This window comes from Triplophysa dalaica, chromosome 16 (genome assembly GCF_015846415.1).
Source record: "Triplophysa dalaica isolate WHDGS20190420 chromosome 16, ASM1584641v1, whole genome shotgun sequence".
NCBI lineage: Eukaryota > Metazoa > Chordata > Actinopteri > Cypriniformes > Nemacheilidae > Triplophysa > Triplophysa dalaica.
In genome coordinates, this window is record NC_079557.1 from 21,738,342 (window position 1) to 21,882,520 (window position 144,179).

Sequence of the window (144,179 nt, forward strand, 5' to 3'; positions counted from 1 at the left end):
AATAGAGGAAACTCTGGTGCGCAGCAGTTCTCCGCTTAACTTCCACTTTTATATCAGACCATTTATTTTTAAGTTAATTTACTGTGCGTGGATGGCATCAGCCAAACTTTCCAACTAATTTTCTTTTATTATTAATTCTGGAGGACAAAGTTCAATTTTTTTTCTTCTTGTTTCTACCTCCCATAGTAGCAACTCTAACATTTTGTAAAGTTTCATTTCTAGCTGCTTGCTTCTGCCAAAGTGGACTCATTACCGTATTCAAATGTATTTAATTAAGGGAATGGGACAGGGTGGGGTGTTGTGCTCATGCACGTGCGCTCAATTTGACATTAATTGTGCTGTACAAGGTGAATATGTTTGGGATCCTGCGTACGCAGAGATTCATACATCTGAGTTTTTTGTGCGTACGTACATTTACAGCTTTGTCCTTACGCAGTGTTTTAGTATGGAATCTACGTCAAAGTCTTTGTACATGAGGCCCCAGGGAATAGACAATAACCATGACACTTATCCAAATTCATCATAACTCTAAACTCTTTCTTTTTGATAGTGTAAAGCATTTTTTTCCAAGACATACACACAAGAGTTCTTTCCCATGACTCCCATGATTCTTTTTCCACCTCTTGCTTGTAATTCTGACCTTGATATGAAAAAGACATACATGACCAGATGGCTCCTAAACAAATGGAAGCACTGCACAGTTTTCCATAAACTGTGAAAAAATGTCAGTTGTATCTGGTCCAGAATATGAAGCCATCTCCCAGACTCCGTCCAAAAGCCCACACGCTCTTAATAAGCCGTGTAAGGGTATAAATACAAACACTCTTGAATTTAGAGTTGATTCATCCATGGCAGACAGCATTAAGATATTTCTGCGTGTTTTCTTTGGCCTGCACTTCATGTTGTGAGATAGATGCAAAAAGGACAAATAAAAAGCTTCACTGTTTTTGTAATGCCAAACATTAGCCAGATGTCTTTTGTCACAGCACTGCGAAAATTCATCTGGAAAAAATTGCTTATGGTCATTTATTCTGTTTACAGTATGTTGTCACATTCTTCAGGTGTGTATTGTGGTGTATTTCCTTTTGTTATCACACCGAGATCTCCATGTGAAAACACTTTTGTGACACGCCAACATGTGAGATTGGATTTTAATTTGTTAAGCGCTCGGCCGCCTCACATCCTCTGTCATTGTGTGGAGACGTTAGAAAAATATCATTTGTTGTTTATATAGAGATTGCTCTCTTGCTATGACAACAGGTGGATTAGCACTGGATCTTGTGACATCATCATATTCAGATGAAGTCACGGCCTTCAGATAAAGGCAGAGAAGAACAGTGTCGGATCCACCCGTAAACAGGTTGGAATGAATTTGTTATCTTGTTAAAGCACTTTGTTTAGGGGCTATCAATGTCATGTTCAGCAAGTTCCCTCTGACAAAGAATAGATCTGTTTACTTAGGTTGTCACAAAAGACATTATATTTTCCATGCGATAAAATAGCCAAGAAAAACTCTAAAGTACATCAAAGGTTGGTTCTTGCTCCTGTGCACACGCCCGCAGTCAAACCACGCTGCCCGCTGGCTGCCCCACACTTACCCGTCACGTGCTACATTTTCGTGCTAGGATTTTTTCCTTCTTTAACATCTTCAGGCAGGCAGAGTTCAGGAAAACATGAAGAACTCTGAGGCTGGCATCTCATGATCTGAAATGTTTCTTTGGATGACTTTTCCACCACCTTTGCGTCTGGCATCAGCTCACAGGCCAATTCAAGCGGGTGCTGCCACCTCAAAGGAGTCCCCTGTCACTTTGGAACGAGGCTGTCGATTCTCAAGCCAACACGCATGCATAGAACTGTTGTTTTTAAAACTTTTCTGTTTCATTTCTCACCACCTTACTCAAAATCTGCCATGTTCAATTTATGGTCACTCATATTGTAATGGCTCTAAGCTGTCCGGCTCTTAACTGCTCTTGGTCTGAAACCCATCTTTCGGATCCAAAATTCCTGCCACCTTACAACTGTTAGATCTCAGATGTAGCAAAATAAATAAGATCTTGACACATTTTACATATGACCAAAGACTGCTCAACAACATTTTTTGAAAAATAAAATACTGTTCATAGAAGTTTGCGACTGAAAGGTAATGGTTCACACAAAGACGAATGGTCTGTGAGAGGGGTTATCTCACACATTTTCCGTATTCAAGCCAGTGCCTGTTTTCACAGTGCCTGCCTAATAATGAGGTTTCTCTAGGATCATTTAGGTCAACATATATCATAAACCTGATGAAATACAAGGCATTAGAACTCCTATAAAATACTGGAAAAGCAAAACCAAGACAACCCAACCCAAACCCTAGAACCTGACTATTGTACATAAAAGAACAATAACAAAAGAACAAGAACAGAACTGATCTATAAACCACTGCATGGTCAGCCTCCAAAAAGAAGTGTTGTGTCATGTCCAAGGCTCAGTGTATACTCGTGCGTAGGCCTTTACCGTAGCCTCTATGCCGTAGGCTACATGTCAGTTTTAATTTACGCTTCTGCGTCGTTGTCAGCGTCGACAGGCAATGACCACTAGGCATCAGTGTCCACACACATGTTACTTGTGTAACCAAGACAAGAGCCGAAGAAGAAGTAGATGGTTTGAGAAGCATTAGCAGTGATAGCTGCAAGTAAACAGTCACTTTTGTTGTAGATTTGAGATGTTTTATACAGAAGAACAAATAATTTACTTCGATAATTCATTCTGAAATGCGTTTGAGTAAACATGAGTCTATCACAGAGGGTTTTGACCTAAGGGAGGGGTTCAAACAGACCAATCACAGCCCTTGGGGTTTGCGTTGATACGTTTTGAGTTGCGTTGTTGCATTTTTGGAGAGTTGCGCGTCAAACTACGGCGTAGGGTACGCAGCTCTGCGGAGGCTACAGCATAGGTCCTACGCACGAGTATAAAATGAGCTTTAGTGTCAAAGAACATGGCCATGATTTTTCTCATCACAAAGGACTCAAGCAAACCACCAAAGAGGATCTCATCAGTCAGCACACTTCTAGCATTTCTGTTTTCCCTATGCATGACGCTACTCTAGCGCTGAGCTTTCTGTGGTATTGACAGCCATTTTAATTACTTCACCCATGTTTGAGGAAAACAAGAAGGTGATCTAAACGGACAATAGATTGCCCACTACAGTCCTCTGTTGCTGTCCACTGAGAGGTTGGTGCATGTGAATCTTAGGGACGTCCTGGTAACTTCACCATGCCAATTGTTCGTAGAGGCTAATAGAAAGCAGACAGAATTAATGTGAGATTCCTGTGTGTGATTAATGGTATTAATTCAATTTTCCAATTCTTACTCTGAAATGTTTCATTAGTGTTGCCACGGTCAATTGCAATGATTGTTCACTGCTGGTATCAAAAGAAAAGAAGAGAATCAACCTCACATTGAAACATTGTGAACACATCGTTTATCTGGAGGACTGAAAAACAAGTCTGGTGTCTCTCATCAGCCTCACTCATACACAATCAAGGAGGACGTATGGAAAATTTCAGTTATTCAAATAATGAATATATGAATGAAACAACCCCAGCTGGATGTGCATCTTCCACTGTTTCATCGTGTTCAAATTGTGCCTGAAGACATCGGCCAGAAACGGTTACAGCAGCAAACCAACATATGAAAACTGATGAACTTTGTTGGAAATGGAAGACTATGTGCAATGAAAAGCAGCACATGCAACATGTATGCTGGTTAACATTCGCAAACGCATTCCGGGCCCTGTCGGTCGGTTCCAAGTCGCTTTCCAAGGGTTTCCCGCTCAGTCTGTTCACGATTGTGTTTCGGAGGTCTCACAGGAGATGGATGTGAAAATGTGAAAATCCTGGCTAAAGCGGGAATAATGGTATGATTATAATCGATGTTGAGCAGCTAATGGAGTCAAGGGTTTCAAAGATGATAAGTGAAAGTGACCTATTTGTCAGGTATGGTGACCCATACCCGAAATGTGACCTCTGCTTTTAACCCATCCAGTGAGTAGTGAACACACACACAGCAAGTGGTGAACACATATACACCTGGAGCAGTGGGCAGCTATCACTGCAGCGCCCAGGGAGCAAGTAGGGGTAAGGTGCCTTGCTCAAGGGCACCTCAATCGTTACCCGCCGGCCCTGAGGATGGAACCGGCAACTGTATGGTCACGAGTCCGACTCTCTAACCATTTGGCCATGATGCCATGGTAGCTGTTATTGACGTTATTTACTTTGTACTGTAACATGTTCTCAGTGGTGAATGAGACATGATATTATTGGTATTGACCCAAGAGCTTCTGGTTTGTGTGTTTTGGAGGAGGCGTGGCTTTGGACAGCAATTTGCATGGAGGGTGGGATCATGATTTCAGTGCTAGCAGACTCAAATGTTGATATTACCCACAAAACACATTGAGAGGCCACAGTGTGATTGTTAAAGGCCAACTATCTATGTTTCCATCAGGGGCGGATTTAGTGATCTGGGGTCCCTAGGCAAATCCATGTGTTGGGGCCCCAAATGCGCCATTTTATTTTACTGCAAACCTTATTTTTTCTTAGTCCTCAAAGAATACAACTTTTTACCCCCAGTCAAAGTGACGGGAAAACTTAGCTTAATAAACACAGATACTCACAAACTAGACAAAAAATGAAATATTGAATTCCAAAATGAAAACATGGGGAAAAAATGACATCTGGGATTACTATATACAAAGTGTGCCATCTATCAGTGTGTTTTTTGTGGTTTACGACCTTTCATGTATTTAAATGTGTCCACATTTCTGTACAAGTGGGTACAGTACGAATCGTTAGCACTGTACTGACGCTATTATATTATGTCTTTATGTCCCCATCGGTCTACGCAGTGGAGTCAAAGTCTTTTCAAGTTAAAACTGTACGTCCCAGCATGTGCATACGCTTTTGCTACCCACTAAAATAACAAAAACACTACACAAGATAGAATGAGAACAAAAGCAGATGAACGGGTCATCATTAACTTCGGTATGAAAATAAACAGTGAGCAAGAAGTAAACATTGCCACAATCAAAATGGAGAATATCAAAATAGGAGTCCACAGTAAAGAAACGGGCCCGTTCTTCGTACGTCACTAATTCGGTTAGCTGGATTTGATTGTTGATGATTTCGCATGATTGTTCGGTTCTTTGACGCTTATCCTAAACTTGCTGTCATAAAAACAGGTCCGTTATCTTAAACCTGTAAATCACGTATTGCAGGAGAGTATTTTCTTGTATTTTACATGGTACAAAGAGAATTAAAAGCTTATTTACCGGTAATGAACGTGCTGCTGAATCTGGTCCGTGGCTGTGGGTTTAAGGAAGAGCTGACACTAGGGATGCCCTGAACAATGGGTTGGTTCACTTTCAACCAAAGGGCCATCTCTTGGGCCCCGTGGGCCGTGTAGCATGTTGTTTTTTTTGCTCTGCCATATCTTGGTTGCTGTTATAGACAGACAATACATTATTTCACAGTCTGTTTTAAAAGAACAATGTAAGTGTTAAAGATTACCGTTTTGTATTTCACTTTTACTTGTTCCCAAGTTCTAGTGGATCTCGTGGTTGCTCTAAAATCAAAGAAGATAAAGTCATATTTTACATATACATTATACAGTATATATATTTATATATAAATAAAAACATCTTAACATGATCACTACTTAAGAATTGAATTTGTCTGCGGTTTTTGATGTATCTCAGATGCTGATCTCAGATAACTCAATCCAGCCATACTAATCATCAACAACAGGTGCCAGATCATGATTAGCGTGATGAAGTCATCATGGATTAGTCATTTGATCTAGCAGTAAGCGACATATGAAGAACAGTTCCCAGATAGTGCAGATGTCACTCTTTGTTGTTTGCAGTCTCTGGTGCTATTACAGACAAGTGTGATTTTCTATGATACCTATTTTATTGATATCTGTTATCAGCATTTGACATTAAAGAGTATGTACTATGGGGTATTTCAATGTTTTTCTGGTGCACTTTCAGGTTTTCATGTTTAGTATTTGAGGAAGCGCATCATTTTGAACATATTTTACTTTTTTTCTTCACCACTGTCTCTATTTTAATGAAAACTAGATATTTAGTTCATGTTTCTATGAAGGTCCACCTTCCGCTACACTCTGATTGGTCAAGCTGAATCAGTCTTTTGTGATTGGTCACTCACTTAGAGTGTGTTGAGAACGTCCAAGCCTTACCATAACCATGAAGTTTAGCTCTTAGCAAGAAGCAGTAGGAATGGCGTCAGTTTCACCTCATTAGTTTTAACACATCAATCGATAAAAAGCCTTTTTTCAAATGTTCACGTAAATCCTTGTAAGATGTCACAATCCCAATATATGATATATACTGTACTTAAGTAGTTTTTTCTGGTATCAGTACTTTATTTCACTATTTATTTTTTTGATGACTTTTTACTTCCACTTCTTACATTTTCAGACCAGGCTTATTACTTTAGTTTTGATCTGTATCTGGTGCCATGATCAATATTATTTCTTGTCATTGTGTGACTTTTAACATAATGATGGGGCTGACTAAAACCTTGTATTTCTGTGCTGCAGCGCTCCTCAATTTCAAAGTAAATGAAATGGCCAATTGTAGTAGAGTAGGCGGGGCGAGACCGTGGTTCGAGTCCGGTGAGTAATTGTGAATTAGCGCCAGCTGTGCGCACACCGGGCTCGAATCACGTAGAAGATAGGGAGCATATAAAAGGAACGAGCGACCGGACCATCGAAGAGAGAGGACCGGGCCCGAAGTGTTTGTATATTTATTTATGTTTTACTGTGTTGTTGTTCGCCGGCGGTCGTCCGTGAGGGGCCGCCGGCTGTTATATTACTTTATTAAATGTTTTAAAATGTCTTCCGGTTCCCGCCTCCTTCCTTCCCTACTTGAATCCTATTACACCGATCTAATGTAAAAAAGCGGGAGTAACCGTTTACAGGGCAAAGTCAATCAAATCAAAGAAGACGTTGTATCTGTTCTCAGATGCTTCAGACTATGGCTGCGTCTTTAATGTCATAATGTGACAGTATGTACTGCATTTGTATAAGAAACTACCTATCTGCCGTTAAAACAGTACGTTCTATATAGTGTGAGTTGTATGAATACATTTCAGACACACTGCGTCTGCCATGTTTTATGGTCATGTGACCCGTGTGCTCTTTGACCTCTGACGTATTAAAAACATCCTACACGTGAGCGTTGATCAAAACATAATTTAGTCACGAGAAATTTATTTATTGGGACTTACAAGAAAAAAGAACGTCCGCCTTAACTTTTTATCTATTTCATTTACTTTTGAAATGTGACCAATGCTCAGCTCCCGTGGCATCATGGGATAGAAAAGTGTCAATCCGATCCACACTCACGAATCTCTGCGGAGGTAGTAGACCATCCGGGTATTTCTCGTCTACTGTTTTTTGCATACTGAAGTGACATACTATTCATGACTCATTCTCATACTCATTTTAGCCTACTATATAGTATTGAAGTAGGCTATTGCATACAGCTTAAGTTTACTCTAGTGCGTTTTCATTTGAAAACGTAGTTTTCGTTTCATAATGCTCTTTGTCCAGTCCACACTTATGTTTTCAATTGTTTTCCAAATGCTGCCCACCCACACTGAAACATCTGAAAATGCTTACATCCAGATACTGCGCATGTGTAAAATGTCAGCCTGTGTCATTTCTGTCAGGCGTTTTTAGGTTCTTTCTGCATTATTATGTCACAGCAATGTGGAGAGTTTTTTATGTACCAACATAGAGGCAGTGATGTTGCTGTGGGTGACACAACACTATATTGCAGCAAAAGAGAAACAACTCGCGCTTCGCTGCCAAACAACAACTGCAAGTAATGAAATATTTTGTCTCAAAAAATGCATTCTTAAGTATGCACAAATTGACTATGCTATCAAAACAGGAAAGCAGCCAAAACCACTGCGTCACATGACGAAAAAAACATCATCGTTTATAATCCCCTCCGTTTTCCTAATCCACACTACAACGTGAAAACAGCGTTTTTAAAATTTATTTACTTTCGAGTGCGTTTTTAAAAAGCTCAATTTTTGTTGACAAAAACACCGTCTCAGTGAGGACGAAAGGCCAAAATGGAGAGAAAGATTTCAATTTTCAAACACATAGTCTCAGTTTTAAAAGTGGCTAAATTGTTTTTATTATTTTACAACTGTTTTAATATAGAGACTCAAGCAACTGTTGTTCTTTTCTGTACGAGTATAAAATGTAAAAAAAATTGTTTGCGTTTCATAAAAGTTTCATGTACACACAACACTGTTGTCAAAACAATCTGCATTTACATGGATCTGCAAAAACAAATGAAAATGCACATAGTTCACATGATGTGCCAAACACATATTTTGCATTCATGCATCCGCAGAAACGCAACATCGGGAGGAACAGGCTCGTCTGGTCATCTTAGTGTAAACGGCCACTAAAGGCAACTCAACATGACCTTACCCCCTCTGTTACGTGTTCCCTGTGGCATGGTTTATGTCAATTTTGAGGTTTGTGATGTCAAGAACAAAGTACTCTTGTTAAAGAGAATATCACTCTTTGCTCTGAATGCCTTTTCAAATGCCTGTTTAAAACAGCTTTGTCTGTTTTTTTTGTCTTGCAAAGCTGAAGGTCTCGGAACTTTGGCTGTGGGATTCATTGACCAAGGCCCACACAAGAGGCCATATGACTGACAGGAATAGCAACCTATCACGTTTAGTTTTGTGTTTTGCGTAGAAATGTCCCCAAACTAACAGACCGGTGTACATTCACGGACATGTCAAAAGTTAACAGCAGCAATGTTTATGAGTTAATGCCGTGAACCTCGCATACGTATAAGAATTTAGCGTTTAGACAGTCGTGATGAATTCTTCTTGCAACCCATGTAACACAACAGCTTACTACTTCCATCAGACACTTTGTGTTGCTTCCAGGTGGACCTTTAAAGAACTTGACACGCATGTCTCCCAGAAATCCTGCAGAATTCAACCAATCAGATGACGACTTTGAACTCGCTGAAGTGTTTCCAAGAAAATGTGCCTTACGCGTCAGATGTTCAGCCAGAGGTCCGTGGTCATGACATATGAGGCTAAGACAGGGTTATGTTTGACTCATGAGTCAGAATATTAAATACAGTTGAATTGCACAGGAGATGCGCACATATAGTAATAATGTGGGGTAACTGACCCATGCAGTGCAAAATAAAAAGAACCCCCCAAAAAACACTGAGAATGTTTAGCAGACCCTGTCCTGTCTATTTGTACTTTTTTGAGTTTGATTTTCTCTGAATTTATTTGTCCATCTAAAATGTATTTCAAGTATGCCTGTAATTACTGAATTATATGAGGTTTTTACCAAAATAAATGTAACTAAACAGTGACTTAAATGAATATATGAAATAAAAATGAATATTGAATTAGCAATATATTTGTCTGGCAGAATGACGAGTAACCGGTGCTTAAAGTGGGCCGGTTTCCAAACTGTTTTATGTTGTAGAAATTTCAATACAACTGGTAACAAATTGCATATGTCAACATGCACAAGAGAGCACCGGAACCTTCTTCCCCACTTCAAGCACTGCCGGTAACTTCCAGTGAAGTCAAATCTCAGAATTGGCTGGTGAGTAAAAAAGTTCATGTTTAACCCTGTATGTCATGTGTGCTTTGATTGAGACATCCACACACCAGCATTGCATTTCAATAAATGGTTTTCCTAAACAGAGCTCTTCTTCACATTTCAGTTACCTTCAGTTTTAAATAGCACGCCTGATGCAGAATCCAATGAGGTGATGAGGTTTAAAATCTAAATTTAGAAGACATCTGGTTAGTGCAATTTAAACCGTATTATGCCCCCAGAACTGAGTTTCTTATTTCTGCTAAACATTCTGAGCCTTCGGTCAAATCCAGCCAAATTAAAACAAACAAAAAACCTCGATAGATAACTGTGATGTGATGGATGTATTTAGGCTCTTGATCACAGGCCAGTGGACAGCATCCACCTGAGACATTGCTGAGGAAACTCTACAGAAGACACGTTACTTTGTGTTATCATGCTGCCTGTGTTTATTTATTGTCGTGTCTTTTATTTTGAAAGCTGTTGTCATTTCCTGTCGTAGTCCATGCCCAAGCATTTTGTAGTTTTTTCAAGCTACCCTGCCCTAATCGTGTCCAGGTGTGTATATATAGCCCTTATAGTCTTGGTCTTGCTTTGTTTGTGTCAAGATGCTGTGTGTAAGTGGTCCAGGTTTAAGTCGCACAAGCTTTTTTGTTTATGCTTATTTGTTTTTTTATTAAAATGCACATGGGTTCAATTCAACTTGCTTTCAGTGGATGTTCATGACACTTTGTCCTAGAAGATAATATTGATGTCTCTTTTTGCAATGCAAGCAGATACATGGCAGAGGGTGTGTTTTGTTGCATCATGTGGGTCCAATCAACTAACATGTTTAACCATGTGCCGGCTTTATCAGTTGTGTAATAACATTTGTGTTCATTCTTGCTCCGCAGGGTACCCCACCCTAACCAGAACCAGATGAAGTCTATCATGTCATACTTGGAGGGGAACGAATTGAACATGACAAAAATGGGTGGGTATTTATATTTCTGATACAAAGAAGCGGGAACACATTTCTAAAGGGACGTTTTCTTGGAGAAAAAAATGTGCAGCTGTTGTGCAGATTGAAAAAACAGCATGTGCTGATGATGGGTTGATGCGTAGCGTGGAGAATAAGCTCCTGCTGAGACAGTCGGTGCCTTTAAAGGTAAATAGAGAGGATCGATGAACATATATATAAACTGCATTAAAACACCTGAGCGCTGCTGTCCTTTGATTTAAAAGATCTTGCATTTCATCACGTGTCAAACAATATGAGACGTATCGTTCTGCGAAACCCAGACTCTATATCCTGTGTGGTGTGTGTTACAGATGTGATTAAATTCTGGTCTATGTCGGGCCACCTTCGCAATCCCATAGCAACGTCTTGACAACCAGCCCACAGCGCCGTGCTGGTGACTTTTGCTCACACCAGGGCATCTCATATTCTCTTCAGGAAACATCTTTTTAAACCTGATTCCCCCTGATGTGTAGAGATAGTGACGAACTGAAAGTTGAGTACTGTCTTATGTCAAACTGGACTATTCCCAACTTAGCAGTGGGTATAATGGTGGCATCTTTAGCAGCACAGCCTCATGTGCCAGCTCTCATTGGCCTCATGAATTTAGTCTAACCACAATTCCCACATTTTAAGAGCCTGGCACACGGCCACATTCATTACATTTGTGTGCACTTCAAAGTTCATTTGGATTCCTGAGGCCGCAGTACTCGCATTGCCTCAGTCATGCATTAGAGTCATGTGCAATACTAAAACAGACCATAAACTTAAAGGCGATCATTATGTTTCATATATGTTCAGTGTGTTTTCTGTTCAGGCTTAATAATGTCTTTGATGGACATCAAGGCTGTAGTTTTGCAGGCAGCTGTATTTAATGGACCACTGTGTGCTGTTGCCTTTGTGTTTATACTGTTAGCACTTCTCACGGTTGGTTGACTCATTACATGTTTGTGCTTGAGAGAATAGTTTTGCAAAAGAAACTGATATCTAAATATCTCATCTGTGCTCGACGGAAGTAAGGAGAATAGACCCCCGTTTGTTCTCTTATTTTAAGACACTCTCTAATGGTTGAAGGAGGCTGGTAACCTTTGTTTTACAAAACTCTTGTGAGATGTATAGTTTGCTTCTTTGGAGTTAAAGAAATATTGCTACGCTAACCAAACCCCACCTCTGACCTGCAGCCACAAGTTTATTTTGGTCGCTAGCTCATGTATTGACCAGTGCTGCCCATGCATTAACAAATGTTGCACCACTCGGCAGCCATGTTTACAACACTTCCGGTAAGCGATTTTGGGCATACAATGGCAACACCAAAGTCCTATCTTCTTTAATGGGGAAAGACAGTGCTAGATCTTGTTATTGTCTTTGGTTATACGCACTTTTCTTTTTATCATATTCTAACAGATAGACAGACAGACAGACAGACAGACAGAGTGATAGATCTGTCAGTATCAGACACATCAGAACAATACACTACAATACTAAATGTTACTCTATGTGGATCCGGCCTGTCACTTTGTGAACCCACCCAGAGTGAATTATTCTATGTTCATGGACAGATATCCATATAATTATACACACACACACTAACACACACAGATGACTCTTTCTATGGGCCATTATATGTAGACCTCCAACATATTAGAAAGGTTTAATATTAAGTTAAAAGATATGAAAACTCACACTAACAACACATTTTATACACAGTTTTAATGTCTGGGCTGTGCATATACTGTGTTAATGTAGAATATAGGTCACAGTCAGTGTTTAACAGTTATACACATACTTGAGAATCACTCATCTAACCACTCCATTTCCTTGTAGTCACATATTGTGGCAATGTTTGAGAAAAATATGTGTGACAATAGTTTAAAACACGGTACATAGCAATTACACACCCCCAACTGCTTCTTATTATTAGAAACATTTACATAAAAAATAGATTTTAAGAAGCTTGAGCGTGAGAGTATTTATCTCATGCTTTAACTGCGCGTCTTCCATGACCCTGGAAATGTTGAATCAAAGATTCCAGTTAATGATGAATCGAACAATGATAAGCCACCTGTTTTCCATCCTCGCCAGAGATTATATGAGTATGTTTCTTTCCACAGAAGTCTGTTTTAAATATTAAAGTTATTTCCATGGTTTATAGTGCCATTTAGGGAATCAGCGTAAGGTTAGCCACCAGCTAATGCTCTTTCAAATTCAATGAAAGACTTGACATGATATCAGTGTAGTGTAGTGAGTTGCTCGGCATACATTAAAAAGCGCTGTCTGTTGTCTAGTCCAACTATACTGTATATCCTTTAAGGTCAAGAAATACACTGCACTCACAATTATTGAATAAACAATCAATTATTTATTTTAACTAGAGACAACAACAGATCTTATTTTGGTTTCCTCAATCACTCCACCCTGTTGAAGATTTGTTATATGTATAAAACAAACAGGCCTTGTCATCTTTAAACATAAAATCCAGACAAAAGCTAACTGTTTTCTTGATTTATTTAACGTACTTCCTTTGCTGAAAAATGTTTGTGTCTACTGCCGGTTGGCATTGACTTTACATGCTGATGTTTATCTTGTGACATATGGCTTGGGCAGATACGAATGCATGTTGATTATTGAAACCTAGTCTTGAATCAAATGAAGACAGGGGAATGATAGAGATTCTTCAGTTTGCCAAATACATGCATGTCACCAGGGAAGAATGATATATGCAAATACATATTGGTCTCATTAGAGAGGACCTCGGTTACCTGACCTGTACTTGTGGAGCTTTTCATTTCATCATCATATTTAGAAAAAGAAAAGTGCTTGTAGTTTAAGGACCACATCTTATTTCGCCCTCCGTCTCACCCGTTAACACTTTGCATTAAGCAGATTGTGATCCTAAGGCACGTCTGTTAAACCGCTTCTCAATATGCAACGGAGAACGGTAACAAAAGAAGGGAATTGTCTCAGCACTTTGAATCCTTTTTGATGTCCTCCCAACTCAATTTGTGTTCCGTCCTTGCTTGGATTTGTTGGTTTCTATGGCCACAATTCATTAGAAACACTTTTCTTGTCAAATCATTTACGGGTCTATCAATGGGGACCAGGCCCTGCCTGGGAATAAATCAGCTGTCGGAGGCGAGTGGATGGAAACAGAGTGTCGCCTCATTTAAAGGCACTTCTGCGAGGCCCCCAGCACGGGTGCCGCTAACATCAAGCGGCGTGGGTTGGATGCACACCTCTGGATATCGACTTATAGGATGGGGCGAACAGGTCCACCCCTGTATCACTCCTCCAGCAGGCTGTCAACTTTGGCACATCATTGCGTGGGACCACTGTAGTTGTTCTCCAAATTGCAGTCAGGCTTCAGAAATAAAGAGCCCACGAGACCCATTTGCTAAAACAGGCGAACCCAGCTTCAACAGTGCGTCACACACTCCACATTGACACTTTCATGGCTGCCTTTTTTCTAACCAGCGCTTTGACCTTTGGAGAATTTTCCCAATTGTTCCCATCCCCACATTTCTCTTTTCTCTGTATACCTTCCCTCCTCTATTATCAATTTCCCTTTCTTGTTTTGTTGTAATGTTTCCCGCTCTTGATCTCTATGGTGACTGGTAACTTCTCAAGAATAATGGAAGCCTGGGGATTAAGAAGCGTGAACAGTGATATAGTTTTCATAAATAGATAGGAAACTCCTGGATTAATGGGGTAGGTTCTCACGATGGCCCTCGCAGATGGGACTTGAAGTCAGATGATGGGAGAATTTTGGTCATTGAGTGACAAATGAGAAAACGTTTGGACCAAAGGACTAAATTGCAAGACCAGGTTGTCTCGTCTGGAGATGGTGGGTGTCTAATAGCACCCGTTTCCTTCGTCGTATTCCTTTCACTCTCTCATTCTCGATTAAATCATTTCCATAGATGTTTCTTGTACACAATGAACACATTGTTATGCATCCATATACTGATCTGTTAACTGGAAGGTTCTTCAAACCCCACAAACTATCTCTTTCATTCATTACTCCTGGTGGACAGGAACTGTAAAAAGTGTCATTTGTATGTAACATTGTGTTCAACGACTATAGCTTGAAATTAAATTTGATAGAGGTAGCCAAATGACTCAATATAAAAAGTTAAGGCCAAGTTCAGAACTTAATTTCTGACAAAGCAATTCTGTTTTATCACTACTGTTCTTGTTACCTCCCTCTTCATTGTTTAGATTGATTATGGCGCAACAGAAATGTTATCAGCCATAGAATCAGCAGAGAACTCATCAAACAAGCAATCTATACTTTGCCTTACAGCAAATCAGAGTGAAAATTTTATTTCACCTAAATAATATCAAAAGCCTTTTAGCTATCCCACGTAACATTTGCCATGTCTTCACGCAGCTATTTCTGTTACAGGAGATCAAGCCCTATCTATTTGAAGGGCAGAAAGTGATTCTTTCTCAATTAATATCTAAGCTTACGTGGTATATAATGTGCTCCTCCAAAGCTTTCTGATTGAAATTGTCCTCTGATGCAGATGAATCTTAAAACTCTTGGCTAGTGAGCTGCTGGTTAAACTGACAGACTCTGTACTTTGCAAGTATTTGTAATTGAAAAGAACACAGAATACACAGATACTGTCAAGAGTCAATTAACCTTTGAACTCATATTCCAGCCAGACAGCTGACTGAACCCAGCATATGCTACCAGTACCAGCAGAGACCTCTGGGAAATTTCCAAGTGGTGTCTCAGCAGTGGGAAATCGATCATTAGCGTCAGCAGTGGGCTCTTCTGCCACAGGAGGAGGGAGGGGTGGGCTTGTCTCGGCACAGCCAGCTGAACACACAGTCTGGAACACAACTGGACTCACATGTGCTCGCTCACCATTTCGGGAAAGATCAACCACAGCTCCGAACCCTGTAGATTCACTTGGTAACATAAACTGCAGGTGTGTGGGATGAGATGGCCAGGGTCCAGTTGAACAGTGATGCTGGGCTGATATATTCACCTTCGAATGATTCCTGCAGATTTGCCTGCAGATTAAAACAGATTACACTTTTCGAGTCCATGATGTACAGGCTACTGATACTCCAGGCTTCTTTATTTGACATGGGCAACTTCAAAACATACTCTACATGTGAATGCAGATGCTTACTGGATCCAAAAATCTACTGGAACCATACACCTTATTCAGCTAGAGCGCTGCATAACATTGCGTTGATTTGTACCGGGATGCCGGCTCTTCGGCCATCAAAAAATTAAAAATACATCCTTTCACTAGTGTCCACAGCACAGAAAACTAAGGGAAACATCGGTTATTTAAATAAGAAGGAGCACCAAATTTTAAGATACATTTTGTGTATAAAATCGGTTTTGGCCGTTAGCCTGTCGCTAAGAGCTGACTTCTGATTGTCACGGCTTACTGGTGAGAAGAACCCAAATGCACGCAGCAGTGAATGGGTAACAAGAAGACTTTAATAAGCAAAATGAAAACCCACAATGGGGTGTAAAAACAGACAGGACTAAATAAAAAAAACTTGAAAACAACACATCCTACAATCGGGGAAAACAAGAAAACAGAAAACTAAACTTACAATAAAGTGAACACGACTAGACTTAAACAATAACACGACTAGGCAATCCAACATGGGGGAAAAATCCAAACACTGTAAGGCAAGGTAACAAGAGTTTACAATATCACGTAATAGCAAATGAACAAGCACAGTTCAATAGACACGAGGGGATTTTAAAGGGAGACTAACAAAGGATAATTAACAAGGGGCAAGTGTGGGTAATGAAACACTCAGGGAAAGTTAACCAGGAACGAGATGGCGGGAACAAAGACGAGGACCGGAGAGAGAGTAGCGAAGGCCGATAGGGTCAACATCTCTCTCTCAAATAAAACATAAGACTTCGTCATGAATCTGCTCCAAGACAAAGAATAGACATGACATAAAGGCAGACTCGTGACATCTGATGGTGTAAATATGTTCACATTTCTTTTAAACACTAATCTAGATTTTATATAGATAATTCTTACTCCCGAAACTATAGTTGCAAAGATTTCCTACTTCCATGTTTTCCTCAGTTCTTTGTGCTGTGGAAATTAGGCAAATCATGACGGGCATCCCGATACAAATCAATGCAGGTTAATGCAGCACTCTGCCTCGTGTTGAGATCAACATGGCGGCAGGCTAAATAAGGTGTATTGAATGTATGTCAGTAGAGATTGGCTCCTTACACTGTAGTTATAGGATCTACCAGCAACCAGCCAAACCTTGACTTTACCGTCACAGTATTTGTAAATGCGGGATTTGTGAACGAAACATTTTTGAGATTAGACGGAACATTTGTTTCGGACATGCTGCATTGACAACATTAGGGCATATAGAGCATATGTATCAATCAAAATGTTTTTATGGCGCCACTTAAGAGGGCAGCTGAAGTTTAGACATGCAGTGGCCAATAAATTATTTCTACATGAAATCACATCTCATGCCTAAGCGTTGACTGAAACTAATTCTCCGGTATTTGAACCCAGAGCCCTTTACTTGCTTTGCCCAAGGCCCTGTCAACACACTCTCACAATGACTAGAAGGAATATTTTCCCAACCTCAACAACATCAGCTGTCAAAGAAGAACAAAAGAGATAAAACAGTGAGAGAATAGCTCCAAGTGGCTAACTGACAGATGATATTAGGCCTGCCTTGGAAAGCTAAGGATACAGTATAAACATTGAGTAAGCAAAGAAGCCAGAACATAACAAGCTGTATCCTAGTGGAAGCAGACACACACTTACCCAGCATGCCTTTCAATTTTTTCTCTCTCGGAACATACCCTGTGATAAAAATAACTCTCTGCTGATGCTTTTTTTATTTGAGCAATTCAAATTATGTCTAGTTGTTTACAGTTGATGCCAAACTTGAAATTCCCAGCGTTCATTAAAGCTGAAGTGTAGTGATAGCATACACATAGTAGTGTTCTTGCTCAAACTGAAGAGCATTTCAGCACTGTATACAAAAATATATACTTTTAACGGGCTGTCAAAATGAATGCAATTAGTTAAATGTTTACAGCTTTATTGTCTTTAACGCCACAAACATATTTCTGTCTATGATGGAGTATGGCAGAGCTGAGGGGTGATTAGAGACAAGAGCGGAGCTGGAAGATTGCAGGACGGGGCTGGAGCGGATGATTGGTTGAGCTGCAGGACCAGAGGGCCAATGTGCCGCTGGTGAAAAGGAGCTCCAAGGTGGAGCCATGGTGACAACTGACCAAGGCAAATCCAGAGGATCGAACCCATGAGTTCTGTTTGAGTTGAAACCAAACACATATTTAGGTTTGGTTTGCTCGTGTTTTTAAGGCAACAGGTGAACTTTCATTTCTAAGTTTAACCAACTTGAGATATTTTACAGCGCATGGATCATAGAAGGAATCGAAGGGCCGAGGTCCAGCTAAAAGTTCCATGAATCTGGAGGCAATGGTGTTACAGGTGGGCCCAAAGACGGTGGTCGGAATGGAGCCAGAGAACTTCTTGTTTGATGTTCTGTAACAGTTGGGTCCAGACAAAATGGATAGAGAGGCCGGATCCAGTCACAATGGTGCTATGTTATACACTGTATGTGGTTCACAGCGTTGCATATGGAACGTACAGATTATTTTCAGAAGACAAACTGAATAAATGTTTCTTTGAAAAAGTATTCTTGTGAAACTCCACTAATAAGACTGCCACAAAAACAGCCAAAACAACAACGCACATACAAAAACAACATACTCTCTTCAGTGTCTAATGAATGATCAAAGAGTTTTGGAAATGGGTTGAATTTCAAAACTCCAAGCAAGATGAAAAAAGAGCTCTTTCATGTCAGACACACGTCACATAAATAAAGGCAAGTTTCTATGTCAACCAAACAACAGAAGTCCATATCTTTTCCAGTCATCAGTCTGAATATTGGATTATAAAACGGACCAAAGAATAATATAGCTTTGCACAATTCTCTCCCACATTTATCACAACATAAAAATATCCTTGGATCTCAGCAACTACAAGACACAATTTCATCAACACACTCCAGCATTCCTTTCACATCAAGTCCACAGTACATGCAGGGCCATCAAATGCCTTTCAAATCGATTCCTGATGCCATTACTGGATCATATTTTGGAAAACTTCTAGCATTAACAGGTGTTTCCAGCACATGAACCGAATGCCAAGAAAACCCAACTGATCACTGTTCAGAATCCCATTTGATGGTGTTGTTAAAAGAGCAACATGTGCAGAAGATGGTAATGTGGTGAGGGTTTGAAAAGGTTGACCGTAAAGCTCTCCGTCGAGATTATTTGCATGTGTGTTGATAAGAGGAAAGGCCATATTATTATGACTTGACTGTGCGACCGGGGAAATCCTGATGATGTCATTTGTTTTTTTAGACATCATGTAATGTTATGGTTTTAATATTTATTTCAGTTATTACTCACAGAGAACGTTGCATCTTTCTTGCATCAGTTGATGTATGTGAAACTTCCCCGTTGCAATGTTATCCAGGGATTTCACTGTTTTCTGGGAAAATCAAGACTGCTCAATAAACTGGTATACACGTCAACAATGGGTGAGTTCAGTATAAACAAACGAATGTGGTCATCACATCATGTTGGGATTTGGGTGGAGACTAAAGGTCAGCTCAGGTGGATTAAAGGTCAGCTCAGAAAGGAATTAAAGAAACAACATTAACGTGAGCAAAGTCTTCCATAAAGGTCACAAAAGAGCAGGCATGGACTGGAAGACGTTATTTCACTTAATCTCCACCAAAACACTGGTGATAAAAAGTGTTAGTCAAAACATCAGGATATGATCACACGACACTTCACTAAATTGTAAAAAGATTAAAGCAGTCCAAAGACTTGTAGGGCGTTCCACTTGAGCAAAATCCTCACATTTGATGCTTTGATATATGACATAATATTAACAGAGGAAAAATTGTGAACGATCATGTTTTCAAGTTCAACAGTTTGGGAAGTTGAATGTAACCCATGTGAAATTACTGTGGTCTATTTCTCACGAGAACTCCATTCACTTTCTATTAGATCTCATTGCTGTCTGAAAGAAACAATAGATGTTTGAAGAGATATCAAGTACAGAGCATCATTTCAGTTTATGACAAACACAGTGGGCCTCATTTATCAATCTAACATAGAAAGGAGAGCAGATCCGTACGCAGAAATCGTCCCTTCATGAATGTAGCGGCTGAAATCCATTGTAATTTACATATCACCCCACATACATTCAGGGTGTAGACGCCTCGCCCCTAGAATTGCGAAATGGAGAAACTTAATCTTGCCAAAATGTTTTAGGATTTAGAAATTAAAGTTTAACTTTGAAAAGCAAAATCAAAGGAAGCTAAAAAACTGTTTGGAAAGAGATCGCTGCTGTCAACAACATTGGTGTAGTGAACTGCAGCTCAGGTTTGTATTCTTTATTGGATATTTATGTTTTATAAATATGACCGCAAATATTTTGTAAATGTTACACTATTATAAATTTACACTGAAAGTATTGTTGTTGCTTTTCATTACTTTGGCTGTATAATGCATTTAAATTTAAACAAAATTAATTTTTAAACTCAATTTTTAAGTTAAATTAATGTGCTCACATAAAGACAATATAGAAATTACTGATCATGTTTAAGGAGCAGTTATAGAATAATGCTTATATGTAAATGTTTTATACAGTTTTCTTAATTTAGGTGAAGAATATTGCATATAAATATATTGATAAGGCCTATTGTAGTTTTTAAAATGTTTGACTTTTAATTCTGCATTTTAATTGTATTAAATTATCTTAGAAGTAGCCTAAAATGTCCTTAAAGTAATGTACACCAAAGCACCCGTTAACCATGTCATTTCAAACATTTAAATGAACATATAACAAATAATTAAATAATTAACAAACGTAATTAATGTAATGAAAATAAGGAAATTGCATCGTAATCTATTTTTACATTTGTTATATTAAACTCTAAAAACCTAATCTTTCTATTTGTCATTATTTCGTTTCAGTTATAAAAAGGGTAAAGCGTACACAGACCTTCACCCTATCTCAAAACTTGCGTACACGATCTGAGACCTGTTGTAAAATTTGCTGGTGTCAACCGCTCAAGTCCATATTGAAAAATGCCAAGTTTTGCATGGCAACGTCGTTACGGCCAATTTTCGGTCATCCGCTCGTTTCATTAATGAGGCCCACAATCATCAGCAGAGTGCATACATGAAATGAGACATCTACTGTGTGTCCGGTGACAAAAGACAACATTCATGTGCATTAAATTATGTTTTATTAACTAAGTTCGTAAGAATGAACGAGCTCGGAGCCCTCTCCTCAAAAGCACGCCAAATACGCATACCCACAAACCTACTCTATTATCTGCATAGGCAAACTCGTGAACTTGTGCTTGATTCTTCAATGATCATTTCTGATATGATAGGAAACGTTCAGGGAGGATTCACACAACGCTCAGAACTACTCGCTCTCTAACATCTGCTCTGCTCTGTCTTTCATGTTTTATCTGCCATTTAATCCAAGAGACATGCAGCTCGTGCCTCACTCAACATCACTTTGAATTTATGTGTCCGTGTCTGCCAATATAGAGCTTCATCACTCTTAAACACAACTACAGACTCATTGTCATGTTTATAGATGTGTGGATCCACTCCAAACAATAAACACTCACATTCTCACTACATCATACTGTCGTTCACAGTGTATGTGAAAAGTGTTTCATCGTACATCGAGGTACATCATAATGGTGTGAGTTGGATAATGAATCAAACCCTTTGAAATCAAAGCGTGATCGCCCCCATGCCAAATGTAAACTTATGCAAACATATTACATGATAAACTTTTCAACAGTGAAACTCTAAATGGACCTTGTAAAACAATTTCAACAAGAGTTCATGAAGGGGATTGCCTGAGCAGTTCAATACAACAATACACAAACTCAAATATAAGCATCCAGAGGAACAACTGTTCTTGATGTCAAAATGAAATTGCATCTCATTGATTCATTGTATATTGACCATGTAAGTATGAAATATAAGTCTGGTAAAAATACATTCATATCAGGTTCATCTGAATACAAGTGACATTTCAATAAAAGCTAAATTATTATCACCATAAAATAATAGAAGAATGAGCTGAAACCAGACTTTTCTCTCAATGTGTGCCAAAAGAGCAGGACCAATTAACTACTGCTACCAATTCTGCCCACTAAGACGGACACCAGGTCTGAAAGTTGTGTAATATGCACCATACTATAAATCTTGTAAAGAATAAGTTAAAGGAGGGTTTTATACAGTGTGAGGCTAATGTGGAACTTGATGTAAATAGGCAGTGATTCTGGTCATATCTCATGAGAAATCATGTGACCATTAAGCCACCCAAGCAGAGTCAATAGATCAGGTTATCCAACACTGCTCCTGTTACCTAAAAAAAACATTCCATCCTTAACTCGGTGAAGCAGGAATAAAACCGCATGTACATTACTTACAATTACTGACATCATAGGCTTTGCAATCTTTCACAGCCAAAAGTTAGATGTGATCGAGGTAAACCCCAAGTTACATCACATAAAATCAATCCAAGGTCTCGGAGGAGAGGAAGTAAATGAATAACTAAACTGGGAGTGAAAACAAAGCTTCCTTTGAGATTCAAACCAGAGAGAGAGAGAGAGAGAGCAAGAGCAGACGTGGACTTAAGGCACGGAAAGGTTACAAATGACGGCCATTAAACTCTCGGGGCTGTTGTTGTGGTCCAGATTGTTTCAATAAAGAACTTCAACAATTCTCAACCTTAAAAGATGACACCAGGCTGTAAAACAAGAAGAACCTCCAACAGTGGAGAAGATTTCCTCCAAGATAACTGAGCTCCATCTCAAAATCAGCACATACAGTATTTATTACATCATGTGCTAGAGACTGTTTCAAGCATCTGCTGTTGGACGAGTCCAGAAGAAATCTCTCACTGGAAGATGATAAAGGAGTTGGATGGAGAAGTGTTCAGATAATGAACTGCTGGATGAGGTGTTAGTGATCAGTAATGGGCAACGCTGTGCCATGTGGCTGACAAACAGGTGGTTCTCGACTTCTTCCTCCTCTGAAAGTCAACATACAAACACGAGTTTGACTGAAGTTGTGATGTCGGGAAATAATCACACGCACCCAGGACGTCTGGAAAGGAGAATCTTTTGAAAGAGTGGCTCACTCATCGCCCTGTGAGCTGATGCTGTCGGACCTGTGCACCGCTGCAGACGACTCCAGACCACTGACAGATGTGTGTAGAGCAGGTATGCACAAACACAACACACATGTGTGGGCCTGGGAACATTTCAAGAAATGTTTTGGCTCAGGTTGTTCCAGACTTCTGACAGACCACAAACTCCTGGTGTCACTCATCCATAAACAAGACCTGGACACTGTCCCGATCACACGCAGGACGCCGTTGATCGGCTGATTTAGTGGAATAGCACACTGTGTCTGTCTCCTCTGGAATAAACTCTTTCCTCTCTTGTAAATGAACTCATTGGCTGTGCACGGCATGAGCTGAAGTGAGCGCGTCAAGAAAACAAGAGACTTCTCTCGAATAACGGCTGTTACGCACTCCAGCAACTGGGATGGAAAACACCACCATGGGCTTCCAATAAAACAACGGAAAAGCAGGAGACTTCTAGAGGTTGTGTGATGTTAACCCGAGGTGGAAAGTTCAGACACCTGCTATGGGCACTTGAGGACATTTTTCTCTGCAAAGTTGCGGCAGATGATCCACAGATGATAGTACTACAGCACCCCTGAGAGAAGTGAGCTCAGTTCATCACATAAAGAAACACACTTTCTGGAAAAATTGTTCACAGAAACTCTGCTTAGCCGGTTATCTGAGATTCCTACTAAGGGCATTTACTTCCATTACCTATGCTTTTATCCAAAATGTGTAAACATGTGTTTAAGTGAAAAATCACCTTGAGCAATTTTCATCTCATGTGTTCAGGAGAATTTGTAATTGTGGAAAATTGCCGGCACTGCGAAAGAAGTCTAGATAAATTAAACTGCATTGACATCGCGGTCCATCCACAGATAATCGATTATTGACATTTCCATTCCATATACAGTATATAACATGAGCGATTATAGGTTACAGAATAAGAAAATGGAAACGTCAATAAGTGAATAGAATTGGCCTACCAACACAATCATGTAAAATCAATCCAAACTGCTCATTTTCTAGCGATGCAACAGCTTACACTATCAAAAAACGGCTTCACAGGTTTAAACTGGTTTATCATAGCCTAGTTTAGCGATCTCACTCATTTCAATGGTAGCTTAGAAACTTCCGGGACCACAAGTGACAGTGACCATGGACAACCGAAAGTGGGCATGTCCAGTGACACAACTAAATGAAGAAAAGTTAAGCTTCATGCGAATGATGAGTGACTGTAGCAGTAGGAGTGAAGTCAGCACTGCAAAAAATGACTTTCTTAGTATGTTTGTCTTGTTTTCCAGTACAAATGTCTAAAAAGTCTTGAATCAAAGATGCATTTTCTAAGGAAGTCTTGTTTTTAGACAAAAAATATGAAATCTCAGTGAATTTTTACTTAAAGCAACCAAAAAAGTCTGCCAATTAAATTCATGATTATTTTTCATACCTTATTAGGGTAGCAATACATCTTGATTCAAGAATTTTTTGGCATTTGTATTGGAAAACAAGAAAAACATACTGAGTAAGAAAGTCTTTATTCAGTGAGAGGAGCTCCTCTCAGTTACTGCGATAGACACTCTGAATGTAAAACAATGTTTAGTAGCAAAGTTTGGGACGAGCACATTCAGATAACCAAAAATTCAATTAGCATGTGAGGATCTTATGATGGTCACACATTATATGAATTTGCAGGTCACCAAACCTGACCTTTGGAAAGCAGCGGAATGCAATTTTTTTTCACAAGAGTTTGCGTTTCTGGTCTACCATGCGTATGAACGGAAGTCAATGGAATGGAAAGTCTAGTTTGACCACAATTGTTGATAACCGTTACTATGACCAAGAAAACGAGGAACACCTCCCAAGCACTTGGCAGAAAGAGGTTTTTATCATTTTATTCCGACACCGTCTCTCTGTCAGAGCCACTTACACCACAGTAGAGCATCGATGAGTGTCTGCGGCACACTAAATCTAGCACTCGTTTCAGACTACACCAGGACATCATTAATATCTTTGGTGTGAAACTCACACGCTGACAAGTGCACGCTTCTACTAAAAATACACGTGGGCCATAAAAAACATTCCTCTTTTTCATGCGTCAGGTCAGCGTTCTTGGACGGGTGAGCATTAGAGACGGCTGTCAGCGGTCTCACAGCGGTGGCTGGCAGATCCAGTTGTGTACTTTGTAACGCAGGACGATTAATTTATAACTTCTCTCTGAAACAGCTGTGAAGCCACAGCTATGAGCTACAGGAGTGCGTGTGAAGAATCCTGCTCTGTGCCTTCTCATTTGTGTTGGCATCACCAAACCTGAAAGCAGAATCTTGGTTTGCAGACACAATATGTTTTGCAGAATGGATGAAGAAACAAACAGAGAACAGGTGGAAAAATGGCAGCCCAGGAGGGGCGGGGGCGTTCCGCTCCATTAAACTCCACTCATTTCAGAGACGGCCAGAATCTCAAAACTGCGTCCAGGGCCACATGAAAGGCTGCTGTCGGCATATAAACACTGATGAGAGCTCCGTACACACATGGAAAGAGATATTTATAGACAGATGACTGGAATATCCTGCATTCACGTAAACCCAGACAAAAGGCAAATGGAATATTAATTATAGAACACATCATTGCCTGGCAAATGATGGAAAATTAATCTCTCATCATGGCAGTTTAATCACGCCATGTTTCTTCTTTGCGTTTTTCTGCGTTAAAAGGCACACCGAGGTCATCAGATGTCATTTAATGTTTTTGTCATCAACACGGCTTAAATCATGGAAATATTCCTAGAAAGGTTTAATGTGGAGATCTACGCACGCTTCGTTTTAGGTTGCAGTCTGACAAGATTCGATCCAGGTAGTCTCCTCCGGTGAGCCCGAACTCTGCCAATGTGAGATTACTGTCCAGTTCTTCAATTCAGAGACAATCGACTCTGTCCCATAATATCCAGACGACATTCCATGAAGTTCACTTGAGGAATCTTATCTGGGGACTCATCTTCATCCGAGTCTTTTAAACACGGGAACAGGAACATTTCTCCAGGATTCTATAAATCACTTTGGCAGTTAAACAAAGGCCATCCTCTGTTATTTCTAAACCATCCGTAGTGAAGAGAGACTTGGACTGATCGTGTTACTCCTCTCTGACTCTCCTCTGCTCTTGTCTATCTTCAGCCTCAGTTAGTCGCTCTTAATTGTGTTGTGTTGTGATGGACATTACATAACCAAAGCCGGGGCAGACGCACAGGCCGAGCTGAAATCATGTTTCTTCCATCAGAAAACTCTTACATAAAGAAAAGGACCGTGGAGAAATCCCCAAAACACCAAAACTACTCTGCCACTGTAATGTCATGAAAACAGAACCCATATTTGACCCAAGTTGTGAATGTACGGTATAAGTTTCAGTCTGAATCGACAGTGCAGTGCAAGAAAAGTGTTTATGTTGTCATCAGTTGTTTCAATGGAACATTTAAATGTTGTGAATGATTCAAGGCCACACTAGTCATCTCAATGATCTTGTGAAATACGTGAGATGTGACGCTGTCATTTTGATATGACTGTGTGAAGTAAATTATGTAAGGTAATGAGAAGAGTTCAAAAATGAGATTAGCTCGTTGAGTAAATGCTCTCCACAGATAGTATACGTTCCTCAAATAACACTCTGACCGGTGTGAAATATCTGATGTTGATGACAGTAAATGTAGGAGCGTGATTAAAAAATGCTTATTTAAACGAAACGTCTTCTGACAGACTTGGAGAGTTTAGCCTCTTCTTATTCAATCGATTTAATGAGAGAAAACTGTGAAAATGATTGATTATATTACTAGAAAACCAGTGCCCAACCAGAATATCTGATTGACCCCCTCAGTCCAGCCAGCCAGAACTGGTCCTGGGTAAAAGCACAAATCATTCTTCATTATTTTAATTGTAATTTGTCCTTTTAAATGGTTTTTGGTGTGTTTAATGCTGTTAAACAAATGACCTTGTTAACACACCCTATAAGGCCATGTGTCCTTGAACGTCATTGGGTGTTTCAATGCAAACTTTTCCACAGTTGAAAAGCAAAATAATCTAACATGTATCTTAATGAAGACTTCTCAGTCAGATTGGGTCATCAGTTTGACTACTAACTGATCATTTAGTTGAAGGCAATGAGTGTTGTGATGTGTAGCTCATCATCATCATGTCCAGAACACACTTCTTTCACCACAGCTTCTGCTCATCTTGAGACAACACAATAAAAAGTGTGACAACTTCATCATCTGTTTTCATTTCAAATAAATGAATAATACATGTATCATTATATTGTCAGAGTCTACAACATGGACATCATTCTGTTGCTCGTGTCCAGTCTCACTTCGGTTGATGTTAAATGAGGTTGAGTCTCTCGATGGCGCGTTCAGAAATATAAATGAAAATCAAATCTATTCGAATCTGTGGAAACTGAGTCAAACAACAGGTGCCTTTGTCAAACGTAAGGTCTAGAAAAAGGCAGCGGGCGTCGAGTTTCAGTCTTTGAAAGCGATACGGCCGTACGTCTCCCCCTCCGAATGTCGTGCTGAAGGACAGACCACCCAATTCTCAGCACTTGTAGCGCTTTCGCAAGCCTCGCTCCCGAACATCTCCTGCAAGTCATTGATCTGCTCGTGACGCACTCTCCAAGAAGATCAACAGAAAAACCACACAGAGGCGATAGGGATGGCACGGGCGGGGATGTATTTAGCGAGTGAAGGGCGTGAGTCTATTGTCCCGGACTGATTCTGCAGCCGGCCAAGATGCTCTCATTCCACTGGCTTGTAAAGTGAACTTCCACTGGTGACGAATGACTGTGGCATTTTCAACTCTGGCCCTAGAGGCTCCTCGGGGAACTTTTACACCATTTACAGTGAACCATGTGCAGGGTAGAAACACATGATGCAGCCCCACCAAAGACACTGCATGCTTGAAAGCTCCAATTATGTCCCATTCTTTCCATATGCCATCAGCTCGCAATGAGGTACTGTACGCTGGAAATGTAAACGGTCCTAATGACAACACAGATGCATGGAGACGGTCGTATGGACGTACTCGCTCACTACACAGTATACACTGAACGTTGCCTAAAAACCCTTTGAAAAGCACCAGATTGCTCAGATGAAGAAAGTTCTCAGAATTTGTTGACAATTTTATGAAAAGCAGCAGAACGTTTGGCCAGTTTTGGTGAAATATAAAAGCATTAAACTGGAGTGGGAAAATCAGGTGGTGTTTGACGTTATCTCACACACGGCTTTGTTTCGGGATATGTCAGCCATTTTAGGATTTCACGCCTACAGAAATAATTGTGTGCATATATGATGCAAACTGTAAAACCTCTTTATTTCATATGCTGTCAGATGTTTTACTGTACCGAGACATGATTTTAATCACAACTGAGGTGTGATGTCCGTCTGGACTGTAGTGAGCGCCGAACACCACTGAATCAACAGCAACATCTATCACTGGCACTGAAAACAAAAGCTTTCTGCCCGTGGAAAGTCCATGTCCATGATTCATTTCTTTCTGAGAATGTATTTTCTCGGTCAAATCGCTTACCTCACCGTGTACTTTGTTCCTTACAGGAAAAACATCTGGCTGACAGGTTTCTCTGGCTTTTAAAAAGATTTTAAAGAGTCATTTTATTCCACTGAACAGAGAGATGAAGGTATGAGATCTGCCAGAACAGACTACAGTCCACCATTACATCACAACTCTGAGCTCTTGTTAGACGACGAGTCAGAGGAATGAGATTGGGTTCTGTAATCCCGCGGCAAGCACTCGAGACAACGGATTTCAGCCTGTTTTCATGATCTTTTCAAGCTGAAGAACGCATCCGTCACATGAAGAAGTCATCTGCTTGACCTTACATGAATGTCGTGTGTAAAATGCTCATACATGTTTTATCAGCTGACGTGCTGCTCACGAGCCTTCTCATACACTACATGTTTCACCTGCAAAACCGTCACGAATCCACTCTGATGTACACTTTTACTATAGCGTCACATCACCTGTGTGAACACATACAACCATTCATCTTGCTTTTATCATACTCAAAATGTTTTGTTTTCATTATGGGTTTACAAGCAATGGTTACGTTGAGGTTACCATGCTTTAAAGGGATAGTTTAGCAAAAGATTGGAAATTCTGTCATCATTTACTCAGGTTGTTTCAAAGCTGTAGTTCGATGAACACTAAGATATTTGGACACTCAAACAACACATAAAACATAATGTGACGCTCTCACCCCTTATATCTAAGCTCCGCCCCTTTAGGATGTGAGGGAGGATGCACATGTAGATCGTGGCTGTGAAATCAGAGAATAGAGTTGGCTGATATGGATGAGTTTCTGTGTAACAGGCTGAAGAACAGAGCAGTGAGTCTTTTTGTCTGTCAGTATGTCTGAAGTCATGTGATGAACTACACCTCTGTGTGCTCTGCTATGACACTGCTGATGTGGGAACACTGTTTTGACCCAACACTGAGTTGAAAATAACCCAACATTTTGAAGAGTGTAGAGAAGAAGACATGGATTGACTAAGAAAGACGCAAGAATTGTGTTTATTTGTGTAAAACATCTTGTGTTGAATGACTTGTTCTGCCGTCATATATGAAAATAAAATGAGAACTCTCACCATCAGACACCTGCTGCAGTGATCCATGATGTCCACAACACTCTTCATTTTCACCATCTGCCTTTAAAATCCTTCAAGCTTTTCATCTGCATTATGATGTGGATCACCACGTCACTTTATTGATTTTGCAAAGGTTCACAATGTTTAGACTTACATAAGAGCCATACTTCGTTCCTTCCATCTCTAATCGTTGAAATCACTTAAATTGAATTTTGTATAATTGGGTCAGGTGTTGATGAAAGAGACGTGTCTGAAGATGAGACAGAAGGATCATTCCAGCGGTGTAAGAAGTTTGAAGGTGCAAACTGTTTCCATTTTTTTATTGAATAACTATACCCCACATAACAATTTTGTGTTGGCCCAGCTCCGGCCCACACCAATACTTTTCCCTCGGCCCACATACAACATTGAATGACGGCCCTAGGGTGGCCCAGATCCAAATTACAGACCATGACCAGATATGGGCCGCAACTGGTCCGAGCCTCCGCCAATTAATAAGCCATAACTGGCCCTGAACTGGCCCAGAGTAGGTTTTAATACTGGGTGCCGTATCGTAGCCAGAAGTAAACCAGATCAATGCCGGCTTTTAAAAAGAGACCCCCAAATTTAGCCATAGTACAGCCTATGATTGCCAAAATCATGTGAAAAAATAACTTCCAATACCTGAATTGTTTTTCAATAAACATTTTTTATTTACAAATAAAAATAAAGTGAACACATTGTGTTGAACATATTTTTATGTAAAACGGAAACCTTTAGACTTTAAATGAACAGTACCTTAACACTTGAAAAAATGAAACCGAATACGGACTAAATGAAAACGTTATAAACCAAAGAAAGACAAAATTAAACTTTATAAACAACATAACACATAACTGCGTGTGTGCACATGAAAAGGAAATGAATGTATTTCGTATGTGTTCGCACGCATAAGCTATTGAGGCTCTAAATGAGAGGCACAGCTATTTATCATCTCCTTTCTCTTCAGCCGTTCTCTTCTTCCTCCATCCCAATCCGGAGCAAGCTGAAGCCATCTCTGGATATGACCGTTTTTTTTGTTAGGGAATTTTTCTCACCGCAGCTGAAAGACATACATAATTATTAAATATAGTTTTGGTAATTTAAAAAAAAAAAATCAGTTCATCGTTTAAAAAATGTTTAAGTGTGGAAACTATGGTGTAAATAAAATAACGGATAATGCACATTAAGTAAATGCAATAAAAGGTGTAACAATTTTTTATTCATATTATTTAAATACTTTAAACAATCCCTAATGTACTTTTTTAGATAAAAATTAAAATGAACATAACCTATAAACAGCATTATTTAATCTTAAGAAATAATTAGAGGGATTAATCCGCCTGTAGTTGTTCCAAGCATGTATACATTTCTTTGTTCTGTTGAACAGAAAGAGAGATATTTTGGAATAATGTTAGCAACCAGCTGTTCTGAAGCACCATTGACAGACATAGTAGGAAAAATGTAAAATGTAATCAAAAGTTCCCCAGAACTGTTTGTTTTCCTACATTACTCAAAATATCTTCTTTTGTGTTCAACAGAACCAAAAAATGAAATGTTTTTCCTACTACGGTGCTTCAGAACTGTTAGTTGTTAACATTATTCCAAAATATCTCTCTTTGTGTTCACCGAATAAAGACATTTATACATGTTTGAAACAACTAGAGGGTGAGTAAATCAGACAGAACTTTCATTTTAAATGTCCATTACAATTTGTGACCCTGTCTGTGAAATCTAATTCTGAGAGAATGAGTATCAAAGTGTGATTTCAGTCATTCATTTCAATATGATTTAGATCTTTGACATGGCCATAGTCAGTCAATATTTAATGTATCAACATTATATTTTCACATAATGTTATGTACATTATGTTATGATTTTAGGTCCAAAACAACTTCAGCTGGGTTTTCAAAGGCAGGGTCACATGTTGTTTTACAAAAACAATTTAAAGGATTAATGTAATTTATACACAATGAGTACAGAGCACAGTGCTCTTGATTATTGATGATATTAAGCAGAAGAGCTGCAAATAAGTTTTTCATTGAAAACTTATTAAAATCCATATAAAACCAAGCACACAATCTCATATTTATTAAAGATATTTTTTAGAGATATAAATATACACTTACAAGTGTCAAGAAAAAGTTGAGGATTTAGTGGTCCTTTTGGGTCATGGCCAATGTTTCTCCTCTGAAATGGGTCAGCAGCTTATCTGTAGCTGGACTGGAGGAGTTCGGTCTCGCTGATGGTGGATTGGAGGACTTCTGCCAAATTAATTCAAAAATTAGGGCAAATATTAAGTGAATAATCCCATGTCAAAGATGTATATCATAAAGATGGAAACAAATTTTAAAGCTCATATTATCTAAGAAGTAGATTTTCATTAACAGTTTAGCCATTCCAGAATATAATGTGTTTAAGGATCCCTAATTAGTGATGTCTAAAACAATAAAGGACATTAATGAGTGCCATTCACTTGTATATAACATGCAGACACTTGAGCAGTTACAAATTAAGAGATTTATACATTTATAATCAGATACATTTTGAAATTATTGTATGTGTTATTTCATGTGAACACATTTTTAAATGAATATGTATCATGATTATATTGTATAAATCCTGACAAACAAGTAATACATTTTTAAACTATATAGTAAAACAAAGGTTAAACGTTTTAAATCAATACATTTAGTTGTTCCAAATGCCCCTATGCAGGCTGATTATCTTAATATTTGTAAGCATAAATAATAGAAAAACATTGATCCTGTTGCATATTAAAATATCAGATGCAAAACCCTCTAAGAAATCCTCAGTCAACCTACGTTACTCAAATAATTTTGCTTCAAACCCCACTAAATAACACACTCTGGCTCTGAAAATACACGGAGGATTCAGATAAAATTACTCGTTTAAGAAAATTGTTCCAATTAACAACAACAGCACCGACCACACTTACCTAAAAACAGCCGTTGAAGAAGAGACGAGAAGAATCCTGGGCGGGAATATAGTTTTCGAATCCAAAGTATCCCGTGAACCTGACTCAAATCAACCAATCAGATGACGCGAGAAGCTGTCGTGATCATGTAAATCGCGCCAAAACAATTAACCAGCCAATGGATGAACTGATCCAGATGCAAACTGGTTGAAAACTTGGTGGGAGGAGTCGGAGTTCTGCGCACGCGCATAGACTGCACATTTGATTTAATTGCCAACCGCCACCGATTCGTCTGAGGTAAGCAATGTGTTTTGAGTTTACACAGTTCCTTATACTAAAATATAAAATAAGAACCAACTTGTTGTTCTTATACTGTTCTGGGTTTTGAAACGTTCTTGCATTATAATCTTGTAATTTATTGTCGTGATAGCACACGGTCTGTCTGATGTGGAAAATGTTGAAAGGCCACATGCAGCATCGATAAAGTGTAAAGCATAATTTAAGATAGGCGTTTGGCTATTTCAAGGCTCGAGGTAGATGCGATGGTTTATTACAGCAAATAGCAAACAATTACTAAATCTTACTAAAACTTACAACAACACATGAGCTCATATATGTAAATAAAACGTTTATTTGTTAAAAAGCAGCAAAAAGTAAGTAAATTAAATAAGAACAAAAAATAATTAGAACAGAGACAAATGATGTAAACAGTATGTTATATCTAGATCTGAAAGTTATTTAAGCGTTCATTAGTTGAACTTTATATTCACTGTAATTAAATGTACAGACTGCTATAAACGGAGGCAGTCACTGTTGTGCTTAACATATGTCTTTTGAGTGTTGTTGAATTCTTATAATTTCAGACTGTGATTGAATGTAAAAAACATTATTGTTCTTATCTAATCTTTAATGGTTTCAGGTTGTGTCTGAACATCCCCTTTATCAGAGTGTTGTGGTGCACTTGCTTTGCATGCCGTGCTTTTCCTGTACCACTGTAGGTGAGGAAGATATTAAAAATCCTTCAAATGCTAATGTTGTTTGGCCAACAACCCTCTGACACGGTTGTGTGTTTCAAAAGTTTTTTTAGCACATGTGCTGTGTATAAATGTTCTAATCTGTTAACATGGCTGCTGAAAAACAATATGTGACTACAGGAACTATTGGAATTCAAACTATTAGAAGCTAATGTTACCAGATGTCCCATGTGTACCGTGATGTCATAAACAACTAGTTGTTCAGTTTTGTTCCATACACACTGATTGGATATTTTATTCAGGTGGAATATTTTACAAAGAGAATTGTTGTGTTGTTGTACAATAAATTGAATATTATTGCCACATGAGTTTGTGAGTGAATGGATTTGTAATGGGTATGAATTGTTTGATTTTTCTTGCAGGTCTTTTTTTTCTGTGAGACCCAGCTGAAGATATCAAGAGCTCAGATGTTGGCCTACAGTTCATTACACTGACTTCTTTGATGTTCCCTGAAAGACTGACTACTACCATTTCATTAAGCTAAACCGAGAACCTGTGACAGTTTGTGGAGTTTGAATTTAAAGTCACACATGTCTATCAATAAATTAAATGTTTTGTCATGAGCTGCTGTTTTCTATTTGTCTTTCACAACATCACTTTTACCTTTTCAAAGTCTTGCAGTTTGTGTTTACATTGTGTTAGCATATTTTTTTACTGGCTCAATGTTTGTTTTACAAAGTAAAAATTTTTTTTGCTATTAAACATATTTTTGTGGGCGTATTATTCATTGTTATGTGCATTTCACAAATATACTTATATATTTGCTATTTATATATTTGCTCCAAAATTAGATTTATTTTCAAGTGTTGGTTTATTTTGATTTAGGCCATAAAACTAAAAAGTACAATAAAATGTGAAAACATAATAAAAACTTTTCTCTTTATTTAAATCGTTAACTCATTTTGAAATTATTTTGATTATGATATTTCACTTCACTGATACCTTATTAACCTATTCTGTAACTGATACCTTAAATATAGCTCAGCACACTGCTATACTGCAAGCTTGTTCCCTGCTGAAAAACAATAGAACCTAAAAAAATTCTTAAGGTTTCCATTAAAATACCATCATGAACCAATAGCCTTTTCTATTAAAACCACAATCTATGTAACCTACGAAAATAATTAGTTGTATGACAAAGCATTAAATAGACAAAAATATGTGCAAGAGTTTTTTAAGGCCAGGTCCCTTTAAAAATAATCTGCCTGAAGTACTTTGAATAGACAGAGTGCTGCTTTACTTGATATTTCAACATTTTAGTAGAACAGGCTGAGCGGAGTTAACCAAATCTGCCTGTAACCTGTTGCCAAAATGTACAAGGTAAAACATGTTTAAATGTAACCGTGCAATAATTGTGAATTACACAATGTCAAATGTGGCCTACAATCGCTAGACTGATCTGGGCCACAGACCTAATATCAACAATTGGTCCAACACCTCCATCCACAATCGGCCCAATTATTGTTTGCCGTCATGGATCCAGTACCATCACTGCCGCACATGGCCCACACTCGGCTGACTTGTTGCATGCCAGTGCCAGCAGTGCGCCAGCAGTGCCATTCTGAGGCCACATTCGGGCCGAGTCTGTCTGCTATGTGGGACATTATTTCATCCACTCCAGCACACCGTTTCTTTGTTGTAAAGTGTGTGCGGTATCTAACCTCTCCGGCACTCTTAAATCATTTAGCAGATGAGACCTGGTGCTAGCACTTTATGAATCACACTTTTAAGTTTAGTCAGGATTCTCTCATCCAAACGCTCGATGTTATGCCCAAATCAATTATAAAACACAACCAAATATCCTAAATACATGACAGATGTCATTTTAATGCATAATAATGACAGACACGCAAGATTGAAACTGTGAGCCTTCATAAGAAATTCCAATTTCAAGACTGAGACATCACTGGAAGGGTCACCACTTTTACCTTTTCACATGATGGGTTTTTGTTCATAAACATGAATATTTTGTTTAACTGAAGATCAGAAGGCAAATCTAGTAAGTTCATGAACAAGTGAAGAAAACAAGTGCTTTTCCTTTGTAGGCAGTGATGAAAGGTATTGAAAGAGAAGTCACGCTGCAGATCGGTCTTGGCTTTACTTCACTAAATGCTCTAAAAATATCACCTTACGTCACTCTTATCTGAACATTCACGTATCATGAACTCATGTGTGTCTCTATTTGTCAAATGCTGAAATGTTTTCTGGGGTCAGTTTGATTTAGTTTTTGTGTAGGTGCAGAGATATATTTGCACCCTCTAGTGTTTGAGAGTCATGTGTCACGTAGGTTAACACCATACAAGGTACTGTAGAGCTAACACTACTAACATCATGTGTAAATTCACACAATACACTCTTTCGGTTAAGGTCTTGAGGTTAAGACCCCAAAATATTCACGAACTTACAGAAATCATGTTTTATATGTATTAAATGGTTTTATATTATTCTGAATGGTCAGTTGGGACAAGGTGTGTTATTCCCAGATAACAACTAAACGTCTAAAACTGATGCTGCGTTCATGCGTATCGTAGTTAACTGTCCGTTTGAGGGGACAAAACATGATGTTCACATCATTTCTGCAATTCATCTACTTGTTAAAGGTACATTTTGTAAGAATTTTACAGTAAAATATCCAAAAACCACTAGGCCAACGTTATGTCAGATGAGTACTTACAATATCTCAAATGTTTCCAATCCTGAGAAAATCGCCATTCTAAACAGTGCACCGGTGTCATGAGGTATTGAGTCCCCCCTCGAATTAGGTCCCCTTTCGACCCCAACTTGTACAAAAGGTAACTTTTTTGAATGTTCAGTAAGTGCTAGGGCTAGCTTTTTTGCAATCGCTAGTTAACCACATAGTTCTATGCTATGCTAGTTGATACGTAAGCTAACTAAAACAGTAAGAACGAGATTTGTTTCACTACCTATAGTCTCATATACATACCAGCATAGCAAGCACTTTATGTAAAATACGTTAATGGTCATTTTAGCAAAGTTCTAATGAAATGTATCGTAATGGAATTTAAAAAAATGCAAGAATTGCAATCAGGCGCTAAAAGAGTACCCAAACAGACGTTCTTTCAGCCAATATAATCACTCGGGGTCCTAAAGGGAAACAAATTCGAGGGGGGACTCGATACAACATGACACCCGGGCCGTTTAGTCGCCTGTCAATAGCGTCATATCCACATTACCCTTTGTTATACCGCCTTTACTGAGGTAGCAACTGCGTGACATTGTCCTAGACAGATGCGGAAGTAGTTTGTCCCGTCGGTCCGTCTAGCATTATTGCAAATGATGTGGGTACGTTCAAAATAACTTTTACTATGATTGATTTGAACACTTAAAACCGTGCAGTGTTATCACACATTTGAATTAGACAATTACTGTAATATCTATGACTAACAATTTAATTTTAAACCTCACATTGCTCGGGTCTAATTCATTATAATGAAATAAAATGCTTTCTTCAAACGCAACATTTATAAAACTTTATTACTTAACCTCTTCCGCTTACATGTTTTTCGTTCCCGTCTGTTTGATGGTCATCAGCGGTGGAGTTGAAGACAACATATCTTATCATTTCATGCTCCTACACAGCGTCATCAAGCTACGAGATTGTTGTTGTTTTGATTGTGCGCCCTCTAGCGGCGATTTCTACAAACTGTACCTTTAAGTCATGCCTTAAGTAAACGTTCTTCTTCTTTTTTATATGAGAAAGACTTTCTCGCACATTTAAATCGCATATTTGTCGTAATTACAACATGGTGTGAACACACCATAATAAATTAAATAGCCCATATATATTCATAACATTAACTCCAACTTCAAAATGTCCCCCTTTGACTTTCCACAGTAGGACTAAAAAGGACTATGGTGGTATATTGGGGGCAAATTTTGAAGTGAACTACACTGTTAAAGACTTTCCTCTTAAAGGTCTGGATATGTGTTTTAAATGACCAAATGAGCAAAGTGTCCATAGTAATGTATATCTGGGATGATGTTACAAAGAAAAAATATATGAACATGATGCCCCACTGCTATCACTATGAATGAGAAGAGAATGTAATGCTCCTTGCTCAAATTGGCCACTCTAACGGAGGAAGTCCCGCATTCCAGTAAAATGAACCAATCATCAATCATTACAGACTGACGATTCTTTAAGGCAGGTTCCACACAGTCTTTTGCCGACCTGTGCACATGCACAATAGCTGAAACCACATGTTTTTAATGCAGTTTGAGCTTTAGGGTGCGTTCATATTTGTAGTTTGGTTATTTTGATCCGGACCCAAAATAATAAGGGTAACACTTTCCTTGAAGTATGTATGTATAATGCATTATAAGATAAGTTTTAAAGCATTGTAATGCACCTTTTAAGGGATTGTAATGTGTTATAATGTATTAACTGTAATAATAATTATTTATGACACTTAGCAATTCATTATTACACTACACATATTAAATTGGTTATAATTTTTTACAACTACATACAGTATAATGCATTACAACACACATTATGAAGAATTGTAATGCATTTTACCCTTTAATAACTCTTTATAATGCATTATATATACATGCTACAAGGAAAGTGTTAGCAGAACAAGTTCTGATTTGCTTAGTGTTCAGACTGGCATTTTAACAGCGAACCTAAAGATAACGATTGCACATACCTTAGTATAAATGTATAGTATAATGAAATGTAAATCGCTTTGGCATAAATGTAAATATTTTTAACAGGAACTTACCGGACATCCAAAACAATGCTGTGTGTCGGGTTTAACATGCTCAGGGTTTGCCTGCGCATTTAATGGGATTTTTAGCAAGCCGGTAACTCACAAAGACCTCATATAGTGTTTAAAGCAGTCAAAACGCCACCAAGAATTCCTCCGTTACATGTGCAAGCACAGATCTAATAAACACTCCTTTTATATGACCAAATCACTTGATTTTCAGATCGTATGTTGTTATCACGTCCTGTTATTGGTTCGGTTCGATGCCTTCGGTCCGTGTTGCATTCATATTTCAATCGTACCGCGCCAGAGTTCGCTTGAAAGTGAACCAAGACCCATCTTTTCAGTCTGCATGTATGGTGCCTCATTTATAAAACGTGCGTACTCACAGATTAGTTTAATATATTTGTAATGCACATTTAAAACAACCACATTTTATCAAAGTGCTGTACAAAAAAATCATAAAATTAACATCATTAAAGTGCTACAAAGACAAAGAACAACCACATCTCTCAAACTGAGTTAAAAGCGAATGTCTAAAAATGTGTTTTAAGACTAGTTTTAAACACAGACAAGTAAGGGGCCATCCTCACTAACAAAGGTAATGCATTCCACAGGTTAGGGGCAGATACAGGAAAGGCACGCTCTCCCATTTGCTTCAGTCTTACTCTGGGGACTGCCAACAACATAAGGTCAGCAGACATCACAGACCTGGATGGAACATGAGGTTTAATTAAATCAGATGGATAGGATGGGGCTACGCCATTTAAGAATTTATAAGCAATCACTAAAATCTTATAATCGATTATAAAACGGACCGGAAGCCAGTGAAAGGAAGCAAATATGGGGGAAATTTTTTCCCGTTTATGCGTAAGAGTTAAAAGTCGAGCTGCGCATTCTGCACTAACTCCAAACGTGAGAGCGAGGCCTGGATGACACCAACATAGAGGGCTTTACAGTAATCTAGACGAATCTATTCAATAATAAAGAAGTCTTGACTTTACTTGTTTGTCAAATTTAAAATCCATGTCCAACGTTATACCCGATTTTTGGTTGTAGACTTCACATATGGATGCAAAGGGCCCAGATCAGTGTCTAAGAACTTGTTAGTAAGATTTCGGCCAAATATCGTTATTTCAGTCCTACTCTCAATAAAATCATAATACAATTTTTAATTTGTCTTTGACATGGAAAACGTCAGGGTAGAAGCAGACGTACACACTTTTTCTTGTTCAAGCGCTGCAGGCTTTTGGAAATTCATTCTGGCCGCTCATAAAGGATTTGGATGTTGACAGGTGATCTTTTATAAATCAATGACATTTATTAGAAATCATTAAAAGGCAGAAATCTAAACTGTTCAGGTGTGCGTAATTTCACAATCATTTGTGATTTATAGATTTCACATGAGATGGAGAGGTGTACACGCATTATCTGTGCATACGTTCCTTCTATGAGTCTCATGTACGTACTTTGTGAAATAATCGTAAAATTTAATTTAGGAAGGTATCTACGCAAGTTTGTATAAATGAGGCCCCAGGGTTTTTGTGGCAGTGTTCACACAAATACACCGCACTAACAGAGCAATCGCACACGAGTTCATTTTAACCCAACCGAACATGGCATATGTGAACACACCCTAAGAAAGAAAAGTTGTGGTTCAGTTGACGTCAGGATTACACTTTGCTGCCGTGAGATAAGTTTGGTCATTATCACAGAATAAACACCTTCAGTGCGATGTGAGACTTGACCATCCCGTCAGCTGCATGTTCACCATCCCTCACATAAACACCTTACATGACTGTTATCAATCAGCTTCTGCAGTTAATAAACTCTTTATGAACACTGATCCCACTCACAATAATGAGCAAAATACTTTACAATAAACTTCACTTCAGATCCATCACACACACAGCTATGACAGGGTGGTATAATGCCTTTCTGAGTGAGAGAGAGAGTGAGAGAGAGAGTGAGAGAGAGAGAGCAGCTGGATTAGCATGTAAATAGTTGTGTAGATAGGTAGAGTTTGGACACGTGCCAGGACTCTACAAAGATCTCCTAACATCTGTTTGACGCCACATTTCTGTCCCTCTGTGTTTGAGAAGGAAAACACTCCAGTGGCTTTCTCGTGATCGTACATAAAGACCCTCAGAACATTACACACTGACCCCATAAGCTGAAAGGACAGGTTTGCCTTTTACAGGAATACTGTGGCTGAAGACTGTTTTTAACATCTGTGACAGAATGCAAAACTGGACGACAAACTTCAAACTCACGCTTTACGTTATAGAGTAGCAATAAGATGGCAGGAGAGTCCATTTCAACGTCCCAAAATAAATCTGGACAACTGATCAAACCGCATGTTAAGAGCAGAAAAATGATCGTACAAACTGCGGCCGTGACATATTAAACGGTCTCGAGTGGTGGAGGGGGTGGCTGTGCCTAAAGCATATGAAACTAATTTGTATGACAAATGTTGGTTTTCGACAGCATTCCTCAGCCGCTGATGGCTTCTCAAGGCCCGGAGAGCTTAAGGCAAAGCAAACAAATTAATTAACACTATCTTCACAAGAGATGGCCAACGGAAACAAAACCTGAAACACAACACCGTTACCTACATTCACATGCATCTGTCCATGTCTTCGCTCAGCCCGGCTCTTCGTGCTCCTCGGCCCTCCACTGAAGTTTAAGGACCACCTCCATGAAAGAAGAGAGCCGGCCTGTTATGTCTCAGCTGCGGAAAAAAATTACACAGAATCCAGCTCTGCAAACAGCTTGCCGAACGGATCGTTTTTCTGCGCCGCTCTGGACGCACGAGTCACATAAGAACAGATGAAATCATACACGGCCACGGAGGAATGTTCCTTCACTAGTACAGCGCTTTCGCTTTGTCACAGGTGCTCAGAGTCAAGACCAGACCAAACCCAGACCACCAACAAGACCTACACCCAGACACCCTCAGATCTGAATCCAGTCAAGATCCTCTTGGAAGATCGCAAAAAATAAGCTCTGTGATTAAAAACGGTTTGTGATGTTTACAGGTTTTCTCTATCAAGACAATCTTTACAGATGAAAACAATATTTGTTACTTTTGAAGACGAATTACAATCAGCAGAAGTAGAAAAACTAACATGATGCTATAAACAGACTACACTTAGGGTCGCTTGATATCAACATCCCCAAACCTCGGACAACTCTTTCAAACTTGATTAAATGTGTTCTCTGGTGAATAATTACACATCTAAATTTCAGTATTTCTACATTTTACAGCTAATACTTTAGATATTGTGCCACTTCATACACAGCACATGCGCATGTGGAGAAAGATGTGATGATATATGAGTCAGTTGTTTTGTCAAAAGACATTCCAGTTCAGTATGGATCAGATGATGTAAGTGTTCTGCTTTATGGAAATAATAACACTGACAACGTCTTGATGCAAAAATACATGCTGGCATTCATCACACATACACATGCACACCATGAATAGCAAGTGTCTGAAGATTATAAACAAAACAGATTACATTTCACTGAAATCTTTCATCTCTATCAGAGGTATGTTGTGTAGATCCTGATTTATAAGCATGTTTGTGAAATTTGATGAAATTCTGTCTGCCTTACTGTACATTCCCTGTAGCGCTTCACTTTAATCAAATACGTCATCAAGCTTATATTCCTGTGGATGATATCTAACAGCTGGAGAGGAGGAGGAAACACCTGCTTACACAGAGGAGCTGGAGAAAATAGCTTTGTGTAAACTCAAGGACTGTGTCTGAAAAAACCACTGAGCTGCACGTCTTTATTACAAACACATGCAGAAATACTGTATATTATGTCATATGATCTGATAAAAGGGTGCCGCTGTGCTGTGATGGCCTCTTGTCATACAGTGTTATTTACCTACAGTATGAAACCAAATGTACTGCTTCTGACACAGAAAAATAACATGCTCACTATAGATTTGAAAATGCATCTATAATGCTATAATAGTGTTCTAATGTTATTAATGTGAACCGCGCCTTTAATGCCCAAACATGATGTCTCTGTAAGAAGTGCAAGCAGTTTCATCACATGTCTGGCACATGTCAAACCTATAATGATGCCCAAAACTGCTGCATGCACCTGGCATGCCAACGGGTGTCTAGTGCAGTGCAGCAGGTTTAAAAGTCCCTTCATGTGTCTATGAGGACAACACAAAAATGTTGCACCTGTGATGCTCACAATGGAGTCTTGGTTGCCTGCTCACTACACACAATGCCCCAAAGACGCTGTACAGATCTATAATGACTGAAAGTCTCGCGCATGCCTACGATGTATATACATGCCAAAAAGGTCTGAGTTGAAGCGTGATGCCAAAGATGCAGTACGCACTGATGCCCATGAAAAGGTTGCCAGATCTCCATGTTTCTAAGATGCAGCTTGTGTTGATGCGCAACAATAATGCACCCAGCTGCGCGCGCACGCAGAGAGAGCTGTGCTGCCTAGATAGACAGCTAATTGGCTCTTGAGACACAGCCAGAAACTCCAGCAGTGACTTGCAGCGCAGTGCGCGTGTGCGCGCGCGCGGTGATTCAGACCGAAGTGGCCATCAGAGGACCAGAAGCACAGGCAGAACGTCAGAAGAGCTTCACGCGCACCGAGGGCTCGCCGTTCTCTCGTCTGTCATCTGTGTTCGACACTCTTTGGCGATCTGAAGGTTCTTTTACGCACGGCGCTCGGATCACAGACAGACAGCAAGCATCAGAGCTGAAAGTTTGAGGAGACATGCAGAAGGTAAAGCTGTCATCCAGGCGTGGCTCGGGGTGGATATGGATGTCTATATAAATGAGTGAGATCGCAGATGAAATGCGCGTCTCTCTCCTCTCCAGTCTGTGATCGCGCGCACTTCTCGTCATGGCAGAGGTGGCTGGATTTCTCGGCAGCATCGATCTGGATTTGCAGGCTTTTCCAGCATTGGGGAACGTGCCGTTGTCGGACGGTCTGAACGAGAGACTGGGTCTGATCGAGGGCAGACTGCAGCGCGGATCGCTTACGGATTTTGGCCACCTGAAGGGCATCCTGCGCAGGAGACAGCTGTACTGTCGCACCGGCTTCCAGCTGGAGATCTTCCCCAACGGGACGGTGCACGGGACCCGACAGGACCACAGCAGGTTCGGTGAGTGCAACAGCACCTGTGCGAGTCTTCTGCGTAACCGGCCGCTCGCCTTCCACAAAGTGCCATCTCGAGCGAAACCAATACACACATGACCAGACGGTTTAGAGTCTTTCTCCTCGCGAGGTTTTAAGAGAAGTCACAGATAAAGATGAGCCATTACTCTGTGCTTTATTCCTGCAGACGAAACATTTGAAATGATTGTGACTTCATTTAGGAACATGCTAGCGGGGTTCAAAGTTTAGCGTTTACTTGAAGGTCAAGGTCATGCTGTGCTGACTTCTTTTCTACGAATATCCAACACACACACAAAAGATCTTGGGTTGAAAGATCTAACAAAACATGAAATAATGAGATGGGGAGCGTTTGATGGATTTACAACAAAGTGAGAGAATGGCAAAACACACATTTTTAAAGAACATGCCGTGGCAAACATGCACATTATTCTTTCAGAAAAATGCATTAAATGTATTATGCATTGTAAAAGATGTGTTGGTAATCCGTGTGTGATGTGTCCATGTGCCTGGTAAAATAATCTGACAGTGTGTACGTGTGTGTGTGCACTTTATATGAGAACTGGAGACCAGAGAAAAGTCTAGTGTTGTTGATCTCAACATATAGTCCTATTAAAATACAACGAATGCTTTAAAAATGATCAGCAACTTGAATTCAAACACAGCCAAAATGATGATGAAAAAAGTTTGGACACGCCCCGTGTCAGGTTAAGAGGAACATTCTGGAACTATCATCTGGACCAGAGTTTGGGCAAGGTGTGTTTGTAATGCGTTCTGTGTGTACGAGTCCAATTCTCCTGTGAACTCCAGCGCCGGGTCACGGGCCGCAGGTGGAAAACAAACTCACGCAGCATGAGGCTGTTTTTCTCTGTAAACGTGTTCAAAGGAACAGACACTAATAATTACAGCGCTAATAAATCAGTCAAAGAGCGCTCGCTATTACAAGCATAAACAAACGATAGCAGAGGCCAGACGTAATCCATAATCACTGTGCAGGTGCAGCTCTGAAGAAGAATAGCTGCAAATGAAAGCCTGACCACTGTGGAATCCAGCGCTAATGCATGTTTTTACACACAAACAAGCTGCTTTACTGGACGGGGTGGTCTGCGGTCATGTATCTGGCATCCTGCTGGCAAACTCCAGCCGCTTGTCGGTAATGTTGCGAGCTGCCAGTGTCTTTGATTAAACGCACATGAAACATGCTTCTGCTTAACACGGAGCACACACACACACACACACACACACACTGACTCCAGGTGCTGGGAGAAGACCACTTTACTCTTTAATCACGAGCGTGTGTGAACAGCTGCTTGAGGCAAAAACTGACACCAATGCAGCCAAAGGGACACTTCACCTCCCCAAACAAAGATATTTTGAGAAATGTCATTGGGGTTCTTTTGTGTGCTTCAAAATATCTTCTGTTGTGTTGTGCTGAAGAAAGAAACTCACACACGTTTGACATGAGGATGAGGGGATGCAGCACACACAGATATTGTTATAGTTTAGAAGAGAAGAACACGTCTGAACAGAAGACACAAGTCGCACACATGTGAAGGTTTGGGCTCCAAGCTCGTGAATGTGAAGTGGTGAGGTACATGAGTCGTGTCAGCTGGTCGTCTCATCTGTGTTTTTCTCTGGCAGGTATTCTAGAGTTCATCAGTCTGGCCGTCGGGCTGGTGAGCATCCGTGGGGTGGATGCAGGTCTCTATCTGGGAATGAATGAGAAGGGTGAACTCTACGGCTCGGTAAGTCATGCCCGTGCACAACAGAAGGTTCTGCTCTGTGAAGTGTAGCAGTAGGAATGCCACCCGTCCGCCCACAGTCTGTTTCCCATATGATGCAGATGGACAACTAAAGCAGACAAAACAAGCGCTGGCGGCCCTGACCTCTGATCAGCGGCTAACACCAGCGTCTGGCTCACCTTGTTTTTGTCTCTTTCTAACTTCTCACATCCGAAACAGCGTTCAGTCTCCCAGAAGAAAAAGTGCCTCTTCATGTCGCTCCGCACTTAAAATATTTACATATTTTCCAGGGACACGTGAAGCGCGTAACGTATACACACCCACGTATCGAATATACGAGCGCTGTCGTGCGAGGGACGGCCTTAACTCTGCACAACATGTGAAAGAAGATTAAAGAGTGTAGCGCCATTTGACTGTTTGTGTGCTGGCGTCTCTAACCATATATAGAAAACTGTGCCTAGACTCCCCCTCCACAGAAACACGCTATCAGATTTCTGCAGACAATACACGGGGCCCCAGCCAGATTCTCTGCATCAACCCTGTTTCATGCGAGACGAGACGGTCTTAGGTGTAACGTGATAACATCCTATTAAAATCAGACTTGTAAACTCAAGTCGGCACGTGAAAACTGGCTTTTAAAATCACCCGGAGACTCCGGCTCACGGCACGGGAATCAACCTGACGTTAGCTTAACTAGTGGATTCAAATCCTACTGATGGATTGATATCCATGCTCCGGTGTTTGGATTGAGAAAACAGATGAACTGGTTCTTTGGGTTGATCCAGTTCAACAGCCTCACATTCATCATTATTATTGCACCTTCGCCAGCATTTTGGTGATTTGGTGACTTGCTTTTTTATCAAACGCAACGAGCCAACTATTCAAATCATTTGTTAGCCGCACGTTTACGGCTCACCGTATCTCCAGCACTCATTTTGAAAGCACTGACACCAGGACTTGAGTCTGGCCCGGTGCGTGACTGTTCTTTGGCAGAAGACGTGATGGAGCCCCAGCGTCCTCCATTGTTCTCCACGGTACAGTCAGCCAGTGGAAGTTCACCTGTTTAACCTCAAGTCATTGCTCACGGAGCTCTGTCAGCGCTGTAGTAGCGGCAGCCCACACAGACTCTCTCTCTCGCTGGCCTGCTTGTGTGAGAAAAGCTCATTGCATCACGGGGAAAGATGCAGAGGGGTTTCTTTAACCCGACGAAAAGCTTAACAGTTTTGAAGAATGATTTTGGGTGTTGCCTTGGTGAGGCGAGCACCTGTCGTCTGGCCTGAGATAGTTTCCACTTGCCACAGTTTAGTCGTCACACCCTCACGCTTTCCACTGCACTTGGAGGTCAGACTCACGTCGCAGCTGTCAAACACATTTTTTGATCAGGCAGATGATGTATTAGACTAAAAGTGGTTCTTGGCTCGTCATCATTGGGAAACCACTTTACGTGCGATATAGAACCATATTTTGGTGCTTCAGTGGTTTTTGAGGGACTGTATTATGCCCCTGTACGGTCACTCAGTCATCCCTTCTGAAGAACCCCTGAAGCACCAAGATATGGTTCTGCACTGAAAATGACATTCTTAGGTTTTGTCTTGTTTTGAGTAAAAACATCGAACGATTATTAAATCAATATCCAATTACTAGACAAGAAACACTTGCGAAGATATTTAGACGTATTTTATGAAAAATAATGTAAGAATGAAGTAAGTTTATGGTAAAACTAAGCCAATGGGGTGAGATAAATAAAGCTTTTTCTCAAGTACCTAATTCAGGTTTTTTTTCTCAACCGATGGACAGATTTCTGTACTTAATTTGACCATAAACTTACTTGTCTTATATTTTTCTCTTTTTAAAGAGACAAAACATCTTAGGTCACTTTTATTGTCAAGAAAGTGCACTTTAATTAAGAATGATTAGATATTTGTAGTACAAAACAGACAAAAGCACTTCGTAAGAATGTCATTTTGTGGAGAAGAATCACACGTGCAGTGGTTCCCCTTTAGTTATATTTTGGTGCTTCAGTGTTTTTTTGTAGTGACAGATGTGCAATATAGCACCGCTTCCGTATAAAGAACCTGTTGACCCCCTTTTACCACTAAAGCACCAATATATGGTCTTATATCGCACGTAAAGTGGTTCCCCAAAGATAAAGAGCCCAGAATCACTTTTAGTGTTATATATGATCATTTGTTACGAGTTTAGACCTGGTCTTTGAAGGTTTCTGTAGGCAGGACTCACTCCCCTAACCCATGTTTCCTCTTTGTTCTGTGCAGAAGAAGTTGACGGCAGAGTGCGTGTTCCGCGAGCAGTTTGAGGAGAACTGGTACAACACCTACGCATCCACGCTGTACAAGCACACAGACACTGGACGATTTTATTACGTGGCTCTAAACAAAGACGGCTCGCCTCGAGAAGGGGGAAGGACGAAAAAGCATCAGAAGCTGACTCACTTTCTACCCAGGCCCGTTGAGATCGAGAAGATCCCTCAGGCCTACAGGGACTTGTTCCAGCACAGGTGACCAGAAACACACCCAGAGTTGCTGGGTCGGAGAGGTTTGGTGAAGGTGCTGGATGGAAAAGACGCCTCGCCACTGTTTATATCTGGGTTCTGGTCCAAAAAGAGGAATCCCTCTCCAGCGGTGACTGAGATAAACAGTACGTGTGTGTCCTGGATGGCTCTGTTTCCTCTCCTTAATGGGTTTGAAACCACAGAGAAGAGAACATTCCTGCATCCAGAGCTGGTGCCAAAACATCGTCTTGAGAAAGAGGTGTTGACTTCAGGGCCACACGACACGAGACACTTTTTTCTTTTTAACTGGATCTTTATCTGGGGAAGGAAAACTGCCTTTGAGCAATAATAATATCGGCCTTGAGAAGACTGGACATGCTCAGTCTGGACCCTGGAGCTGATTCTACGGACACAGCACTTATCAACATGAAGGTGGATTTTATATTCTAGCACATACGCAAAGCAAAAGCCTTTTCAACATACCTTCAGAAAGGGACTTGAGACCTGCAATCAGCTTCTGCTGACAAACAAACATCTGAAATCTTAATCTCAGATCGTGAGGCGGGGAGGAAGAGTTTTATAGTAATTGACCCTTACCCCGTCCAGGAGGAACTCACGTGATGTTGATGGCGTTTGGTACTTGTGAAGGTCTGGGACGCCTGAAAGAAAGATCTGTTGCAGCGAATAAGCCTTGAATGGATTTGGGTGACTTATGATGTTCAGACTGTCAGGAACATTATGGAAACGTTAGTGAAAGACGTGTAAATACGGACGAACCTATTTATAAGACGTACGATATATATTTATTTTCTACATATAAAGTATAATTAAAAATCTCTATATAAATATATTTATTTATTTTAAAGACTTTATTTTGTAATAAACCTGAGCTTATTCTACTGAACTATTACAGAAGCATTTGAGCTGAATAATCGACAATAAACTTGTCCTGCTCTCAAGTGTGTATTGTGCGTGAGTATCATCTGAATCACATCTATTAAAAGCTGAGGAACACTGACTTCTTTGACTCAGAGTTATTATAGTTTTGATTTAGGTTTTATTAGTTTTTTTCTAAATGAGCTTCTATTCTTAGATTTTGGTTTTAGCAATCTTGGTATTTGCTTTTGTCATTATATCATTTATTGGTTTATTTTTTACATTGCCATTTAGGATTGAAACATTTTTATTTTATTTACATAATTTTACTGCTTTAAACTTACTATACATTATTTTTGAGGCAGCATTATCATTCTTCCTTTAGTTAAGTATTTCCAATCTTTTTTAGGTCAATATTTAATTTGATTTCAATGAACAGTAAAGTTGTCAAACTTTTCATTTGAGTAAACAAGAATAACCTTGTGTTGACTGCATTTGTGCAAATACAATCAACAACATCAGTCACGACTGAACCTCTGAGATCTTCTGAACTGGAATCTTTTGCGTTTGTGTTCTTGTCATTTTGAGGTACATAAGATGCACTGGTCATGAAATCTAACGTAAACTATTCTGAGCTCATGTTACTTAAAGGACCCCATTGACTTTACAGAGACATTTTTATTCTTACTACGAAAGGTCAAGGGGGGCAAATTTTGAAGTGAGTTACTCCTTTAAGTAGTGGATTGAGTGGATTGTGAAAGTGGACTCTATATGACTGAGACTGAACCAGAGTGACAACAGCCAGACAGAAGAATCTTATAAAGAGAGTAATGAAAGATGTTGACATCAGGCCTCTTCCAGCGTTATGTAGGGGCGGTCAGCACTGAATAAAAGTCAATGTGTAACATGTGGTTTCTCAAACACTATGTTGATTCCAGGACATCCCAGAATAATCCAGCTCTCCAGAGATGATGATGATGATGCACAAAGATGATTCTTGGCTGAGGGAAACTCTGGGAAAGTTCTCGCTGAACAGTCTGTAGACGCTTAAATCAACACCCTGTAGAAAGTGAAACAATGCGCAGGAATGTGGTGCGCTGGTGGACGTCAAACCTGTTGAAAAGTCACCGCAGCAATATTAATTATCCATATAGTATTGATAACATATGTAGACGTATGATTTATAATAGTGTGTGAACACTGATGTTCTTCTGAAGAGGCTTTTAATCCACATACACCAGTAGATTCAATCCAGATTTATCAACATGACCAGCCCCACCCATCAGCAGCACCTCAACACATGCTTGAATACTTGAACAGCACACTCGCTCGCTCACTCACTTCCTCACTCGCTCTCTCCCTCTCTCTCTCTATCACTCACTCTTGCTCTCTCTCTCTCTCTCTTGCTCACTCTCTCCCTCACTCACTCACTTTCTCTCTCTCTCTCTTGCTCACTCTCTCTCTCTCTCTCACACTCACTCACTCACTCACTCTCTCTCTCTCTTGCTCACTCTCTCTCTCTCCCTCACTCACTCACTTTCTCTCTCTCTCTCTTGCTCACTCTCTCTCTCTCTCTCTCTCTTGCTCACTCTCTCCCTCCCTCCCTCCCTCCCTCCCTCCCTCCCTCCCTCACTCACTCACTCACTCACTCACTCCCTCTCTCTCTCTCTCTCTCTCTCTCTCCCTCCCTCCCTCCCTCCCTCCCTCCCTCCCTCCCTCCCTCCCTCCCTCCCTCCCTCCCTCCCTCCCTCACTCAGTCACTCACTCTCTCTCTCTCTTTCTCTCTCTCTCTCTCTCTCTCTCAATCTCTCTCTCTCTCTCTCTCTCTCTGTCTAGTGCGCATGAGTGAGTTTGGCGTGGTGAGGAGTGTGAGAGGCGTTTGATTGATCTTTACATTCTCCTTTTTTCTAAACTTTATGGTCTTTTTTTCTCACCTTAGTCAGGGTTTAATTGTGAAGTGGTAAGATCTGGTGTCCATTTGCATAGACGTTAAACATGGCCTCACCCGCAAATGAGGGAACGCCGGTTTTCTCTATTGGAAATGGATGCAAGTGTTTTCCAGATCAAATTTGTACGGTGGAAGATGTACTTATGGCCATGGGAAGGGTTGTTGGCCATGATAAAATAATTTCAGCGTCTAGGATGAATAAGGCCGTCGTTGTGTTTCTGGAAGAAGAGAAGTTTGTTAATGTGCTTGTAGAGAATGGAATTGAAATGGCGGACACGTTTGTGCAGGTGACACCTTTGCGTTCTCCTGCGACGCGTGTCATAATCTCGAACGCGCCCCCGTTCATAAAGAATGAAGCGATAATAAAAGAACTAAGTCGCTTTGGAAGATTTGCGAGTCCAATTAAAACTGTTCCACTCGGCTGTAAGAACAACGCACTAAAGCACGTAACGTCTTTTCGGAGACAGGTTTTTATGTTTTTGCAAGCACCGACAAAGTTTTTGGAAGTATCTTTTCGTATACAACACGAGGAAAGCTCTTACATGATCTTCGCAACAACGGAAAGTATGCGATGCTTTGAATGTGGAGATTTAGGCCACAAGAAATTGTTTTGTCCTCATAGAAAACAAAATGAGGAGAAAAGCGCAGAGACGGAAAGCAACGAAAAGAGAAATCAGTCGGAACTTGGAAAAACTAGTGATAAAATCGAAAAAGACACACGGTGGTAAAAGAAACGTATACACAACCGAAAAATAAAAAGCAAAAAGTACAAAACGAAAAACAAACCGAGGAGACTCAGGATAAAAGTTCAACTAACAGTGGATGTACTAGTTCCCTTGAGAGCATACAGCTTTCAGAAGGACAGGCCGAGTCAGACAAGGAGTCAATGTCAAGATCAGAGGTGAGTGAGTCTTCTTTTCCGATAGTGCTTGGTGTTTCAGGAGCTGAGCAGAGTACTATATGTGGCAATGATATGGAAGTTGAAATGGCAAGTGGAAGTGGTTTACAGTTTGTTGAGGAGGATGAGGTGTGTGTTGATTAATCAAGATGTGACAGTGACAGTTGTTCAGAAGTTTCGGAGTTTGAGTTGAGTCAAACATCTAAAGATCTGTATACTGCGGAAGAATTTAATGACTTTCTGGATCAAACAAAAGGACAGAAAGTGGATGTTTTGAAGCTTTTTCCGGATGCCGTTAAATTCTTGAGGTCAGTAATGACTGTACAGCAAAGTGTAGGATGTGATGTCATATCAAAACAAAAAAGATTTCGTTTGAAAAAAATGGCTACAGTAGTTCGTAAAAGTCTAAAAGGAAAGAAAAAGAATAAATAGGTTCACATGGGTATGGGTGCTGCTCTTATATATCTCTTTCTCTGTCTTTCACTTTTTTTGTTTCTTTTCCACACCTTTAACATGCAAACTTTACGAGTTAGTACTCTAAACATAAATGGTGCGAGGAATAGAGAAAAACGAGGTTTACTAACTGAGTTCCTTAAGCTTAAAGAATCGCATGTAATATTTTTACAAGAAACACATAGCGACGAGAGCAATGAGACAGAGTGGGGATTGTGTTGGGAGGGCAGTTACTCTTTAAGTCATGGAACAAATTTAAGTGCTGGGGTAGCCATACTTTTTTCACCTTACCTCAATGTTGATATAGTGTCAAAATTAGAATTAGAAAAAGGTCGCCTTCTTGTTGTAAAAGCTACAATTGACGAATATAAGTTCATATTTGTTAATATTTATGCTCCAAACAGAAGTGCAGATAGAATAATTCTATTAAAAAACTGAATGAATATTTGAAAATTGTGAATGCAGATGATTTCCTAATAGTAGGAGGTGACTGGAATAGTACAGTTGATTTTATGTTGGATAGGAATAATACTGAACCAGATTTTGAATCGTCAGCATTTCTAAAAAAAATTGCTTTTCAAAATGATTTGTTGGATGTGTGGAGAGAGAGGAATAAAAAAGTTAAACAATACACTTGGATAAAAATTTCACAAGAGAGAATAAGTGCAGCTAGATTAGATAGATTTTATGTTTGTAAAAAAACTAATAATAGGATTGTGGCTGCGAATATTGCACCATGTGGTTTCTCAGACCATCATTTTGTTACTTGTAACTTGACCTTATCACAGACTCAGTGCAAAAGCCCTTACTGGAAATTGAATGTACGTTTGTTACAGGAGAAAGAATTTATTGAAAGATTTAAATACTTTTGGGGATCTTGGGTTTCACAGAAAAGTGAATATGAAAACCTAATTCAGTGGTGGGAATTGGGAAAAACACAAATTCGCATTTTTTGTCAACAGTTTTCTTCTTTCTCTACTACACAGATTAAGAAAAAAATCATTGAATTAGAAAAGGAAATAGTAAAAATTACATCTAATATGGTGCTGCAATCAAACACTGTGATGGCTGAGAACTTATGTGAGAGAAAGAATACTCTTAACTCCCTACTGCAAGTGCAAGCTAAAAGAGCACTTATAAGGTCACTTTTTTTGTCAGTCCATGATATGGATGCACCAACTACATATTTTTTTAATCTTGAAAAAGTTTCAAAAAAGCAGAATGTAATGCATTGTCTGACATTACCAGATGGGTCTAAAACGTCTGACCCAAAAAACATGAGGAAAATTGCTGTGGACTTTTATTCAGAACTTCTTAGAGCTGAAAACTGTGAATCACAGAGTACATCGGACTTGCTTGAACAACTTCCGACTCTTAATGGAAAACAACAGGCAAACTTGGACAGTGTTTTCTCTTTTCAAGAATTGACTGAAGCTGTACAACAGATGAAACCTGGTCGTGCACCAGGCATCGATGGTCTGCCGGGGGAATTCTATAAAGCCATGTGGGGAATCATCGGTAAAGACTTTTACGAGGTTGTACAGAAATGCTATGAGGAGCAAAATCTTCCTAGGAGCTGTCAGAGGGCTGTTCTTGTTCTTATTCCCAAGAAAGGAGACATAAGTCTCATGAAGAACTGGAGACCCATTTCCATTCTCACCACTGACTATAAAATTCTGGCAAAAGTCTTGGTCAATAGATTGAAGTGTGTGTTGGGGGACATCATTCATAAAGACCAATCATATTGTATTCCAAATAGAACTATTTATGACAACATTTTTTAGTGAGGGATTTACTTGATTATTGTAAATTAAATGGTATCAATTTGGGTCTTCTATCCTTAGATCAAGAGAAGGCCTTTGATCGTGTAGATCATGAGTATTTATTTAAAACTTTAAAAGCTTTTGGTTGTGGTGATGTTTTTTGTTCCTGGATTAAGACTTTGTATACAAAGGCTTCGTGTTTAGTGAAAATTGGAGGAGGTTTAAGCCCACCAATACAAATGCAGAGGGGAATCAGACAGGGATGTCCTTTGTCTGGTCAGTTGTATGCAATAGCAGTAGAACCTTTGCTGTGTTTATTTAGAAAAAAGGTTTCTGGTATATGTGTAGGAAACAATATCTATAATGAATTGAAGCTGACAGTATATGCAGACGATATCATTGTATTTGTTAAGGATCAAAAAGAGGTAAATATAATTAAGAAGTGTCTTTGTTTATACGAAAAGGCATCATCTGCCAAGTTAAATTGGAGTAAAACGGAAGCTTTGTGGTGCATTGAACATTCAACAGAGGTCTCACCAGTTATTCCTGAAAATGTAAAATGGGGTAAAATAGGAATTAAATTTCTTGGGATTTATTTAGGAAGTGAAGAGTTTAAAAAAAAGAATTGGGAAAATGTAAAGGATAAAGTATGTGCTAAGTTATCTAAATGGAACTGGTTGCTGCCTCAACTATCATATAGGGGAAGAGTGCTGGTTATCAACAACTTAGTGGCATCTACCCTGTGGCACAGGCTGAATGTTCTGGATCCACCAATGGATTTTTTTGTGGAGATCCAGAGAGTTCTTGTTAATTTTTTCTGGTCTGGAAAGCACTGGGTGAAAGAGGCAGTTTTGTACCTACGAGTTCATGAAGGAGGACAAGGCCTAATAGAATTAAAATCCAGATACGCGGCTTTCCGTCTAAAGACTGTCCAAAGGTTTCTTTACCATCAAGATCAGAACTGGATGGAAGTGGCATGTGCCCTCTTGCAGAGGGTTGGTCGTTTGGGTCTTGACAGACATTTGTTTTTAATGAACTTGAAGAACATGGACCTTAACGGACTTACGTCTTTCTATGCTTCAGCTTTACAAGTGTGGCATATTTTTTCTGTGGAAAGAGTTAGCGTCTGGACTATGGAAGAACCTTTGTTCTTTAACAGATTGTTGTCTACAGATCTACTGAATTCTGTTACTTTACGAAATAACTTGATAAAAGCTGGCATTTGTAAAATTGGACATTTAAAAATTAACAATCAGTGGATTACAGCAGAAGAATTGCATCTGAGAACAGACGTTCGGTCTCTTCGAGTTCTTCAAAGACTGCTGGAAGAAATAAAGAACCAATTGCGTCTTCAGCTGGCACAGTTGGAGAACTTTGATGGATATTTCCCTGAGATTCGTGTGTCTGCAGAAGTGGAAGATTGGGAAGAGACTGAAGGGAGTCTACTGACTTTTAGAACACCTGAACCTGGCAATTTTGAACTTTTCTCCAAGAAAGCCCTGTACATGTTTTGTGTTAAAATTCTTAATCTAAGAGCTCTGGACAATGTGATCGAGTCAAAATGGATTGGAGTAACTGAGCATGGATCTTCCCCGAAAGGTAGTTGGAGGTCCCTGTATAAGAAGCCTATTGAAAAAAGACTAGGGGACTTTCAGTGGCGGATTGTACATTGGGCAATAGCCACAAACAGGTACAAAGCACATCTGAATCCTTTGCATAGTGTAGAGTGTAGCTTTTGTGGGGACTCTGAAACCGTTAACCATCTTTTTGTTGAATGTTCGAGACTAAGTGAACTTCTTTGGTTGTTAAAAAATGTTTGCCAAAGGTTAGGGTTTTTGTTTACTAATGGGTTACTTATATTTGGCCCAAAATATAGGGCGACAAATAAACAAAAAGTAATATTATTGAACTTTATCTTTGGTAAAGCAAAGATGGCGATCTGGTTAACCAGGAAAAACAGGATTCTAAATTTAAGTGGAGTAGATCCAGTACAGATGTTAAAAGGTTTTATAAAGGGACGTTTGATGCTGGAGTTCGCCTACTATGAAATGGTAAAAGATATTGAGACCTTTTTTTTTATGTGGGGAACAGAAGGTGTGTCGTGTAAGCCCAATGAAGGGCAAGGTTATCAGTTAAGTTTTGGAGTGTTATAAAAGAGAAGTGGAGTTGTAAATTGTTCAGTATATGAAATTATTTTACTTTATTTTTCTTTAATTTTTTTGTATTTTTTTGAAGTATTTATTGTAAAATAAATCAGATTTTAAAGGTCAAAGGTCTCTCTCTCTCTCACTCACTCACTCTCTCTCTCTCTTGCTCACTCTCTCTCTCTCCCTCACTGACTCACTCACTTTCTCTCTCTCTCTCTTGCTCACTCTCTCTCTCTCCCTCACTCACTCACTCAATTTCTCTCTCTCTCTCTCTTGCTCACTCTCTCTCTCTCTCTCTCTCTCTCTCTCTCTCTCTCTCTCTCTCTCTCCCTCACTCACTCACTCACTCCCTCACTCACTCACTCACTCACTCAATTTCTCTCTCTTGTTCACTCTCTCTCTCTCTCTCTCTCTCCCTCACTGACTCACTCACTTTCTCTCTCTCTCTCTTGCTCACTCTCTCTCTCTCCCTCACTCACTCACTCAATTTCTCTCTCTCTCTCTTGCTCACACTCTCTCTCTCTCTCTCTCTCTCTCTCTCTCTCCCTCACTCACTCACTCACTCACTCACTCACTCACTCACTCCCTCACTCCCTCCCTCCCTCCCTCCCTCCCTCCCTCACTCACTCACTCACTCACTCACTCAATCTCTCTCTCTCACAGTCAGAATGCTGCTCATTCAGGTTCAGTGTTAGAACAGAAGCAGGTTGAAGTTGGGGAGGGGGTCTGGATCAGCCAACAGCTGAGGGATCCTCATCCAGCCGTACGAATGATGGGATCAACATTTCAACATCTGCAATAGTTGCAATGTTTCTGCGAGCTGTGAATGCAAGATCCCCCCGGGAGCGGGCGAATGGAAAAGAGCGAGAAAAACACTGGCAGCTCAAGAAATGAAAATAATAGCAGAACGAGAAAAAGACGCAGCGGCTGAAAGATTGAAGGTCTTGTGCTGGGTGTGAAGATTTTCAGGCTATGATAACTGAATGTGAAAGTGTGTCTGATATTTGTGCCCACAGTCACATGTTGTAGCGACAGACTTTCAATTCATTTCCTCCATTTAATAAATGAGAGATCAACCTTCTCAATAGCGCTTCAGTGATTTCCAGTATCAGTTTGACTCAACTGTACTGTTGCATTAATATAGATGTGGGGAAATCTCAGCATGAATCTTAAAACACTGTATTTGAATGTGTAAAATCCTGAGGAACATCCTATTCTAACATAAAATACAACTGAATGACTGAAGGACAATACATGAGAAATGTGTTATGTGATGAGCTTGTTGGATGTTGTGATCTTTCTGAGTGAGGTGTGTCTTACGTGCATGTATTTTGCTCTTACAGGGTAAAGAAAGCATCGCTTCATGTGTCCGTGCACATGTGACATCGTCTGTGTGAGTGTCTTCTGCAAAATAACATCATCATTATCATCATGGGAGGAATGAAGATCTAATTGCACGTTTTCTTTGCTAAACCCCTCCTACATTATTTGATTTAGATGTTTCATATGTTATGTGATATCAAACTAGACCTCTTACAGCTCATTGTGCTTTTGCTCCTCATGTGATTTATTGGGGCCAGATGTTCCAAAAGTTTCATCTGGATCAGAATGATCAGGCTTTGGAAATCTCATCTTTTGCTATGTAGGATCAGGTCATCTCTTTTACTTTGGATCACGGGATTTCAATCCAGTTTCGCTTTCAAAACCTGTACATAATACACACTTTCTCAGATTTGTTTTACTATATCTGAATCATGAAAATCTATGGAGGCCCTGGAGGGACATGTGAGATGGAAAAATATATATTTCAATGCCTTTTTCACTCAAAAATGTTTTGCGTTATGTTCAGATGAGAGACTTTGTTCGCCATCAAAAATTTACTTTTGACAACTGTCAAATGTAATTTATGAACAGTGATTAAAAACAATTTATATTTAAAAATAATTGATGGTGTACAAAATAAAGATATGTCTGTGTAGATTACAGGAAACAAAAGTTGTATTTTTGACCAATTTTATAACATTTTTTTATTAATGAAATCCACCAGTCTGCCAGGATCAGCATAATCCTGATTTGTTAGCTCAAACATATTCCAATTTTACGAAAAAACGGACTGGATTTGATCCAGCTCAAAACCTAGATTGGATTTTGTGAACTAATCCAAATTCACATCCATATTTACTTTTGAACAACCCATTTTTAAGATTTGATCCAATCTGATAGTTGAAATCCAACCCCGAGTGTCATATAATATTTAGTGTTGTCATCCCATTTACAAGAAGCTTCCTCCAGATCTGCTTCTCTAGTGCTTGTCTTGCCGTGACTATCAGACCTGTTATATGACAGGCTAATGACAAGTTATCACATGACAAGAGCTGCCACAAAACGCTGATAAAGCAGTCGGAGCACATGTTAAGTCATTTAAAGAGAGACAAATGGTGAAAGATTTCCTGGTGTGTGAGCGACTCCTCAGTGTCAGCTTCAGATGTACACACAACTGCGTCTAATGCAGTGTTTCCCAATCCTAATCCTTCATGCAGCCTTTCCAGAATGTGTCCCTAAACAAACACCCCTTTCAACTCATCAGCTTGAGATGAACATTTCATTGGCTCAAACAGGCTGACGGGTTGAATCAGGTGTTTTATATAGAGAGACATTTGAGATAGGGAAACACTGCACACCATCATCATCAGAAAATCAACTTCAACATTTCCTGAAGACCAGAGACAGTTTTCAGTTCTGTTTTGTGACTAGGATTGCAAAATTCTGAGAATTGTCACGGCTGTAAACTTTCCGTGAGAATTAACGGGAAAATATGGGTATACAGAGAGAATTTACAAAATTGCAGATGATCCTATAACAGGGAATTTAAATGTAGTTGAATAAAAATCTTGCATATTAATTGTGGTTAATCAACAAGATTGAATGAGATTTCTTTTAAATTTCTACCCTGCACAATAATCAATCACATCCCCACACATAACATATTACAGATCATTCCTTGAATCCTGCACGCAAAATAATGTAAAAAATGTCCATAAATAATACACAAATGTGTGTTTAAAACCATGTGCTGTAAGCTATTGTGCAAATATATAAAAGTTTAACTAGCAAATACAAAAATGTGTTTATTCAGGAGCTAGCCAGCCTGTAAATCAGATGTTAAATGTGAGCTAGCACTACTTTATTGTCAATTTATGAGGCTATGTAGCACAAGCTGTGATGCTCTTTCTTCTACTTTCTGTGAGCCAGTTTTCTGTCATCATACAGAAGGCTACTGGACACATTACTGTTCCTTATTCATCAAGCCTGCTTTTATTTACTCAAAAATACATAACATAACAGTAATATTGTAAAACATAATAGTTTTGTGTTTCACTCATTTAAAATGTACTGTATTTCTGTGATGCAAAGGTGAACGTTCCATACTCATTAATAATAAATTATACTGATTTCATCAATGTTGTGCTGCTTAATATACTTTATAACGTGTGATAATTTTTTTCTTATAGTAATAACAATTACTTTTTAATATTCATTGTATTTTTAAACAATAAAATCCAGATTTGAATGACGATGACTCAAAATTGTAATGTATCCAAACTTTTGACCAGTATTGTATATAGTAGATTATAGTTTGTTTTAAGCAAGAATGCTTATTGCGGAGTATTTATTCATCTCGCCTATGTCTATTCATTTGCATGAATTGTAAAACATTCATTACCATTTAAATGTTTACCACAACAAAATACTTTAAGTTTTTCAGAATTAAAGTTCTACTTATAATTAAATCAGTCAAAAATGTAAAAACAGCTCATCTGTATTATCTTTCATTCATGTCAAAATAATTCCCATAAATTCCTGGAAAATGTCAAACTTGGAATATTTCCAAAATTTACCAGATGAAGATTTACTGGGAACTCCCGCCTCTTTGCAACCCTAGCTGTGACATACAGCACTTCTACAGAAGAAAACGATGTAATAAAAGAACCACAACTGAAAGAAGATGCATGTTCCTCAACCTTTTGGTCACTTTATTCTTTAACTGCGATATTAAATACTAATCATCAGATCAGATCATATTAAATGTCAGAAACTGTTGGTGTAGATGTAACATGAGAAGAACAAGAGGGAAAAAGTTCCTCTGTATTTCAGAATCACACCCTGTGTGGATCGTCGCCAGTGAAAAACATCCACTTCAGCATCCCGAGTGAAGATGTGCCAAAGACGAGAACAATACAGCAGAGCGCCTGTGGAGCATTATCATCACATGCCGTCAGAACAGGTCCAGCTCCGGTTAAACTGCACAAACATGTACTGTAACTACTGCAAGTCCTGCCGCCAGACACCAGCGGCTAACGTGGTGCCAACCCACTCCAGTGGGCAAAAAAACAACAACAAAAGAACAAAAAGATGAAAAATAGAAAAACCATGAACAGTACTCACATCGATATGCTAAGCAACACAACAACGAGAAAGTGTGATGCTAGAAAAGTCCAGAGGAATTCAGCAAGCAGTTTCAACAACACGGACATTCCATAACATAAACAACAACAACAACAACAGCTTTTAAATACCTAAAAGCAGATTAGAAAAGGGATTTTTAAAAGGTCCGAAGAGAACTAGCTGCTTGATATAAGGCCATTTGACTTCTGGCTGTCCATCACAGTGTCTCTGAAGCACCCGTGACAGACCACACTGACTGGACCAACATCTGACACGGAAACGCTGCAGTCCCTCTTCAGTCTTCCTCGCAAAAGAATTATTTATATATGCACAGCCCTTATGTAAGGGAAAGAAACTCGCAATGCCTAAAGCATTTGGGGGAGAATATCTTCTTTAATCTTAAATACGTGAGGAAAAAAACCACGGTGAATACCATTAAGGCTATATACAGAGAATGACAAACTGCTCTTGAACAAAGTCTGGGCTTCTCCTCCAATGATGGCCGGGGGAATCTACACACCCTTGGACGGGCCGGGGTTCTTGCCCAGCTGAGGGTTGGGCAGGCCCTGGAGGGCTCCGAGCTGCTGGTATAACCCCAGAAGATCCATCTGACTCATGGGTCCCGTCAGACCGTTCTGCATGGCCAGCTGGTTGAGCAGCATCCCCTGTCTCGCCATGGCCATCTGCTGCTCCTGGACCTTCCTGTTGGAGATCACCTTCTGCACGTACATCATCAGCTGCACACAAAACACCAGACCACACGTCATGCTTTCATCTTCACTCTCAAGACGGTATATCATAACACTTGACTGATGATGTCACTACATGCATTGATATCAGAACACATTCATTATAAAAGAGGGTGATGATGCAGTTTTAAATCACACTGCTGACACGATTAATACAATCTCACAGAACGCTCTTCATGTTTTTTCATTTAGTAAAGCTCCTGCACATTTCAGGTCAATTCTATGTTGATTTTTTTGGGGGGAACGCCATTTATTTCATATTTTTTATTTATTTATTAGTTTGTGTAATAATATTACTGTAAAGCTGCTTTCAACCATGCAATACTGTGAAAGCTCTTTACAATTCAAATGTATTTATTAAGACAAAATCCAGTAGTGCTCTACTCGGATTCATTAATATTCATTTAAAAGATACTTTCAATCATTCTCTAGAACAGCTTTACACAAAGATATATCACTGCACAGAGATCAAATCAAACCAAAAATGATTCAGACACCAGATATGATTATTTATATTTTTGACTGAAGCGTGAAAGACGCTGTAGTGTGTTTATGTAGTTGAGGATAGCAAAATAAAGTCAACTGTGACATATTATACCCCAAAATACTTCATGTATACAGTACAATTGACCAACAATTATTCAGACACTTTGATCTGACCATGTTTAGATGATGTGGTTTTTCTTAAATTGCTAATGCGTCGTTCTTACACCACAGACTGAAATGAAGCATTGCTTTGTAATTGTTTGCCATACATCCTTATTAACTAATTATGTACTTCAATTTATATCCCCAGTGAAATCAAAATGAAGTTTTTGTTCCTTTTATGAGTGAGCCTTAAGGCCGTCAATAAATTGATATGCCCTCGACATGCTGACAAAATTCCCATTTAGAAGATACAAGTGTTGAAAACTGACAGTGTGGCACGTGTGCTCAAAATAATCTTGGCATTCCATGACATGACGCTTCACTTCAGCCTCTCGTCAAAGTTCTTATCCAATCACATGAAATAAAGTCAACACATATCAAGTGATGCTGAGGCGTTTCACTGGGACTTTAGCAGCTGACAGATATTTAACTCAATCCAGTACATCCCTTTCTAGAGTTATCCCTCATGATCCAGATGAATTTGTACTGACACAGTTCTTCTCATGTTTTATGAGCATTTTCTTAACTGTCCTGAATAAAGTTTGACAGTGTGAGAAATGTTGAGGGTGTCTAAATAAGTTTTGGTTTGACTATGTCAGAACAACAGCTGTGTGATTGAGAGCAGACGTACGGTTTGTTGTTTGCCGAGGACATCACGGTAAATAGCCTCTCTGTGTTTCAGCTCCATCTCACAGGTGGCCTGTCGTCCCAAAGCCATGGACTGAATCTGAGACTCGGACAGACTGGGGTTGTCCTTCCACTGACAAAGACAAACACAAGTGTTACACACCACAAACAAACACAAGTAAAGCTTACGTACAATACTGAGTGTGAGGGCCTGTCCCAACTCTCTCTTCTCATGAACACTTAGTCAAGGAGTTTAGTCATCTTGCACTGATGTCTGTTCATCCTGTGTGTCCTGCATGTCTTCATATGCACAATGTCTTTGGTCTTTTGCACTACTGTACCGTGTAAGTTAAATGTGTGTGTTTATTAGCCAGGTTTCACACTTCCTTTCTATACGTTATGTTTTGCTGTCACTCACCAGCTGTGAGATGATGTCCTCCACAGGCTCTCTGGGTACAGACTTCAGAGCGCTGGTGGCTTCCAACACCTTCTGTCTGCCCTGGTTAATCAAATCCTTCAAAACGTGAACGGGGAAAAGAGAGAAAGACACGGTATGAAGCCAAACAATGTCTGGAAATCGAGATCTAAGGGCATGGTGTTTTGTTTTGGACACAGCTGTCGTTGCCCGAGGACGAATGTCACAATAATGCGACGGCTGGAGGAATGTGAAGAGCATGTGCAGCTCATTACTGACCTCCAGCTGTTGGTTGCTCATGGAGGCCAAGGCTGCCACGTTGAAGGGGAAGTAGCCTGGTGCCGATCCCATGCCAGCTTGAGAGTAAGACGGCTGGTTGAATCGTGCGGAGAAACCCTGAAACCACAGCACAGACCAGACACTTCATTTCAGCAAAGAGCAAAAATCATCAAGGACATCTCTCCATCACACACGACACATGCAGCAGAGCAAAGGAAGCGCCGCTTTCCGCCTTTATTTAAAAATGATTTCTGAACAGATGAGTGGAAGATGTAGAAAGTGCTGATGTTCTCTCATGTGAATGTGTGTTTGTGTTGGGCTGTAAACACAGAGCCCTCCCGCTGTCAATCAGCTACTGAGAGCAGACCCTGATCCTGACTGGACATCTGATAAACACACCAGCAGGTGGACTGCAGGAATCACAGCTGCACAACACACCTCTCTCTCTCTCTCTCTCCTGACACTGTTCATGGGTTTGAGACATCAAATGAGTGATTAGGCCTGTCACGATATCAAATCTTTGTTTGCCGATTATAATTGCATCAGAAATAATTGCGATAATCAGTGGCATAAAATCTTTATAATATCGACTACGTGATGATAATGTAATAAAACAGACACTTCTAGTCCCTAATGCTAGCTCACTTCCAGCAGGATAATGCACTGTGTCACAAAGCTCCAATCATTTCAAATTGGTTTCTTGAACATGACAATGAGTTCACTGTACTAAAATGACCCCACAGTCACCAGATCTCAACTCAATAGAGCATCTTTGGGATGTGGTGGAACGGGAGCTTCGTGCATCACACAAATCTTCATCAACTGCAAGATGCTATCCTATCAATATGGGCCAACATTTCTAAAGAATGATTTCAGCACCTTGTTGAATCAATGCCCCGTAGAATTAATGCAGTTCTGAAGGCCAACACAGTATTAGTGTGGTGTTCATAATAATCCTTTAGGTGAGTGTATGACATCACTAAAAACTATTGACGTCAACTTTATATATGGTGCGATTGAATTGACAATCAGTGACAGGCCTGTTGTGATACATTTGACTGTATTTTTCCAGATGTTAAAGATAGAGAGAGAGAGTTGTAGAGAGAGCAGATCTGTGGTAGTGCTTACACACCTTCTTCTCAGCCTCATACTCGGCCCAAGCCGCCTTGCGATCTTCCTCGCTCAGCGCCTCCTCCTCCTTATGATCCAGCAAAGAGTCGTGCTCATGATAGCCCACGATCTGATCTTTAAAACTGTGAAGCAGTTCGGCCAGAACAAGATCCTGTGATGAGAGAGAGAGAGAGAGAGAGAGAGAGAAGGGTCAAATATAACAAGTGTTTTATCACGCTCAACATCACCAGCTGCTTCATGTGGTTTCATATTTAAAGCACTTCTGGTCTCCATGACAACAGTGTTGTTGAATCAATACTACCTCCACGTCCAGACCTCCACAGACATGCTCTGTACCACCACATGTTTGCTTTTCTTTGTCTTCAGTCTAACTTTACATTAAAAAGGGACGGTGACGTCATGACACAAACATCACATCAATCTGCTGATGCTCTCACAGACATTCAATCGCTCTCTTACCATCTGAGGGCCGCAGGATTGAGAAGCAAAAACGTGGAACTTCACAGAAAAGTTGTAATGTTTCAAACAGGTCTACATCATAGCCCATAATGATAACTTGCACCTTAACTGCAAATGTTTGGTCTGTATTGTTGTTTGTTAAGTTGAAGTGTGAACTGTGGTGAGACATGTTCCTTTGGGGACTGACGTACAGACGCGAGCGTCTACATGGGAAAACAGGACAGTGAATGAGCAGAAAAAGGTTTATTTCTAGAAAAAGACGTCAGGTAGCAATAACACAGACATGTTTTCAGCATTACGCCAGAGAGAGATCTGTTGACATCAAACCACTGGACTAAACGTCTGTGACGGCCAGAAAATAAAACCATGTGCTGCTGAAAGCAAACACAATCACGCTTAAGTAGCTAACTGAAAACATGTGAGTCCGTCATGACATTCAAGTGAGATGTGAAGCTGTTGTTTCAGTCTCATTTCAAACATGACCTTATCTCAACATTGCCCAATATCGCCGGCTCAAATGACAGTCCGGGAGAGCAGGGAATGCTGAGATTAATCTCCAGGCTGGCGCTCGGCGGGTGGTCTTCACGTTCATGTCGAGCAGAGCCGCTAATGACGGTAAAGAGAACTCCTGCATTATCATACTGACGGCTGGCACTTTACCCGCGGAAAGAGAGGAAACTGAGAGCTTTTCACAACCAAACAACACAACCGACACACGTTTGTTTGTGGAAACAGAAGAACGTCTGCAGCGCATCACACCGTACATTACAGTCAAAGAGAGCAAACTCAACACTAGCTGCTTCTCAAATCTCTCTCACTCGTACACCTCATGACTGACGCTAGGGATGATGTTTCAACTGAAAGCCAACGGTTTGTCTTGAATGTTATTTATCAAAAACACTTGAACTCCAGGAGCCGAAACGCACCTCTGCAGAGAAGACAGAGCTCGTGCAGGTGCACACGCGAACTGAAGGAATGTGAAGGATTGAGATATTTGTAATAGCAAACCTCAGCCAGGAAAAACCTTCTGTACAGCTGCACACCAATGAGCCACACAACTCCAGACCCTCATATAAACAGTGTGTGTGTCACGTGTCCATCACGACTCAACAATCATTCGGCTTATCCACCTGTCACACACACACTAAACCCTGTCTGTCTCTCATTCAAATACTGACGGATGAAAACAAGGTCACTTTCACACAGAATATTCTATTTCTCTCTTTTAAAGCAAACATTCAATAAATGAAGCTCCGTGTGTCACATGACTAACTGCCTTTCCATTGGACAGTCGATAGTTGGAATGATTTAAATGATTCTTACGTTATTATCATTTGCTGCGTCCCAATTCGTCTACTTACACTCTTATACACTGTTTTTGATCAGGAAAAGAATCCAGATTTTAGTGGAGCAAAACTCTGCGAGAGGAAACAGAAGTGGCCGATATTGCATAGATAACATTGTTGCCATTAACTGTCACACACATCAAAACACAGCTCTTATTTACATTGAAGTATTTCTTCACTCATTATTTCATATGAAAAGTTAACTCAGCATTAATAAATGAATCAATATTACTGTAGTGGAGTGTCACTAAACTCCGCCCTCTCGCTGTGAGTTGTGGGTGATATCACACATTACAGTTTGCATCATTCTGCACTTCTCATTTCTACAGACAGTAGTAGACCATTCGGGAATCTTTGGAATACTATTTCCACTATACTAAGATTTTGGACATTCTCATTGTATTTTCGAATAGCATTATGACAGAGAGTATGCTGACTGTTTAACATGGTTGTTCCCACATAACCTCCGCTTGTGACACTTATGTGCATTGCATCAGCTTGTGGACTTGTAATGTAGAGCTGTTATGTGTGCATGTTTTCTTGCAGCACACGCATGCATCAGTGATGCTCATGGATTAAGGCCGTTGATTTATCATTTGATATGGTTTAAAACGCTTGCTGTGAGGTGAACACGTTCTATGATGGAGTGCTGATTGATGTCCATCTGAAGTCCCAGTGATTTTTTTTTTATTGTTTTTAAAATGATAATCACACTACATATTTCTTCATTTAATATTGAAGAATTGAAGTTTCCCAACGTGGGTTATTCTCTTTTAAAATATTGTGCCCCTATAATCTTCAATTACAATCTGAAAATGCACTTCCTTCCTGTAGTGATCTTAAATGACGTATGTTAGACGGATTGGGCGGAGCATCTGTCGACTCCTCCCCTTCAACTGTCAGTCTGCTGCCAGATCCTTTTCAAAATACAACGGCTGTCTTTATACGTCCCATCAAATCGAAGTAAAAATCGATCACAACTTCCGGTTCACCAGGACTTTAATATTCATTTATAAACTCCAAACTGATGGCTTGATGCGTTACAGTTAATCACGATTAAAACATCATCGTCTGGTTCATGGTGGGAACCGGTCTTAAATCTACCTGGGAAGTCCACAGTCAACGTTCAGTGATCTCCATCGTTTACCAATAAAGTTGAATGTGAGCAGAGAGCGTCTATGTCCTCCAGTTGACACCTTCAGGCAAGAAACCATTTAAGGAACATCTGTTCTGAAGAACATCATTACCCAAACTACAGTGAAGCCCACAGAACCCAAGAACGTCCCCACCGCTGGACACAAACCGGACCGGATCTTTAAATCCTCCCAAGAGCCTGAGGCAGAACTCATGTCTGGACCACAACCTCCTTCTTTATCATTAGACTGGAAGTCCACCGGCTTCCTTTGTCTTCAATTAGTGTGTCTGAAGTAGACGAGTGTTCAGGAGTAATGAGTGCTCATCAGCTCGGGGGAAGTTTACTGCCTTCCTTTGAAAAACTTCACAGACAAACCGGTGAATCAGCGAGACAGATGGCCTTCATGGTGAGCGGCTGCAGGTTCACACACACGCACAGCGCTTTACTCAGGGGTGGGAACACATACACAATATCTCAACCACAGATTTCTTAAAGACACGAGGAGGTCAGCGGTGAGCTGGAGAGACGGTCTGATAAACTACGCAGCTGCTCGCTCTTGTGTATGATCAGAAGAATCTCTCCAGGAGTTCCTCTAAAGCACGCACACACCTGAAACATTCCTCTGATCATTCTGCATCCGCATCCCACCCTCCCGCCGACGTGTCACTCATGCAGATGGAGAGAAAACAAAGCACCCAAAGAGACGACTGGAGGGATCTGTACCTTGGGCAGCATGGGCGTGGCTCTCTTGCTCTTCTTCTCAGACGGATCGTCCAGCATGTCAGGTTCAAATGTGTAGAGCTCCGTCAGCTCATTCATGGTGAAGTGACGCTCGATCTGCTGCTGGTCGACCACACGGAAAGACAGCGACTGTTTGGCCACCTGCCGGTCATAGATCTTATCCTCCATGGTTCCCTGGACGAGAGAAAAGGTTAAGACGGGAAGATCTTCACACACCGACACGCAGTTCACCGCAGTCGCTTCTCACCTGAGCCAAAAACCTGTAGACAAACACCGTCTTCACCTGCCCGAAGCGATAGACCCTGAAAATACTCTGAACGTCGTAGGAAGGGTTCCACGAGGCGTCGAATATGATGACCCTGTTGGCAGCCACCAGGTTGATGCCGAGAGAACCGGCTCTGGTTGAGATGAGGAACAGTCGACCGCTGCGGAGAGAACAAGAGAAGCAGAAGAGTGAAGAACGGCAGCGCTGAACACACCTCTGACAGCCGCTCGATACGTCAATGAGAAGCGCGTGTACCGAACATTACTGGTGTCGTTAAACTCTTCTGCCCACTTCTTTCTGGTCACGGCATTAGTGGATCCGTCCAGCCTGTAGTAGTCAATGTTTCTGAACCACTTGCCCTCACCTTCAAAACACAAGACACATGTCACTTTTCACACTAGATAGTGTACAGACAGACAGACAGACAGAGAGCTCGGACACACACACACACACGGGAGATATTCAGCGTTTAATATCACGGCCTTCCACAAACTAACATTACAGTCTGTTTTCAATTAGCCTTCTGTGATCTTTTCATTACAAACTGCAAAGCCTTAAGCGAACATATTTCTGTGGAGTAAAGAAGTCAAGGTCTAATCATTTTAAAATGAAAACACAAACATCTGCTCGCAGGTTTAATGAGGAACATGACCTTATCCCACACACTGACACGTGTGTGTGTGTCGTCACGTAACCTACAGCTGTGACAGATATGAGTTCCACATCACTTGAGTTTCAGCTCCATGAACAAACTAAAGCAAAGTGAGCTGGACCCTCGCTGTATACAGACGTCCTTTCATATTTGTTTGATCTACAGCAAATGGATTTCAAATCAAACCCACAGAATCATCCAGAAACAGACCCAGTCAATATAAAACACAAGGCATTTAACTTCTGCTTGACACAGAACATTCACAGTGAAAATAAATGTACAACTGCTTGTGTCTGGTTTGTGAAAAGTAAACACAGCTATATTTAACCTGTTTGATATTACCCAGTATTCATTTACTCCATTAAACATTTCATTCTATTTCTGTGATGTCACGGCTCACAGCTCCGCCCACACAGAGACCTCATGAATAATAATCTGAAACATGGACGAGGAGAGACTGAAAATGATTTGATATGAAAAATAAGAATGCAAAATTGTGTGTGTCCAGTCTTCAGCTGCAGTGTCAACAGAAACACATGTCCTGATTGGCCGTGTGTTGTGATTGATTGTGTTGTGCCACGCCTCTTTTTTCACACCCAGTGTGTACGTTTTGATGGCAGATTATCAAGGGCTTCAAAATGTTTTAGCTCACACGACTCAATCCCTCACCTTTGTACGGTGACGGTTTGCCTTCCTCTTTGGCTCTGCCCGCCAACTCCAGAAAATCTTCAATGAGGTCCAGAGATATGAGCGACTGACTGAACACCAACCTGCTCCACACACAGGACACGACACACACATGAGTGAAACACACGTCCAGCATGCATCACCAGTGTTCACGAGAGAGAGAGAGAGAGACGTCTGATCTGTACTCACACTTTCTCCTCTACAGCCTCAGCCATGCGCAGGATTTCAAACAGAAGTGTAATCTTCCCAGAATGCTCCAGCACTTCAGCGTCAGCCTCGGACACAAACTCTTTGTACCAGTCTGGTGACGGGCTGCCGGGCCCAGAGTTTGACGAGGGCCGAACTGAAGAAATAAAAACACCAGACACATGTCATAGCCGTTCTTGTGGAACTCTACATGAGAAAACAAACTTCAGTCTGACAGATCCTCTGTGTGTAAAGGTGATTTATCCAGGCGTACCCTCCTCCGGCGGCTCAGCTCGGTTCCGTCCCTCAGGGTTTCCTCCTCGAGAGCTGGTGTTCCACTCTTTTATCACCTCCAGATCGTCACTGTCATTCTCTGAACTCTGATCTTTACCTCTGCCACGCTTCTTCTTTCTGTGTGTGTGCGTTCACAAACTTACATCAGACACCAAACTGACCAATCACAGATCAGACATGAAGAGTCATGTGATGCATTCAGACCTTTTGGGTTTCTCCTCTTCAGAAGTCAAACTCATGGAGGACTCCTCTGTCTCTGAAGCGATGAACTCTTCCATACTGTCCTCATCAAAGTATCCCTGAACACACAGAAACAGATGATTTCAACATCTACAAAATCATCCCAACAGCTTCAGAGGAAAACATCCAGTTAATGTCCTGATCAAAAATACAGCTGCACAGCATTAAAGACCAACCTGATGAAAACATCTAACAAGAAGATAAAAGAACTGACTGAACAAACACCTGAAATAAACCACAGGTGTATTCTCTGCTACCATTACATCATACTTGAGGAGTGAGTTTCTCTCACAGCATTGATCTTCACATAAGACCACCTGACTAAAGGGGAAGTGGTGATGTTTTTCACCTTGTTTTCTTTACTGATGTAGTCTAGCTGAAGGCACCACGGATGAGTCCAGATTCTGCTGAGCATCTGGAAATCCTGGAAGAGTTTGGTCCCCGTGCGGCCTCTTCCTCCCTCCAGAGTAGAACCCACACCTGCTCAGAGAGACGAGAGATGTGAAAAAACACTTTCTGTGACACTGATAACACATGCGTCCTGCACACAGTACACTGTCTATAAAGAGAAGCAGACTGCATTCAAAGTACAGAACACCTTAAACACTACACAAGAAAAAGAATAACACATATTGTTTTCATCTGTAAAGATCGTCTTGATAGAGAAACATCATAAACTGTTGTTAATCACAGATCCTATTTTGCGATCTTCCAATAATCTGTGGGAGACATGCAAAGGCTTTAGGTCGAGGGAACCAGCGCAGCGCTAACTTCTGGGCTAGCCTACTCTGAGCCACTCCATAACCTAATAAACATCAGCACAGTTTCCAGCAGTTACCTTTTTTATTTTAAAACTGACTGTGAGTGAGTGTCAGAGAGAGAGAGACAGAGAGACAGAGAGAGAGACCAAAAACTTACACTCGCCATCCTCAAACTGTTTAATATCATCTTAAGTACAGGTGTATTTCCCACAATCTGGAACCAAGGTCTCATAACTCCAATCCATAAAAGTGGAGACAAATTCAACACTAATAATTACCGCGGAATATGTGTAAACAGCAACGTAGGTAAACTCCTCTGTAACATTCTTAACAGCAGACTTCTCCAATATCTAAACAACCAAAACATCCTGAGAAAATGCCAAATTGGTTTTCAACCCAAATACCGCACATCCGATCATATATACACTCTTTATACCTTAATTGACAAAGAAACAAACCAAAAGAAAAGAAAGCTCTACTCATGCTTTGTTGACTTCAAAAAAGCTTTTGACTCAATCTGGCATGAGGGACTTTTTCTTCAGTTGATTCAATGCGGCATCGGAGGAAAAACCTACGACATCATCAAATCAATGTACACCAATAACACATTTGCAGTTAAAATTGGCAACAAGCACACAGACTTTCTCACCCAGAGTCGTGGAGTGAGACAGGGCTGTAGTCTAAGTCCTACACTATTTAACATTTACATCAATGAATTAGCTGGAGCTCTAGAACAGTCACCAGCACCCGGCCCGACCTTACAAGACACAGAAGTGAAATGTCTCCTGTTTGCAGACGATCTGGTGCTGCTGTCACCCACAAAAGAGGGTCTACAGCAACATCTGGACACCCTGCACACTTTCTGCCAAACATGGGCCCTATCGGTTAACCTTAAGAAGACTCGAGTCATGATATTCCAAAAAAAGCCCAGTAGCCAAAATCAACATCACCGTTTCAAACTAAACAACGTGCCCCTAGAACACACCAAGAACTACACATATCTCTGTATAAACATTAGTAACACCGGAAACTTAAACAAGGCTGTGAATGACCTGAGAGACAAGGCACGAAGAGCCTTTTACGCCATCAAAAAGAATATCAAAATTGACATCCCAACCGTAATCTGGCTGAAAATAATACAATCAATTATAGAACCAATCGCGCTGTATGGAAGTGAGGTTTGGGGTCCTCTCGCCAACCAAGAGTTCAGCAGATGGGACAAACACCCAATACAGATTCTGCAAACAGAAATGTGTAAAAACATTCTACGGGTACAGAGAAAAACTCCAAACAACGCCTGCAGAGCAGAATTAGGACTGTATCCTCTAATCATTAAAATACAAAAAAGAGCTTTAAAATTCTACACACACCTTAAGAACAGCGACACAGACACACTCCATCACAAAGCCTTAAGTCATCAAGAGCTGAGCCCAGAGAGAAACCCCTTCATCCAACTGATCTCACAACTAACTCTACAACCCCAAACATGCCCAAGTCAACCCCAAACCCCAGCCAGACTAAACCAAGTGATGAAAAGACAAAAAGAGAAATATGTCAAACACTGGACAGAAGCAACAGCTCAGCAAAGTAAAGTGGAATGCTATCTGTCACTAAAGAGAGAATATAAAGTGTCAGAATAGCTCACAAGCGTATCAGACCCTAAACTAAGAAAAGTGTTGAGCATGTACAGACTCAGTGATCACCAGCTCACTGTAGAGACGGGCAGACACAGACACACATGGACACCGAGAGAAGAGCGACTGTGTCCACACTGCACACACAATCAAGTGGAAACAGAGCTGCACTTTCTCCTCTCCTGTCCCAACTACACACACATCAGAGAAACATTCTTCCCCCAGTTTACAAACTTACACAAAGACTTTGACCAGTTTCAACAAAAGGACAAGATCTCATACATACTGGGAGAAAAGTCAAGAAGCTCAAACCTGGCTGCAAGATATGTCAAGTCCTGCCACGACCAAAGAACAACCAGCACAACACAACACAACACTGACAGGACAACACACACAAACTGACACTATCACCCTTATTGAGAACTTTAATTAAAACTGTTTTTCTGTTTATATTGAGATGTATATACAGTTGAAAGAAAAAGTATGTGAACCCTTTGGCCTTACTTGGATTTCTTCATAAATTGGTCATAAAATGTGTTCTGATCTTCATCTAAGTCACAACAATAGAGAAACACAGTCTGCTTAAACTAATACCGCACAAACATTATACGTTTTCATGTTTTTATTGAACACAACATGTAAACATTCATAGTGCAGGGTGGAAAAAGTATGTGAACCTTTGGGTTTAATAATTGGTTGATCCTCCTTTGGCAGCAATAACCTCAACCAAACGTTTCCTATAGTTGCAGATCAGACCTGCACAACGGTCAGGAGAAATTTTGGACCATTCCTCTTTACAAAAGTGTTTCAGTTCAGCAATATTCTTGGGATGTCTGGTGTGAATCGCTCTCTTGAGGTCATGCCACAGCATCTCAATCGGGTTGAGGTCAGGACTCTGACTGGGCCACTCCAGAAGGCGTATTTTCTTCTGTTGAAGCCATTCTGTTGTTGATTTACTTCTATGCTTTGGGTCGTTGTCCTGTTGCATCGTCCATCCTCTGTTAAGCTTCAGTTGGCGGACAGATGGTCTTAAGTTTTCCTGCAAAATGTCTTGATAAACTTTGGAATTCATTTTTCCATCGATGACAGTAATCCGTCCAGGGCCTGAGGCAGCAAAGCAGCCCCAAACCATGATGCCCCCTCCACCATATTTCACAGTTGGGATGAGGTTTTGATGTTGGTGTGCTGTGCCTTTTGTTCTCCACACATAGCGTTGTGTGTTCTTTCCAAACAACTCAATTTTGGTTTCATCTGTCCACAGAATGTTTTGCCAGTAGTGCTGTGGAACATCCAGGTGCTCTTTTGCAAACTTCAAACGTGCTGCAATGTTTTTTTTGGACAGCAGTGGGTTCCTCCGTGGTGTCCTCCCATGAAGTCCATTCTTGTTTAATGTTTTCCTTATTGTAGATTTGTCAAAAAAAATGTTAGCATGTGCCAGAGATTTCTGTAAGTGTTTAGCTGACAGTCTAGGATTCTTCTTCACCTCATTGAGCATTCTGCGCTGTGCTCTTGCAGTCATCTTTACAGGACGACCACGCCTAGGGAGTGTAGCAACAGTGCTGAACTTTCTCCATTTGTAGACAATCTGTCTTACCGTGGACACATGGACATCAAGGCTTTTAGATATACTTTTGTAGCCCTTTCCAGCTTTATGTAAGTCAACAATTCTTGATCGCAGGTCTTCTGAGAGCTCTTTTGTGCGAGGCATGGTTCACATCAGACAACGCTTCTTCACAACAGCAAACTCAAAACTGGTGTGTGTTTTTTATTGGACAGGCCAGCTTTAATCAACACATCCAATCTCATCACATTGATTGGACCCCAGGTTGGCTGACTCCTGGCTCCAATGAGCTCTTGGAGAAGTCATCAGCCTAGGGTTTCACATACTTTTTCCACCCTGCACTATGAATGTTTACATGTTGTGTTCAATAAAAACATGAAAACGTATAATGTTTGTGCGGTATTAGTTTAAGCAGACTGTGTTTCTCTATTGTTGTGACTTAGATGAAGATCAGAACACATTTTATGACCAATTTATGAAGAAATCCAAGTAAGCCCAAAGGGTTCACATACTTTTTCTTTCAACTGTATATAGATTTTTACTTATAGACTTTTAATTTTATTCTATCTTAATCTGTATTTCTGCATGTTTATATTTAATCTTGTGCTTTGGCAATAGAAATTTTCTTTTATCATGCCAATAAAGCTCCATTGAATCTGAATCTGAGAGAGAGAGAGAGAGAGAGAGAGGGAGAGAGGGAGAGAGGGGGGGGGGTCAGGATCTGTCCGGTGGTCACACATCCACAGTCACAACATCATCACACAGCCGCTCAGAGCTTAGCCCAAATAATGACCCCTTAAAGCTCTTCATTAGATAAGAACGTGGGAATTTATTCACATAGTCCTGTGGACAGCTGCCACTGACTCTCTCTCTCTCTCTCTCTCTCTATGAGTTACAGCACTTCTCTTACTTGAGCACAGTAACTTTCAATGATTTTGTATTCACTACACAATTAAAAGATATGAAATGTCACTTACAACCCTTTAAACCCATTTCTGACTGAAACTGAACATTCAGCAGCAGATCATGTCGGTCAGAACTCGATCTTATCCATCAGAATCTGGGTTATTACGGTTAACTTAATGTTGCCTAAACCAAAATGGAGGGGCTAAATTTGTTAACTGAAAATATATTATACCCTAACTAAAACAAATAATGATTGTATTAGTTTAATAAATTAAACCAAACCTATGAAGCAGTATAGAAAACAAATAACCAAATGACAAACGCACATTATGCAGCTGTACAAATATATTTAACGCAAGATATATTTTAAAAAGGTTTTTCAGAGTTGGCACAAATGACATCCTGATGACAGTTGAATACTGAACTGATCTTCTTTAGAAAAGCATCTAGTGTGGTAATAAGTGAACACTGGAGAGTGAACGTCACCTGTGAAATGCTCAAGGTAGTATCGATAGAGTTTGCACTGAATGGGCGTCATTCGCACCGCCAGCACATACTCGTGTTTGGGTGGCAGGAATTTTGTGAGAGCAGTGTAGTCCCTCCTCTGCAAAAGAAGAAATATATACAGCATTCACTTCAGTTGTCTGTGATGTGTAAAGATGAGAACACCAGTGTCATGACGGCCGGGGTTACCTGTACACATCCGGCCAACATCTCATAAAGAATATGAGCACGTTTCTTCATGACGCGGACATCAGTGAAGGTGGAGTCTGCACACTGACCGTTCTGAATGGGGTTTATGAAGCGGTTTCTGAACTCTTTAACTGAACCCAGAAGATTCTCTTTGATGAAGGTCACCATACAGTGATCTACAGAGAGATAAACCACTCCATCAGACTCACACCAACATCATCTACTCGGTCAAACATCACATGTGTTCACTTGAGCTATTAGGCCTACACACAAGACATTACACATGAGCGTTATCTGGTATTATAAACTAGCAATTAATGTTCAGTCATCTCATGTACGCCATTTTTATAAGAAAGTAAATGTGTGCGTTTAGGTGTTAAATACACTTCACATTAAAAACTACACACCCACTCCTGAAAGAGAAGCAACAGAAAAGAATCACACACAAGAGAGAAGCCACACTTACACTCGATGAGATTATTCTGCAGTGGGGTTCCTGTCAGCACCACTCGTCGTCGAGTCCTGATGGAGTTCATGGCTTTAGAAACCGCAGACGCTTCGTTCTTCAGCACGTGACCCTCGTCACAGATCACAAAATCTGGACCTGAATCATAACATCAGCATGAGCTCATGTTCACTTGTATAACAGCCATACAACAACCACACAACTACAAACTCTGGATTCTTCCAGGGCTGTACGCTAACTTTTTTGCACACAGCACCGATGCTACAGAGGATTAATGTTGTGTGGCACAGGCCAAACAGTTGGAGCACAAGCATACGTCTGATATAATCTTTAAAATGACTCAAGAGCAAGTCATCTCATAAGTAGACAAGTAACTGATAAAGCACATTAACGTTACACTAATGGATAAATTGGGGCCAAATTATTTTTTTTCTATTTAATTGTTCGGAGTTCTGTATTTTCAATGATTTACTATACAGTAATAATTACATTTGTCCATAAAAATACTGTATACTTAAGAATTGTACTGCAGTTTAATGTAGTAAATACTGTAAACTTCAGTTTATAAAGTTATTACGAGTTAATTACTTTATCATCTGGTTCAAATTTAGCAGAATTTTATTTTGGCTGGTTGTCGCGAAGACGCTTGAGCTTCAGTGTCTTTGTAAGTATCTTCACTCAAACAGTGAAATGTTCGTAAAATAAACTCAGAACAACTCTGTGGATGAAGTTCAAGTGTTCATGTCCTCGTATAGTGAGATATAGACAAATTCACAAGTGTCACGCTTGTAACATGTTTAAGTGTGCATGTCATTCACTCATAGACACACAGAACAAGCAGAGGACATATTTAAACAGTAGAATTCTGCTTTCGTGATTCCATCCATGTTTACCCACATCGTACAGATCATGAGCTCTAGATAAATGGACTAAATGGCGGCAGGAAAAAAAAGTTTTATTGCAAAGACTAAATAAAAACTGAAATAAAAATTGGTGCGCCATTAGTTAACCTCACACACGAACAAGCACAATGACAAACGCACTTCACACAAACAGGCGGCTCCGTCTAATGCTCATTCAAATCACGTGTGCATCAATATTACATTTATTTGTAGCATAGATCGATTTTTTTGTAGCATGTGTGACATTTAACGTTAAACCCCTTTCTTCTGAATCTGACGGACATGTGTCCAGGTTTGTTGCGTGTGAAGTGCACCTGGATCAACGAGAGTTTTCTGGAAGATTTCCTTCAGTTTCTTGCTCTTGATGTTTCTGCCCTGCGTCAGGTTCCGGTACATCTCATAACCAATGATTATGACGCCGCCGTCCTCCTGCCAGCGCTGTAGAGCGTATGCTCTCTCCTGAGGTCTCTTCACCGTGGCCAGCTCTGACACCTGAAACATGACACCCATCATCACACTGACTCTTTATCACATTCTCATCTGCATCTGCTTGAGGACAATGCACATCATACAAGAAAAACAGCAAAAACATTCTTCTCAAATACAGCCTTTACCATCAGAGTAACAAATCATTTACTGCACTAGACCACATCTGTAGATATGGTAAGTGAAGCAGTCTGGGTCATATGGTCTGATAGTATTGGCACATAAATGATATCTCACTGCTAAGAAAAGCAGAAGCCTCTGATTGGACACAAAAGAAGGCATCTCCTCGTTCCTGATATAAAGCTGATAAAGCATCACCATCTGAAGTGATCTGACAGCTTTTTTTGGTTGAGGAGCACGGGTTTAGGAAATGTGTTTCCATCTTAGTGTGAACACAGCATTACACACACCAGGGGACCTGAATAAACCTCCAGATATATTCATATGATAATACTGATGATCATTCCGGGTATGCCAAGCTCCAGAAAGTTTTCGAAATTGTGAGTGAATGAGCACTAATATTCTTCCTGTAATAACACTATAGAGGGTCTGCAGATTCATCACATTAACATTCATGGGTCTGAAGTGGTTTTCCAAGGCATGATGTAATACTACAGGAACTGATTTGAAACAGACCCATAAGGACAGAAGAGCAATGGGAAGATCTATGCATGATACAAGACCAAAGCTCTACCTCTAAACTCTCCTCGTCCTTCAGGCCCTCCTGCCACTTAGAGAACTCATTCAGCCAGTTGAGCACAGTGTTGAGAGGACAAACCACCAGAGCTGTGGAGAAGTTCAACTTCTCACACAACAGAACAGTGTGAAGAAACGTCACCACCTGTAGGACACACGGAGAACAACACCAGTGAAAGAACCCACCTGCATTCATCAGATTTACCTTCAGAGTGACTCACCTGCAGGGTTTTACCCAGACCCATACAATGAGCCAGAATACAGCCGGAGCCACCAGACTTCTCCACCTTTCTTACAGACTCACAACAGCAGTCCCACATAAACTGAACACCTGTACACAACACATCACAACATCATCAAAACATGCAAGATGCAACAACACAACAGTGAATTTATTCATCATCTGAATGGATGGAGATCAACGCGTCACGATGTCACTCACACTGAGCAAATGGGCTCAAATCAATGTTTTCCGCTTGCTCAGCGGGAGACTGCTGATTAGCTCACGCTTCTGTCAGTTCCATGAACGTTGCTTTATTAGAATGGTCTTTCTCTTTCTAAACCATGTACAGTTCTGTATTCTACCTTTCTCTTCCTTTTGTTTTCTCTTCCTGCCTTAGAACATTGCAACGTCGTAAAAATTGCTATAGAAATCAAACCGAACTAAATTGTGTAAAGAATATATTGTGAAAATATAAACTTGATATTTATTAATATTGATTGAAATAAAGTCTGAAATTTGATATCCATTAATTATCTTATTATTGACATGTACACACACACACACACAGAAGAAGAGAAACACAGGTAAAATATTATGCAAACTATCAATTCCTATATGGGGTAGTAATAATTCACGCAACAAAATGTTACATTTAAAATAATCTTAGCGAGCAAAACGAGTGCAGCAAGTGTGCAAAACTGAACTGTTTGTTTATGCACATCTCCAAGCGCACGGACACAAAGCCACCTGGGGAATGACATTTCTGAACACAGTATCATATCAAACAGCACAGTTTATCAGGAGCATTAGCATTTCACATATTCCCAGAATAAAAGTGCACGAATTTAAAAATTCTATCCAAATCCGTCTTGATTAGGGATGCACCGATACTACTTTTTCCATTCCGATCCGATTTCGATATCTGAATTCTGCGTATCGGCCGATTCCGATTCTGATCCGATACTAGCACTGTTTTTCATGATCAAAGTAGACTTGCATATTTTAACTTTTATTGCCAGAGGTGGATAATTAAGCATGTTTAGTTTCAAGTACATTTTAAAATATCTGTACTATATCAGAGTACTTTGGACAAAAAATCCTTTCCTACAGTATGAAGCACATCATACTTATGTTTTTTTTTTTTTACTTTAAATCCATGAGTACATTAAAATCTACCATTTTCCTTTACTTAAGTATTTTTACTTAAAAGTATGATTTTTTTAAATGTAATTAAGTGCTGTATTAAACTTAAAAATACATACAAAACAAAAATGTGATCTCATAAAGCACAGATACTTACAAAATGTTTAACAAATAAATCTCTGTTTATTACACAAAGCTATCACAATATAAAAGTCTCCAAACTCGCTCATGCACATCCTGGACACAAAATGATGCGCTTAATACATTCGCTTGTACGTTATTTAAAGTCATGCGCATTGGACGCAGAATGATGCTCTTAATGCACCCGCTTCACTCACGAGCATCCCGGATAGAGATGATCCTGATGTCGCGGGGATCTTTGCTTCCCAAGTTCAAAACAGTTATAACACAAAGAGAAGAGATATGTTATGTGTTTAAATCATAGAACATTGAATCCATCCTAAAGTTAAAAGTTATGTATGAATGACGCATAACATAGACCGCTTCCAGTGCTTGAATCTAATAACGTTACACTCAGCGAGTACTGTCTCCGGCAAAATGCATTTTAAACAAAACCAAAGTCTATTATCTAGTGATTATGAAGAATATAGAAAACTTTGGAACGAGTAATGTCCTGACTGTTCCCGGACACACGCATGCTGGATTGAGATTGACAGATGACCGCACCAGCAGAGGTCAGAGTTTTTTATTTATGCTATATTGGTTTATTCCTCGCATAAAGAGATCAAAATACATGACATCGAAAACAGTGCATGACACAGTTTATGGTAATTTCCTGATAGATAGTCCTTTTTGAAGCTTTATAGTAACATCCTCGGGTATCGCAACGGATCGGACTGAAGAGAACCCGTCAGTCCGATCCCCTATCCAGCAAAAAAGACCCGGATCGGCCCCAATTCGGATCCAGAGTATCAGATCGGTGCATCCCTAGTCTTGATTAAACTAGAGGTAAAGGTATATGGATCAACCGCTTACCGTCCACTTGATGTGGTTTGAGTTTGGTCACCAGATTTCTGTGAACCTGCAACAGCGGCTCTTTGGTCTCCTCATCTTCATCCAGCACCAGTTTAGTGGTGATGGGACATGTGACCTGTGCTGACTCCTCCACTACAATCGTCTGTAAACAAGCCTCCGTGAGTTTAAACTGAACAACATGACTCTGAACAAACCTCTCATGAGTTTGAGTTTGTCTACCTCTCGGAGTTTCTCTCTCAATCGCTCTCTCTCTGCGATGCGTCTCCTCCTCTCCTCTTCTTCTTTCAGAGCGTCTCTGGTCTCTGTCCGCAAGTTGTCGTCTTTAAGGATCTTGCGGATCTTCTTGCGGCCTTTGGGTGTTCCTTTCTCATCACCGTCCTCGTCATCCTCCTCGTCTCCACTCTGTGCAAGAGCAAATCAGAAGAATCATCCACACGCTCTCTTCTCTATTGAAATGTTACCTAGGGTTGGCCGTTTTGGAGAGGTTAGCATGAGCGAGACATCTAGCTTTTAGCATGTGATCGGCCCGAATGCGAAGACTAGACAAGCATTATACAGCCCTGTGCCTTCCACAGAATATATATATATTGAGCACCTACCCTGCCTTTAATAATTCATCAGTCATTTTGTGTTTTCTCTGCTTTTAACCAATGAATCACATTAAAGACCGTGCGAGTTAAAAAAGTGAAACGTGTGTAAAAGCATCTGCTATTGTGTTGAAGTGTTAATCAGACACAGACACTATATGTGACATCACATGTGTAGTGTCAACACAACATTGTCATTCATATCTCCGTCTATACTTCAGGCGCTAGGTGCCCTGCACGCATAAGCAGCATGCAAAACGCTCCCTGCCAACTGAAAACAATTCAAAAGAAGTGTGTCTAACAGCAAAAGACTGTCTGACCGGGCCCTAATACCGTACCTTTTCATCTGATGATGAGTCTTGAACTTTAATACGCCGTCGTTTCTTCTTCTCTTTCTTGTAGCTTCTCTCTTTGTCCTTACTGGATTTTTTGGATGATCTACAAGGATCATTTGACATTACTCATCCCAATCCCTTGAAATATTTATGTTTCACACTTAAACATGACAGCACAGAGGACGAATAATGCATGGCCACAGCGTTTCCTGAGCACACACAAACACACCATGACATTATAAACCTGATGACGTCTGGAGTCTTACCGTGTTTTGCGTTTGTTACTCGCCTCACTGTCCTCATCCAGACTGACAGCTTCACTGAGGGCCGAGGCGTCACTGGAGGCTGAACCAGACTGCTCAAAGTCTGAATCTGAAGAGTCATCACTGCCCACTACACAAAACCATTAAAAACCCCAATCAGACCAGCCCGTGGAGTCACATGACCTGTGTTTCCTTCAGAACAGACACTGACCTTTCCTTCGGCTTTTTTTATTTCTCTCCTTCTTGCTTTTGGTTGTCGTCGCATCATCAGAGTCTCCTTCGCTTACCGTCAGCTTCTTCCTCAGCAAATGATGACGGCGTCCACGCTTCTTTACGTCAACATCTGAGCCGGAGTCTGACGTCTCGTCGTCTTCTTCTGCGGAGACAGTCACATTCACCTCAAACACACACATCATCGATACGCCATGTTTTACTAACGGTGTTAGATTACCATTTGCTTTGCTAGCGTCCTCATCATCATCTTTGTATTTCTTTGTCCTCTCTTGGTCCAGGTCGTCTTCTGATGATGATGAAGACTCAGCTCCAGATGAGTAGTTGGCTTTGATCTGAGCCAGAAGCATTCTCTTGGCAATCCTTATAAAAGACACATTAACAAAACAAACATTACAATTGAAAAACCTTAAAATGTTTATGTAAACTTTTCTTATGCTTTTCTACATAGTTGAGTAAGTTGAGTGTATAATCAGACTTTTTAGTTTACATGACCTTCACCCTCTTGTCATTCTGATCTTTCTGTCACTGGTAAAACAATCTGTAAGCCATCCATCATTTTAAAAAATATGACTACATTTAGGTCTGTATCCCTTTTCGTCCAAAACTTCATGGCAACACATCATATTTAAAACATATATATTCAATAGCTATTGGCAGCCAGCACTTCTTGCAGCAAATCACTTTGATGGTTCATCAGTAAGCCGACAGATCAACAAAATCTTCAGACAGGTCATTCATGTGCACATTAAAAACAAAAGTAAGCACAATTCCCAATGTACTTCATAACAACGGCCTTCACATTGATTAGGCAATAAGTCACCAATCAGATGATACAATTACAAAAAAATATAAAACAATATTATGCCTATAATTTAGAATGAAGTTGCCTGGTTAATTTTGCAGATCAGCTGTATTATTACTCATCAGCTCTTGAATGAATGACGTCTGTTGAAACAGTGACACCTCCTGGTGTTCAACAGCACGACACCACTAGCGCTTCAAAGCTGCGTTTATTTGTGTAAAACAACACTAACCTACCACAACCCGCGTCAAAAACATTTTAGAAGTCATTATAATACATCAATTTTTTTTCTAAAGTGAAACTTTTCCATCTTCAAAATGATCGGGGGCTTTTGGCAAAACATAAGTAGCTTAATTTAAGCCCCCCCCTCGCAACGCCGCTGCTCTGAACGTGACCGCGGTGGGACCAATGACAGCTGACAGACCATCTGACATGTGACCTCAAGAAAAGGTTTAACTATCAAAGCATGAAAGGGTGTTTATTAACAATAATAAGGTGTTGCATTATTTTGAACCCTACCATAGTAAACATTAAGCTATACTACAGTGTTTTCTACATTTATCAATGCACTATTGTAGTTTATGGAGTTTTTAGGAAACTCTGGAATTGTTAATAATGACCATCTGTGTGGTGTTTTGGTTGGCCATCCATCTCTTCCGTAACATGATCCGAGCTTTTCAGAACAGTCCATTGGGTGCCTCGTCATTTATTTGTGTTAAGCTATACAAGCACAAAAACTTAAGTTAGTAGTACTACTTAAAACGTTTATAAAATCTATATATTGCTATTAAGATATAACAGCACTGTGCAGTGTAAACACTTTATACTAAGGCGAGTAAAGCTCATCCTTTTCACTGTTGCATGAAGTCTATACTTCTAAAATTTAAACTTCATAATGTTCCGTATCGCGGTTCTGGGTGAGTGAAGGATTATGTGAAACTGTTGAGAATTGTCCAATCAAATGAGGTCAAACATGTAAAAATCAATATTGATTCGCTATGAACGAGCCAATAAGAGATCAGCCTCAAGTCACCTGCCAGCCAAAAGTTTGTGTACCTACATAAACACTCCATTGAAATTAACAAAATTAAATGTAATTAAATCTATTTCTTTCAAAAAAAAATTGCAATTAATAAATCATATATACGTTGAACTTATGTTTAACAGTCCGGAAAGGACGCATGTTTCCCAATCATTACCTGATAAAACCGATAAATATTTCCTGTCAGAGGAAACTGAAGTCCGGTCAGTAAAGAAGCACCTAAAAGCGTTGTTATTGCTGCGAGACGAAATTCTGTCAGCCTAGAAGTTACATTTTCATTTAAAGTTATACTTATACCACAGAAATGAAATTAAAACATGTCTCACTTCGGATAATATTATGTTAAGTTAATATTAACATAAATAAAATAAAACCGGAAGTAAACTGGGCTCGCGCACAAGGTTAGTGAAGAGGTATATACCATGGGTCTTCAACCGGGGGTCCCCGTTGGAACTGCAAGGGGTCCACTAATTACGGTTTACTCACAGGCAACTTTTTGTTCAAAAGTAAAGCATGAGTACATAAATATGCGAGCAATGTTCTCTTAAAGCAGTGCACGTGCGTGGCTGGCGGACTCGTTGAGACTCCCGCGCATTACAATCTTAACCTGTGTGCCGACAAAAACATCCATTCAGGCAGCAGAAGCGATCGAAGAAACGTCACATCTGCTTCATTAAAACCGGTAGAGCCTAAATCAAATAAGTATACTATGTATTTCAAACTGTTCGTTTAGAATCAGTGCATTCTCTGTCTTCCTTCCGATAAATTAAGCATGTTGCGTGCAAATATAGTGCATTCTCATATTTCTCTGAACTTCTGTTCAAATGTATTAAAGCTGTAAGGCGTCAAATGACGACACCACACCCCTTCTGCATTTTAAACTCTGACAGAACTATTGTACGTGTTTAAAATGAATGAAACGCACATCAAACAAGTTACCACCAAAATAACGCGGACTCGGTGCATCATGTTTCTCTCTTTATATAATCCTCAACAGAATAAACTCGTGAGATTCCGTGTAACAGACGCGACAATGATGATCCACGAGCACAACAACGGAGCTCACAATTATAAAATTCTCAACACACAGAGAAGAGTGGAAAAATAATAAATGAAATAAAACTGTCTGCTTTTACAACAGAAAGCAAAACATCTGCACTGATTTATTTCGCATCAAGAGACAACCTCTCTGTCATCTCATTGAAACCTTCATAAAAATAAAGAACTGTCCATATCACAGGAAAATGATGCTGCAAATCCCTTAAAAGAATCAAACGATCTATATTAACAATAAAGATAATACACAAAAAGTATGTATGTGCAACAATAACATGCATACTAGTGCTAACCTAATGTCTTAATATTGCTGTGACAATAAGGGTTGTTTCTTTTTAAATAGATCCTATTACACATTTGGTATAAGGGGGTCCCTGCTCCATGCAACTCTCATTTAAGGGGTCCTTGCCCCGAAAAACGTTGCAGACCCCTGATCTACACAAAACAGTACAAATGTCCCAGCAAACACAGAACGTTTTCCTAACGTTAGGTTTTGATTCCCATTTGATTTTATAATTTGGGGTTATTTCTTCACTCAATTATTTTTTAAACATTAAATTTCCTGAAGTTAAAGTCTGCTTTTTTGAATAACCAGAAAAATAACGTTTTTTTATTATTTTGCGTTCCCAGAACGTTCCTGTATGGTGTTATTTTTTGCAAGCATGCAAGTAAAGCAATATTTTATTGGAAGATAATCAAGAATTTACACATTCTCTAATGATAAATTTGTAAAAACTGGTAACGGTCAATGAACATGTGCAATACTTATTTTAAATTAAATAAACAGAAATGAAGATCAGATCAAAACATGTTAAAACAAGTCAGATGAAAGTATGTGCCTTTAATGGCTGAAAATAATCAACTAGTTAAGCTAAAAGAAAACATAATTATAAATGTGTTTGTAGGCTTTATGTTCTTCTCCTCTGGTTACTGGTTTCATGTTCCTTTTTGTGAAATAGTCAACAGTTTACACATGACATTCTTTAAAGGGATAGATCAGCCAAAGATTAAAAATGTGTCATCATTTACTCACCCTCAGAATGTTCCAAACCTGTATACAATTCTTTGTTTTGCTAAATGCACAGGAAGATATTTGGAAGAATGTCAGTACCGACAGATCTCATCCCCCATTTACTCCCATTGTATTTATTTTCCTACTATGCCAGTAAATGGGGGATGTTGTCTGTTTGGTTACCGACATTCTTCAAAATATCTTCTGTTGTGTTAACAGAACAAAGAAATGTATACAGTTTGGAACAGTCTGAAGGCGAGTAAATGATGACTGAATTTTATTGTTTTGGGTGAACTATCCCTTTAATAGTTATTTTGCCAGGATTGGTAGACGTTCAATTAAAGATCCAAGAGGTCCGCTCTTTATATTTTCTTCCAAAAAGAGGTCTGGACAATATGTTAATTGAACACAAATAAATATTTAATCAATTTAGCCCAGTTGGATATAATGTATATAAAAGATATGGGGGTTTCCCGGACCGGGATTATATTAAACCAGGACTAGGCCTTAATTTAATAAGAAATTTAAGTGAATTAAACAACCATGCCTTGGTAAAAACATTACTTGTCTGCATTTTGAGACGACATAAAGGCAATGATGTATTTTAAATTATGTCTGTGCAAGTTGTTTTCCCCTTTGACATCTCTTCATTTTAGTCTAGGACTAGTCTAATCCCTGTCTGGAAAACTGCCCCATGATCTTTTTTCAGGACGTTTACTTTACATTTTGATATCCATCGTATGTATGTATGTATGTATGCATTCATGTATGTATTGTGGGCTTAAGGGGAATGCCCTCTTAATAGAAGTCTGATCATTAATATTTGTCAATAAAATAAACTAATGGCAACATACAAACAGCAAATATAATGTAACAATTAAAATGCACTCAGCACCTACAGAAAACAAAGTTACTCACTAAATGAGCATTTCCATGCCATTCATACCAGAACTACTTCTATCTTTAAATCATTTCCCAATTAGAACGTTGTTCATTATAAGATGTGACCCTGCTAGTGAAAACCCAGCAAAAGTCTTTATATGGTTTTCTACAGAATATTCTGTGATAATATAACATCAAAAATAATAAAATAATATCTTCAATATTGACGGAATAGTGCCATTTCAAAGATTGATAACATAGTTATATTAATGCTTGAAATTAATCTTTGATCATCTAATAATTAATTCGATTATGGCCCGGTTTCACAGACACGTTTTATCTTAAACAAGGATGTTTAAATTGAATTAAGATATTTAAGATTATTCCTTAGAAGAATACCCTACTGGTCTGCATCTTGAGGTAAAGCAAATGGCACTGATGCATTTTAAATATTTCTGTTCAAGTTATATTGAGTTAATACAGGTCACACATTCATTTTAGTCTGTGACTAGCTTTAACCTTGTCTGTGAAACCGGGCCTATGAGTCTGTAGCTGGGTTATCACAGGGTCACAAATGTTTACATGCTGATCAATAATGAGAACGCTAAATGTAGATAAAATGGTTCATAAAATATCACAAATCTGCTCGCAACGTTGGAGACATGCAGCAAACAGTAGACAGACTGACAGATACAAATACTTTAAAGTTGCTGCATTTTGTTTACTGTTGTGAGTACATTTACCTGCTCCGTGTGTCTGCACTGCTGTTGTTAAAATAAGTTCATGTGTGCTGCTCTTCATGAGACGCGTCTTTGGCAGGAGAGAAGCAGCGCGCGTGGAGCGGAAAGGGTTAAAGCGCATTTGGTGCTAAATTACATTAGTGGATATAGCGGCAGATGATCAATTACATAAATGTTCCTGAGAGCGCGTGTCATGTGATTCTCCAGACGCGCGGCGCAATTTAAACAACCGAAATAGTCGAATGTTTTAAAGCGTTTATTAGGCTTTGTCTCGCGGTCCGGATGGAACGAAGCAAAGGTCCGGATCCGGCCCGCGGTCCGCCATTTGAGGATCACTGCAATAGAGGAATTAAAATAAATAAATAAATACAGTAAAACGTTTTATAACGACCAGATCAATAAATTATAAATTCAAAATCTATAGCTGAGAATATTAAACTAGGCTACAAGGTAAATCAAAATAAAGTCATAAATTCCTTTATCATTAATCCACATTTGCAATATTTTCGTCCGTCATAAAAAAATTCGGAAAGCATTTGAGGGGCCTTTTTTTAAGATTAGGTTTTATTTGCCGTTTTGCCTTTAATTGTAAAGCTCAGTTGTAGAGAGGACAGGGTGGGAAGTGGGAGAGAGAAGGGGGTGGGTTCCGGAAGGACCACGACACAGGAATTGAACTCACCCGATGCGCAACCGCACCACATGTCAGAGACCTGCCCACTAGGCTATCAGCTCCAACTGAGTGAACTTTCTAACAATTCAGAGACACCGTACAAACGAGAGCCAAAGACAAAAAACGCATACGAAAATTTCTGTTGTGCAAAGACCTTAAACCTATATTTCGTGATTTTTGATTGATTTGACACATCTAAATCAAAAAGCTATGCATTTTACTTGTTTTAATTAGATAAGATAAGCGATGGCCATACAAAAAATATGGAAATAAATGTTTTTGTCGTTTTTGTTTTGTTTCTATAATAGAATGTTCAATTACCATAAAAAAACCTTTCATGATAACCAATAGGAAACTAAAAAATAACGTTAGGTGAACCATCAGGGAACCAAAACTTGTTAGCTGGGATATTAACTAACTGACGGTTCTTGGTTATCTTGCGACATCAGGAAGCTGTAAACGCGACATTATGAACTGATCATGTAATGATAATGAAATAACGTGCCTGGGACAGGCCAGTTACGTAACCCCGTGATTACCAAAATAGTACAGATATAGAATGTAGCTGGACCGTTCTTGGCTATCTTGTCACGTCAGCAGATCCTAAAGGCGACGTCGTAAATTTGTCATTTAATGGTAATGAAATGACGTGCCAGGTGGCAAGTCATGGAATTACCAAAAAGTAGCAATACATGATGTAACTGATACGTGGTGTGTTAGCTGTTAGTACTTATAAACGCCTTATCCATTCAGAAGAACACATGCCCGATAGGCGTGTGTACAGACTATGACAGACTGCCACTGTAAAATTAGTTTTGCCATAGTTTCAAAATGAGCTGAAATCTTTGTGCACTTTTCATAATAACACAACAACCTCTAGCATTGTTTGCGGCGTTGTTTCTGATCCTTGTGCATCTTTCACTCACTCAGCGTTGCAAGCACCGTACGCATAAACATAAAATTGACATTTACAAGGACAACAATCCACCAAAAGTTAAACTGGAAAACACATCCTTCCCTCAGTGTGATAAAAACACTACAACCATCAACAGACAGGCACAAGCTTTCTTGAGTGCGAGTTCATGTAAAGTGCTGTCAATCCCACTCGGACAATAAAGTCACTTGTGCACCAAAATCAGATAACTGTGTCTAAGATGAAACAAACACTTTCATAACACGCCTGAAAACAACAATGCTTTTCAGCTATCAAACAAACATAAATACATGCACTGAACACACACACATGACAGGTACAGAAGGTGACATGTACCTGTTCTCTGGGTCATCATCATCATCAAGCATCTGTGAGGATTCAGCCTTTATAGCCATCTCATCACCTTAATAAACACAAACAGACCCTTAGAAAAACAATGAAAGCCAATAAACACAAGCCCACAGCGGCTGAACTCGTGAAACATTCAACCTTCATCTAAACACATCCAACATATCACTTTCACACACGTGTCACTCTGTAAGATTCCCATCAATGAACCGCCATCTCTATAATGTGTGTGCAGTGTTATTTGCTAGAGATGAGAGAAGTGTGGACGTGTGGTACTGACACTTGTGTATCACGTGTAAAAGCATTTATTTAATTGTATTCAAACATGCTTCACAGCTGTTCAGAGACGGTCCCGACCACACTTCACAAATGTTTTGTGGACTGACCTGATGACTGATGGAACCCATCAATGTTTGCCATCACAGATTCAATTATTGGTTTGATCTTCTGTTGATCACTGTCTTCTCCTGAGTTGGCAGCCTGTTCATCATCATCATCATCATCATCATCTTCGCTGGAGGATGAATCGTGTTTGGCATCCGTCTTTTCTTTCTGTGACCTGCGCAGTCGCTCGAACGATCGTTTAGGACCCTTCTTACCGCAGTCACTCTTTTCTTTCTTCACACCCTTGGATGTTTTCTTCCCGCTGTCGAGCTTGCTCAGACTCTTCATCTGCTTCTCCAGATCAGAGTTGTGGTTGGAGGAGTCAGACTCATTGGCCTTCTTTTTTTTGCCGTTACGTTTCTTAGTCTTTGAAGTCTTGTCACTGGTCTCCGAGTCGGAGGAGCCGCGGTTGAGTTTGCGTTTTACGGTCTTGTCAGCCGACCGGCTGGATGACCTCTTCTTCCTGCCAGCAGCAGCATCATCATCAGCGTCTCCGGAGTCACTCTCATCCGAGCTGGCCTTCATAGCAGCCGTCTGTAGGATCTCAGGAACCTCATCAGAGTCTGAATCACGTTCCTTCTTGACTGCAACACCACGCTCATCTTCTTTTGACTTTGACCTGGCTTTACGTTTGCTCTTGGCCTCTGGAGACTTGCGTAAGGGCGTGGTCTTTATTCTGGGAGAGCGTCTGTTGTTTAGCTTCTCCTGTGGAGGCGCGTCCTCTGGCACTTCTTTGCTTTTGTCTCGATGTATGGTGATTTTAAGAGGAACGGGCGTCAACTTGACTACGAGCTTTTTACCCAGTTTCGCGAGGCCCTTGGCAGGATCGTTCACCTCAGCATTGGACGTTGACTTGGCGTCGCTAGATTCAGCAGAGTTGTTTTCGTCATGTTTCTTTACAGCTAGACTCTCGACCATCTCGAAGAGTTCCTCTGGAACAGAAGTGGGTACAGACACGATATCTTTATCGAGAGCGGTTTCGTCAGCTGGCACAGGGCTGTCCTCAGCGTCAGGACTTTCGGTCACACACTGCTCTTTGGTTTGATCTTCTCCTGACTGCTCCTGATCATCTCCAGTCTCCATTTCAACATCAGCCGAGTGACTCTCCTCCTGCATCTCCTCAGCTATCGGAACATTCTCATGTGTGGCGGTGGAATCCAAGTCATTTTCCCCGTCGCTGTGATGGTTTTCCAGCGCTGTACCTGCTGTCTGACAGCCGGCTGTTCTCGGCTGCTCTTCTCCATTCTGAAACTTAAGACCTTTGGATTCAAACTCTTTCTCCAGCGACTCCTCTAAAGCCACGTGGGCCTTTCTAAGATCAGCCAGAACGGATCCGAAAGCCCTCAAGTGTCTATAACTTAAGGCGTTAGCTTCAAGGCCCGTCGACGTGCTTTGGAGAAACTGTACGAATGTGCGATTCAAACCGTTGGTGGTCTCGACAAGTTTCTTGGTCTTTTTCACCAGTTCTTTAGGAACGGTCAGTGTCTTGTAGGAAAAGGCTAACATGCCGGCTCCGTCCGACGGATGATCCTGTCCATTAACGGCCGCTTTCTCCCGTTTGCCACGCTTGAGCTTCCGCTCTTCACGTTTGTTCTTGTCACCGTCACCTCGGTTTCTCTTCTGAGACGACTCTAGATTGAGCAGAACTTTCTCACAGGTTTTGGTCAAGTCTTGCAGCGGTTCAGGCTTGCACATGTAGCAGTGCCATTTGCTTTCCTCACTCATAATGACCGACAGTGCTTTCCGTCCAACGTTGCGTAAAATGCATGTTTTACAGAAGGCGTTGCTACAGTAGTCACAGCAAATCAGGTTTCCTCCCTCTGCACACCACCTACACAACAACAAACACATGTACATGACATTGTTAGACACCCAGTTTGATTGATATTAATTGAAATGCATAATAAAAAAACATGATAAACTGATATAATAAAAAATGAACTCTTAATTAGTTATTTATTGTATTTTTTTATCTTAATTTGAATATGACATTTCTCATTAAATGACTGACACAAGACCCATCCTCTATCAGCCAATCACTGTGGTCATGGTCAGCTTGCTGACATCACCCATAGCAATGAGGTCAACCCCGCCCTTTCTCTTAGCTTAACATTTCTTTCTGTTCCTTAGTAAAAGTTGCTCTCAGCAGCATTGTGAATGTGGAAACTCTTAGTTACTGTTGTTTAGAAGAGCTCTTAGTGTTAAGATCAAAGGTTTTGTGAATACGGGCCCTGATGTGTTAAACAAGAGAGAGATATGCAGCAAAACATGTTGAGAGGACCCGGATTGAGAACCGCTGGTCTACGTTATCTTTTAATATTGAATACATGACTCGCTTTCAGACTGCCTCTTTCAGGAAATAAAACCAACCTAAAACAATCTCAACAGGTATCTGTGATCTAAATGACAACTCAACTGAACTTTATTACGGTCTTTACACCTGTACTACATGACACACCATTCTGAACATCTAAACGGATATGTCATCGTCTTTGAATGATAAGGATCTATCAGCATTCTGGGCAGTTTTGAGATAAGACCTTTTTTCCATTCCATAAGAAAAAAGCAGGTCCCAAAATGTACACAACATTGTAAAACAAAAACCAAACCAACCTGCACTGTTCATCCATCCCTTCGTCATCCTTGCTGATATCATCACTCATATAATACTTGAAACATGACTGTAAACAACAGACACACACGTTAATGACACAAATACAGACAGGCACGCGGCCAATCGCAACAAGTCAATCTGATTTCTACCTTGCAGATGAGAACGTGAAGAGCCGGATGCTGAAGGACCGCGTCCCTCTGAAAATGATTCACTTGCTGTCCACATGCGGTACAATTAAAAATCTCCTGGAGTCTTTCCTCTGTGAGAGATCACACAAGATATTCATCAATCACAAGCACACAACATCACCAATTAGGAAAGTGTAAAAAAACATTGACCAAATAGTAATTTTCACGCCATGTCACTTGATATTTATTTCATGTCATGAGATCAACACCATAATATGATATGAGGAGTGGATCATTGTGCCGTATCACTCGTGTACAGTATACATGAGACCGCTCACCAGGACGTTTCCGTGATGCTTCATCTTTAACTTTACTTGTTCCTCTGTTACGAAACTCTGGACCTTTGAATTCATCTTTAGTTTCATCAGCAAGCGGTTCAGGCTTCACCACCACCGTCCCTGTCAACATTGAAGTCAGGAGGAGCATTAGAACCACTGTAACACTCTAAAATTGAGAGGATGTCACAGGATTTACCTTGTGGTAGTTTATTGACGTCAACACTGTTGTCAGCTGCTGCCGGACCTTCACTCTCACACTCTTCTACCGCTGTGTGCTTCGTCACAAATGAAGGTTTTCTTCCATTCAGAAAAGAGCAAAGACTCATTATATCACAAACATTCTCTTCACCCTCACACATATTGTAAGAGCGATGTTGATGCAATGCTCTTACCACTGAGCTAGTTTTAATGATGACATACAACATTTACATAAAAACTAGTGGTGGGCCGTTAACGGCGTTAAGACTATTATCGCGCGTTAAAAAAAATGTCGCCGTTAATCTATTCTCAAAGTTGGGTTGGGAGCTGGTTCTATACTACGCAAGCTATGATGACTTTCACCTTGATATTTAAGCGCGGATGTATACCAGCTTAACTGCACTGTACGGGGCGAGAACAAGATTTTTCAACTCGCGTGATTCGCGTCATTCGCGGAAGCAGAAGCCGCCTCATCATCTCATAACCAGGGCTTCATTCGCACCTCATCATCTCATAACCAGGGCTTCATTCGCGCGATTCGCACAGCAAGTAGGTCTATTGGCTCTTTTCATTAACATATAAATCACTCGCGCTTGACGCGCCATTCGCGTTTGGTATGAACACAACATAACGTTACTGTGAAATTACCGCATCAAACGTGACGTGCTAACATGGATGCAGCTATGAAGCCGCCGGGTTTGCTTCAGGGAATATTAATTTTTAAGAAGCTTCCCAATAGAAACATCGACAAGACTAAGGTTGTTTGCACCTTGTGCAATGCGGAATTGGTTTAAAAAAAACACTTTCTCTCAACAGGTAGTGGTCTAGCTTTAGTTGAAACCAGTAACTTTGTATTGAGATCTAATGTATTATGGCTCCTGTATGACATATCGCTCTTTGTAAGTCGCTTTGGATAAAAGCATCTGCTTAATGACTAAATGTAAATGTACTGTAGGAGCTCTTCCAGTCTCAAGTACAACCTAAACGCAAAGAATCCCTTAGCTAATGCGGAAGTAAACACAAGTTCATCTTATTGAACATAATTTCATTTTCATCACCAATTATCATAGTAGAACAGCTTTCTCAAGCAGTTTGTGATGCATTTTGGAAACAGGAGATGAGCCAGGAGATGTCTAATGCGCCACCTGACTTGAGAAGCCCGTTCTCAAAGACTTACTTTTAGTCATTATTTGGGTAGCACACATATTCTGAATGCCTTCGGCAGAATTCAAATGAGCCATTTTAATCTAGATTAATCTAGATTAAAAAAATTAATCTATGCCCACCACTAATAAAAACACAGTAATGCATTAAGACTGAAACCCAACTCACCTTTTTGAGCGTGAAGATGAAGGCTTGGTCAAATCTGTGGAACAACCAGGCTGAAAAAAAGGAAAAATAACCATGTAAAGGTGCGGTGTTAATATATCACAAATGTTTTTAAAAACAAAACAAAGGCATGACTGTTACATTCACTTTCATAAACTCACTAAATATGTTTGTATTTGTTTAACAATCGATCACATGATGACACGCGGTCCCTTCAATGCTGACATCACTGACATACAGTACCTCAACAACAGCATAGCAATGCAGGAGAATTTCACTGTCACAAAAACGAAATACTGAAACTACATCATCAACTTTGAAAAACTGCCTCAAAGTCAAGAGCACAAAGACTATAGAAGTTCGAATCGCACAGCAACATCTTTAGCTTTTGGCTCCGTAACAAAGTCAAGTAGCTCTTCTTATTCAGCAGTTAATGCAACAGTAAAACACACGATGTGTGTGTGTGTGCTTGTACATCTATCTTTATGAGGACCAGTTTGAGTTTTAGAGGAATAAGAGAGTAAAGTGAGGACATTTTGGCTGGTCCTCACTCTCTGAGACCCCTTTAAAGGGCTTTCTGAGGGTCAAGACCTGGTTTTAGGGTTTAGGTTAGGTTATAATCAGGTTTAGGTTATAATCAGGTTTAGGTTAGGTTTAGGGTGAGGGTTAGGGTCAGATACTTGCTTCTGATGGTTAGGGTAAGGGGCTAGAGAATGCATTGCGTCAATGTATGTATGTCCTCATAAAGATAGCTGTACAAACATGTGTGTGTGAGTGTGTGCGTGCATAAGCAATGCATTTGATCATTCCTCCCATATGACCGCTACATGTGTGTTTAATCAATACAATCCATCACAGGTTAAAGAATAACGTTAAATAAACACTCATCAAAATTATGAAATAGAACAAAGGGAACTATGGGAATTATGTTGTAACTAAATTAAAACGTGTTATATTTGATTATCTTCATGTTTTCTTGTCATTTTCTCAAGCAGCCTCTCGACTCGAGTTCACATCCCCTCTGTGCTCTTATTGGCTGCTCTTTCTTCAAAAGAGAGTCACCCATTTCAAAAATTGTTTTTGCATAATTATATTTTTGTCTACTTGACTAATTGCAGACATTTATACAGTTTTTGATCGAAGGTTTTTTTAAATAACAAGAAACATTTCCCTCAAGTGTCCCAAAACTTTTTACTGGCAGTAAATATATATATATCACTCGACTATTATGATCAGCACTTCTGTTCATGTTAACAGCTAATTAAATGGTTAAAAAAGATTCAAAGTTTTTAATTACATTTTTACTTGAATAATAAATCAAATGTTCAGGTTATTATTCAGGGTACTGTCAATGTTGATGTATGTGTGTTGTGTAGTACCTCATTCATTCTCTCATCAGATGTGGATAAGTCATTTGAAGCCATTTTAACTGCAAAAAGAGAAAGACAGGATTAACTTTAACACAGAAATCTTGTTTTAGGGGCAATAAACTGATTCTCTGACATTTACACTTCAGAACTTCCTGAACACACCACTGAGTCTTCTGACATCACAGATACCGTGTATCCTTGATTTACAATGCTTAGCCATTTTCAGCCATTATCTAAGGCAGTGGTTCCCAACCTTTTTTCCTTGAGCATCTAAACTTTTTCATCATTTCTGACGAAGAATCAGCGCATTTACGTTTGTAACGAGCAAGGCAGGACGAGAGCCATGGGAATGACGCGAGCGATAGTAAGTGTCAGCTGCGCTTTGCACCGGTCTCGTATCTCTCACGAAGGAGATCGGAAGCATAAAAGGACGAGTGACAGTAGTGTACGAAGAAAGAGGACCAGGCCTGGATTTTATGTTATGTTTTATTTTGTTTGTGTGGCCGTCAGTCGACCGTGAGGGAACTGCCGGCATTTTACTTCGTTTTGTAGTTTGATTATTTTATTAGAAGTTGTTAAATGTTTGCCGGTTCCCGCCTCCATTACTTGGAACTGTGTTACAACGTTTCTCTGCTATTTTTCCTTAAGATTTTTATGTTGACACGAACGTTGACGACTGACAGAGGACGTTTCTCACGTGAGTTTCAACAGATACCGCAAAGCCCTGTGTGAATGTCTGCTGATGGAGCCGGACATTAAAATAATTATTTTATATAAGATAGAACTATTTTTGACTGCATTATCTTGGCATTGCAAGCACATTATTTTTTTAAAACATACAAAATATTTTTATATAAAATGATTAGTGGAACATTTTATGCAGCTTTATTACAGCTTAATGTTTTGTCAGCTCCCGCGCCCCTCATGTGAACTCTGGCGCCCCCCTAAGGGGATGGTTGGGACCAGGTTTTTATAACCCTGGGTAGGGATGGGTATCAATAAGATTGTATTGATATCGATACTGCTTATTGATACCGGTACTACTTATCAATACTGTTATCGATACTACAATCTATAATTTGATGCAAAAACACATGATGTGAAAAGATGTTAAACATTTTATGTTTCTTTATTTCAGCTGAGCTTTAGACAGTTCTAAATCAGTTTACAAATGATTCTGAGTAAACCGAAAATGCCACATAACAAAACTTGTGTGTGTTCCTTAGCATACCACTTGCGGCACTTAGCATGTGCATAGGAGACCATCATAATGAAATTCAACATATTTACTTTACATTACTATGGTTATTTGACTGGTAGACCGTATTTCTATTTCCTTTCTGGTTTTAGGTCTACATAAGTACTATTTTCTAAGCAAGTAATATTTTCTTAATTATGTGTACTATTTTTTATACTTTTGAAGGACTTTTATTTTGATGGGTTGCCGCAAAGCGCTGTTTGACGGAAGCTTCCTCGTTGTGAAACTCGGACATTGAAAGCTCCACAAGCGCAACCATCCCACTCTTTCACTCATAAACACGCAAAACAAGCAGATTACAAATACATCCAATCATATGGCCCTAGATATCACCCATACATCGATCAAACTTCGGCCATTCGGCTATCATTCAGGGATGGAAAATGACTAATTCACCATTTAACTCTAATCTCGCCCCAATAATGTACCGGTCCAAAAACCCAGAGCGCACGGCAGCTTGATTTCAATAGGTGGTATCGCGATAAAATATCGTGCAGACCTTTCCCCAACCCTACTTCGGAGCAGGGTTTCATAACCCTGGTAAAATGCGGGGTGTGAAACGTTTGTTTACCGGGGGCTTAGAATGAAGATAACACGGGGTTAAGCGCAGTGTGACAAGCCCTATAGTGTAGTAAATCACTGTATGAGTGTCATGATATGGATGTGTGGCGTTGCGATTCTCACCATTAGATATTTCATTAATATGAGATTGAAAGTTTTCCTCGTCTGGAGAATGACCCAAGAACTCATGAAGTTTAGAAACCAGTGTGTTCAGCTTACTGGATCTGAAAAACACACAAACACATGACTACAGGACCATTTCTAAAGGGCTTTTAAAAAGTTGGCCACTGATGGGTGATGATGCATTTAATACCCGCAACAACCCGCACTTGACTGGCCTATCCACTTATTCATGATCAAATTAAAATATGTTTTTTTTTTACTATTTAAGTAAAATAGTTTGACTCTACTGTAAATATGACACAGTACTATACGCAAATAAATGATTTGATTGTCAACTGTCATCATGTGTTCGAAAACAGCCCCCTATGCCCTCATAAAGTGCACTATTTGAGGGGAACTCTATTTTTAGTGGTGCCCGAATTCATAGTGAAAATGATTGAGTTCACTCATTTAATCCCATGATGCATCACAATAACAAGACTTTAAACAGCCAATTTAATCGCAATTATTTAATAGACAATTAATCGTCAGCCAAATTTCATAATCATGACAGCCCTTCAAGCAAGTGCAATTAGACACCCGACATTATCTTGATAACAGTCAGATACCTACTGAATGAGTCAATTAAGTCAAAATGAGATGAAATAAACTGGTACATATCTTTTATGGAATTTGTGTAGCACCTTTGTGTAGCAGTAGTGCATGTCTAATTAGGTGATATTAATGATATTGATCATTCTTACTGTTTTGAATGTAAACTTTTTTTGTGAAAGGTAAGATACAGTTTTCCTTAATACATTGTAGGGCTGAACGATAAATTGCTGTTTTGTGTGGATTTTGCTATGCAGTGTCAGGTATTGTGTGTCCTAACACTAAAGCCCGATTCACATTTCACGTCTTTTCCGCTCGCATATTCATTATTTTAAATGTAGATGTGTGGCAGGCGCCTGCAAATAGAGGGTGACGCGGCCTTTTTTTCAGGCACGTCGGCATCGCATCGAGATGAAAATAATTCAACTTTTCAGAATGCCACACACTCACCACATGAGAAAGCAGTGAGGCTCACGTTTTCCACACGATTTTAGACGCAAAATGTGAATCGCACCTAATGCTACCTCACGTCATGCAGCACTTACACAATAATAAATGACAACATATAATATAATACATTTATTAATAGTTTATTTTATTACTTTATTTAAAGATTGTCTAGTAAGTTAACAGACAGTGTTTAAATGCAATCAACATGTCAATCAAATGTTTATTACAGTGACTCTTATCAAATCACTGAGTGTGATAAAGCTTTGGTTTCTGTGATTAATGAATTCCTGTTTCGTCAGTTCTTTATGTCATGATAATTATTACATGACTAGAAATTTAACAAATAATTCAATATACTAGTATGATTGAGGTAATTCTATAAAATATCTCAATCAATTAATGCATTAACGTATTAACGCATTTATGCGTATATAATCTTGAGCAATGCCTTTAGTTTATGGTTAATCTGTCTAATATTGTGTAGGCTACCATGATTTATTGATTTTCTACTAAATAATACAGAAGATAAGGTTCTTTAAAAAATAATTGCATATTAAATCGCAATGTTGGTAAAAAAAAGATTCTTTTTCAAAATCGTTCAACCCTAATACATTGTACTGTAAAATATAATGAATGAACCTTTTTTGCTCAAGTCATTGTCTGGCTTTTCTAAAAGCTGCCACATTAACATAATATGTTAACGATCAAAAGTGGGGAAAAATTGGGACACGCCCACCTTCTCCAAACTCCCCACGACCGCCTTCTAGTGGCACTCATACAAAACTTTCTAAGAAAATTTTGGAATTTTTTTTGTTATTGTCAACATGTGTATATTTATAAATATATATACATATATATATATATATACATATACATACATACATATACACACCTAGTGTATATGTTTCAAAGCAGACCTGGTAATAAATTAACCAAAAACAATATACAAGATTCCAGATAAAAAGATTAAATTGACTAATATTGTTTATATATATATATAAAATACCTATAAAGCAACAAGGAAAAATACATTTCCTAAGACAAAAGTCCATATAACTGACAGACTTCCGGTCTCCGGTGTGTTAGTAAAGATGCTTTAGCGCGCGACACACAAGAGCCGGTAACAGAAGTGAAGGCGCGCTGCTCTATAAACAAACAATCCGTTCATGTCTGAACTACACTAACACGCCGAAAAACCATGCAAACACGACTAAACACACATCAACAAATCTACAGATTTCTGTTCTCGGCTGTTAAAACGTTATGACATCTGACTATCAGCTGATTTCAATGCACGTGTTTATATAATAAGAAAGCGCCGAGGAACCTCTGCATATGTTAAAGTGCACACATATGACTGAAGTGATGAGAATTTGATGGAGAAAAGGCCTAACGTTAGTCAACACAAGACAACGCCACATAGATCTGACTGATGTATGCACGAGATTAATCATTCACGCGTTTATAAAACAAAGGCAAAACGCAGACGCATTACAATCGCCATAAAACGAGCTATATGTTGACATCTGACTAGTTGCAACGCAGACATGTATGTAAAGTGTGTGTATGCCCGGCTTCATCCCTCAACCCACCTCAGGATCTAGATGCTCATGTCACGCGCAGATCTCGCAGATGTTGTCAACTTGTCACCACGAGCAAATGCGATCTCTCCGTTCGATCCACTGGCTGTTTACGTGCATTATGAATGTATAGAATGTTTTTATGAAGAACCGAGCAGACAAAGCGAGAGCGCCATCTTGCTGGATGGCTCGAGACGCGCTAAAATGGCGCACGCGAACCTCATCTCGTGTGCGCGCGCGCACTCTGAATGTACTGCACGGGAACACAGAGACGCGCGTTAAACAAATCGACCGCTTTCTGTTGCGTTAAGTATTTTGACAGGACACACGAGGGTGTTGTATAATCACTGAGTGAGTGAGTGAGTGAATGAATGAATGAATACATGTATTGCTGAGAAAAAAAACTGCACGACAGAAAATGAAGGCATTAGTGCAACGAGACATCCATGCTCGCGTACCGGCGTTTATTATAATAAATGTTGGAAAATCAGGCCACTCCTTTGTTTCAGTGTCCACGATGATCTCGTGACCCCGACATGCCATTGCATGTTTGAAATCACTGCAGACTTCTGCAGTCTATTCTTGTTTGACTACACGCATGTGGAGATGAATCTGTGCATGCAGTCGCATCCTCAGAGGTCGACATACCTGCAGATGTCGGTGGTCATTTCTTTTATGAAGCTGCAAAATCTTCAGAAATCAAGGCTAATGCTTATAAATGTTTAAGAATATTTTTCCTGAGCGCGGCAAAAAGAAGCGGTTTGATATTAAACAATGACAGGCTCCATGCTGCTGTAAGCTCCATCTGCAGCTGATTGGCTCATTCTGTTCATAGGTGTGAACCAGAAAATAAAACGCGGCTTTGCGCAGGCCGACCGCAATATGATATCACAGTACTGCGAGAGTTATGCGTTCCTGAACACAGAGCTATGCTCTCGCGATACGTCGATCGATCTGCGCAGCGCCGAATGCATGTCTATCTGAGGGGCATTGCACAAAAGTAGAATAAAGACATCCAGGAGAACTGAGCAAGCGCGGCTTGACCTAGTCTGCTCGGCGCATCCTGGCTTCATTGGTTGCACGTTTGCTATGCCAGGATGACAACGCGAAGCTAAATCAAGCCAGGTGTAGATTCTTAAATAGACCTCGCGATCGCTCACAGAATCACCGATGGGAACATGGATAAAAGTCGCGCTTCATACTTAATGGCCACTGTCCTGATGGAGTTCTATGAAGAGGTGAAAGATACCATAAGAAAAAAAAGACAAAACCAATGCCAGAATTAACTCATTCCCCGCCAGCCTTTTTTTTACAAAATGTTGCCAGCCTACAGCAGCGTTTTTGAACATTTTCACCAAACTCTTTTCACAGTAAATGTTCTGTAAGGAATATATGGACAAACAATATGTTTATTTGTTCGTTTTTATCACTCCGTAGATGTGGGTAGGTTTCTTCAAAAATGCATCACTTTGATTAAACAGCTGAGATAATAAACGTTTTTGTCAAAGATTCCACCCAGATAAACACTCAGAACAATCATTAAAACTGATAAAACATATACGTTCTTGGTTCTGGGATTCTGAACTTTTTCCAAAAGTTGTGTAACAGCGCCACCTGCTGTACAACAGTACCAACACTGATTGCCGTAATAACTCGTCTTTGGCGGGGAAGTGTTTTTTTAAATGATGAGATAATTCATCAAAGGCGGAGAACGAGTAAGCCTGGCAGACAATAGCGGACCGGCTTAATGGATAAGAAGTCCAAAACTGTACAGTTAATAAAAAGTGCTCCACTGGAACTGTCATAATTTGGCAATAAATAAAGAAGTAAAGGAATAACTTTTGAAGTCCACTAATCAACTAATGCAAACAATTATCAACAATGTGTGTCATTTAACCAGCTTTTCTCATGTTACGTTTTTGTCAATTTTATCTTTCTATAAAGAACAGACTTGTTTGGCCATAAAAGGACCTGGCAGATAAAAGATAAAATTAAATATAAGAGCATTTTGCAGGCTGGTAAGTGACTTTAAAGTAGAAAACAGTGAACAAATGAGGTGAATAGATTAGGTGTTTGCTGACATGTTGAATGTCTGTATGATTTTAGCAGTTAAAAAAAAGCTCATAGAACTGGCACATGGGCGGCCCACCCAGTAAATCTACAGTGTGTAATCTCAATTACTGCAATAAAACACATATTTATGAAAGCAGACAAGCAGTCTTCATTAGCATAGCAGTATAACACTTGGCCTGAGAAATAATAATGCAACTTGAATCAATATAAAAAGACTGTTGCAATTACAAACAGCCAACAGATTTATCCATCCATCCATCCATCCATTTTCTACCGCTTATCCGAACTACCTCGGGTCACGGGGAGCCTGCGCCTATCTCAGGATTCCCAACAGATTTATATGAAATGAAATTGACTATATATGTAATATTTGAATACAGGATAATTAAAATGATGCAACATACTTAGAAAGACCATGCTGCATGCAAACACATTAATTCCTCACCGGATTGATGGTGGAAATACTTTCTAACTCCTAATTTGGGATTAATTTTAGCCTGTCTGTTAGCCTGGTCTGGAGCAGGATATCTGCAGAGAATAAATCACCAGTAACTTGGCCGAGTTAAATTTCAGCTGCTTTCATGCAACCGACTCGAGGTTAAATTCAGCCACGATACCCAACACATGCCCCTTAATCCCTTATGTTGGTTTTGTGCAATACCCCTCAGATGTGCGGTGTGTTTTCAGATTTAGGGGTTAACAGGATATCAGACCTCTTTATGGCGCAACTGGCCAATCACAATCAACTATTATACACAGCCGTGTGATATCACATCCTTGTGTCTGAAAATATTTGTTATATTATTTAAATGTGTCAACATTTACACGGCAGAAGTTTTTGAACTTCTTATGCTTTAATAAATCAAATACATAGGACTATATATATTGTGTACGTGATTTCTATGGCTGTAGGCCTATCGTGTGTTTGGTTTTAACTTCAATAGATCAGGGGAACATCATTTTTTTTTATTTTTGAACACGTGACTCGAATCTGGCATTTAACTGAACAATAATTATGAGCAGAAAGACTAATCAGATAAGCACTAGGTGGCAGTGTAACGTAATCGTAGATTTGCACATAGACATTCAACAAATCCATACACAAACTTTAGTCTTGAACGAAATATAAATATAAATGACGAAATGAGCTTTAAGAATTAACTCATGACATTATCTCCCTCTAAAGAAACGAATAACATCAACTGGCAAATGAGAGAACAGCTTGTGGGTGACGTCACAGTTCTCTAATGGGACTGAAGACAGTTCAAATCAATGATTCTGTCAGTGGGAAGTGAAATCAAATCAGGTCAATTCTAACTCTAATTGATTGAGAAATACATTCAAAGAAAAAAGTCAGCCAGTAAATGGTGCCTCACACATTAAAAAACAACGTGTGAAATAAACGACTTCCAACAGCAAGACACATTCAACAGACATGAACTGTGTTCGCCATATGTCACTCACAATAATCATTAATAAACATTCAAAACATCCTCTATTCTTGATAGAAGTTTGTATCAAATACCCATACAGTCAAATGTGTTTTACACACATACATTTAAAGGATTTTTATATAGTTCTGGTTTATATGTTTATTAAGCATATTAAACCTGCTTTGTGTTATTGTCCAAAATAATTAAGCACAGTATATATATATATTCTGTACATTTGGTGGCATCTTTTGGTGTAAAAAGTCACTATTTTACCTTTTGTAGTGTAAGTGCTCTTAATTATGATTATGAATGAAATCATAACTCTAATAAATTATTTATAATCAGAAATTTCACCTCTTGACAAATTTTGCTTAGAATCAGTGTTGGGTGTAACTAGTTACTAAGTAATTAACTTACTCTTGAATAAGTAAAGTAAGGGATTACATTAGTTACTTCTGATGTAATTGAACTAAAAACTTTGCAATATATTGAATAGTGGAAATGACATCAAAACTATATGTCTAACTTTAAATTGTATCCTTCTCACATTTGTATACTATGGTCAGTCAATAAGAATAATTAATGTAGTTATTTATTTATTTGAATGAATTACGAGCCGTTTCATGTCTATCTTTGAATCACCAAACTAATCAAGGTTGATGTGAGTTATAGAAAGTAATTAAATACTTTTTGGAGAGATTCACATGTACATTTATCTAATTACACTATTGAAAATGTAATTTAATACTTTTTTACAGTAACTTACCCAACACTGCTTAGAATAATTATGCATCAATGCACACAGATAAACTTATAAGCAGAAATGAGTTACTACAAAAGTAAACAGGCAGAACATATTTATTTTATTTTGAAGGAAAGTAAGGGATGAAGGACTACTGGAAGTTTAAACGAAAGCTCTTCTCTTGTTCTTTACTGCGGTTGTCACACAACTTGGAGACCTCCTCCAATCGCCTCTGGAGTAAAACTGCACATAAAGACAGCATGATATTTACATACATATAACACATGATACTTCATACGGATGACTTCATCATATTCAGATTAAACAAGCCATGACATAAAGTCACACGTTACTGTTAATGTGGGGGGGGGGGGCACATTCTCCAAAAGTGAGAAGTGGAACCAGGGGCGCAGATGGGATTTTTTAAATGGGGGGACCAAGCTGTCAGCAAATGATTTCATCGCAGTAAGTAATTTTGCATAATTTGGATTTTAACTAGTGTTCAAATAGTAACTTTTGCGTCAAATGGACTAATGGTTTGCACTTAAATGAACTTTGTTAATTCGCTGTTTGCCTCTGTCCACTCATCTAATAGTCATGCTCTCCAAGTTTTGCTGTGTTTGCTAAGTGCAGGACTGGCTGTACAAATAAAGAACAAAACTATTCTGCCACATCTGGCATACATACTAAAATTGTTTGTTTTTTGAAAAAACAAGGTGATTGTTTTTTGTCTCTTCATTGCCTTGTGTGGCAGTAAATGCAGTCCATTTATTTCAGTTCTCCAACTCATCAAAATCATAGACGATGGCATTTGATCACTATGGTTACTGCTACTACAGGCATAAATGAGGCAGCTAGTAGTCGTAGGAGGCTAGCAGCGGACTGATGGGAAGTCCGGCTCGATTCGGCTCTTATGGCTCACAAATGGCTCTTTATTGAGTATCACCTTCTATTTTAGCCTAATTTAAAAATTATGAATGCTTTGTGTATTATTAAGCATTTTTTATAATGTTTTCATAAAAAACATTTTTTTGTTACAAAAAATACAGAATTCCTAATATTTAACATTTTTGATAAAACAAATTGAAATATTGAACACAGAACCACAGCAAGAAAATCTAATAAATGCAAAAGTCTTAACCTTAAAATGATAGTTCACCCAAAAATTTTGTTTCTGTCATCATTTGCTCACCCTCATGTCATTTCATACCTGTATAAATTATTCAATTTTCAAGTCTGTGGCATCATTGACTGCAATATTAGGACAAAATTAATTGTAATCAAATGTGCCCCAGAACCGTTTGTTCAACTGAACGAAAAAAAAGATGGTAGTGGATTATATCACAGAACTGAAAATTGCTAACATTCTTACAAATACATTTCTTTGTGTTTAACAGCACAAATACATGTATATAGTTTTCAAACAACTTGAGGGTGAGTAAATTATGACAGAATTTTCAGTTGTGAGTGAACAATTCCTTTAAGACACTTCTTTAGTGTAGGTTGGCATTAAGAAATATTAGATGGCTCAGCTTGGATGGGCTGATGCGAATTCTACAGCTGCAAGGATGGGTGGGAGGTAGGTTCTTAGATGTCTGTGCAGATTTGATGTTGACCCTGCTCTGAGGGATATTTTTATTTGACAAATTCTGCACTGGGCTTTGCAATCTTCAATGTTAATGGAATGCAGCCAGATGCTGCTTCTTTTTTGTGTTTCCCTCATTTCTTCCAACACGCTTACACGTATATCTGGCTCCTCACCCTCTCACTGTTGTTCTGTGTACCTGGCCTGTACCACTATACTCGATATCATCGGAGCGTATTTCCCTCTTCCTTCTTTCACATAATGGTATGATGCTAGTGTGTCCTCTCATGTGATTGGCCGCATGGTGTGCCCATCCAAATAAAACCCCGCCCCTACCTGCAGCTAAAGAGTCGTCGGCTCTGCTCTCGATGGCAGCAGCACCCTCGTGTGTGTTTATTGACAAAGGTACAGTGTGTATTGAGAACGTGGGTACAAAGTAATGGTGACCGGCAGATTATTATTATTGTGTGTCAGCCCCTACCTGATTCCCCCACTACTTTGGCTAATGTACCCTGATTAATCCTAAAATGTACCGAGTTTTGTCGCCTTTTTTAGGGCGAGTTAATGGGGCGGATCGGAATCTGAGGGGGTCATGTTCCATCCGTCCCCACTGCCATCTGCGCGCCTGAGTGCAACGTCACTCGTTCATATATTTGGCCATTTTAAAGTCTCTTCTGTTCAATCTACTAGACTTTTATGAGTATGGCCTCATATTAGCAAAACTCAAAACAAGACACCAACCTGAGTTTTGTTCCACCCACTGAAGCGAGTCCATGTGTGCATTAAGGATTTTACAGATCTGCTGAAGCTGAAAACAACACAAATGATTCTTAGTCGTAGCACGTAACAGATAACACAGTGATGTATGTGCACCATGTGGCATTTGTAACGCACCGGATCAGTGGTGTCAGCAGGTCCACTGGATGTGTTGAGATGTTCAATAATCTCTTTCAGATCTTGGGACATTCTCTTCAGTTGAGCATCCACATTTTCTGCCAGCTTGTACCTGAGTAATGCAAAGGAGACGCTTAATGCAGTCCTGAAAAAGCATAGTGCATGTGAAAAATACAGAGCCTATAGGTCAGGGGTGTGCTTCTGGAGGACCACTCTCCTGCAGAGTTTAGATCTGACCCTAAACAAACATCACGCTCTTCAGAATCACTAAACACTTGAATGCAGGTGTGTTGGAGCTCAACTCTTCAGGAGACCGGCAGGATTCACCAGCCCTGCTACAGACGGATGATAGCGTTTTTTCTTACGTTCTCTCACGTTCCTCGTCTGCGTTCTGCATGTAAATGGTTCCGCTTTGCTCTTTGACAGACTCCTCTAATGGAGCAAGAAGATCCTCCAGCTCTTTCTGCTGCGACAGAATGAAGTCCAGTTCTTGATCTAACCTATCGTACAAAAACATGATGTATTTAAACATAAAACACGTACAAATCATGGCTTAGTAATGTTCTTTAATGACTTATTAATGTTACGAGTAGAAAACATACCTTCTTTGGTCCAGTTTCACTTTCTCCATATCTTTATGTAAAGCTGTAATCTAACCAAGACAAAAAACAACATGAACAGAAAAACAAACAAAATTCAAACAGGATTATTCCCATAAAACACCATGTCAACTTTTGATTGAACTAAAACACTTTTAACTAAGTTGGTGTTCCATCCAGCTGTGACAAGCAACATTTGACCATAAATGTCGTATAGAGAATGTGAAGCTACGTCACGCCATGGTGAATGTTGCGACATCTTGGGAGGACGGCTGCTAGTGCGTTCAATGCGGTGTTTTGTTTTTCTTGTTTTTGGGGAAGTATAACTATGGTTGGTCGGTCTTGATGTGTTAAAAACTGCAATAGAATTAAGTGGAATCGCTCAGGAGAAGCCCATGGATCATAGGGATCCAAGATGGCGGCGCCACTGCAACATGCAAAAAAGGGCATGAAGTCAGCTTGTGTATGTCAGTGGTTGGCTGTGTAATAACTCTGGTGATGATAGCACTTTTGTGTGGGGCAGAAGGAGAACCACATCCCTACCTTCTCTCCATTCTCCACCAGCATTCGGTCCCAGGCATTGACTTGCGTGGCCTGCTGTAGAAAGTGTCTTTCCTGGTCTTCCAGTTCAGAGCTCCACTTGTTGATCAAAGCCTCCAGCTGGGCGTATGACATCACCGGAGCAGTGCTGAACAGAAACACCACAAGCACATAAGAGAAAGCAGACGATCAACACATTTTCAGGCGTGTAAAGCTGTGTACCTGGTTGTTATGGCAGCAGTCGATGTGACGGCGATTGTGGCAGCTGGTGCGGTCGATACGGCCGGCTTCAGTCCCAGAGAAAAGCCTGAGGGAGCTCCAGTGCTTGCGGCAGCTACACACACACATCAGAGAAATGAGTTGAGATTATAGAGCAGATGGCTCTTAAGTGTCAGAGAAGTAGATGGTGACCTGTGGTTATAGCAGGTGCAGTTCCTAAAGGCTTCAGTGTTAGCATTGTGGAAGCGCTGGAGGCTGACGTCACAGCAGAGGCCACTGACGCCATGGATGAGCCCACTGACAGACAGAAAGAAAGACAAGCACCTGTCATCTCATTCTGACGTCATCACGAAAATGAAGCTTGTTTGAGCACTGAGGAGCATTTCTGAGTGTCTTCTGAGAATCTCACGCAAACAGATGCTTTTCAGAATAAATGATATGAATGATAAATTGATATTGTGTGTCTAGACGCATGTCTCCGTGCAGTTGCATCAAGCATGTCTGGTGTTCTTGTGTGAATGTACAGATTTTAAGGAGAACCCAGTCGCTGTGTGTTATGAGAAAATGGCTGCGTGTGTTTGTAAAGGTCAGGACAGAAGATGAACTCACGTGTGAATCCTGTGGGGGGTGTGGAGGTTATAGAAGCAGCGAACAGAGAGGACACTGGAGCTGATGAGGACAGACTGGGAGGGACAGTGCTGACAGGTGCTGGGGTGGCTAAAACAAAACAGAAATGATATAAACAAATCTTTCTCTCTTCACTTTATGAAACAATTATAAGATGATTCACATTGGTTACATGCCTGAAGCTTTCATAGTTCCAAAGTTAAGAGCCGGTGCGGAGGCCATGGAGGCAGGAGCAGAAGCTCCCAGACTGAAACCTTGACATTGGAATAAACACAAATGAAGAAAAATACAATCACTTTTTGTTTGCTTTGGATATGTGCTGGTTTTAGAGGAAGTGAAATGGAAAACTGCCAAATCGCTGCTGTCCTTCTGAAACCTTGTATCTCCAAATTTGGTGATTTTTTGTCATAAATCATTATTATTTGTAACTCTTTATGTTCGTCACTGGGTTTTGCAAATATCAAACCAATGAAAAGTGTTAAAAAGCGCTTGTCAACAAAAGGTCCAATGTTTTTTACATCTTCTGAAAAACTGTAAAATTGGACACCTGAGGTTTCGGAAGGACAGCGATGAAATGATTCACTTATGATTGGATATATTTGATCTACTTTCTGCTGTAGAATGATTTCCTAGAATACAAAACCCTGCACACTAAAAGTGGGAGAAAGTTTGTGGTTATGAATTAAAAATGTGCTCCCTTACTAATGTGCCACCACCTCATTTTAAGTGAGACTGTGGTCACATTCGCTTTGAAACGTGATCAGTAAAACAGGTTTAGGTTAAGTTAAACAGAGAGCAATAAATGAAAACTTACTAGTACTACTAGTCTGAACAATGAAAAACACAATCAACGCCTCGCATCAGTCTTACTTTAGTGCACTATCAAATGAGTGACCTCAAGCTCCAAGACATAAACTAAAAAAGCCACAAAACTCCCGTTTGGATTTCTCTGTGTGTACATATGCTTGTTTTACCTGTGGACTGCCCCCCCAGTGAGAGGGCGAGAGTGGGCTGTGCAGGGGCAGCAGAAGTAGCCTGGATTTTAGGTGTTCCAAAGCTGAATCCTCCCGTGGGTGGCTGGGTCATCTGAGTGGTCATTTGAGTGTTGAGAGCTCCAAGAGTGAAGCCCGTAGTTCCAGCAGTGGAAGCCCCCAGAGTCGCACCTGTGTTGGGAGGCAGAGATGTTGCGGGTGTGGAGAGTCTTGGAGCACTAGATGCAAGAAGACAACAGAACAGTTAACACACCGAACCCTGCTGATCCATGCAAACACTTCCTTCATATACTATAGTCAACAAACTTGTTTAAAGTAACGCGTGCAATCTCACCCAAAAGAAAAGCCTCCACTAGGGGTGCTGCTTTGGGTCTGGGCTCCAAAGCTAAATCCACCTTGAGCGCTGCCATTATTTTGCATTGGCTGTGCAATCTGGGACGGCTGGTTTCCGAAACCTTGAGTCTGAGGCTGGCTGGTCCCAAATGAGAATCCTCCTCCTGCAGGAGCACCGGTCTGCAGACTGAAGCCTGTCGTGGCTGCTGCTGGAGCTGTTGCTGCTGCTGCTGCTGGTGGTGCTGAGGCACCAAAGGAAAAGCCTGCAGTGGCTGTTTGTGTAAAATTATACGCCATAGTGCTGCAACACAAATGAAATGTTAGCGTTACATAACCGTTTGAAGATTTCAGGGGCTGTGTTTGTTTCAATCAAACGCCGCGCTTTTAAGAAAAGCCATCAGTCATTTTCCGTGCTCCTCACTGGTGATATGGGTTCTTTTCCCACGATCAGCGCCGCTCTTGTGCCAAAAATCACACTCCCTGCCAGATTAGGCACCCCCAGGGTGAGGATTAGAGGATGGGTTATGATTAGGATTTGGTGTGGGGAGGGGTTAGAACTATACAATTAGACAGCGTGATTTTGAAGGGGGTGCATAATCTGACGAGGACTGTGTATTCGGCACACGGCGCCCAGAGTTGATAAATGCTTAACTTTGGGCAGAACGCGGCGCATGTAGCGGGAGATTTCAGACGAGCTCTTGCCGTTTTCAGCCGCGAAAAAGCCACGCTGTCCAGTCAACTCACTCTCTCAGACTCTGATAGATTCCCTACAATGTTATCTGTGAAGACTGCTCACGAGGTGTCGAGACACCGCTAATGTTTTCCATATCGAGCTGGCCTTATTCTTACACATGCAATAGAAATGAGAGAATTCTTTGTGTTGATTATCAGATATCGCGAGAGTTATCAGGTCTACTACCCACTTACACGATATTTAACAAATCATAGAACAACACTTTTGAATTCAGTGGCTAACTGACAGTTCACTGAATGTCGTTTTCTTCACGCTCGTGTCCGCCACGTAAGTTCCTATAAAACAAAACACCAAATACTAAATAAAGTCATATAATAACTAATAAACATATCATACCTTATTTACATTCAAAACTCACGGACTGAAAACAGCTTCCGCGCGCGCGCACTACTGCGTCACATGCGCTGATAAGGACCCTTGCATCAGCTGTCTGAAACACTGCCTGAGCGCTAGCGGCATTATAATATTGCCTCCTTATTTAAAAAAAAATGTGAGGTTAAACTATGTAATAATCATAAAATTAACAAAAATATGTGCGAAGAACTTACAATGAAGTTCTATCGTCTGTGAAATCAATTTATATTTTCTAGACATCAACTGTTTGTATATGTATTTAAATATTTAGTCACTCTTCTATATTACAGCGTTAAATAACAAGGAATAAAGAATACCCATAAATATAATGTGTCAATTAATGAGTTTCGCTCTTGTGGATATTTGAGAAAGAATTAAGATCAGGCATCCATCGCAGCACTGGCGCTTGAGCTGTACGAGTCCGCCATATTGGGAAGGGCAGAGTGACCGCGACTCATCGAGTACAGCACCTTCACACTCCACACAAAGATGTGTACTTGTTATTGTTTGCCTAATCCTGATGTTTTGTCAATTCTAGAAGCTCTTGCTGTGGACGATCAAAGTTAGTTCACTTTCGTCTGTTTGTCTATGTTAGCGGTGTCAACATAAAAAACAGGAACCCAAGTCTTTATTTTTCCTCACCCTAAAAATTGTAACGACTATGAAGTGTATGATTTTGCAAATTCTAGGCAAAAGGTGAGTGATTTGACGATGATAAAATATAGAGTTCATTTATTTTGGATGCTTTTGGATACAACATAATTCACACTGTTACAATATTATTCCATAGCTTTGATGAAGTTAAGTAACCATTATTTTAAAATTTGAAAAACTGTATAAACAAAGAATCAGTAATTGATCCTAAACGTTTGAGCAGTAGTGTGTATAACAGCATCATGTACTATAAAGTAGAGTGTACTATTAGATATAGCTGACCAAATTGTTTGTTTTTCAAGTTCTCTTTTACTAATCTGCCCATATAAAATAAACACATATTTCCAATTGAATGAATTGTTTCGAAGATGAATAAACAACAGCTCATTCGATTTCTATATAGTTAAGCGACCCATGAACTGTGAAGAACAGATATTTTCAGATTCAGTTTTTGATTCGTCCATACATTTTATAACAGGAAGAGAAAAGCATCATTCTTAAAGTGCATATATATGAATAATATTGTAAGACATAGATCAAACACATGATGCGCAATGATGAAACTGTGAACAATTGTGTTTTTGTTAAACTGGCTTTTATTCATCTCACTAGGCTAATGTCTGCTTGATTTATGTAAAACCTATTGTTGTTCTTTAAGGGGGGGAAAGAGAACATTTATGTGTTCTAACTATGACATGTGTATACTTTCCTTGAAGACGTGACCTTTGTGAGTGTTATTATACGGATGCTGTTTATTGGTCAGAGTGAGATGTTGACCTCACTACGGCTCCCGTCACCGTCAGTGGTGCTGTCATTGCCATCAGAGAGAAACCCGCTGGCAGACTGACGTGTCCTGCACTCCAGAGCGGTGAGGCGCTGCTTCAGCTTCTGTTGAGTGGCCATGTACTCGGCCAGTAAGCGAGCGAATCGAGTCTGTAGCGTTTCCAGACCGGCCTCCAACCTCTGCGCTTTCTCCTCTACCCTTTCTTCTCCCATCCCGGCAGCTCCCAACTCCTCCAGAAGGCCTTCTTTCAGCAGAATCTGCCTCCCTCTCTCCTCCAGCGCCTTCTTAGCGTCGGGGTACTCCAGCACGGCCTCCATCAGGTCGTCCTTTGACAGGCAGAAGAGGTCAGAGTAGCCGATGCTGCGGATGTTGGCCGTGCGGCGGTTGCCCATTTTGCTCCCCTTGATGTTGAGGATGCTGATCTCCCCGAAGCAGCTGCCCCCCGTCAGCTGAGCGAACTGGTTCACCCCATCATCGGCCACCACGGCGAGACGGCCCTCTTTGATGATGTACATCTCTTTCCCGATGTCTCCTTTTCTGCAGATGTAGTCGCCGGGGCTGAAGACCTGCGGCCGCAGCTTGAGAACCAGTTCCACCAGAAGTCCCGCCTCGCAGTCCTGGAAGATGCGGACTTTCTTCAGCGTTTCCAGGTGCACGTTGATGGCGATCTCGGCCCGAAGTTTGTTGGGCAGGCTCTTCAGAACATCCTGCTCGTCCAGCGATTTCTTATTGGTCCACAAGTAGTCGAACCACTTGATGACGCGAGCTTCCAGCTCTTTGCTGACCTTCCGAAACTGCATGTAGTGTTTTATGGCGTCCATGCGAGCTTGAAACTCGGCTCTGGTGGCGTTCATGTTGGAAATCATGGATCCCACGTTACCCACGATGGTGGCGAAGATGAGCACACCAACGAGGAAGTCAAAGACCACAAACAGGTACTCCTCGTCACGCACGGGGGCCGGCATTTCCCCAATGGTGGTCAGTGTGAGGGTGGACCAGTAGAGGCAGTAGACGTATCCTCGGCTCAGCGTCCCAAACTCGGGGTCCGACGTGTTCGGGTAGACCCACTGGTCCGAGCCGAACCCCAGAGACTTGGAGATGGCGAAGTAGATGCAGGCGTTCCAGTGAATGATGACCAGGATATAGAGCACCAGGTTGCAGATGCGGAAGACGTTGGGGCAGCTGGTGCGCGTCTCCGTGCGGTCGAAGAACTCGAAGAGGCGCGAGAAGCGCATCAGTCGATTGAAGCGCAGCTCGGGCACGTGAATGCCCGTGGCGATGTAGGCAAGGTCTGTGGGGAGTATGGAGAGCACGTCCAGCTTGAACTGGAATGTGTGAAAGTAGCTTTCTCTTAACTTGGTAAGGTCCTTCACCGGCAGACCCTGCTCCAGAAAACCTGCAGGACAGACGGACAAATAAAGACACATCATCTAACCACTACCAGCAAGGCTTTCAAAGGCCTTTATACAAAAAAGAATGTACTATTTCTAGATACGTGTTGAATTTAAATTATCATTGTCGTTTCCTTCTGTGAACTGATGACAACATTTGTCCCAAATTACAAATAAAAATATAGAATTATTCAAACGTTATAACAAACAAACATAAAAACATGCAGTGTTTGCTGATCTTGAATCAAATGTTTTGACATGTATTTTAGGATCAGTTAAAAAATGAATAGATGATGACATACGACTGTTGGGTGTCTGTATGTCGTTCCTGAGGTTTGTATTTAAAGAAAACACATGAAGGAATGATGATTAAAGGTCAAACTGGAGAGATCGTTTCATTTCTCCGTGGCTTTTTGAGTCATTCTACAGAAGGGGTGCAGAACTGTTGCCCCATATATATATTTTTTGATGTGATAACTTCAGTTACAGAATATTGAAATATAGTGGATAAGATATATATCCTATATCATCTCTATATTGACCCTAGTTTGTCAGGCTGAGTGATAATATATCTGATATTATAATGATTATAATATATCTGATATTATAACGCTCCATCAATCAAAGGAATGACGTTGACTATAGAAGAGAGAGAGGTTGAGTTTTTTGTTGTAATCAACATGCTGTGATGAACATTTTTAAAGATGAGTTGATTTTGGACTAAATAAATGACTTTTACTACCAGTGACAATTAATAATTTGCTTGGTCAAGTTCTTCTGAACACAGTTTTTCTGCTCCTTTAGAATTTTTATTGATAGGAAAATTGCTGTCTACCTTTTTTTGATCAATTTAGAAAAACAAAAAGTCTTGATAACACTTTATATTATGGTGCCCTTTATAAAGCATTTATAAATGTGTTCATTAATGATAAATAAGTCATTTACAAATGCATTATAAAGCAGTTATAACTGCAGGAATAAAAATGGATTCTAACAAAATACCTGCCAAACAGTAAGCAGGTATAAGAAAACAACACAACACCCTACAGTCTCCAGTCTGACTGCCTGTATTGCAGACAACATCAAGATAATAATGAATCTGCATTGAGTCAAATAAATAAGGAATAAATACATTTAATAAGCATTCATGACACGTGAGTTCTTATGGCCCACTTTTTGGCAGGAATATGTTATAACTGCTTTATAATGAATCTGTAAATGACGTATTAATCATTAATGAACACATTTATAAATGCTTTATAAAGTGTAAAGTGTTATTAAAGTCTCTGGATTGGTGAAATACTTTGTGACAGTCCGATCCATGTGCCCATCAAAACATATTCTTGACAGTGTCTTCTCACCCTGGATCACAAGGTGAGTAAATAACCTTTAACATGTAACAAATAGTGTCATTACCAAAGTACGTGCTATAGCCTACTTGAAAAAAATAAATGTAATTTTATAGAAAAAAACTGTTTTACATGACTTTATTATTTTCAGGTCAATGATGTGTTAACTTTACTGTTCTTACATTTAAAGAAAAGGGTGGAATTGTCAATATCAAAACTATTTCTATCACTACCTAAAACAGCCATATGTCATAAACAATCATGGAAGAACTGAAAGTTCATTCATACATTAAATACAATACAATATAGAATATGGGATAAATGTGGAAAGAAAAGATAAAAGACCTTCAACCTCATTCAAAGCTGAATTTGCAGCACTTGTGTAGAAGGACACACACTGTATATGCTGGTGGATTCTCACCTGTCCTCAGTCGTACACACGTGTCCAATATATATATGACATCAGAGAGATAATCCAACACCAGCCACACAATAAAGTTTCTGCTCTGAAGCTCATCAAAGCACGCTCTGTGTTTGAGATAGAAATCATGAAAGACTCAATAACACACATTAACATGAATCAGCATGAAAATAAAAGAGCCCATCACATGACACACGCACACGCACACACACACAAACACATACTCGTACACAAACACTCGTGTGCTTTGATTACTAATAGAGGAACAGATGGGTTCACTACAGGCCAAGCATTCAATCCACCTTCTTCATTTCTCGCAACATTTGCTCACAGGTTCAGAATTCATTTGAGGATCTCAGGATATTTGATGTAGATATTTTAAACTTGTCTAGAAATGTCTTTTAAAAGCAAGAATGAAGTCTTACCGGGCCACCACGAAGCACCAGTTGTATAAGACGGCTGAGGCGATGACAAACAGCCAACGATAGTACAGATCATCAGCAGGTGCCAGAATAAAAACATCACACTTCTTCCTGATCACACAAACAAACACTTGTTGCACTGGTGTGTCAAAGGCATTTGATGATGATGATGATGTGAGAAATAAACTCACTTGATTTTGAAGCTGTTATTTCCATCATGCGCATCAGGTCTGTTGATGCTTATTCGACTGGGAGCGATTTGAAGTTCAGGTCCTCGGAAACGCTCCAAGAATGAGTCCGGCCGCTCCTGTTCCTCCTGAAGACTCTTATGAGCCCAGTCTCTGAGAGTCACCACCATACTCACCAACCTTACTCACCAAAACAAATGCTCTTCATTCAAACCGTCTGATCTTTTCACCTTCATGATCTCGGTTTCTCATGTCTACAATTCCAATGCTTTCATAATCCCTCACGTGCACACAGCACAAGCATGACATTCAAACTTACTTTCAACTCCAACAAACATCTGTCATCTATAATCACACCTTTTCTTCTGAACCACACCGTGCAGAGAAGATTCACACGGGAATCAATACTGTAAAATCTGGTCACAGTTTATAAACATGATTTGAATGTTTTATGAGACGTCACCTAGAGAGAGCTCCTCGACCCCTGAATGAGTTCTGTGAGGTGAGTCTGCAGGGATCCAGCGTAGCCATTCGCTGTAGTTCTGATGATGTGTCATCACATACGGACTGACCGCTGGAGAGACAGCGCGAGCGCATCAGAGCCTATTCATGCGTAACACGTCCACTGAAATGTTCACAAGATCTCACCGGCTAAGAGTGCCGTCTGCCGCCTCGGACTCGTCTTCAACAGACGTCTTCACAGAAAGTCTGTGAGCTGATAAATCCATGCTCTCCACCAACACCTGACTCGCCATCCTGTTACACACCAACACATCCACCAGAATCTGTGAAGAGAGTCCACATCTAACACTCACATGAAGAACATCAACATGAGATCAGTTCAGCTGATGATGAAGGTCAAGAAGGACAGCGGCAGATTTAGACCTTCAGCTCATTGATGTACAACATTGAGACCAGATCCTAAACGATGAGCCAAAACTCTGATCATACCTGTCTGTATTTTTAATAAGATGTCACATTTCTTCAATTATATGAAGTGCTGTACCTGTGGATGAATTCTTCAGCAGATGAGATGTCCTAACTGTCGCTCGTTCTCTCTTGCTGTGACTGAAATGAACAGTCGATGTATTTTAGAGCTGTGATGTGAACGGCGCTGGTCTGGAGTGATTGAAGAGACCACGAGAGTCGGGCAGATATATTAACATATGACACTCACAGAGCACTCCTCACATCTCACTCCATCTCTCCTCATCATCCATGTCTTTATCTGTCAGGATATCAGCAGTATTGTCATTCAGATGTGTGTGTGTGTGCGTGTGTGTACAGGCCACAGGCTTTTAAACATGCGGGGTGATTGTTATTCCAGCAGATGCTCATGTGTTTGAAGAGCCCCTACACACACACACCACTCCATTACACACACACACACACACACACACAGAGACACACCACTCCATTATACACACACACACAAACACACACACACACACACCACTCCATTATACACACACACACAAACACACACACACACACACACCACTCCATTACACACACACACACACACACACAAACACACACACACACACACACACACACACACACACACACACACACACACACACACACACACACACACCACTCCATTACACACACACACACACACACACACACACAGAGACACACACACACACACCACTCCATTATACACACACACACAAACACACACACACACACACCACTCCATTATACACACACATGCATGCACACGCACAAATATGTAAGACTAAGTATTCTTGTATTGTTTTCTGGTACAAACATCTAAACATACTTAAATCAAAGTAAATTTAGATTAAAAGTGAATTATTTAATGAAGTCTTGTTTTCTCCAAAAGAAAAATGCTCAAACAATCTGCATGTGGGGAAAGAAAATATAAACTTCATTCAAACGGAAAAACATTATTATTTTCTTACCCTATGGCAGATTGATTCTTGTTTCAGGAATAACATTTGCAAAAACTTGATACTTTGAAACACTTGAGAATAAAGTTATATTTGTTATCATGAATTTACAGTGAACAATACTAACACAGCATTTTTTATAGGAATTCTTGTTGATTTCAGTATTTACTAATACTTTATTAAAATCAAACGTTGTCACTTTTAACACTATGAACTAAAATAAATAACTGTAGTGACATGAACTAACATTGATAAGGATTAATAAATGCTGAAAATCAAATGTGTTAGATAATGCATTTATCAATGTTAACTCAAAGCAACTTAGAATAAAGTAAATCACACTTTTTTTTGAAAAACAGAACAAGATGAAAACATTTTTTGCCGTGTATTTACAGTAACCTCTGTAAATATGAGCAAAGAAGGCTGTAAAAATAAATCTACGTTTCTCCTTTTGATCTTTTATTAAAAAAATCTACAATACTCCAACATTTCATTAATGTAAAAGAATTTGAAGTGGGGAATATCACATTATGATTGTTTTTCTATTATACACTCTGATAAAATACTTTCACACTTGTATTGAAAACTTTCTGCAACCTCCATTTGCATGAAAAACAGCTCTAAGTCTTTTCTTTTATGTCTCATGAGGTTTGAGAAGATACGGTGAGTCATCAGAGTCCATTCCTTCATACAGAATCTCTTAGGATCCTTCAGATGTTGGTGCTCTCTTATCTTCAGGAACTGGGATGGCTATAGCAGCATCTTGATTTTGCATTCAATGACACATTTTTTGATCATTTGATGTTTATTTCGAACCAGTGTGCTGATGAAAGATCTAACCACGGCCCATTATAATACATCTATAATTATTACTAGATTAGAGGATTAGATTTTTTTATTCATATATCGGTACAAGATGTCATTTACCTCTGGTAGAGATCTGGCGACATATTTAACTGTTGACATGGGGGATTCTTTTATCCATGTGTTCACCAAACCTATCTTGTGTTATTGCCGCCAGAAAAACTCTTTTTCATTTCATATGGCCATAGACCCCAGTCCTGGTTGAAGTTCCAGTATGGGAGACTATAATGGTGCAGTTTATTTTTACAAGATTTGTTTCTTGAACAGTGTCACAAACAACTTGTGGTGACGGAGGAGCAGTTTTTCTTATTTTTATTCAATGCTTTCTGACCCCAAAATTAAACTGATTACTGCAATTTTCCATCTGTTCTCTTTGAAGAGTCTTCGACCTTTAAAATTCTTCTCCGCGCTGTGCATTGAGACAATATGGACACACATCCTGTTTCAATCAGATTTACAACATCTCCAGTCCATTTCAATTTCTTGATCATTGCCCTGATGTTGGAAATTAGATTTTTTTATTGTTTTAACTATTTCCTTACAGCCATTTTGTGTTTTGTACAGCTCATCAGAACTATCATACAACAGAACTTTATTCTTTGGATTCTTTGGTATTATCCATTGTTATAAATGATTAAGGGTGTTTGCGCTTTGTGTTACTAACATTTATTTTACTGTGAAACAAGAAGTCATGACCGGACAACATCATGTTACTAGTCATCTTGGTGTGCTAAGAAAATGTAATAATTAATGAACACCAAAGGTGCCAATAATAGTTGAGGGCGCTGTAGTTCATTATATTTTATGAATATATTTTCATTTACTGTAAACTTTTTAGTGTAAAATATTTTTTAAGTATTGAACTTTAAATTTAGAAATGTTTGTCCAATCTATTAAAAATGTATTGAGCCCATGTGTCCAAATTCCAGTATATTGATTGAAAATTAAAAGTTGTTTAAGGTGTTTTGAACATGTGATATTAAATCTTAAATATAACTGTAATAATGCAATAAATGAACAGTATGGTAATGCAGTAAATATTGTGTGGCATTCTTGTCATTTAAGCTCATCCGTGTCATTTTGTGTAATAAAGATGATGTGATAGAATCGGCTCAAACTAAGAGCATTGCATTGTGGGATACGGTCAAGTTTGATGAGGTTAAACACGGATCATGGCAGTATTCAGTGCACACAGAAAACAAACAGGCTTTATATAGACTAACTGATGTGCTTTTGCAATTTGCCTAACATTTGGACTCCATAAAATGGAATAAAGATCTAAATGATCTACATTTTAAAGAGATACTTCACCTAAAAATGTAAATTCTGTCATCTTTTCCTCACTTTGGATTTGTTCCAAATCTGTATAAATGTCTTTGTTCTGATGAACACAGAGAAAGATATTTGGAAGAAAGCGTATAACCAGACAGATCTCAACACCCATGGACTCCCATAGTAGGAAAAAGAACAAAGATATTTATACAGATGTGGAACAACTGGAAGGAGAGTAAATGATGGCTGAAGTATCTCTTTACAGCAGGTAATTCCCTTCATGGACTTGACAAGCGTTCTCTTCTATTTTTTTTTAACCCCGGATTGAAGATAATACTCAAAACCCTCTCTATGTAAATGAAACGTTGTTGAAAAACCGCACAGACAGCGAAGATGAAATATGAAGGGCTTTATTCTTTTGATTTATTTGGTAAGATGTTTTTGGTTACATGCAGACATTTGGTGCAAGCTGTGTCTGTCTATACTCAACATCACGCCGCAGCCGCTTCCAGTTACATCCCGAGCCCAAACGCTGAGCATCATCTTCTGATAAATGTGCTGTTTTAAATAACAAAATATAGAGATATCATGCATAGTTCCATCCGTCTCGTGCGTAAAAAGCCTTTTCAATTATACATATACATGAGACAGATAGCACAATGACATTTTAAGTGTGGAATGTGTTGAAAACGGCGATGTTTACACAGCACATGTTTATAACATGTATAAAACACAAAGGGAAGCGACTGGAAAACAACAACAATCATGTGCTGCATAGAGGCAATACTGCATCTAGTAAGGCCAGATGTGATGATGGTCACGCTAAACGTTAGAAAGCTTTCAGATTGGACATGTCAGTTAGGTAAATAAAGTACACAAAGCAGAGTGAGGATCGGATCAAAACGTCTCGCAACTCAGAATTTGACATAAGGCGTGTTCCTTCACAGCTGCTGTCTGTGGGAATCGTAATGTTTGCTCTAAAAGATCCATCCCTCCCCATTCCCAAATCTTGAAGCCCATTCCCTCAACCCTGTAGTCCCGCCAAACCAGATTCTTTAACATCTGCTGGCAATGGATTTCGTTTTATTGTGGTTGTCATGGATTTACTGAACCAAAAGCCTTTCAACCAGCAAATGGCTTGTGGGTAGGATGTGGGCGTTGGATTGTCCGCGCGGGGTGACGTTCTATGCCCTCTTCATCCCTCTGCCCATCAGACACGCGAACACGGTCATCACCATCTTGGGTTTCACCTCCACGAGATCATCGGGCAGGGCGTAGACGCGGGCACCGATCTTCCTGGCCATGGACACGGCATACCTGCCACACGAAGCGAACACAAGGTGTAGCGGTCACTTTAATATACTCAATATGCATGTTGTTAAAATGATCAGTGTGCTGTGTCATCTTACTTTGCGTTGTCCAGTTTGTCAGCATCAGAAAGAGCTCCGGTCTTCACCAGATCGTAGTGAATAGAGCCGGGCTGAATGGCATCAATGAGATCCACCACAGGCAGACTGGAGCTGATCTCTTTATCCTGAACAACACAACACTTCACTCACAACACGCAATTATATAACAATTACTAGTGACCGTATGTCCTCGTGTATACCTTGAAACTGGATATTTTGCTGGATTTTCCAGCCTGTGACAAAGTATTGTTAACCCATTTGACGATGATGTCATCGTTGGCTTTCTGTCCGTCTCCAAGATCTTCCAGCACATTCAGAGTGTATCTACATCACACGATGAACAACAACATGACAACACAATCCATGTTTCACATCTATATGAATCTGAATGTGACTAACAGTGGTCGTATAGTTTTGATTTTAGTTTTATTCATATTTTCAATTTGAGTTTTTATGTTAATTTTTGGTTTAATAGTTATTTGTTATATGCCATGGCATTTTATTATTTATTTGTTTATTTTTTGCCATATAATATAATATATTAAGTTTTTGTTTATTATCATAATTTAGTGCCTTAAACTTATTTGAGTTTATTTCTGAGGCAACATTGTAATTGTTGGTTCATTTTTAGGACAATATTAAATTTTATTTCAATAAATAAAAATTGTTTTCAAAGGTTTCATTAAAAAATAAATAACCCTGGTGCAGTTATATATTTCAGAGGGTCTGAGGAATGACAGCAGGAACATATGAAGAGCTTTGATTTCACATGAACTCCAAATACACCAGATTCATCTACATCAGGCATCCATCACTACTTTCATTCCTGTTCTGCATTTTCTGACTAGCCAATAACTAATAAAAGAAAAAATCTTTCATGTTTTTGATTCTCTCCGTTGTTTACTCCAGCTTTAATCCTTCCAGTAACAAGGCCTTGTGAACTATCTGTACTGTTTAGGGTGTTGACAAGGGTTTTTGGAAGCTTGATGAGATGTATTTTCACAGTATTGTTGTGATTTTATATGCTGTACCTTCTCATGAGCTGCCAGACCAGAGCGAGAGTAAGAGTTGGGTTTCCATCATTCAAGTCTTGTCCACCGATGCCCACCAGAGAGAAATTTGCTTTGGTCTTTCCCAGTTCAACAGCGTAGTTACAGTTCTCCAGCTGAACACAAACACACACAATTCTATAAAAATCTATAAAACACCTTTGTATTGTTCAGCGTTCATTATGTGAAATAATCTTGTGTACTCCAAATCGTTTCTGTATAGTTTTCTCTCATCTCTATACTGTTTTTCCTTGCGTCTCTTCAGTACTTACTATCCATTTACTGAAATTCATCAATAAATGTAAAGTGAATAATTGTGGGTGTTTTGAACATTTGAAAAATGATGCAAAATCATAATTTGTGACCCTGGATCACAAAACCAGTCATAAGTAGCAAGCGAACATTTTTAGTGAAAGACAAATTTTTGTATGGGTAAAATGATACATTTTTCTTTTATGCCAAAAATCATTAGGATATTAAGTAAAGATCATGTTCCATGAAGATATTTGTAAATTTCCTACCTTAAATATATTAAAACTTTATTTTTGTAAGTGGATGTCCTGCCGTAGTGCCTCAGATTAACAACTTCAAAGGACATTCGATTTTTTTGCACTCTCAGATTCCTGAGTTTTAGACGGTTGTATCTCAGACAGATATTGTCCTATTCTAACAACTCACACATCAATAGAAAGCTTATTTATTCAGTTTTGTTTACAGTATGTAAAATATCAGTAAAAAGACTGGTTGTGTTGTCCAGGGTCACACATGATGACACGGGTGATGTGATACCTTCTTCATGTTGGCTCCTAGTTTTGGATACGGAGGTCTGTTAACTTTGTTGTTCCAGTCGACTGGGACTTTGATCTTCTCATAAAGCTGCAGGATGACCAGAGCGTCCTGAAGATCTCTAAGAATGAAGAGCGAAATACTTGAAACACGTGCACACTTTCATCATGTATTCCATACAGTTCATCAGTGAAGCGAGTGATGTACCCGTATAAGTGATTGACATGAGGATTGACACCCAGAGAATTCATCCAGTTTCTGAAGGTTCTCTCCTCTCTTGTCTCTCCTAAACACATTAAAAAAAAACATTCAGTCCATGTTCATATTCACTTGCTTTATTTCCTTATTCTGAGGATCAACAGCATGTTATCCAAAGCATTTGACCATCATTTACTCTCATTTTCCGTGACTGTACTTCAACACTAAACAGATTTAATATTGCTTTAGAAATTCATCTCCTGAAGTGTTTATATAGTGGAGAAACCATCAGATCGACCACAAGATGGCGCAGTGTCATATGAGCATAAGGGCGGATTGTGTTTGAACTTCAGGAAATAGCTCAAGTCGGCCCTCCCTTCTAATCTCTGGCTGCCAGGATTGACCAGATCCTAAAAAAAGTCCTGCGTGTTCCTTCCATGAGGCCACAGGATATATTTGGACTGTTTAGAGTCAACGTCACCCATTTGCGTGAGTCATTATGTGTGTGGCTGAGCACTTCAATAGTGTGATAGTGATTTATAATGACAGAGAGCGAGAGGTGAGCACTCACCCTCCAGAAGACCCCAGTTAATGTCCTGATTGACAGGTTTGGTCAGAGCTGGGTACTTGTTGAAGAGATTAGCCACAAAAGCCAAGTTGAGTTTGGGGTTTCCAGACACGACGTCAGTGGATGTGACAAACTGTCTACAGCCCAGTCTGTCTGCCTGCAGAAGCATACACTCGGCTCTCTTCAGGTCATCTTTCTCCTGTGCAACACACACACAAAAGACGCCCGATTCATTGTGTGAAAATAATAGACATCTCAAACATGCAGACATACACTTCATCTTTCTGTTTGAACCTGAATCATCATCATATTGATCATGTGTTGAGTTTGATTCATTAAACATAAAATCAACACAATTAAATGTCAAATTGACTGCCAGAATATCAATTAATAGTCAATAGAAATGGGTAGTTGACAGACTAATAGGCAAATGAGTTCTAAATTTAGAAAGATACGAACAATGATGAGAAATATCTTTTATGCAATTTGATAAATATAAATAATATAAAACAATGTTATATAAACTGTTTGTTTTCTAAATCTTGCTATGTCACATGATTTATTCGTCAACTTCCAGAAGTAGTTTTATTAAAGTGAACTGTAATGGCCTTGAGAGTGATGTGATGAAGTGTGTACAGTAGAGTCACATTGCACTGAATCATGATGTGTTTAATACATCGCTCTACTGTAGGTGTCAAAACAATCCCAGAATCCATCACCACAACTTCCCAGATAGCACAATCCATCTGGCTTACGTCTATATGACATCTGCAATACATAATTTGCTCATCTGCAATACGTCTCAGAGATGTCTGAACGTCTGTAATACGTCTGCTAAAGATCTGGAGATCCGCTGTGTAAAATCATCTGCTAAACATCTTAGAAAGAACAGCTTAACATCCATTCTAAATCATACACATCTTACAGACGTCTTCTAGATGTCTATATGACGTCTGACAGCAGACATCTCTGAGACGTATTGCATATGAGCATACGATCTATTGTAGATGTCTTGCAGATGTCAAATACACGTGAGCCAGATGTGTGTGTGCTATCAGGGTTTACTTCTAGATACTTTGTTTCTTTATACTGTACATCAAATTTTTTTACGAAAGTGTGAGCTGTGTTCATAAAGTACCAGGGCTTTAACATGAGTGTCACTCACTGATTGGACGGGGAAAACATCATCATATTAAAGCATCTGAGCGCAGATTCATAAAATATTACTTTCTATATGTTTATGTTACGTAATAAAGTCATTATGATGAAGATGATGTAGATGTTAAGAGTGACACAACTGAACACACACACACATACAATTCAGACATTCTTATGGTCCTGACAGCAAGAGGATTGTGGCTGTGGCTCTTGTGATGTGGAATACACATGAAGACATCACTTGTGTCTTTACTGTACATACAGTTCATATAGTCAATTAAGAATCAATCTCAGGCATAAACACAAGATCACATCAAGAAAGTGTTTGATCACTTGATAACACAGGACATCCTGAAGAACTTCAACAAACTTTAATGTAATATTTATGTCAAGTTCTCTGAGTAGTGTTAATAAGTGTTTTGTAGAGGATGTGATGAGCTGTGATGTATGACAGACAGACAGACAGACAGACAGACAGAGACTGAACTTACATTGAATCCTGACATGTCGATGTCAATATGAGCTTCACCTTCCTTCTGTCCTTTAGGTGAGATCTGATCGAGCAGATGGAAATATGCCCGCGAGTCCTGCACAAATCAAACACATCACATTCAAACACATGACAGACATGTGCACACATGAAAGAGATCATTTCTCTCAGCTCTCACTCTACATTGTTTGTGTACAAAGCTCTTCTCATTCAGCCGGTTTGTGTGAGAAAATCTGACAGGAATGATATCTGTAAAGACACCAACATAATGTTCATTCTGAGCTAGTGTCCTTCAAATCCATATCATATCTCTGCTTTATCATTCTACACTTCAATTCAAATCCATTTCATATGTTAATACAGACAGCAGACATGTTACATAAAAACTGTGAAAGATATCGTAGAAAACAGAAAAATGGAAAAATGTTTAGAGATCAAGGGCCTCATTCATCAATCTAAGGTAGAAACGAGCAGAAATCATCTGACGTCAGGGTTCACCTGTGATTCATCAAACATTTGTATGCCGCCAATCTGATGTTATGAATGATCGTCCCTTGATGAATGTGGCGGCTGAAGTGGGTCTAATTTACATATCACACCCCTTTACATTCAGGGTGTTGTCGCCTCTAGATTTTGCGACCTGCAGAAACTTATTGTTGTTGCTTTACGTTACTTTGGTTCTATAATGCATTTAAATTTAAACCAAATGAATCTGACTTCAGTCTTAAAGACCTTTGTTTGGGTAACATTAATGTGTTGATGTAAATTACTGATCATATTTAAGGCGCAGTTATAGAATAATGTTTATATGTAAATGTTTTTATACAGGTGAAGTGAGTGGTGGAGGAGATGTTTCTAAGCAGGATAAAGGTTTAAAAGCTTTTTCTAATCTTGCATTTCATTCTGTTAGATCAAGCACACACAGTTTTATGTTTGCTTCATTTATTTTTTCTCTTTCAGATCTGTCAGAGTCGGGACCAGCGGTCTTCAGCCCACACAAGCCTGCCAAACAACCTCGAGCTGTGACCCAGTTTGCATCTTCCACCACCAAGTGAACAACGCACAAATAAAATAACACATTCAATTATGAGTTTTGTCAATGCATATTTGTCAAACAAACACCTTGCAAACAGGTAAACTTACCCAGTGCTTGTAATTATATTGATATTGATCACATTTTAAATGTGGTAAATTATTTTAGAAGAAGCCTAAAAGATCATGAAAGTTTTCTTTACACAAAATCACTAGTTAACCTTGATATTTCAAACATTTAAATCATCATATAATTAGGCTAGAAAAAAATACTCTACTTTTGTAAGGAAAATAAGAAATTGCATCGGAATCTATTTTTACATTTGTTATACTAAACGATACATGTTTCTATTTGTCATGATTGCTTTTCAGTTATCTTAAACAGACCTTCGCCCTATCTCAAAACTTGTGTACACGAGCTGAGACCCGTCATGAGATTTGATCGAAGCAATCGCTCAAGTCTCTATTGAGAAATGTCACGTTTGCGTGGAAACGTCCTTACGGACAGTTTTTGGTCATCCGCTGGTTTCATAAATGAGGCCTCAGGACTCTCCTGCCGTTACATGCAGAATGATTTTCTCTCTTCAGTGCCAGTGATGTGGTGTGTGTCTGCAGTGTTTACTGTACAGGACGAGCCCCGTCAAAGCTGAAGTGAAATGACTTCATCACAATTAAAAACAACACATTCACATACAAGATGATGTCATCCACAGAAGTGCATGAACAGATGAGAAACACACACTCATGCATGGACGTCTGAGGACAAACGTGGCTTTCAGACATGACATGAACATGAAACGTCATCATGCCCAGGAGAAATGATCCTCAGAAATACCTTGATAGCGTTTGAGAAGTCTCTTAACTGCAGCGTAGAGAAAGATACACAAAATCATCACCAGCTCCCCCACAGCTGATCCTCTGATGTCACTCATTATTATGTGATCTTTACACATCATCACGTCACACTTTAATAAGTGTTGTTATTAGTTAACGCAAGTACAGTCAGCGGTTGTCTGATATATTCACCAGCTGATAAACCGAGTAGAGATGTGCCAAGGTTTTCCACCGATACAGATGGTGATTATTTTTCCTGTCCTCTTTTGATCGACAGAATATATCAACGGCTGTTTTTAAACCCTTTTAAAGAGCTTTTATCGACTGATAACGATTATAGACCGATGCATCTCTAAATGTGACCATCTGAAATAATATTAATGATAGTGTCCGACAGAGGGCATTTTTAGGGCTGTCAAACGATGAATCGCATCCAAAATAAAAGTTTGTGATTACATAATATAGGTCTGTGTACTGTGCATATTGATTTTGTATTCATAAAAACAAATATTTACAAGTATTTCTTTATATTTTCTGTTATATATAAAAGTTTATACATTTTCTCAAATATATACATGTATGTGTGTGTTTATAAATACAAAATCAATATGCACAGTACACACACATATATAATGTAAACACAAACTTTTATTCTGGATGTGATGAATCACACTGACAGCTCGAGTACAGCTCTCAATGATGTCATGGTTTGACGCCTTATTTAGAGTCTTTTGCATGTAGACATGATTATAAACTGTATACAACTGTTAAAAATGACATGACAGCTTTTCAGATGATGTCTTTAAAGGGCACTTCACATAGAGAAGAGTGGACAGACCACATGATGAGAATAAAACTGCAGTATCATTGAGAGCAACACTAAATACACACACACAGATAAAGACTCTGACCTTGATGTCATGGCTGAAGTTGTTGATTTTACTCCAGCCGGAGTTGTCCAGGTGGTAGTTTGCCCAGCGGAGCAGCAGTTCCTCTGGAGAGAGTTTCATCAGATCCTCCAGAGTCTCACCATCCCTCAACAGAGCCGCCAGAGCTGAACACAACACAAACACACACATCAGAGATCACATTCACACAGCAGCAGTATACGAGGTTTAGTATATGAGGTTGTGTTCATGCTCAGTTCAGTTACACTTATATTACACTGTCACATCAGCATTCTACAACCAAACTCACACCTGTTAATATTCAGAAAGCTGGATTCATATTTACAGCCATCACTATGGTTACAAGCATCACATGTAGCTAGAATACAGGCTTGAGTTTCTCATTCACACAGACACTATGAGAGCTGTGAACACAGAGTCACTGACAGACAGACAGACAGACAGACAGACAGAGAGGCTTCAATCCAGGAGGGATTGTGTGTTTGTGTCAGTGTGTGAGGTTAACAGATATTATAACAGATGTGATTGTGTGTTTGTGTCAGTGTGTGAGGTTAACAGATATTATAACAGATGTGATTGTGTGTTTGTGTCAGTGTGTGAGGTTAACAGATCTTATAACAGATGTGATTGTGTGTTTGTGTCAGTGTGTGAGGTTAACAGATCTTATAACAGATGTGATTGTGTGTTTGTGTCAGTGCGTGAGGTTAACAGATATTATAACAGATGTGATTGTGTGTTTGTGTCAGTTCGTGAGGTTAACAGATCTTATGACAGATGTGATTGTGTGTTTGTGTCAGTGTGTGAGGTTAACAGATCTTATGACAGATGTGATTGTGTGTTTGTGTCAGTGTGTGAGGTTAACAGATATTATAACAGATGTGATTGTGTGTTTGTGTCAGTGCGTGAGGTTAACAGATATTATAACAGATGTGATTGTGTGTTTGTGTCAGTGCGTGAGGTTAACAGATATTATAACAGATGTGATTGTGTGTTTGTGTCAGTGCGTGAGGTTAACAGATCTTATGACAGATGTGATTGTGTGTTTGTGTCAGTGTGTGAGGTTAACAGATATTATAACAGATGTGATTGTGTGTTTGTACCCTCATTCCTGCTCAGCTCAATGTCAGCAAACAGACCGATCTTAATGATCTGCCAGAGGAGACCGAGCACCAGATGAGGTTTACCCTCCCGCAGGTCCAGAGCGCCGAGGTTGTGTCAGTGTGTGAGGTTAACAGATATTATAACAGATGTGATTGTGTGTTTGTGTCAGTGTGTGAGGTTAACAGATCTTATAACAGATGTGATTGTGTGTTTGTGTCAGTGTGTGAGGTTAACAGATCTTATGACAGATGTGATTGTGTGTTTGTGTCAGTGTGTGAGGTTAACAGATCTTATGACAGATGTGATTGTGTGTTTGTGTCAGTGTGTGAGGTTAACAGATATTATAACAGATGTGATTGTGTGTTTGTGTCAGTGCGTGAGGTTAACAGATATTATAACAGATGTGATTGTGTGTTTGTGTCAGTGTGTGAGGTTAACAGATCTTATAACAGATGTGATTGTGTGTTTGTGTCAGTGTGTGAGGTTAACAGATCTTATAACAGATGTGATTGTGTGTTTGTGTCAGTGCGTGAGGTTAACAGATATTATAACAGATGTGATTGTGTGTTTGTGTCAGTTCGTGAGGTTAACAGATCTTATGACAGATGTGATTGTGTGTTTGTGTCAGTGTGTGAGGTTAACAGATCTTATGACAGATGTGATTGTGTGTTTGTGTCAGTGTGTGAGGTTAACAGATATTATAACAGATGTGATTGTGTGTTTGTGTCAGTGCGTGAGGTTAACAGATATTATAACAGATGTGATTGTGTGTTTGTGTCAGTGCGTGAGGTTAACAGATATTATAACAGATGTGATTGTGTGTTTGTGTCAGTGCGTGAGGTTAACAGATCTTATAACAGATGTGATTGTGTGTTTGTACCCTCATTCCTGCTCAGCTCAATGTCAGCAAACAGACCGATCTTAATGATCTGCCAGAGGAGACCGAGCACCAGATGAGGTTTACCCTCCCGCAGGTCCAGAGCGCCGAGGTTGTGTCAGTGCGTGAGGTTAACAGATATTATAACAGATGTGATTGTGTGTTTGTGTCAGTGTGTGAGGTTAACAGATCTTATAACAGATGTGATTGTGTGTTTGTGTCAGTGTGTGAGGTTAACAGATCTTATAACAGATGTGATTGTGTGTTTGTGTCAGTGCGTGAGGTTAACAGATATTATAACAGATGTGATTGTGTGTTTGTGTCAGTGTGTGAGGTTAACAGATATTATAACAGATGTGATTGTGTGTTTGTGTCAGTGTGTGAGGTTAACAGATATTATAACAGATGTGATTGTGTGTTTGTGTCAGTGTGTGAGGTTAACAGATCTTATAACAGATGTGATTGTGTGTTTGTGTCAGTGTGTGAGGTTAACAGATCTTATAACAGATGTGATTGTGTGTTTGTGTCAGTGCGTGAGGTTAACAGATCTTATAACAGATGTGATTGTGTGTTTGTGTCAGTGTGTGAGGTTAACAGATCTTATAACAGATGTGATTGTGTGTTTGTGTCAGTGCGTGAGGTTAACAGATCTTATAACAGATGTGATTGTGTGTTTGTGTCAGTGTGTGAGGTTAACAGATATTATAACAGATGTGATTGTGTGTTTGTGTCAGTGCGTGAGGTTAACAGATCTTATAACAGATGTGATTGTGTGTTTGTGTCAGTGTGTGAGGTTAACAGATATTATAACAGATGTGATTGTGTGTTTGTGTCAGTGCGTGAGGTTAACAGATCTTATAACAGATGTGATTGTGTGTTTGTGTCAGTGTGTGAGGTTAACAGATCTTATAACAGATGTGATTGTGTGTTTGTGTCAGTGTGTGAGGTTAACAGATCTTATAACAGATGTGATTGTGTGTTTGTGTCAGTGCGTGAGGTTAACAGATCTTATAACAGATGTGATTGTGTGTTTGTGTCAGTGTGTGAGGTTAACAGATATTATAACAGATGTGATTGTGTGTTTGTGTCAGTGTGTGAGGTTAACAGATATTATAACAGATGTGATTGTGTGTTTGTGTCAGTTCGTGAGGTTAACAGATATTATAACAGATGTGATTGTGTGTTTGTGTCAGTGTGTGAGGTTAACAGATCTTATAACAGATGTGATTGTGTGTTTGTGTCAGTGCGTGAGGTTAACAGATCTTATAACAGATGTGATTGTGTGTTTGTGTCAGTGCGTGAGGTTAACAGATCTTATAACAGATGTGATTGTGTGTTTGTGTCAGTGCGTGAGGTTAACAGATCTTATGACAGATGTGATTGTGTGTTTGTGTCAGTGTGTGAGGTTAACAGATCTTATGACAGATGTGATTGTGTGTTTGTGTCAGTGTGTGAGGTTAACAGATATTATAACAGATGTGATTGTGTGTTTGTGTCAGTGCGTGAGGTTAACAGATATTATAACAGATGTGATTGTGTGTTTGTGTCAGTGTGTGAGGTTAACAGATATTATAACAGATGTGATTGTGTGTTTGTGTCAGTGCGTGAGGTTAACAGATCTTATAACAGATGTGATTGTGTGTTTGTGTCAGTGTGTGAGGTTAACAGATCTTATAACAGATGTGATTGTGTGTTTGTGTCAGTGTGTGAGGTTAACAGATCTTATGACAGATGTGATTGTGTGTTTGTGTCAGTGCGTGAGGTTAACAGATCTTATAACAGATGTGATTGTGTGTTTGTGTCAGTGTGTGAGGTTAACAGATATTATAACAGATGTGATTGTGTGTTTGTGTCAGTGCGTGAGGTTAACAGATCTTATAACAGATGTGATTGTGTGTTTGTGTCAGTGTGTGAGGTTAACAGATCTTATAACAGATGTGATTGTGTGTTTGTGTCAGTGTGTGAGGTTAACAGATATTATAACAGATGTGATTGTGTGTTTGTGTCAGTGCGTGAGGTTAACAGATATTATAACAGATGTGATTGTGTGTTTGTGTCAGTGCGTGAGGTTAACAGATATTATAACAGATGTGATTGTGTGTTTGTGTCAGTGCGTGAGGTTAACAGATATTATAACAGATGTGATTGTGTGTTTGTGTCAGTGCGTGAGGTTAACAGATATTATAACAGATGTGATTGTGTGTTTGTGTCAGTGCGTGAGGTTAACAGATCTTATAACAGATGTGATTGTGTGTTTGTACCCTCATTCCTGCTCAGCTCAATGTCAGCAAACAGACCGATCTTAATGATCTGCCAGAGGAGACCGAGCACCAGATGAGGTTTACCCTCCCGCAGGTCCAGAGCGCCGATATTCACCACGTGACACCCGATGGCTGACGCAGAGTTAAGAGCCAGATTCAGATTCTCCTGCACCACACAACAAATCACACAAAACCGTCAAAATCACATACATACACACACATGCACACGCATACACGCGTACCCACATACACACGCACGCATACACAGGCACACACAGGCAGTGCATGCATACACATATATTCACACGCACACACACATGCAGGTAGGCACATACACACACAGGCACACACACACAGTAGATGTAGAGCAGTAGACCTGTATGGTGAAGGGTGTGAGTTTCTTCTTGTTGATGGTCCTCTCGTCTATAGTATCAGGCACTGACAGGTTGATCATTTTACTAGCAGGACACACACACGTGTTACATGACAGAAGACATCACAATCACACAAACACACATGAGACATGAGCTGTTAGACTGACCACAGCACAATGCCGTCGCCCACAGCTTTGAAGAGAGAGTTGGTGTTTGGGTCCATGGGCAGCACATGTTTACAGTCCGGGTCACTTTCCAGCGCCGTGTTGATCCAGTTCATGAAAGCAAAGCGTTCCTCCTCTGGGTTCAAACACACACAACAGTCAACACAACATACACAACACTACGATCATGATGACATCTGAGGAATCTGAGCGTGCTGTGAGAGAGAGATGATGGTTTTGATGATGTTTACCTGAGAAGGAGTGTTGTGTGCCGGCGCTGGACTGCTCAGATGTTCCTCCGATAGCCAAGATGCCTTCTTTTCTGTTGATGGCTTTCCTGAAGCTTTTGGCGATGTCACTGCTCTTCAACTCCTGAAAGATCTGAAGACATTCACGAAAACACAAACCACAAATCTCTTTAAAGATTCTTTACTTGATATGCATTTGTTGTTTGCAGAAGAAATATCACACTAGTGTTCACTAAAGTAATAAGGCGTGTGAAGCAGTGTGTTACAGTGCATTTTATAACAGATAAGGGCGTTGTGGAATATGTGAAGTGGAGTCATTAAACCCTGTAGCTGTTATAAAATACACTGTAACACACTGCTTCACACACCTTATTGCTTTAATAAAACTGTTATTTCATATGCTTAACAAGATTTCATAAAATAAAGTAATTAAAAATATATTTATGCTTTGTGGTATCAGCCGTTATATATCAGTGTATTTTATAACGGCTTAGAACTCCACTCAGCAAATCAGAACTGAGCGTTTTATAATTCACATCATGTTTGATGATCTATGGGTTTCTTTAAACCAACGGCTGGCTTTGTTCATATTTGTGGCAACTGTGAGATTTTTAGAGCTGAATAACAAACGGACGGTTGTGTTTGGGCACAGCTGTGACATCACACACCTGTTGAGCGTATCACAGCACAATTAAACACTGACACACCAGCTGTTAACATGATAAGACGTGTCAGAACATTACACAAATATCTGATAAACCCATATTAAGACATGCCACACTGTAAAGTATGTTGTGTGAATACTGTCCATCACACAAACATCTGATTTTACTGAGTGAAGAACACACACACACATGCACTCATGCACACACAGAAACGCATGCACTCACGCACACATGCACGCATATTCACAGACACACACGCATGCACACAAACACACGCACGCACACAAACACACGCATGCACTCACGAATACATGCACGCACACACAGGCACGCACACACACACACACAAACGCATGCACTCACGCATATTCACAAACGCACACACACACGCACGCACGCACGCACACAAAGACACGCATACATGCACGCACACACACACACACACACAAACACGCATGCACTCACGCATACATGCACGCACGCACACACACGCACGCACATACACGCACGCACACACACACACACACACGCGCGCATGCACACAAACACGCGCATGCACTCACGTACACATGCACGAACATACACACACACGCACGCACACACAAACACGCGCATGCACTCACGTACACATGCACGAACATACACACACACGCACGCATACACAAACACACGCATGGACTCACGCATACATGCACGCACGCACACACACACACACACACACACGAGCACTCATGTATGCACTCACACATATGGTCTGGTCTACTATCCGTGGGGATGGTCCATAGGTGTAATGTTTTTTATACTGTACAAACTGTATATTTTACCCCCAACCCATACACATCGTAGAAACTTTTGCATTTTTAGATTTAAAAAAACTTATTGTTCTGTAGAAATTATAAGCTCTTTTGCCCACGGTGACCTTAATTTTGACCTTAATTTTTTTCCATGTGTTTGTGTGCATTATATCCCCACCGGGATAACATGTACTCACTCACGCACGCACGCACGCACACACACACACACACACACACACATGCACTCACTCACACACACTCACTCACTCACGCATGCACACACAACGTACGCACACAATCATCTAAGCAAGAAGACCTGTCTGAAAGCATTGTGTCTGATTTCTATGTTGATGTTTATAATGAAATGATGTGAAGCTCACACAGGTGCACCTTTATTTCATCATTCAGTGATGTTGTGCATGTGTGTCGTCAGCTGTCAGTCATGACAAGAGGAGTGAATTAATCACTGAACATCTCACAACTCAAAGCATAACCTTATCTTTCATGTAAAGCTGTAAATAATCTCTTCCACACTTTTCATTCACTCATATTCCAGCACAAGCAGTATATAATGTGATATAATGTCAATATTTTTCGTATGAAGATTTCATTTGCATTGCAAATGTGGTCAACAGAGGTAACAAAGCAATGACTCAGTTGATTATCCAGAACTAGAATGAAGAATAACAGCTGTGACCTGTTCTTCTGTTCTGTTTCAAGTCACATCACACCTGGCCTGAAGTTCACTTCCTGTCTACAACAACTGATACTAGATTTCATTTATATTGACATTTAAGTTTATAGTCATAGTAATATAATAATCTACTCTACAGGCATTCTGTTGTTATTCATTCTTTAGAGGTAACGTTTGGGCCACATAATGTGTGTTTATGTTTACACGTTTGGACCGTTCTGAATCATCAAATGACATTTGTCAGCAGATGTATTGAAGTCAAATGTGCATGCTGGGATATAGAACCCTGACATTCAGCCCGAACCTGACAAATGTTTGCTCCTAGGGCCGGGCATTAGTTAAAAGGAGACGGGCATCGGGCCTATTTCATGGTGCCATGGCCTCTCCTCCGCATGGCAGTATCACTGACCTCTCTGATCAGAGCACGCTAACACAATTATGATGCGAGTGTTTTGAGTTCAACAGTAAGAGAAGTGCACACTCTCTCAGCACAACAGAGTCATGTTAAGTTTGTCATTTATTATGTTTTCAACTTCATGTGCGTGTCCTGCAGACCCATCAGCTTATGATATTAAAGTAATTAACTCATTCGGAACTTGTCTGCGCAGCGCTGCTTGATGTCCAACAAACCAAATATTTGGACCGGTTTGGGAGGCGGTGACACAAGGCAGCATGTTACGCATGGAAAGTATCTGTATGACAAAATCTGAGGCCCGTGCAGGGCTCTTCTGGGATGCCTCAAATCTTTTGAATGAAATATTCTCCCTGTTGAAAACTAATGTTTATCTACAACTATTATAATTGTCTACATGATTGTGAGGTCTTTAGACCAAAGGCATTGTTGGGGAGATTTGTTTTTAGATACAAAAACGAGAAAAAAGGTCCATTGGATGAGTTGTGTGTGACATCAGGAATGTTTGTGTGTGTTGAGTATATCAGACACTTACAGAGACAAACTCATCGAAGCTGATCTTGTTGTCTTTGTCTTTGTCTCCATCCTCCATGAGTTTCTGGATGATCTCTCTCACTTTATATCCCGGTAAAGGCTGATTGGCCTCTTTGAACAGATCGTGCAGCTCATAGTCGCAGATAAAACCGTTGCCATTCAGATCTGAAGACAGACAACAAAGTTCAGCGTTAACGTCCCAACAGACAATCAACCATCTTACATCTACATTCATGTGTTCATTGTGACTTTATTTAACATCAGTGTGTGTGATGAACTTTACAACAAGATGCTAGAAACTACTTGTCAAATCAAATCATGACCCTTAACCATCAACACAGACGTTATAAAAGTGAGAACTTTCACACATGACGTCATGACTCTTTTTTACAGTAAATGACACATTAGTACTTATTTAAAGCAGAGCCGTTGAGAGAGAGAGAGAGATAGAGAGAGACCAATGGAACTAAACAGACGATTGTGATGAACTTTAAACACATTTAAAGTCGTTTAATGAATAAAAAATGAAAGAAATGAAGAAGGAGAAGATAGAAAGTAACTTCCTGGAACTATCTGCAGGTTCCATGAATCAAGTGACCCTCGAAGAATTTAACTTCTGTTGTCTCATTCTCTCTCTCTCAACGGCTCTGCTTTAAACAACTTAAAACTAATAACTACAAAGACAAACCAGTGAATTTGTGTGTCAACACGCACACAGACGTTTACTGAAACAGACCGTTATTGAGCTGCTTTATAACAGCGTGACAGGGGAAACTATTCTGGCCAGACGTCTGAAGAAATCTGATCAACTGAAAACACACAGGAAAGCACATTCCAGTCAAGAAGCGTGAAAAACCAAACCAAACTGGAAACCTCACATCTCCTCCAGACAATCCAGTCAAACGCCTCTCACTCATCAGCACGTACATCACATTATCATCATCATCATCATCATCATCATCTTCTCCTTCACTATCATAACTACACCAAAATCTAATGAACAACTAAAAACTTATTTCTGTGTCCTTTTGTGATCTACTTTATACTCAGTCACCGTTCTTTCATTATAATACAGAAAACTGACAAACATCTTCAGCATATCAGCACTGGGATGCTTTTCCACATCACGATAAAGGAAAAATCTCTGGATTATGTGTTCAAATCCAACTGGGACATTCCTTTCCTTGAATCCAGCCTTCACTATTAACCGTAACTGAAGTTGTTCTTATTTCATCTGTATTGAATGCTTTTATTGTACAGTTAAATGTGTTCCGTACATCATGTTTGGAAAATATTCAGCGCACGGTTAATTCCACTGAATTCAACACTATTTGTCACAGATTTGCAAATTGACAATTATTTAATCCAATTCATTCATTCATTGTAAAGAATCCCGTCATGAAGATCTCTTCAGTTCAGGGAACACAAAAGCGTGAGGTGGTTTGGCGAGAGAAGACCATGAGGACATTTCAAGAGTCAGGCAACGACTAAAGCCAAAAAAAACTCATGAGGTCAAATGAAAAGTCCAGATGTTGCTCTGAGGAAAAACAATGCTGAGAGAACGAAAGATGACATCAATCACCTGAGACGACACGCGAGCATTAAGAAACTTTAGAGAAGCAAACTTCCTCATTTTGCATGCAGCGATGTCTGCATTTTCATCTATGCAAACATAGACAACAAAATCATGAGATTTGTAAATGACAAGAAGAAAACTTGGTGGATATTCCTCCAGAGTCATGGGCAGCATTCCACATGCTGAGATTCAAGACGGTCCATCAGGACGAACACTCACCCACTTTCTCGAAGGCTTCCCGTAACTCCTCCAGCTCTTCTTTGGATATCTTTGCTGCCATTTCCCCCACGAACAACCTGAAGATCTTTCAGTCAAATAATGTGTGTCCTTCTGCAGAGAAAACAACAAACAACACCGTTTAATGACAACATAATGTCACGCATGTCACAGCATTACCCCTGCATTTCCAAATTAGGATAAACGTGTGCTGATACCCAGTTTTGGGATTGGACAGTAAGATAAAAAGAAATGCAAATGACATGCAAACGTCTATCAAGCATTCAAGAGCAACACACTCGACTATATTTGGGCAAAGCGTATGTTGGAGAGGGCGCGTCCACACTCGTCCTTTTGAATGCAATGACACAATAAAGAAAGGAGAGGCATGACGTGACAGACACATACAGACTAGCTCAGCACGTTAAACACGACCGAGTGCTAGTGTGCAGGTGCCAGTTGTGTACGAAGAAAACAAACAAAGAGTTTGGTCCCAAAATGAGATGACTCCCTTTTCAAATGTTTCAAAAATCATTTTTTTTTTTTTTATTGTGCATTCCAATTAATATCAATCAAACTGCAGTTTTGAATTAAGCCTTAATAACTCAAAAAAATACAGCTAACTAATACAATAAAACACGATAAAAACATTATAAAAAGACATGATTTTTGAAAATTCCTAAAGAGGAGTCTAAACTCTTCAAACTATCTCAATGGCAAAACAACACCAACTATGGTCTTCTGATCAGGTCAATCCAGCACCAAACGTCTGGACACAAGATCACACACATGTAAAGGTTTGAGCGTTAAAGTTAATTCAAGTTGATGTGTGTCAGAGATCTTTCGCCGTTGACACCGCTGCAAACCAAAACAAACGAAGGATTCCAAAGTACACGGTCAGATGATCGGACCGCTTTTGTTTAACTGCACACGTTAAAACATCACCAAGCATACAGTTACATCAACACAAATCCACAAAACAAACAACTGAGGAATAGCCACTCGGCCTTTCACTCGTGCAACTGTTGATATCTGTCATTTACTTTAGCTCAAGATAGAAACGAGTGTGTTTGAACAAACAGCTTAACACGTACAGACCTTGTGAATGGAGTCCAGCGCAGCAGCACAACTCACAAGAGATTCAGTGTCCAGTCCTTTCTGCTGTAGAAACACAGATGTGATCAGTGATCGGACTGCTCTTCCTTAAAGCCACAACCCTTCAGGACGATTCAGGACACACCCGCAGTGGATGTCAACATATGCATTCACCTCGTGGAGCAGCTGTCTGTCACCCTCCCTTGCCTTTCTTAAAGCCCTTTATTACGTCATTAGCCATGCCCGCCGCCTCTCTCTACCACACCCCTGTGAAACAGGATTTTACCGAAAACAAGGAACGCTGATATCAATGCGATGGGAAAGATGTTTAACCAAGAGACGGGCCCAACCTCCAGCCTTGCGGAACACCGTGTGCTTCCACGATCGATCGGTTTCGACTCTTATTAAATGAGAGGATCATGCTTCAGTAAGCTTCTGTATGATACAAGCATAGACGAGATCTGATTTGACTAAAGTTTGTTTACATCCCAAATGAGTGAGGAGGAGTAATCTGACCTTATGAGTCATCAACAAATCTAAGCAACCAGAGAATGCCGTCCGCTCGCCAGATCTTCAGCGTCTCCACCAACTGCAACACCGCACGAGTACTCATGACACCACAGAAAAACACTGAACCTTTTTAATCTCCTCCTCACACGTCCACAACAACATCTCACCTGAAAACTACTGCAGAGTGTTAGACCGGCTGGAGACGTGTGGGATGTAGAGAAGAAGAGAGATTTGAGCTGGTCTGAGAACAGTACGGCAGCGGTACAGACAGTGCTCGCTCCACACCCTTCAAGACTATAATCTGAAACACCAGCATTCCTGTCTGCCTCACAAAGAACTACGGCAGCAAGTCATAACACTTCCTCCCAGTCTGTGAGAGCGGAGGACAGCCTGTCCAACGCCCGAGAGAGAGAGAGAGAGAGAGAGAGAGAGAGAGAGAGAGAGAGAGAGAGAGGGTGGGGCACACACACACACACACACAGAGAGAGAGAGAGACGGGCGGGGGGCCAACAGGGGGATGGGAACGAGGGCACGTTTTTCTTTACTGCCACGCTTTCTAACCCAGACGTACAGCAATAAAGTCCCGTACGGGAAGAGGGCGGAGAGAAGAGAAATAATGCATCTCTCAAACTCACATACCGTCACTTAGTGGCTTACAAAAACACACCACGTCCTGCGGCTTTAAAAAGAGCGAGGAAACAATAACTCTGCCGTGGACAGACGAATGCTGAATCACTTGAAACTCCACTGAATCATCTGGAAACATGTGCTGAACACAACACAACATGATATAAAGACTGTCCACATTACACTAGAACTCTAAACCTGTGGTAATATCTGTCAATGGTCAGCTGGTTTCAAGGACGGTGAGTTTGTGTTTTAATAAAGAAGAAAGACGACACACAACGTGTCCACTCAACCGTTCTCCACAATCACACAAAAGCACACTAGATTTGGTTTGGGTCTGGGTCGTGTTGAATACAGGCCGGCTGTTTCCACACATCAAGAGGAATTCTGGGATTCCTCAAAGTCGACTTACACAACAGGAATCTGTTCCTCACCTGTTCAACAAGTCATGTCTTGTAGATGAGGGACGTTGACTTAAGCACATCGCTCTGATCTTCACATTCCAGCTCAAACACTTCCTGAATTCTTCTTCCAGCCATTCAAAATATAAATAATTGCTCATATGGGCAATTCCGTGAAAACATCAACCTGACCACAAACATTTTTACTTTGGTGACATCACAGATTTTAACATTTGGTGGTTCAAATACTCATGTGAGATCTCTCTTCAAACTTGTAAAGCATTTGTTTTATTTTTAGTTCATGATTTTTCATAGTCAGGTAAGAGTCATTTTCAGGATTGTCACATCCATAACTCTACATATTCCTCATAAATGGACACATAAAAATAAATATAAAGTAACTATTTGATGTTCTTTAAAGAGGCTTCACTTCTCCATTCATTGGATATTATTGCTTCAGGATTGTGTATTTTATTTCACAGAAGTTTATCGTCTCCCAAAACCCACGTCCTTTTTTGTGTCACATCCATAACGCATGTTTATTTCCCTTTTTTTAAATATAATTTTTTTTCATAGACTGACATTTTTTGATGTTTAGACTCTATCAACAAGGGTTCAGTAAAATATAAACAGATGGTTCAATATAATCTTAACAATTTTCTTCTCTGAGAATTTTTATGTCACGTCCATAACGCTGGAATTGCTCATTTTTTCCCCATACTACTACAAACTACTGTTTTTCTTCACAGCAATGTCCATTTTGAAGAAAAATGCGTTTCATTGTAACTGAAATAACTTTACATTGTTGGATTAAAGCTAAACATGGTTTAACAAAGCCATCTTACTTACAAACTAATATTTTGACTTGAAGAAAAAAGAAAGTTTAGTTAAACAACTCAAGAAAAAGCTGAGAATGTGATGCCACCTGAAGAAAACACTTTCATCTCATCCAGTCAATATCACATCGTCCCGTGATGGTCTGACCGTTACCTCAAACTTTACAAAATGTGATAAAGTGTGTGGAATAGTCACACCAAGAGAGACCTGAGCCACAGATCATAGAATATATGGAAAAGTGTCAAATACTGCGGCCTCACAATCATGACGCTTGCTTGTGTCATTTAATAATACAGCACAGGACCACATCACTACACACATTCAATGCAATGATTCAACCACCAAAATAAATGTTTAAAGAGAAAACTCAACAGGCTAACCTTCAGCTGAAAGCAAATATAAACGTTTGTGTGGTGAAGTCATACAGCCGAAAGAATGTGCTGACAATCACACAAGCGTTGTGTAATCGCCGTAATGGAGTTATATCAGGAGGAATTTATCCAGTCAGATGCTCAGAGGTCATGAACATCATGATCATTGACAACAGAACTGTTGACATTACAGAGAGGCTTTTTCCCTGACATCATTTTAACCTTGACAGTGGCATCCAAAGCACACGGATCTTACAGATAAACATGATAAACACCCACTTCCATTAACACATCACATACCTGTGACACAGACATACACTGTGTGTGTGTATCACTGAAATCCAGTCAGTAAACACTACACACTGATGGGATGTTTCAGCACACTTCTTCTGTCAGGACTGTGACCTTGTGTCAAAATACAGTAATGTGCTTCATTCCTTCACTTCTGACAAATGCAAGAGATATAAAGCACCACTATTTTACGTTGTTCTTGCCAAACATAAAAAGTGTGAAAAAAACGAGAAGCAAAAACTATTTACGTTTACATCTTGCTGATGTAAACTATGTAACATGTGACCCTCAAGGCTATGGGTCTCTGGACTGGTGCAGGTCTTACCTCACAGGTAGGTCATTTAGAGTAACAAAAACCATAATCACGATTATTTTGCCAAATATTGAAACCCTGATGCTTAACAAGATTACTCATTAACTTTTAAAACAGCTTAGAAAAATGAAATACTTGGCTTTTGAACTGTGAATTCAACTGTAAAATAAATGTAAAGAAATATCAGAGCTGAACCACAGTAAAGGAAAGGAGCGCACTGTGGATTTATACCTCAAGAAAAGAGAGGATCCTTGATCATCGGCACAATAATCATTTTACCTCCATTACTATGTTTTTTAATAGTTGAAGGCAAAAATTAACCATTATTATTTTCGATTAATTGCACAGCCCTATATCACAAATAAACATGTAGTGTTGTAGAACAAAGCACAAAGACTCTATTAAAGGAGTAGTTCACCTGAATCACCCTGAATCTGAAAATTGTCTCATCATTTACACGCCCTCTCGACGCCATATCAAACCTGTGTGACTTTCTTTCTTCTGCAGACACAAAAGAAGATACTTTGAAAGATGTTGGCAACAGCACAGCCCCTCATTCACATCTATTGTATGGACACAAAACAAATGCAAATGAATGAGGGGCGGTGCTTTTCTGATACCAACATTTTTCA

General features: G+C 39.8%; 5 protein-coding genes and 2 long non-coding RNA genes across 11 annotated transcripts; 2 read left to right on the forward strand and 5 right to left on the reverse strand.

Annotated features, from left to right (window-relative positions):
• Nucleotides 1-30,198: 30,198 nt before the first annotated feature.
• On the reverse strand, nucleotides 30,199-32,479 carry LOC130438225 (uncharacterized). The gene is made up of 3 exons (XR_008909287.1): nucleotides 32,374-32,479; nucleotides 31,678-31,812; nucleotides 30,199-30,611 (listed from the first exon to the last, which is right to left on the reverse strand). It is a non-coding gene; the product is annotated as an uncharacterized LOC130438225 (long non-coding RNA).
• Nucleotides 32,480-32,655: 176 nt separating this feature from the next.
• On the forward strand, nucleotides 32,656-34,167 carry LOC130438224 (uncharacterized). Its single transcript, XR_008909286.1, has 3 exons — nucleotides 32,656-32,783; nucleotides 33,406-33,484; nucleotides 33,883-34,167. It is a non-coding gene; the product is annotated as an uncharacterized LOC130438224 (long non-coding RNA).
• An 8,712-nt stretch (nucleotides 34,168-42,879) lies between these two features.
• Nucleotides 42,880-48,441, forward strand: LOC130438223 (fibroblast growth factor 16). Its single transcript, XM_056770057.1, has 3 exons — nucleotides 42,880-43,402; nucleotides 45,055-45,158; nucleotides 47,429-48,441. The coding sequence occupies exons 1-3, from the start codon at nucleotides 43,141-43,143 to the stop codon at nucleotides 47,672-47,674; spliced, it is 612 nt and encodes a 203-aa protein (XP_056626035.1). The 5' UTR covers nucleotides 42,880-43,140; the 3' UTR covers nucleotides 47,675-48,441.
• An 11,317-nt stretch (nucleotides 48,442-59,758) lies between these two features.
• Nucleotides 59,759-100,550, reverse strand: LOC130437816 (transcriptional regulator ATRX-like). 2 transcript variants are annotated; one of them, XM_056769434.1, is made up of 35 exons: nucleotides 100,358-100,550; nucleotides 97,725-97,825; nucleotides 95,792-95,841; nucleotides 94,416-94,465; nucleotides 93,082-93,182; nucleotides 92,886-93,005; nucleotides 92,569-92,678; nucleotides 92,419-92,486; nucleotides 89,808-91,636; nucleotides 89,410-89,476; nucleotides 82,153-82,295; nucleotides 81,913-82,077; nucleotides 81,705-81,831; nucleotides 81,442-81,541; nucleotides 80,736-80,918; nucleotides 80,517-80,658; nucleotides 78,376-78,485; nucleotides 78,153-78,299; nucleotides 77,287-77,464; nucleotides 76,071-76,208; nucleotides 75,605-75,780; nucleotides 75,398-75,515; nucleotides 70,399-70,529; nucleotides 70,014-70,108; nucleotides 69,790-69,926; nucleotides 69,519-69,672; nucleotides 69,312-69,412; nucleotides 68,246-68,354; nucleotides 67,973-68,150; nucleotides 67,708-67,899; nucleotides 64,046-64,195; nucleotides 62,914-63,030; nucleotides 62,638-62,733; nucleotides 62,224-62,352; nucleotides 59,759-60,932 (listed from the first exon to the last, which is right to left on the reverse strand). In XM_056769434.1, exons 3-35 carry the CDS (start codon nucleotides 95,834-95,836, stop codon nucleotides 60,708-60,710), a joined length of 5,931 nt encoding a protein of 1,976 aa, XP_056625412.1. In that variant the 5' UTR covers nucleotides 95,837-95,841; nucleotides 97,725-97,825; nucleotides 100,358-100,550; the 3' UTR covers nucleotides 59,759-60,707. The 2 variants fall into 2 exon arrangements, with proteins under 2 accessions (XP_056625412.1, XP_056625413.1); XM_056769435.1 differs by lacking the exon at nucleotides 97,725-97,825.
• A 4,141-nt stretch (nucleotides 100,551-104,691) lies between these two features.
• nup62l (nucleoporin 62 like) lies at nucleotides 104,692-111,591 on the reverse strand. 4 transcript variants are annotated; one of them, XM_056769085.1, is made up of 14 exons: nucleotides 111,495-111,532; nucleotides 111,363-111,411; nucleotides 110,384-110,683; nucleotides 110,032-110,267; nucleotides 109,234-109,311; nucleotides 109,040-109,147; nucleotides 108,623-108,727; nucleotides 108,434-108,545; nucleotides 108,215-108,359; nucleotides 107,675-107,724; nucleotides 107,438-107,572; nucleotides 107,073-107,184; nucleotides 106,920-106,986; nucleotides 104,692-104,836 (listed from the first exon to the last, which is right to left on the reverse strand). In XM_056769085.1, exons 3-14 carry the CDS (start codon nucleotides 110,677-110,679, stop codon nucleotides 104,745-104,747), a joined length of 1,536 nt encoding a protein of 511 aa, XP_056625063.1. In that variant the 5' UTR covers nucleotides 110,680-110,683; nucleotides 111,363-111,411; nucleotides 111,495-111,532; the 3' UTR covers nucleotides 104,692-104,744. The 4 variants fall into 4 exon arrangements, with proteins under 4 accessions (XP_056625063.1, XP_056625062.1, XP_056625061.1 ...); XM_056769084.1 differs by having other exon boundaries at nucleotides 111,310-111,411; nucleotides 111,495-111,519; XM_056769083.1 differs by lacking the exon at nucleotides 111,363-111,411 and having other exon boundaries at nucleotides 111,473-111,591.
• Nucleotides 111,592-111,932: 341 nt separating this feature from the next.
• On the reverse strand, nucleotides 111,933-117,912 carry cnga2a (cyclic nucleotide gated channel subunit alpha 2a). Its single transcript, XM_056770448.1, has 7 exons — nucleotides 117,877-117,912; nucleotides 117,348-117,484; nucleotides 117,163-117,273; nucleotides 116,703-116,879; nucleotides 116,515-116,622; nucleotides 116,090-116,196; nucleotides 111,933-114,324 (listed from the first exon to the last, which is right to left on the reverse strand). Exons 1-7 carry the CDS (start codon nucleotides 117,910-117,912, stop codon nucleotides 112,904-112,906), a joined length of 2,097 nt encoding a protein of 698 aa, XP_056626426.1. The 3' UTR covers nucleotides 111,933-112,903.
• Nucleotides 117,913-121,148: 3,236 nt separating this feature from the next.
• On the reverse strand, nucleotides 121,149-141,107 carry pls3 (plastin 3 (T isoform)). The gene is made up of 17 exons (XM_056769087.1): nucleotides 140,875-141,107; nucleotides 140,201-140,263; nucleotides 139,106-139,216; nucleotides 137,312-137,475; nucleotides 134,215-134,344; nucleotides 133,967-134,099; nucleotides 133,802-133,883; nucleotides 133,426-133,591; nucleotides 129,190-129,332; nucleotides 126,414-126,509; nucleotides 124,768-124,963; nucleotides 124,206-124,284; nucleotides 124,002-124,119; nucleotides 123,195-123,328; nucleotides 122,364-122,487; nucleotides 122,164-122,288; nucleotides 121,149-122,071 (listed from the first exon to the last, which is right to left on the reverse strand). The coding sequence occupies exons 3-17, from the start codon at nucleotides 139,164-139,166 to the stop codon at nucleotides 121,939-121,941; spliced, it is 1,884 nt and encodes a 627-aa protein (XP_056625065.1). The 5' UTR covers nucleotides 139,167-139,216; nucleotides 140,201-140,263; nucleotides 140,875-141,107; the 3' UTR covers nucleotides 121,149-121,938.
• Between the last annotated feature and the right edge of the window lie 3,072 nt (nucleotides 141,108-144,179).

Coding starts and splice junctions, on each gene's coding strand:
- LOC130437816 (XM_056769435.1), bottom strand. CDS start 95,836: ATGGCTTCAAATGACTTATCCACATCTGATGAGAGAATGAATGAG. Junction 82,296..89,409: donor GATGATGACCCAGAGAACAG/GTACATGTCACC, acceptor GTCTTTTATAAG/GATTGCCAAGAGAATGCTTC. Junction 80,919..81,441: donor ACTCATCATCAGATGAAAAG/GTACGGTATTAG, acceptor GCTCTTGCACAG/AGTGGAGACGAGGAGGATGA.
- LOC130438223 (XM_056770057.1), top strand. CDS start 43,141: ATGGCAGAGGTGGCTGGATTTCTCGGCAGCATCGATCTGGATTTGCAG. Junction 43,403..45,054: donor ACAGGACCACAGCAGGTTCG/GTGAGTGCAACA, acceptor TTTCTCTGGCAG/GTATTCTAGAGTTCATCAGT. Junction 45,159..47,428: donor AGGGTGAACTCTACGGCTCG/GTAAGTCATGCC, acceptor TGTTCTGTGCAG/AAGAAGTTGACGGCAGAGTG.
- pls3 (XM_056769087.1), bottom strand. CDS start 139,166: ATGGCAGCAAAGATATCCAAAGAAGAGCTGGAGGAGTTACGGGAAGCC. Junction 134,100..134,214: donor CACACAACACTCCTTCTCAG/GTAAACATCATC, acceptor GTTTGAACCCAG/AGGAGGAACGCTTTGCTTTC. Junction 129,333..133,425: donor TGAGCTGAGCAGGAATGAGG/GTACAAACACAC, acceptor TGTTGTGTTCAG/CTCTGGCGGCTCTGTTGAGG.
- nup62l (XM_056769083.1), bottom strand. CDS start 110,679: ATGGCGTATAATTTTACACAAACAGCCACTGCAGGCTTTTCCTTTGGT. Junction 107,725..108,214: donor TGGTGGAGAATGGAGAGAAG/GTAGGGATGTGG, acceptor TGTCTTGGTTAG/ATTACAGCTTTACATAAAGA. Junction 107,573..107,674: donor GTGAAACTGGACCAAAGAAG/GTATGTTTTCTA, acceptor TTTGTACGATAG/GTTAGATCAAGAACTGGACT.
- cnga2a (XM_056770448.1), bottom strand. CDS start 117,912: ATGAGGAGAGATGGAGTGAGATGTGAGGAGTGCTCT. Junction 116,880..117,162: donor GGTCGAGGAGCTCTCTCTAG/GTGACGTCTCAT, acceptor TTGGTGAGTAAG/GTTGGTGAGTATGGTGGTGA. Junction 116,623..116,702: donor AATAACAGCTTCAAAATCAA/GTGAGTTTATTT, acceptor TTGTGTGATCAG/GAAGAAGTGTGATGTTTTTA.